The sequence below is a fragment of the Oreochromis niloticus genome, linkage group LG6 (assembly GCF_001858045.2).
Source record: "Oreochromis niloticus isolate F11D_XX linkage group LG6, O_niloticus_UMD_NMBU, whole genome shotgun sequence".
NCBI lineage: Eukaryota > Metazoa > Chordata > Actinopteri > Cichliformes > Cichlidae > Oreochromis > Oreochromis niloticus.
In genome coordinates this window covers 15,970,140-16,114,318 of record NC_031971.2, presented here as the reverse complement: position 1 = coordinate 16,114,318, position 144,179 = coordinate 15,970,140, and the positions used below count along the sequence as shown (strand labels likewise).

The 144,179-nt window shown below is 39.4% G+C and overlaps 4 protein-coding genes and 1 long non-coding RNA gene across 9 annotated transcripts; 3 read left to right on the top strand and 2 right to left on the bottom strand.

Annotated features, from left to right (window-relative positions):
• The first annotated feature begins 50,610 nt into the window (after positions 1–50,610).
• Positions 50,611–62,355, top strand: ednraa (endothelin receptor type Aa). The gene is made up of 8 exons (XM_003449710.5): positions 50,611–50,895; positions 51,819–52,331; positions 53,794–53,921; positions 55,659–55,857; positions 58,505–58,657; positions 58,793–58,926; positions 59,106–59,214; positions 59,582–62,355. The coding sequence occupies exons 2-8, from the start codon at positions 51,864–51,866 to the stop codon at positions 59,717–59,719; spliced, it is 1,329 nt and encodes a 442-aa protein (XP_003449758.2). The 5' UTR covers positions 50,611–50,895; positions 51,819–51,863; the 3' UTR covers positions 59,720–62,355.
• Positions 62,356–66,881: 4,526 nt separating this feature from the next.
• Positions 66,882–73,219, top strand: tmem184c (transmembrane protein 184C). The gene is made up of 10 exons (XM_003449711.5): positions 66,882–67,511; positions 69,054–69,184; positions 69,265–69,301; positions 69,411–69,616; positions 70,412–70,486; positions 70,586–70,679; positions 70,780–70,892; positions 70,996–71,095; positions 71,202–71,373; positions 71,996–73,219. The coding sequence occupies exons 1-10, from the start codon at positions 67,395–67,397 to the stop codon at positions 72,304–72,306; spliced, it is 1,356 nt and encodes a 451-aa protein (XP_003449759.1). The 5' UTR covers positions 66,882–67,394; the 3' UTR covers positions 72,307–73,219.
• LOC106098556 (uncharacterized) lies at positions 67,153–69,046 on the bottom strand. Its single transcript, XR_001224826.3, has 3 exons — positions 68,060–69,046; positions 67,773–67,837; positions 67,153–67,540 (listed from the first exon to the last, which is right to left on the bottom strand). It is a non-coding gene; the product is annotated as an uncharacterized LOC106098556 (long non-coding RNA).
• prmt9 (protein arginine methyltransferase 9) lies at positions 72,482–89,662 on the bottom strand. Of its 2 annotated transcripts, none has more exons than XM_003449673.5 (13): positions 89,564–89,662; positions 87,577–87,776; positions 86,042–86,190; positions 84,961–85,197; positions 84,616–84,783; positions 84,363–84,465; positions 82,775–82,884; positions 82,449–82,641; positions 81,043–81,226; positions 78,698–79,388; positions 78,439–78,592; positions 74,635–74,757; positions 72,482–74,362 (listed from the first exon to the last, which is right to left on the bottom strand). In XM_003449673.5, the coding sequence occupies exons 1-13, from the start codon at positions 89,610–89,612 to the stop codon at positions 74,123–74,125; spliced, it is 2,601 nt and encodes an 866-aa protein (XP_003449721.2). In that variant the 5' UTR covers positions 89,613–89,662; the 3' UTR covers positions 72,482–74,122. The 2 variants fall into 2 exon arrangements, with proteins under 2 accessions (XP_003449721.2, XP_025763737.1); XM_025907952.1 differs by having other exon boundaries at positions 89,281–89,606.
• A 1,795-nt stretch (positions 89,663–91,457) lies between these two features.
• Positions 91,458–142,551, top strand: arhgap10 (Rho GTPase activating protein 10). Of its 4 annotated transcripts, none has more exons than XM_013274129.3 (23): positions 91,458–92,100; positions 107,488–107,583; positions 107,721–107,782; positions 109,361–109,432; positions 109,648–109,749; positions 111,239–111,349; positions 111,710–111,814; positions 112,379–112,508; positions 112,999–113,105; positions 113,249–113,343; positions 113,940–114,021; positions 114,206–114,248; positions 114,353–114,421; positions 114,860–114,934; positions 118,127–118,211; positions 119,660–119,718; positions 121,079–121,184; positions 124,409–124,568; positions 126,869–127,010; positions 130,795–130,960; positions 136,044–136,145; positions 137,569–137,660; positions 141,036–142,551. In XM_013274129.3, the coding sequence occupies exons 1-23, from the start codon at positions 91,947–91,949 to the stop codon at positions 141,122–141,124; spliced, it is 2,304 nt and encodes a 767-aa protein (XP_013129583.1). In that variant the 5' UTR covers positions 91,458–91,946; the 3' UTR covers positions 141,125–142,551. The 4 variants fall into 4 exon arrangements, with proteins under 4 accessions (XP_013129583.1, XP_013129585.1, XP_013129584.1 ...); XM_013274130.3 differs by having other exon boundaries at positions 91,459–92,100; positions 130,804–130,960; XM_005469858.4 differs by having other exon boundaries at positions 91,459–92,100; positions 130,801–130,960.
• Positions 142,552–144,179: the final 1,628 nt, after the last annotated feature.

The following is a 144,179-nucleotide window of genomic DNA, read 5'->3' as shown; positions in this document are numbered from 1 at the left end:
TAATTCCTCTTGAATTAAAGGTGCAAATCTGCACACTATTCGCTGCCTAATATTAAATTCATTTGGTGGTGTAGACAGACAAAATAACAAAACAACTGAGTTAAGCGCCACTTACGGACCTGACTCAATATATACTGCAAATTTTGCTCCACAAACAAGAGTATATACAGCCAGCACTAGCACTGTTTGATCTTTATATAAGATAATTTCTGAATACTTGTTTTTAGTTTAGCTTTGCGTTTTTTGACTCAATAAACTGATCAATATGAAAAATGACAACAGTACCACCAGATCACCAAGGGACAGAAAACACTTACACACAGTTTAAAGAGGAGCAACTCGTTGGCAAATTGTTAACTGTAACTGTAAGCCAACTAACATTTTAACAAGACAAAGTTCCTCCACAGTCAGTGCATCAGACAATAAAACATCATTAATACCAAAACAGCCCAAATGTAGCAGTGCAAAGGCAGAAGTGCACTCAAGACAGTTAAAAGCTATCACAGAACAAAGGAGGCAGAACATAGAGGAACATCAGGTTTTGGTTATTGCTCGGTTATTGCTGGGTTTGGAAGCAAAAGCAATTATCAGCGAGGGCATCAGTAAAAGCGTGAAGCTGTTGACATAAAAATGTCCATTTCACTATTGCTTTGCAGCTCATTGCAGTTGCTGGGAACAGTAAATTGTAATGAGGAGAGGCTGATGGAGGCGTTAGCTCCAGGGACTGTTAACTGACAGGCAAATCGGGTATTATAACTGACAGATGAGATTTGTAGCATGCTTAGGTTTGTAATCTAATCTGTGCTGTCATCAAATGATACGATCAGGAGGGGGTTTTTTTTATCATCAATGTATTGGAAAGTCCCTTTGTGTATTATTACTGGAATATCCTTTTTTTGAGTGTTTGAACTGGGCCAGTGTCTGTTAGTAGTTAGCCAGTGTGATCACAAAGAAGCAAAGGGGCAAACCGAGACACCACTACCACCTCTCGCCTAATGTTTTTGTTGTGTTGTGGTCTTACATCACTTTCAAAGCTGAATAACATCAATTTTCTAGTGCATCTATATTTCAGCAGTGTTCAGATGTCTTGGGAATCTGTTCAAACATTCAACGTTTTCAATTCAGTCTTATTAAGTATGGGATAAATTTAGAGTTGGGCGATGTATGATGTATTTGCATACATCATAATTTCCTATAATCCCATTTATATATCTCATTAAGCCTTAAAAAGGCCTTAGATTGTATTTTAGGCTTAACTACTCCAACAAAAAGTAAAGAAAAATATATGAAAACTTAAATCGCGTTTAAACTCCCTGCATTTTTGTCACTGTATAGCCTCTAGTTCTGTAATAGTAAAAGATGGTGACGATTGTTATGTCTCCAGTTAAGTCACTGTCAGGTTGCAGGCAGGGCAGCACAGTGCAGTGTTTGTGTGGTTTGCAGGGACACCTATTGGCTACATGTGAAAACTACACTTTAGGTTGCAGACAAGATAAAAATGTACCACAAATCAAGAGTGCACTACTTTTAATTGGTGTAGTTCATTAGCGTTAAATAACAAACACAATTTGTCATACATAATGAATAACAATTAAAGCGCAAGGCGCTCTCTACCTCTTCAGCTCAAAAACAGAAAAACAGGGGTAGAGTTTTTCGATTTTTATTACTCAATGCAGTCACATACTGAGCAGTCAAGTCAGCCTGTTAGGAATTAAAAAAGCAGTGTTTCCTTAGGACATACTAATGAATCATGTATAAAAGATAATCATTATTGGTTTATAAACGCAAGCGTCTCACAAGCCACAAGCACACAGCTCAGTCCCAGGATATGCAACAACTAGTAATATTGTAATTAAAACAAGAAACATGTCTGAAATTTTCAGACTTCAGACAACAGATTATCACAAAACGTCTCAGCCTCAGTGAGCGCCTCAGAAGCCCCCCTGCAGAACGTCTGATTAAAACGTCCAAGAACACATGAATACATTTTGGAAATGGAAAAAAAAATGTGGATTATTTTAAATTCATTTCCTTCACCACATGCTACTTTCCATTTTTAACAATGTTATTATGACAAATATATTTTAAAAATCCTTGTCAAAACTTTTGTTTTGAACACATCACCTTGTTCTGAGCTCTCTGGATTCATAAAAACAAGACTGAAGGGAAATTACCAGTAAAACAAAAGAAGAACACAAAAAAACACGGTAACGCTAAAGTGTAGCCCTTTAATGTTTTTTCTCATTTAGCTTCTGCTCGTCTCCTCAGCACTCAACAGGTGTCGTTTGTGACCGTAAGTCCTAGTTAGCAGCAAAAAGACTTTCCTCCTGATTCAGTTTCACCTTTCATGGACCAGATACCTTTGAAAGAGTGAGTGTATACAATAAATGGAATAATTCATGATTTTGTCATTAAAAATGAAAAGTTTCTTTTCCTCATACTTGGGATGTGTTTTGAAATTATACATAATGGACCATAGATGTTCAGAAGTTTTCCAAACCTCCTCTAGCTACGTTGGGAGACGTACGTAAGTCCCCCCTTGCGTTTCACAGGAGAGGGGTACCAGGGCTTTAATTATGTGCAGAGCCTGGATCATTAGCATGGATGGGGGAGCCGTACGGAGCGTCCTCGTCTCCAGTCAAGGCACTGCGCTCGGAGTCGACCACCCCCTCCTTTCTCCTCCCTCTCATGTAACAAACGAGCCCGGCCTTGTTACCCAGGCACAGGTTAACAAGCACCGGCACGAGTTCATGCTGATGAATACATGGAGAACATCAGCTAATGCATCTTGCAAGCAATTAATTCAAATAATAGTTGTAAGTAAATTAATTTGAAATAAGGTTTGGGGGAATTTATTCTGATTCAAATTAACCCAAAAGTTTAAGATTTATGTGAAGTCACTAAATTTACCATCAAAACACATTTCATAATGTGCATTTCTGAGCAACACGTTAAAAAAAACGTCCCAAAACATGTCTTATTGTGACCCCAGATGATCAATGCGCCTAATCCCACAAAATACGGCTGCACAGCTGGAAACAATCTGAGTATTGTCATGACACAGATACATCTAACGCCCGCGCACATTTATCCCAACCCAGTTCTAAACTTTCTCAATTATTCATTAATATGAAATTGTGTTTGTCTCAAGTGGAACAGTGCGATTTCCTCCTGTGACATACAGGCATTGTTTGGCCTCTCTCCAGAGCCACTGTCACTCCTTTGCCAATTTCTCAGTTGACACAAATTGTTCAGGAATCCATTTCCCTCCTGATAGTTTGGAGAGCCCTGATTTGTCCTAATCCTGAGACCATTTGTAATACAGAAGACTGGGATAAATAATAAATCGTGTGTGACAGAGTCAAAGGAACAAAAAAAAATGGAGCTGGCGAACAAATGGTTTGCTTTATCGCTGGGAAAGAAAAGCTTTCTTTATGGTTGCATTATCAAATCATGATATGTATATTCACTGTTGAAATGAATAGTAATGAGTGGAATGTGGAAGAAATATGGAGAACAAAACTAAGGCTTCTCTCTGCTGTGATGGCTTCATAATTGTTGTGCTCCGAGAGGACTCACTGTGAAAATGTATTATTTTGTTATTGTTGTTACTAATGCATGTGAGTCTTACTCTGGATGCTGTGTGAAATTTCAGTGTTTGAGCTATTAAGAAATGAAAATAGCTAAAATATTAATCAGAATACTCACAATATTTATTCACACAATATTCAAATTTTAATTATGTCTAATTTTAGTGTTTACTGTAAATACCAAAGTTTGACATATTAGACAAATGGCAATGGATAAGAAGGAAAATCATGTTTTTAGTGCTAATATACTGCATAAAATTATACATAAATATTTAGTAGGTTCATCATGAGTATCATACATTCATATTTTCAATGTGGTCTATCCTAAAAAGTGCTTTGGCTTTAACAGAATACTGCAAATCTAGACAAAAGTTCCTTTATTTTGATCAGAAATTAGATATTTAGTTTTCACAATTATGTTTAAAAAGAATTGCCAAAAATTAGCAGGTGTGTTGCTGATCGGGCCTTCTTAGAACCTTTATTTGTCAAACAAATGTATAAATTGCAGCCAGGTAGTTACTTTACTGTGACGCTGTGCTTGCACACGGCCACAAAGAAATAAAAAGTGACCACTTACAAAATTTCCCAGTGGCATTTCTTCCCCATGAATGCTGCATGCTGAGAATGAATTCATGCATAATTTGGAAACACTCTGTCATGTGATCTTCTGTAAGCACTGCTCGTTCAAATCCTGCAAAAGGCTACTGAATAACTTTAATAAAAGATCAGTGATGCTAAAGACTCTCTCATAAAACAACACTCATCCATTTTAATGCTCAGAAATTTCCATTCCAGTTTCCTTTGTAATTGAGATTCATTTTGCAGAAACTAAATTAGTTTGAATAGTATAATTTGTAAATATATGTTAATTAACCCCTTTTTCTTCATCTCGTTTGTTAAGAGAGAGCAGAGCCAAATGAAATTCAAACTTACCTGCAAGGCAGACTCAGGACCTGTCTATGAATTAAGGCAAATAAAAACACTCCAGCACAGTTTACTTTTTTGCACACTCAGTTGTTTTTAGTTAGGCGAAGGTCTTAATTGCATTGTCGTTAGTGTGTCTAATAATTGCCACAGGACATTTGGGTTTATGAACCTATGCAGGCTTCCACTGTGTGTAAAACCTGAAAAGGAAAACCACAGGAAAAGGATGCCCACCACTGCTCCTTAATTTAAGGAGAGATTAATAAAGTAGTTGCTAGACTTGCAGTTTGTTCTCCCTAAGGGTTGTATTAATAATCTTAGAGATACAAGGTTCAACTGTGGAGATCTGCCCTTGTGAAAGACCGGCAAAACTTAAAAGGCTTGTCTTAAAAGATCACTGATGTGCTGCTGTTACTTGTCGTCCATAATTTACTGTTAGCTTCATGCAGATTAAATGTTAAAAGAGAGTCTTTCCGTACAGTATAAAATACCTTACTGTCTGGGCAACTAAACTGCTGTGAAATGTCCTGCAGATGTGTCACCAGGAAAGAACAGATGTTGAGGTGACCAAGTTCCATATTAACTTGGTCGTACAGCTGTGGGTGGAGAATGAGGAAGGGGAAGATAGAGAAGATATACTGAGACAACGCACACCTTGACGATCCTACTTCTGATAGGAAGTGTTTGCCGATTTTAACTTGATCTTACTAAAAATTATACACAGAGTAGTGCCAGACAAGAAAGATTTAAGATAAATTAAATGTAGTATTTCTACAGCAAAGTATGTGATTTTAGATCAGGCTGGAGACACTCATTATTGCCCTGTTTCTAGTGCATTTCCTTCCAACTGACATGTGATATGACTCATAACTGACTGATGATTGGTTTTAAGCTGAATTTGGATCTGCGATAAAAAGTTATAGTTGATGTTTATGTAGGCTTGCTAGCTGAGACTGCAGTTTGCCTCCTGTTTCAGTTTAGTTTTATTTTCACTTTTAACCTTTATCTTCACTGGATGTTTGATTGGATTTATGATCCAAAACTACATACACAGCTTTAGGAAAAGGTGCATGTTAAAATATAACTAGTCGGGAGTGAGACTTGTTGCAGTACTACTGTAACACATGCCTCACATAATCAAGGCTAAAGATACACCTTGTGAATATCTCAGATACCAGAGGCTTTGGGAAGGAGGATAGACTCACTTATCAGTAAGAAAAAACCTTCATAAAAAAAAACAACCATTGGTTATTATCGTTAGTTATTTATTTTATTACAGAAACGAATGTCAATTTACTGTTAATAAAATGAATATGTACTACAGATCATTAAAAAGTCAAGATGTAACAATAACTTTAAGGTGGCTCTTTGAAAGATTTATCTGATAAACTTCAATGTATCATTCAGAATACTTAATTTCTGATTAATACAATGTATTAAAATTTTAATAAAAGCTACATTATTACTTATATAATGACAGTAATTATTACATGTGGTGCGAGTAAAGAGTAGTGGGACTTTCATACTCTCCTCACTTTAGGTTGCAGACTCTCTCCTCCTCTCAGTCCTGCAGGAAATGCAGTGGATTATAATGATAATACTAATAATAGTGATAATGTTGTTTGACTTTTGAGAGGTTTTCATACCTAACTGCTGCATCAGTGAATTAATGTGGGCTTGTGTAAAAGGTAGATTAATCATATTCCAGTTTATTTCCCATTTTTTTTGCAACATTTGTAGTGAGTCCTATTGTGGTGAACAATTTCTGTGACAAATCAGTTTAGAATTTGTCAACTTTATTCCCCAAATACAATAACAGCAAATACTGTATTCAAAAGGACAGCGTGTAATCAAATGCCAAAGTCTGAATGGTTTCTCTTAGAGAAGTGAATGAACAGTCAAAGGGTCAATTCAGTGTTTTTAAATGATCTGTTCTGTATTTTTCAAGCAGTTTTTCACATCTTAAAGAAATGTGGTTTGAAGTCTTGACGGGAAATTACTTCAGAATTTCAGTGTGCAGACTTCTATTTACTTTTCTGGTATTTTCCAGTATAATCATTTTATAACAACATAATGGTTTTTGTACTTCTAACTACATTTAGCAATATTCTAACTTTGTGCTTCATTTTTTTCGTACATGAATCATCTTTCTTTTTAATTGGAAGCTGAAAATTTTCATACTTTCATACAAATTTTGTTCAAGGATCATATTCATGGTGATGTAAAATCCTGCACTGCACTCTTGACCACCTGTTGGGACCTGCTGCTAAATATTTCATAACTTTTCTCCATTTTTACCCCTTTTTCTATGGCCCTTTGATGTTTTTGTTCCAATTCTTTCCTCCTTTTTCATCCTCCCTGGAATAGCTGTGGAATAATCCTACAGTTTTCGCCTTTCATGCCTGAAACTTTGCATTGCATTTTAACATTTGTCGAGAGAACATCCTTTTCCTTGTGTCTGAAAGATCATTTTTAATAAAAGTGGAGGGCTAAGAAGAGCTGTAAACCTGTACTAAACACACAGCGCTGAGGTCTCTGGGAGACTGATTAGCATCTGGGAGTCAGTGCATCACTTCTTCATAATAAGAAGAAGAACTGGTTGGCTGCCATGTGACTCCTGCCCTTGATGATATTTCCCTTGTCATTCAGGCATCATTACAGCCTTCAACATTTCCTGTGTCCACCCTGGCAGGCAGTCATCACATAACATCTTCACTTGAAAGGCTTTTTCTGATAATCTCACCACCAGAATGGAGATGTGACTGTGGCCAGGGTTGCTCCTGGTATCATATTTTCTACACATATCACACAGCATAGAGAGAGGGAGGGGCTTTGTGCTTACCGTCTTACAATAACAAAAAAATTAAAAAGTCCAGTCATATTTGGCAGGTTTTCAATATTATAACTGTCCAAGTATAGTTTTAACTAACTCTTACATTTAACCATCTTTGACTCATTTTCTAGCTTAATATCAGTTAAGATTTTATTTATCTAGTGAATTCACATTATTATTAATATTATTATCATTAATATTATTATTGTGCAGTCAAAAGCATTAATATCTATGTGCACTTAGAGAAAATGTATTTTTTATTCAGTACAGAGCCGCCATACACTTTATCCTATTTGGAATATCTGGAAACAGGAATTTAACTTTGATAGGTAAACAATAATTTGCAATCCATTCCCTGTTCTAACATCATTAAACTAAAACATTAAACATCACTTTAGACATGGACAATAGTTGAAGTTGTACCTAAACAGTTACATGTACAATTTTGTTCTAAGGAAAAACACACAGTTTTGTTTACCACATCACAGCTTACATTTTTAGTACGTTTACTTTTATTTCAGTAGGATTAAAAGGAAGAGATCTACACACTAAAAATGTTGTGTGAAGCATCCAAGCAAACTATAGCAGGAAACTAATAGGAAGAAACCTGAAATAATAACAAGATTATTTTTCAAAAGCCTCTTTTGTAAATCTCTATAACTTACTGACAAATTCACACATTCACACAAATTTGCACAGTAAACAGCAGATATATCAGATGCCAGATGCACTTTACACAAAGAAAGCTAGTTAAAGGAAAGAATTGGTGGTTGTGAACTAGAACTAAAAGAACTGATGTCACGGAAAGTTAATATTACACCTGACACTTATGAATTATAATTTGTCCACTGATCATTATAGACAACAACTACATGAGATGAGCCAGAAACATTTAGTTTGGGACAGTTTTTCTGAACAAATCAATATGCTTCAACAGAAAAAATATACAAAATTATGCAGATGTTTAGATTTTTTTAGTCTGAAAGAATAAAAAAGAAGAAGCCTCCTCTGTAATTATTGCTTTGTGTTGGCTTTGATGTCTTTAATTTGTAACCACTACTTTATATTGTTCCATTGTTTCAGAGTTGCACTAAAAACAAGAACCACAGTACTGATGCAGTATAATATCTGTCATGATGATGACAGACATTCTGATGCACTGTAACATATTCCTAATGAAATTCTTGAGTCTTCTGCCCTCATGTCAGTCGATCATGCGGTATATCCATGATTTTTCTTTTCTTTTTTTTTTAATTCCCTGGACAAAAAAGGGAAAGATCTAAACCTTTCTCTTTTCTACTGAATTTACATCTTCGGCTCATTTCTCCTGCTTTCTTACCAAGAGAATTCTAATGAAGGGCAGAGTCAGATATCTACAGGGATACAAGAGGACCTGGAGACAGGAGAGAATGCAGACACTGATGGCAAGAAATTTCCATAAAAGTACAATCAGGTTGGAATTTTAAAAGTGAATGTTTAAGTAGTCTAAGAGATGGGCTTTGATTCGCAGCCTGATCAAACCCAAGACATCTCATTCAGAGAATAATGATTTTTCCCCCGTAATTTTCTCTGTCTCTGTCTCATCTGTGAGCTTACAGGTAGAGCAAAGCCCAATGGTATTGTTTTCCCTCCAGTACTTGAGCACAGGAGCCTTTCTTCTGCCAGATTAGACGTGGCCAAAAAGAATGGCAAATGTAGATATGCCACATTATTAGGAGTTGGCTACGCAGTGAAAATTCAGACCTAATCCGCCGAATACATTGATATCCCATCCAACATTGGATTGCAAGTAGGTAAATATGTATCTTTTATTTAATATATATATATATATTCTTATTTGAAATATCCAGTGTAAACAGTATTCCTTTTGTGCATATATTCCCACGAATATGAGGATGCGACTGAATATGAAATATCTATTGTTGTTCACAGGAACGATGGTCAAAAACAGCGCTGGAGAAAAATATTTCTATGTGAGACAAGCAGTTATCTGGGCCAGAGTTTAAACCAAACAACTTCAATAACCCTCTAACACAGAAAAATAAAAAGCCACAAAGCTCATCAACCAAAGTATTTCTTTATCTTTTACATTATTAGCTGAGTATTTTCATCGGGTTAGCTTTTTGCAACTTAACTTCCTTTGCTTTTTGGATCCAGAGTTACATTACTTTGTTTTTGATTAAAAAAAAAATCTGAGATAAGGATAAAATGTCACAAAAGGGAAGAAATTGTGTTACAGCAGACTCAACTAAGAGCTACTTAATTAACAGTTAATTTAGCAAAACCATCAACAACTGCAAGATTTACCTTTCTTTTTTTTAACGTCACTTAAAAAAACATCCATATCCCACTAATAAAACAATGAAAATTGGTATAATGTTGATTATTTTCATCCTTTAGGGTGTGTTTTTTAAATTACATAACATAAATGTTTAAAGTAAACCCACACACACACACACCAAGAAAAACTCTTGGAGATGTCTGCTCGTTTTAAACCTCGGGGTGTTAAATTACATTTTCCACCTGCGTGATGTTGCTAAAGTCCAGGAAACTTTTTAAAGTGGGCACAGGGTTTGAACCGTGCATAGTGTAGGTCTATATTTTTTTTTTGTTTCAAATATGATCTGTCAGACATGTGTGTTTTGGCTACAAGATATTACTCTTTCATGGACTCTTTTTGGAGAGAAGGTTCCTGACCAATTATTTTCAGACAGATGCAGGGATGCAGAATGACTAGAAGCATCAGGTTTTTTTTCCAGATGATGCCTAAGGTAAGGGGAGAATGGCCAGAGGCTACGGCAGCCCTCTGGGGACAGAGAGGGCTTATAAACAGTGAAACTGACATATCTCATCTATTACTCTTCCTAAGTAAACCTTTAAAAAACCTTGACAGTCCTCTGCATGCTTTTACCAGCCTGTATATATTTAGCATTTTATGAATTTGAAGTCATTTTTGAAGTATCGACTGTGTATAATTTTGCGAATAATCACTGATCCAAGGATGAATGAAAAGGCTCAAACTTAATGTACCTCCTCATCTGCAAGCTTTCATATTTCTTTTAAGGCACCTTATGTTACTTTTATGTCATACAGCTTTCCAAAATCAATATACTGTACACTTTCAGGATGAAATATGTTTTATCTTATCAATCTACACTTCCTTTACAAACCGCATTTCCATCTAAGCCTAGCCAGTCACAGCGAGTTCTGGTGGTGCAGTTGAAGTGAGTTTGTCGATGTGAAAAAATAAAAAAAAAATAGCCACTCTTGCCGCTGCCATGCAGGTTCCCTTGTTGACAGGCCCTCGTAAACCAAAAAGCCTTGCAGGGTGCCTCCAGATATGTTCCTTCAGTCACAAGGAAGCAAGTCACTAGTTCCCCCCACAAGGTCACCACATCTAATGCTGTCACCTCCACTTAGAGCCCGCAAAAGCGACGGCCATCTCCCTGTAACTTCCTCCTAACCTCGCACAGACGTCATGTGTGTTATGTAGCTGCAGCAGCCAAAGTATTATAAACAACAAACACTGTCTTATTAGAAAATCAGGTAAGTAAGCAAGAGAACTTGGCTTCACATACCTGTACATATGCAAGGTTATAAACTGTATTTAAAAGATGGACATAGCCTTAAGCAATTTGCTTGTGGACATTCATAGTCTCTGGTTGCCTTGGTCACCCTCTAATGTATTCATTACCAGGTTATATGTCAATCACAGGTATTCTTCACTCTCATTAGCAGTCTAATCTCTCGCATGGAAGTTGACAAAACGTTTATCTCGGGCTCTGCCCAAGTCTCATAGTCACTTGAATTTGGGGAACATCACTTTATCTTGTCTGCAGTTGGCACTTCTCCATGTTGTTTTCACTGCATGCACAACTTTAGGGTCAGAAAAGTGACTTCTTGTTTGCAAAGTAAGTTAAATCTTAAAGCAGGTTCCCTCGAGCTTCAAAGATATTTTATATTTTCCTTATTTGGTTGGTTTCAAGTTTTATTTCAAAAGAGCTAAGAAGGTAGAAGTGTTTTATGAGAAAGAGCTAGCATACCTGCCCCTGTAGTAAGAAAGAACATGTAGTATTTGGGACAAACTTTCTGATCACCTGGAGCCTTTCTGTGGAGTTTGTGTTTTCTCTTAAAGATTAAAATGATCTGCTTGTTAACTGGTGATTCGAAACTAGCCATTAGTGTGAACGTGACAGCAAAATATTCACTCTCAGCCGGAACCTAGAAAGACGTATGTAAAAACTGATTTATAGTGGTAACATTGTGATAGATAGCTATTAAGGGGTAAACTCATATATCTATTGTGTTATTCATAGCTTAAGTTAGTGGCTCCATAGTGTACTGGCCTATATGTTTGCCTAACAAACAAAGGATCCCCTGGTTTGATCCCGGGGGAAGGCACAAATCTCTTTGGAGTTGCATTAGTAAGGTAACACCGAACATTTACACAGAAGAGGTGACTCTTTGTGAATAAGGGTATGTAAAACATTTTAAACATACCTTTTAATGCCTTAAACCTGGATATTTTTAATACGGGAGTGTGTGGGTATTGGCCAGTGGACACTAAAGGAACTACAATATTTGACAATTCCACTGACTTTTACAGCGCTGGAGGTTTCTGCTTGATTGAGAACTTTAATCATGATTAAATGATGAAGAAATGCACCCTGGGATTTGTAGTTCATGTGTAGTGAGTTTGTATTAAATTTCCATTGCTTTATTTTTTAGGTATAATGCATATTAGTTACTGTAAATGTTTCGGCATTAGCAAGAGTTCAACTTTTTAGACTGATTTTGTAACAAGTGTCACGTCACATGTTCAATGGGGATTATAGTTTAGGAAATAGCTTTTCCTACTTTACAAAACCTTTTCATTCACTATTATTTCTGTACTTGTTTTTTACAATAAAAGATCAATTACAGTGGTAATAAATTACAGCTACTCAATATTGGATCTGACTCTTTAGTTTCTAAATGTTCATCTTGTAATACCACTCAAAAGTACACTTTGTCTCTGGATCAGTCTGAGGGTCAAATGTAAATAGATTTATAGTTCAAAGTGCTTTGCAACATAAAAAAGAAAATCAATGTTCTTAAGGTCATTGTTATATCTGGGAATACAGTTGTCATTAGGGCAGTATTAATAATTTAGCACACCCCAAGGTAAACACTGAATGTCTTGAGCAAAAGATAGGCACAAAACAGGACAATACAATTCCCTAGTAGGCACAGTGAAGGACTGAATTTCACTTGGTAGTTGTTCTAATCAATTACTGTTTGGAGGAAGAAATGGTTCCCCAGTTTACCCTCTTGCATCTGCTGTCCTTTTTCATTTTGTTCATTTAGTTACAAGAAGTAATAATCCAAATAGAGGTAAACAGACTTCACCAGTTCAACCTGACCTCTGGTACACAGGAGGCACTAATCAATATTGCTGCTCGGAGTGCCTTGAGAAATACCTTCAGGGCTGGACAACCATTATGATAAGCATCCAAGAGTACTGCAGGACAATGAGAAAGGAGTCGGTGGTGGTGGGCACTTTTAATGCTGCAGTGCCAACATGTTTCAGGTACACTGAATACAACATTTACCAGCTCCCTCCCACTTCTAATCTTACACTTACAGTCCAGTATGAAAATGCATCATGTACATGCAGAAACAAACAGAGCTCACAGACCTTTTACCAATAAAACTTACATTAAATACATAAAAATACATTTAACCACATAACACCAAGTGTATCATATTTGATACATGAGTTTTTGAGACCCCTACATCGTTAGTGTGATTTCCCCCCTGAAAAACCTAAATAAAGTTCCACAGTAAATTTTAAGCAATAAGTTGCACAAAAATGCTGAATATAGCAAAAATGATACAAATGAGAGTCCATATAGACGAACAGATATATATATATTTTTTAATTTGCCAAAAGCTTCACTAAACAATTTTCTGGCAATTAATTGCAGCTGTCAGAATTTACTATAGGGCTCAACAGTCCAAGTGTTACATTCAGTAAAAGTAAAATTTATAAGCAAATGCAGAAATAAATGGTACAAAATTCATTAAAAGCAGCATTTTCTGTTTAATGAGTCATTCATTAGAGGTATAATTTATGGTCTGCAGCCTCTCCTCTCAATCTGACACATACAGCCAGCAGCAAAAAGGAGGCACCACAGCAAGGAACTTGTGAACCCAGGTTAGATATCAAAACCTTTACATAAGCACAAGATACTGATATTTCATCCGTGTTACAAAACCCATACATTGCACTGTGACACCTTCTTATGTAATACCATCTATATTAAAGCACAGAGCGCTGCACAAGAGCCTGAAAGCTCCTAGTGTCCCAACTCTGTATTTATTCCTGACAGACTTTTAAAACTTTGCAATTTTGCGCGTACTGCCGGATCCCTTCTATCCCACTACATTTTTAAGAAATCCTAGACCCCTGCCTGATCCCTTTTATTTCATTCATTTTCATTGACACTTTAAGTACTTATTAACTCCTAAACTTTTTGTGTGGTTTAATACAAAATAATAATTTCGATAATGCTGGCACAAACAGACTACCATGAATAACTGGAAGAACGCAATGTTTGGGAAAACATATAAGGAGTAACACTGCCATCAACCTGAGAAGGAAATAGCCTCGGAGAGAAATGGAGCCTACCATGATCCGAGTGAGTATCTGGTGTTTTTCCATGTGTTTTCCTGTGTCCACCTACAAGGGCAGAGTCCTGGTTCCTTACCTGCTCCTGCCACCTGCGATTAATCTATGGCAATCAGCAGAGCAGCATTTAAAACCAGATCTGCATCGAAATGCTTACCACCTTTTTCATATCAGATAGGGGGACAAATGGAAAACTGCATTTAAAACACCCCTGGGACATTTTGAATTTTTAGTAATACCCTTTGGCCCCGCAGTTTTCCAGGCCCTAGAGAACAATGTGTTTAGGGACTATGTGCAGTGTTGGGAAGGTTACTTTTAAAATGTATTCCACTACAGATTACAGAATACATGCCCCAAAATGTATTTTGTAACATATTCCGTTACATTACTCAATGAGAGTAACGTATTCTGAACACTTTGAATGGCCCTCACTGCTCAAATGGTCAAGAATATTAGCACAACATTCACATGCCATGTCCCGGTTTCTGCAGCCATGTGTTATTAAAACAATGTATTCTCAGCATTGCAAAATTTACATGTCCTCCATATTGCAAGCTGCATTTATTGTGACAATCCCACCCAGAGGATAACCTAACGTCAAGTGAAGTGTTTGATCTCAACAAAACATTAGTTGACCAAAACCAATTTTAAATGAATCACAAACTCTTTTTTACAAGTTCCAGAAAAAATATATGTCATACATTACTGCTGCAAATGCTGCTTGTTGATGTTCCACTGAGAGACATCCCAATACTAAATGGCAATGAACCTGAACCTGATGAGTTTGATATATCACAGTAACTAACCTTTGTTTTGAACCAAATAAAAGCAGGTGTACATACACCAAAGTAAGATAACTTTGGCTTACATCAATTTTTTGTTGCGTTGTTCAGGTGGACTTGGTTTCCAAAAAGATAAAGTTGCAAAAAAGGCATCATGGACAGCAGAACTGACGAGAGGCAACCTAGAGCCAAATGACTATTGAGTAGTCTGAGGCTCACAAATCAGGAGGTACTGACAGGGAGAAAGATCGTTTTTCTCAGTAGAACAGACATTGCCAAGTCTGTCAATTGATTACACATAAGACATCAGATTTTTAGTTAAAGTTTTTGTCAAATAAGCATAACAAAAGTCCTGCACAGCTAATGGCTAAAGAGCTAACAGGTGCCCTTTCAGTGGGATAATACACAAAATGAGTTGCAGGAAATATTGGACTGCTGGCCCTAATGATGACTTTCTGAATTTCCAAATTAAAAAAACTCTATTTTTACATTGCTTCATCTGCTAAGCACTGTTATGTTAGTGCACCTAGTCATGTGGGTACACATAACTATATCATAACAATTAATTACATACATAATAAACTGATGAGGCAATATCACCGTCTAATTCAATAACAAATTTACAGGAAATGTAAGACATCTGAACATCTTATTTTCCTTTTTTTTTTCTCAAAAAGCTTTAAACTACATAATAGTAACCATCATCCAACAGTCTCACATCAAATCTGTATTATGACACTGATGCATCTAATTTCCCTCCTCTAATTCTAGTTGTCCATCACTATGGCTATAAAAATCAGGCAAAGTGCATTCTCCACTAATTTCAATTAAAGCGTTCACTTGCAAAAAGAGAAAAAAGTTTTTTAAAAAGTCAATGAAATTATGTTTGTCATTCTTAGCGTATGTGAGGAGATAGTTCAGCACTGAAATACAGCCCTTAAAGCTAGACAGTGTGTGTGAGTTTCACTGACTATGGGCAGCTCCATTAATATTTAGTCCTTCACCACCTCACTTCTTCTACAGATAAAAGCAAGCAGAGGCCAGAGTACAAGGAGACGCCACCTCTCCCAGTGATGCTAATTATCCCTGTTTGCTATCTGGGTAGCTTCCAGGCATTCTGATTGGATTTACTTCACAAAATAAATAAATGATCATCATAAAAGCGTAATGCCAACTCTCTGACCTTACTGAGGCCGTGTTAGCAAAGGTATAGTGAAGCAAACATTGTTAGAATCTTTTGTTCCTGTGTTAGATACTTTCTCACTCTTAAACCATTCTTGATACCTGCCAGGGAAAAATCCTTGTGTGTGTTCCTCACTCATATTCTGCCTGCTGATTCTTGTCATTGCTTCTGTCTTTGAAGACACTGACATGATAAAGTTAAGATGAATACAGTATATATGATGCACTTTTTATATAAGAGCAGAAATTGTTGGCTTGTGTAGATACACAGCATGGTGTGATGAATGAGGTTTTATCTGGTTTTATATAAACTTCTGATAAACTTGATTTTCTTAGTTGAGGGCAGCAGACAAAAGATATGAAACACTTTTTTTTTTCTTCTGCTTTATGGCTCACAAATCTTACAGGTGGTTTTATACATATAAAAAATTGTTTACCAAAACAGCAGGCTAATGGGGCTAAAGCCAAATTGACAGACAGGACATGGAGAGACCAGACAGATGTGTGGACATGGCTGGGGAGACAAACACGGAGATGAGAACTAGAAACAAAACTCAGAGGCACTAGCAAAAACTAACCTCGAGACTAAATAAGACAGAACTAGAACATAATTTGCATTCATCTCTTAAATGCAAAAACTCAAAAAAATGGGTTGAAGATCCAGCGCCATGGCAATGTTAGAACTAACTTAACAGTTGTGTTTAATGTTTGTAGTATACTGGTAGAAAAAACAACTTAATTAAACACTGGAAGTCTCTGTAACTCTGAACTTCCAGTCTTGCTGCCTTTAAAATGGTTGCCTCAAACATGTCCGTGACTACTCACGGTTAGTTGCTGGTTTCAAAATCAACAGCAATAAGACAGAGTCATTATACACTCAGTCTGCTGTTAGTTTGCATTTGAAGGTGTCAGGGAGGCAGTTACATGCAGTTTGTTTGTGATGATTTAGTGATTAGCCATGTCAAATCAGTGAAAATTACAAAACAGAAATTCAAATGAAGGAGAAATTCAAATTTACTTCCAGAGTCCAGAACTGCAGAAATTTCTCAACAAATAGTAACGTAGTTACAGAGAAGCTCTGATTGATTGCAATGTGTCTGCATTTATAAATTAAACAGCTGTTACTTGCAAACCTTCATCAATCTGTCTGATGGCAGTCAATCCACATCAGACCACGATTGTTTGGAGACAAGTTGGTCACAGCAACTAGTTGCAATCATTCTCTGACAGCAAAAAAAGAAAAAGAAAAAAAAAGTTAATGCATGACTGGGCATCCACCTGTTTTTTAGAGTCCCCAACCATGTGGGTGCACATAACTACATCATAATATGAAATACAGCTTTATTATGTGGATTTAACGTCTGCTAATGCTCTCACTCCACTGAAGCAAGAAAAGTAGTGGAAAAATATCAATAATGTTTGGAGCAATAAGAATAGAAGCTGAAGTCACTGCTTGGAAGCACTGATTGGTGGAGTCTGAAACAGCTGACTTTCCAAAGTCACAAGTAAAATTTTACTACTCCAACATTTTAGTAAGGTAACGCTGGTGAGGTGTAGGTAGTAAGTAAAGATGGCAGGAGTAATCTATTTCTCTCTGGATGCAAGTGCAGGTTCTTGATCCTCAATCTGATTAAACTAATGCCTCATTAGATAGAAACTAATGTCCCCTTAGTAAGCCGAATTGGCTGTGCAGCACATCTATGAAATCCTCCACTGATATCAACATTGAGTGCATGGATATCACCTGTCATATACAAATGGAGAAATTATGCTCTCTGTGGGTAAAGAACAATGGCTAATTACTGTTTTTTGGTAAATGAATCACTTGTGTGTTAAATTAGGTGAGTTTACACCAACAGCTAATCAAAATATCTAAATTACATAGAATAATAACATGAGTGGAAGACTAATAGACAATACAATAATGTTAGAGATTTCCGTTAACATTGTTTTGACACAGTAACTACTATTATACAGTAGTTACTGTGTCTCATTTCATGGCAGTTTTAAACCTTTTGGCATACTCTGGGATGAAGCACATGAAGTTTTGTTGTGATTTATATTACAGTGCTGCTGTATAACCTACAGTATATACTATGTTGCAAGAAAATTATGAAATAACTGATGACTTGAATGCAGAAAATGCAAAATATTGTCCCAAATTTCCTTGTAATAGTAGCTGAGTGGTTACTATATAACCATATTATATCCACTCCTGTCTATTCTTCCACATGGCTTTGAATGGTGCCTTTCCAAAAGCCAGTGCTGTGTCATTTATGTACTTGTGGCTTTTGAAACTGTTTTTATTTGCTAATCAAGACCCTTTGTTGCTTAGCATGAAAGGTTTTGATGATCAGGTTTTGACTGGAAGAATTTTAGTGGTCTGAATTGAATGATGGACAGAAGTTACAGCTCGCATCTGAAAAGTCATCTATTCATTTCTTCTACTCGCCACTGATGTCGGTAATTGGCCCCTCCAATTTTATGGTGCCGTGCCTGCATCAGTATGGTGGAAATAGATTCAATACCAGCACCTTTTTCACTGGTAAAGGTGGATCACAGAAGTGGAGACAGGAGGCCAGAAGCAGAACATCACCAGCTTAAACAATGTGGCACAATAGTTCTTTTATTCTTAAAAGCAGTGAACTGGTTATCAAAACATATTAGTAAAGCCAAACCTATTAAGAAAGAGGGTTTGTTCAATATACACAAGGCAATCTTATTCGGGATGCTGGTGCCGCTCTATATCCCTCTCTGACCAAGCACCTCCTTGGGGTTTTGAAGAACCTAATAGTGTGACTGCCCAGCTGATCATGAGCAATGTAGCGAGGACATGCCTTTGTTTTCCTGTGTAGTTTTTCTTATGAACAATCCCTGTTACCAGACCTCCCGCCTCATCTAATCCCCTCATTGGCTCAGCTCGGCTCCAGCTCCCTGAATCCCTTCCGCCTGACTCCTGTCAGCATTTTCCTCTGCCCTGCTCAGCTCAGCTTCCAGCCCAGCCACAGCCCCAGGCTCCGAGCCATCAGTCCAAGCCATAGCTCTAATGTTCCTTCTACCAGCTTAGCTCTTTTCCAGCCTCTTTTCCCAGCCCAGTTCATTCCCTTGCTTTCTGTGTCAGCTTTTGAATAAAACTGCCTTTTAACTAGTTCCGCTGCCTCCAGCCTTGGTGCCTACACTTGGCTTCACTTGCCAAGCGATACAGCTACAGCATTTGACATTTCAATTTAAAATCAGATTTGACAGGGGCTTATCATGGCCACCTACTAGATGCATGCACACAACCTTGGTGTGAATAAATAATGTCGGTACAGGTATACACTGCACATTTTCTATTATGTATCAATATTAAAGCTCTTTCTTTTTGAGAACTTTTTACAGAATAAGAGTAATTTAGAAACCGTGACATCACAAAGTTTGTCAAGCACAACTTCCTAACACCATAGTTTTAATTAGTAACAGCCATATGCATCACAGCTGAGCAGAAGGCAGTGCAGAGTCAAGCGTTATCGCCACAGAAAGCTGCAAAGTCTTCCCTTTTTATAACTAATATAGGCCAAAAAAAAGATATGTAAGTAATATTGTACAATATGCCCAATATGGTTATTTTTAAGAGCATTATTAACCTTGCATGCAATAGCTAAGAGCCATCGGGGCCCTTTTCTGTAATATTTCCTGCTACATTGTGTTCTTGCATAAAACGACTGTTTGAACAGTGGTTTCTCAAATGCTTAAACTTAACTTGAAAGTTCTGCTTGTCACTTTTGTCTTCTAGCAAATAAATTCTTGCAAATTTAAAAAAAAAAGTGAGCATTTAAAGAGAAAATGGCAGAATGTGGCCAAAGGATGTGAAGTGCTAAAAGCAAGAAGATGGGGAAACTGTAGGTTCCTAACATTTAGTATGCCTGTGATGCTGCAAAAAAAATGTGTTACATACTACTATTTGTTACACTACACCAATGTTCCCTCTAATTTTTCACGTGTCTGAGCGAACACACAAACTCCCTGAGCGATCCCTTGGACCACTGTGAGCGACATCAGACGTGTGCACTGTGGTCGCGCCACCATCGAATCCATCCAAGTTACATGGTTTATTAAAATAATCAAATTACAGCATTTACATTTATGTTAGACTACTTTTAATGAACTGCTTTATCCCACTTACAATGAAAATGTAAAAAAAATCTAGTCATTGGCCTGTGTAGTATGTTAACACTATTGGAAGTAAAAATAACTTGAACTCTAATTTTGAAAACACAACTTTCTTTCTTTTCAAAAAAAGCTCTGACTTGTATTATGTGTCTGTGGTCTGGGAGAGTCCTGTAACTCTCTGTCTGCAAAATACAGTATATAATGACCAATGTTGGGCAATTAATTATATAGTCACTTCTTCAAAAAAGCAACTCAGTTTGGCAAACAACAAAGATTTTTGCAGCTATTTTTTTTTTTAAATGCAGCCAAGGCATTTTTAAATAAACATTTCAAACTATTTACAGAACAATCAGCTGTTCTGCATCAAATCTGATGCCACACAAATCATTTGTGCCACTCCAAAAAATAATTTCTGTCCCCTATGAGATAAAGGAGAACAACAGCCTGATACCTGCAGGCCTGACAACAGGAGATGTATCACTCCTGTAACACCTGTAACATTCAGTACTCGCCTCATTGTTCTGACACACACAACAAAACTACACTACACACTAACTACACAAGATTTGCGCTAAACGTCGCACATCTCTCACATATCAAAACACCGCCGTCACTCCTAAAACTTCCCCCCGTTTCTTAACAACTAGATGCCACGTTGCCATATCATTTTTTGATTGGTCGACATGGTACTTTTTTGGACGAATAGGAAAGGGAGAGGGGGGTGGAGTTTGTTTTTGCTCACAGGTGGAGAGTGCTTTCGAGCCTTTTTTCTTATAAAACGCCGTTTTTACCGTTTCTTCCCGCAGTAAATATAAACAACGACAGTATTCAGGAAGAAAACCAAACATTGCAGGTATTTTTTATCATAACTGTGGTTTTACGTGGCCTATCAACACAATTTAAAAACTGGTATAAAGTCCACACTTTTTCCGTCAATTGTTCCGTCTGTCCTGCTCACATCTCCAATGGTTGGACACGTTGTCATTAACGTGGCTTCACTGCACATCAGCCACGCCGCTTTGCTAGCTAAAACACCGGTGTGGGCACATAAGGACGCTGTCATAGCCTGTCAGCGACGTTGATTGGCTGGCTGCGTATATACGAATGTAAATCGCATTATTGGCTGGACTATGGGATAAGGTGGCATCGTTCTAATACAATATGGGAGCAGCCAGTCACTCACTGACTAACACTGCAAAACAGAATTGTTAAAGTATTAATTTTAATTTCAATTCAGGTTAATTTTTTTTGTGCAACACAGATTTTCTGTGCGCAGAGACCGTGCCAGCAGTGCGCAATTGCGCACGTGCGCAGCTTAGAGGGAACATTGCACTACACTTCTCTTTTACTCCATAACGTGGCCTGGGATCCATTATCATATAACTTCCAGTTAACAATAGGAGCCTTTGGCTACAGACCCAAGCACAAAACTAGTTTGCTCATCCTAAGTGCAAACACAAAGCTGACAGCACACTTTAAAAAAAGAGAGAGAGAGAGAAGAAAGAAACAAAAAGACAGCCCAAAGAGCACTTCACAGTGATTGCCATTCATTCCAGTGAAGAAACAAAGATGAGCAAAAACTGAGGCTACAAAGCTACAAGTGTAGCTTCTCATCTCTGCTTCTGTTACCTGTTGAAGATCAGGCTCTGGCTGCTGGGCTCCGGCTGATGTACTCGGCTTTAGCATCGCTCACTCATACCTTTATGTGAGCTTGTTGGCTTTGCATTGTATTTGTTTGCACAGTCAGTGTTGTGTTATCAGCAGTCATTTCTGGCGTTTCTGCTTTACCATCACATTGTTGTCTTTCTTGCGCCATGAAAATAAAAGCCATGTCCATATTTCCACTTCCACAAAAGCTGTAGATCACTCAACAATTTTTAACCCCCCTTTCCACACAAACCAAAATTGTCTGATTGAAATGCAAGTGCACAGAAAAAAGACACATTTGATCAGAAAAAATTGTTTCTGTCTGCCCATCACACAGAGAAATGTCCACCCTTTGCAATGCAAGTAAAGGCATAAATGCAACTGTAATGTGATTATTGAATTATTACATTGCAGTAATGCATTACTGTAATACTGTAAGATAATTACTCCATTACAGAACACTGTAATGTGATTAAAACACCCAGTGCTGGTTATTATAATCTATATTTCTGTTAGATAAGCTAAAAGATGTTGACAGTGGGATGTGGTCCATTAGAAACCTGTGAGTAATGTTATATTTTCAAGGGCCTTAGCTGACTAAGTTTGTTAGCGCAAAGCTAACATTAGTATATATAGTTTTATAAAGGCCCCAACACACAAGTCTACATTGATGAGGGCTTGATAACCACTCCGGGCAAGCGCAGCACCAGTTTTATGGCCAGAATAGAGGTCCTTGATATAAATGGTAATAGTAAATGATAAAAAAAAAAAAGAGAGAGAGAGAATTGATGAAGACAGTGGGATCATTTTAGGGGGGAAAAAAAGTTTTTGTCTGTGCCATGAAAACAGGTGAGGGATATGATCTTAATATAGCTTAATATATAATAATTTCTCCATTAACTCTTAATTAGGATACCCACCACAGTCGTGACTTAACGCAGATTCATACTCATCACGGAGCGGGAGAGAAGGTGGAAGAACCAGATTGGATTTTGGCCCAGCTTAACACTTCAATTGTCTTGACTGATTATTAACCGTGAGACCAATAGTGTTTCATTACTTTTTTACAACCATTTTTTAATTTGATACAAAGTTTTTAAAACTGACTTTTTTCCCCTTTATTTTTAAATGTTCTCTCAAAATGTATTAAAATCATAAATTTAACATTCGGTCCTTGAGAAACTAATGTGGGATACTCAAGTAACCTGACCCCTACAACATGTGGACAAAAAAATACCTACTAGCCACTGATGTAAATTCTAGGTAAGTTCAGTTAACACAATTATTTTTTCTCAGTACCCAGCGATCTCCAGCTCGCAGCCCAGAGCATATTTACTGGCACAGGTAAAAGCAGTTTTCAAAAGGTTTTCCAAATTTTCAAAAGTCAAAAGAAACTCCTGGAGCCTTACAGCTTTCCACAAGTTGTGGCATTATTAAATCATCAGGACCAGCATTAACTTCTTCAAGGCAGTGATCTAAAGTAAGGCATTGATTTCATATCGGCAGTAGTTCTGTTTTTCTTGTTTTTTCTGTAAGAATGAACCCCCTTATTTTACCATCCATCCTTTTCGCACAAGACCTGTTGCTAGGACTCTAACAGCTGTGCTATTAGAAGCATTTTTTCTAATTTTATCTGTAATGCATTTACTTACAGTTATGAATACAAATACACACATAAATAATGAAGAGTATATCTACAATAATAATTTCTTCAATATTTAAAATACCCATTGTACTCTGATATATTAAACCCAAGCTAATTTGGTTAAAAATACACAGTTTAAAAAAAAAAAAAAAAACCTTAAATAAGAATTTACAGAACAGCTTTTAGTTGCTCACATGACCAGACCACAATTTGTCCTTATATTTAAATAATGTTTTTATTCTGTGCACTAATACTTTCTGGTTGTTGTTGCCATGAGCTGATTTAAGTGGTTTAAGTATGAAAATAATGCATATTTTTTAAAAAAAGGAATATCTTTTTACTAATGTTTTGTATAAAATTTTCATTCTCATCCACCGGATACATTAATGGGATCGGATATAAAGGGTTTTAAATATGTGAAGTGTAGTTTAAAGAATACATGCAGTAATGTTTATGTAGTACTAATGGTGGCATATTAGTATTTGAGATCAAGCACATGCTTTGAAATTGTAGCGGATCCAAGATATCTCATCTCTCTATCCCGTCTCTCTATCAATATGAGACGGGATGGTGGCTGTGTCTGTGCAGCTTGCATAGGTCACAGGAAAAGCCCCTAGAAGAAGCAAGCATTCACATCACCTGCCTATCTGTCACTCTCTTTGCCTCTGTCTCAGAGGCTCACTTTATTGTCTCTGTCAGTCGTGAGCTGGTGGTTTGCCTCCACTCACTGTCACCCCTCTGTCAGGCCCTGACCGATAAAACTACCACGAGCGCCAATCTCCGTTCTTCAGCTCTGTTGGCTGTTCCTGGACTCCATTCCACCACTAATTAGCTCTTCAGAGATTTCTCTTCATGGAAGTAGGGGGTTGGTGGTGGGGTGTTGGGGGCTTGACGGGCGGAGTGGGGTGGGGTAAGGAAAGAAGCAGCAGAATGATGCACAGAGGAGTGATGAGTCCTTTTGGATAGGATGGCTCAGATGACGGTGCACTAGTTGTTTTACTGACAGGTGTACGAAGTGAAGCATAGACAGATAGATGGATAATCTTAAGGATTTGGTCAAATACAAAGCAATGTGAGAGGTGTCTCGCTAATGTCCATCCTGCCTCTGCCGGGCCAACATGACCACTTCAGGTCTTTGGGTGATTAACATGTTGGCAGGGGTTCCTACATGAAAAGACCCCTGTTTCTTTGTCCTCTAGTGTGTAAATATTGTGCTAGCAGAATATGAAAGTAGTGCAACTATAAGGTACAAAAACATAGGGAAAAAAGATCAAGAGTGGGTCTCACATCAAGGAGGACCCCGAGGATGTCTTTGTTGTCAACTTCAGAAGGGGGGAGAGAGGAGCAGAGGAGGAAACTGGCAGAAAGGGGAAAGATGCCAGAGAGAGCTCAAAGGATTCGGTCTGGGCAAGGTGATCGGTATTCCTCGGCAGTCTGCCTTCTGGCTCAGATCAGTGGGAGTAAGCTGGCAGCCAAGCCAGAGGGCATAACAGCACAAACACACCTTCAGCACTACACTGCTAGAGGCTTGGCTTCACAATCTGGAGGGGCGGGAGTCGAAGGGAGAGACAGAGGGAAGAGCAGGAGAAAATAAATACACTGTAATTATCTTCAAATCATCACCTACTGACATCCATTGTAAATATGTGCATGTGTGTATGTGTTCATATTGCAGCAAAAGCCATCACCTTCCATTGTGTCAACACAATAATTCATTAGACGAGACTCAGACGGGTTATGCGTGGAGATACCGAGGTCACCAGTCATGCAGGCTGATCCTCAGGCCAGTGATGTCGTATCTACTTAGATAATCACCTCACTCTTGGACAAAATCCAAAAACTCTCAATGTGTGGTGAATGAAGAGACTCCTCTTCAAGGACTTCCTAGCATCATGCTGGGACACAAGCCTAACACACTCCTAGCATTACACACCTACATGGCCCCAGCCGATGTTCTGTTACAGGTCTGACTAAAGGTCTAAACAGGTACCTGATGGGTGGGCACAACTGGGCAGGTCACGCCAATGAAGAGCTCATGCACCCGCAAAGTGTGTGACGGGTACCAGATGTCTTGGCAAGGGCCAACTGTCTCCATGGATGACAACTCCCCACATCCCCACGCACACACTACTGCACATACACACAGCCGCTCACCCACATGTGCGCACACATTGCGTTTGGCTATGATGCGGGTCCTATGCAGCCCAAATCACCTGTGGTCTGACACACAGTAAGTGGATTGCCCACATTAGTGTGTGCTATCACTCCTTGCTGCAAACACCTACCTTCATGTAACAGCGCAAATATATTTTGGAGTTATGACAAAGACACGGGATGCAGACAGTTCATTCATCCCTGCATGCAAAGACAATCCTGCTGGAAGTCAGTTGTTTGATTTCAAGGGGTTTGGTCTGTATTACATGCCACAGCTTGTGATATAAATGCAGACCAATTTAATGACTTCCATCCTCAATATACTGTTACAGATACATAATAAAGGAAAAATAAAAAGTAAGAAAAATGTAAAAATACAAAAAGAGTTTTGCATATTTTCTTTATAATTATATTCATAACTTAAATGTTAATTTCTCATATATATTACATTTTTTAGTGGTTTTTCCTCACAGTGGACTTGACCTATTGTGTTGCAGTTGTGTAGTATTTTATAGCGTTATAGTAAAATCACCATAACTTTTATGCAGTCAAATGTTAAAAGTGAATTAAATCTTATAGGCTACTCCTACACCCTGGTCAACTATCATGACACAGTCCCCAAAAAGTTTTCTCATAGTTTCTGATGGTTAAAATATCCCTGCAAGCATGTAAAACATTGATAACTAATCGAGTCTCATTACATGGTCGGCATTTTTCAGTGAAAATAATCGATAGAAAATACGTTTTTTATGTAAATGTGTAGACTAAATGCGTCTATATAGTCTTTAAACTTATGTGATGGACTTGGCCACAAAAACAAAGATTAAATTCTAAAACTATTCTCCTGTTTTATTATTTATCCCAGCTATAATTACATACACATGAAGCCAGACCTTGAGTTTCTGTTACGGCCAACGTGTAGAGAAACTAATTTAGGAGCTATGAATACATTTTTGATGCGTTAAATCCAATACTGCCTTAATGATGAATAATCTTCATCATTATTCTATATCTCTGATAATGCGGTGTTGTAGTTGATCAATATGATGCCATCTTGAACCTTCGGTAATGTCCACGGAGGCTTTCTGGAAGATCATCAAGGCTGCGCTGGAGTGAAACTAACATATCCTCTGATGCTCAACTCAAATTGCCATTCAGCCTGTGCTCGTCAGCCTCGTGAGATCCAACTTCTCTCCTTAGGATGGGGGAAAAAAGAGAAAAGTCCTTGCTGTTTTAAGGTTTTAAGTCGAATCTTAATGTGTGGGGGGTTTTTTCTCCGCTCAACATCCCTTATATTTCCTGCTGCACAAGGTCAACACATTCACGTGGCAAGAGATGGAATTAAATAAATAAACTGCAAGAAACAATTAGCAATGCATCAATAGTCAGATCAATAGTGATGTTGGTAATTATCACTTTTGGGATAGGGGAGATGGTCTTTCCTTATTGATGCGCTCTAATTCACGGGTATAACCTGAGGGCCTGCAGAATAAATCAAAACACATCAAGGTAAACCACATCCCCAATTCCTTTATGACAGATGAAAATAAATATTGCCCTGTAACTTAAAATATTAAAATCTAAACTTGGCTTGCATAAACATGGCGTTTCGGTCATCACGAGCTGTTTTATATTTTGACACCAGCTTTGATTAGGTCTTTATGTTCCAGATAGATTTGTGATTTATATTCATTAGAAGTGTGGAAAACGTATTCAGCTGAGCCCACAGATGTAATAGATTCATTCGAGAATCTTGTTAAAGATAATTAGATGTTCAGGGAAAATGTTGTCATTTCTGAAGGTTTTTTCTTACAACAACAGCGAATATTACTGTTAAAATAATGCATTCATTCTTCAATTAATCCTTTTATGTGTTGCCAAATCAGTTTTAGTCATATCAAATTACTATAAGTCAATAACAGAAAAAACAAACAAATTGTTTTTTAAAAAAATTAATTCATATTTATTTAATAGCCCCACATTTAAAAACTTCCTGCCCGTGCATGCTATCAAATTAAACGTGAAATTCTATTTAAATTTTAGTTTAAATTTATCCTTTCACGCTAAAAGAAGATTTTAAATTAACCCTCATCTAGCCAATCACAATCACGCCAAATCACGTTAGCCCAGTAAGTCAGAAGTGTGCCCTGCTCTTAAATTTATCCTCACTTGTGCTACAGCTAATTGTTACAGGGTTTCACTAAACTACGCTTCAATTAAAAATGTAGCCTTGTGAGGCTGGAATGCTGTGAAAAGATGTTTTTAAAAATTTGTTTTCATCAGTCGACTTTCTAATGTTAAATGTTTGCTGAATAAAATTAGTACAGTTACTGTGGGAGTCCAATAACGGAAGGAAAAAAATTAAGTCATGAACTTTTTGTCGGTCATTATATCAATCACTCGTGTCACTTCTGTACATGATATTGTAAAATTAATTATTGATGGTGTAACTAATTGTTATTATGAATGATTCATAATTTCTCAGTTTTTTTTTAATTTATGAAATGTGTTTAAAAAGCTAAAATTGGATAATTTTAGGCTTAAAAATGTAATTTGTCATTTAACTGCTCATTAAAGATGTCTCACGTAATCCACAATGACGTTTCTAATAATTAAGAGTAATTATTTCCTTGAGTATGTGATTAGGGGATAATACTAGTGCTACAACTGTTCTATATGACAGCATTGATGGGTCATATGTATTATTAAGTGATTATCGGGGAAGATTGAAAGAAAGACTTTGAATCAAAATATTGATTTTTCTTCATCTTGTAACCTATATTCGTTTTCTGCACGGTCCCTCTCACCCTCTTCCTGTACAGGCAGCTGACGTGATCCCCGACTAATACTTCTTTCTAAAGAGGCCTCAATATCATGTTCAGTTAAACCGTAATTTTACTTTTGTCCAAACCTACTTCTAAACTCTCAAAAGAGTCAAACCCTTTGCAGACTCACAGGAGAACAAATGTGAGCCTGTGTACCATCTCAGCCTGGGCCCTTCAGGCCCCGTACTGTATCAATAATGCAGACACGACCACACTGATTGGAAGAGACATCGTGTTTAGACGGAGTAAATCCAAAAAAAGGGCTGCAGCTCTACACAAGTTAAATCCACTCTCTGCCAGTGATTTAGATGTACAACCGGTGGAACGGTTGCTCCGCTTTGTGCAGCTTTGCCGACATCGACATACTACTGCAGTTATGGGTATAAGCATGTGAGTACACACACGCGCCTGCCCGCACGCACGCACACACACCTAAGTTCATGCACACACTCAGTCACCCAGGTGAAGGAAGGCACACACAACACCAGGGCTTGTTGATGGGTCCATTGATTTTTGAAGGCCTCGCTCCTTCTTCCCTTTTTCTTTGATTATTAATTCACAGAAGCAAAAGAGAACTTGCACAGCGCTTTTAAATCTTAACTGCTCACTGAAGTACCATCTATGGGTTAGATGGACCCTACAGTGGGTAAACACATGACTTTGATATGGGCAGGCAGGCCTTGTTTCACATCAGATGTTTTTTGACATGCACAATAGGGAAAGGCGCAAGTGTAAAATGTGAGCACGTGCCGATATAACAGAGTAAATGCTACAGCAATTTTGTCAAAAAAACCACTAAAAATATTCCTTCTGTTACATTATTGTAAAATAGTAGCGTAAAATGGAAACTATACAGAGGATGGATTTATTATACTTTCATATATGACATACACATAACCATAAAGTTTTAAAAAATGGTGATAAATTATTTAACGAAGAAAGATTAAATTGTGCACACTTTATGAATTTCTCTATCTATAGGATATATCGGAATTTTTTTTTTTTAAAGTGCTTGTTTAACAGTTTGACATTCCCCAATTACCTAAGTCCAGGATGATGATGAAATCAAAGTGAAAGTGCTGGGGTGCTGGGTTGTGGCCAAAGGGTAAGAAGTGCTGGGTGTTGGGAAATAGCTGAGCTGACCCGCTGAGCTCTCAGGATTTAAGATGTTCTCTGACTGAAGGGGTTTTTGAAAGGAGTTGCCAGAAAATACAGGATAATATTTTATTTTAGCTTAATGAAGAAAACAGCATGCAAAATACAAACAGGCAGAGATCCAAGACACTGTCTCGTCTTTTTTTTTTTCCTTCTCATTCACAAACAATTCATGATATTTCATGATCAGCTGTCCAGTCTGTCATTGCTAAAATGATTCACTAGAGGGAGCAAATACAAAGCTCCTGAGTCTTTCTCCACTCAGAAGATAAGAATGGACTGTTTGTATCCTTTTGGTTTTTTAGGTTTGTTTTTTATTAAAATTAAATACTCAGTAGGAAACGATTAAATATCTTTCTAATCCTTTTTTTTATAGAAGGCCTGATGCTCCTCACATATTCCTATGCTCAGCTTTTCTGTGCAGTACTTTTTTTTATTCATATAGCTCGCACTGACAGTTTGAAAACTTTTCATTTTGGATGAAGAACAGTCACCAATAGCAAAGGGTTAATGAGGTTTGTTTTTCCTCCAAAGCACAGCTGAAGGATGTTTGTGCCTTGTGCGCTTCAGGACTTCACACTGGGCTGTTTTTGATCCGTTGACTTAGCGGTGTTTGTTTGTCCGATGTTGGGATGCTGCTGATTAGTGAAGGTGGATTAATGAATCATAAAAAGACTTGTTAGAAGTGTCCTCTCCGAGGGACGCGTCCATTCATCTGAGGAGAAACTCGCAATGCATTTTTCAACTTTCCGCTGAATAATTAGACATATTGATGAATATTAACAATTAAGTCTTTCAAATGTCTCATTTTATCTGATGCCAGATAAAGACTGCCGCTCTTAGTGAATTAATGCCTGAGATGCTCCTTGCCGAAACATCTAAGATTCACCCAGAAGGCTGTGCTCTGCTTGCTCCATGCTACTTGCTCTGGGCTCCCTCATCCACCCCCCCATGCTTGCATCCCCTCAACTAGCACCCACTCTTCTACGCTTCCTCCCCCCCCCATGTATTTTTTTTTTCTTTTTGCTTGTTTGATATATTTCTTTCCACCCCACCACCACCACAATATTCAAAGACTTATACAATATACATGTTCCATCTGGTCAAACTTGGTGAACTTAAATATACCTGTCAAGTGCAACTTTAAAGTTTCCCTCGCAACCTCTACTGGGTCTCGCCCAATCCACCAAGGCTTTAATTAAAAAGCAGCCCCAGTTCCAGGATGTGCTTCTAAATGAGGGAGTTTGCGCTGGCAGACGAGGAGCTGGGGTCTTGCAGTGGGACCCGGCTTGTGGCTTTCATCACTTCCACTCCACAGCTCTGAAGTTCCGGAGAGGCATCTGTCTGACTTGAATTGGAAAGATGGAGAGATGCACAGCGAGAGAAATTTATAGAGGGAAGAAATTGAAGAAGCAAGAAAGCATAGGGAGGGGTGGGAGGTGGGGGGTTTGTGGCCCGTGTGGGGGCAGATACCCTGCTTTTGTTCAAACTGTGAACAAGGAAAGTGAAATGTTAAAGGTAGAGTGATTTTTTTTTTCTGCATTAACGCTGGAGTTTTGCAAATGAGTTTAAGTGAGCGCCTTGCTGTATTACCTTTTATTTGGAGATTGTATTTATGATGGATTTTAATGTTTTTTTCCTGACTACTGCTCAGGTGTTGATGCTGTTCATATTTTTAAAAGGACTGTAGAGTCCCATCATAAACCTTATATATTTTTCGTGTTAAAAACACATAAAGCAACACTCACATTTACAGATGTGTAAATTTACATTAGCGTTCAAATAAAAATTTGTGCCCCACTTATGTAAACCAGCAAAAGCACTAACTGAAAAACTGAAAAACTGTGACTCTTGGCAACACATGATGTAAAATGCCATATTAGTAATGTTTATATTTTTGCAAGCCTGCTAACAAAAGAACAAACCAGCTGATCAGATTTCTCAGGGTATAGAGGAAACTCTGGAAAGATTTGCAACCGCGCTGCTTGACATCCCTGAAAACCAAGCAACTATGACATCTAGTGGTCATTTCCTTAAAACACAGTTTTACAAACTATCTTCATACCCACAAATAAGCAACACTTGCCCAACAATCACATTCCCAGCTTTTTCTTTAAAAAGACAAATTACATTTAATCTTTCCCAGGCATTATAAATTTAAAAAATCTTCCTAGAAGTGATCTGACTACCTAAACATTAGACCACCATTTCTAACAAGGTCCTCAAGCGGTTGTGGAAAATGTAAAATGTTCAACTTTTATAAAAAATCTCATGTTCACATAATTTATAACAAGATTTTTAAATGTTGTTTTTCCTTCATATATTTATGAAAACAATTCAAAATCCAAAAAGTTTGTTTCAACTCGATCATTTATTTGATATACTTTTTATAGAAACTATCCTCTTATATGTTTGTTAATATTCAGGAGGCCCAAAACATCAGCCGCAGCTTGATGACTCCAGGCAGCGAGCCAAAGCACACTGAACCCTGAGAGAGGTTAGAAATTTCTCACGCATGTTTGTAGCTGGTCTGCAAACATGCCTTTCACTCAAAGTCTGCGCTTCAGTAATTTATTGCCAATAAGAGTAAGCAGCACGAGATCATTTCCAAAAGATTATACACGCGGCCTTGCTGTTCTCAGTTTGGAGCGGTACGAGTTAGTCTGAAGGGATTACCCAAAGTGTGGTCGGCTGCCACAGCTGACTTTAACAAACCTGATGATGATAACCATGTTTCTAAATATACTTTTTTCTTTTAGCATGGAGACGGCTGGTGGATCTGCCATATGTCATTACGCATCAGCTGTTCATGAAGTGCACAAAGAAAGGGTTCAAATATCAATCTATCTATCTTAGACAGTTACATCTATTTGTGGATATTTACATATGCTCAGAGTTGTATATAATCCGTCTCGGCACCTTTGTTAATTTAGTGCCATTTTAGGAGAAGCACAAAAGCAGGCTCTGCTCAGTGAATGTGCTAGAATTTGACCGCGTCTATTCCCTATCTTCAAAAGAGGTTAGAAGAAAATCTGTTTCGCATGGCAGTGGATAGTTTACCCTGCTGTGGATTTTCTGTTTTCCTTTAAGGTCTTTTGATGTAACATTATCTTATAGACAATGAGGTAACCAGCTTCATTATAGCAAATTATGGTGTTAAACTGCTTTTTTTCATAGTGAGGAAATCAGTAACGGTAAGCTAAATAAAAGAAAAAGTGCAAACGTCTATCACAAGTACTTAACAAAGTTTATCAGCAGATAGGCTAAATAGCCAAATAAATATTTCCAACATCAGAGGAAGGTCTCCCCATTTCCACTGAGGTCACCGTTTCACAGCAGTCTTTTTCACGTAGCTTTTACGTGATATCTGAAACATCTTTGAAACAAACGCAGCTCAGTCTAGCAAGCAAAACGCCGTGTAGTCGTATTTCTTATTTGTTTGCGTTACTATTTTTTTTCTTTTTCTCCAAACTTGTATGTTCTTTCATCTTTAATCCTTCGACCAAGATCAAGTCTCTCCCAATTAAGTGCTGCCATATGTAAAGTCGGGCAGTATTTAAAGCCGTATTAAAGCCTGTTTGTTAAAAGCCATCGAGGCATTTAGGCTTTAGTTTAATCAGCACTTTGTTGACAGGGGATACGAAATGCAAAACTATGGGAAAGTTGTGTGGAAATTCCCAATCTGGAAGATTTATTAGCAATGAATCTTCTCTCCAGAGATGCAAAAAAAATACTAAGGCTGCTTGCTGACAGATCTGTTGACTGGCATCTCTCAGATAAAATGATAGTTTGTCAGAACCTGCACTCTTCAACCCACGTCAGTCACACTATAGTAGTTTTGTTTTCATTTTTATGAACTCCAGGGCTCACCATATATATAATAAATCATAACAGTCACTGGAATCACTCTGTTTTTTGTTTTTTTTTTGGTCTGACTGGTCAGTATACACAGCCCTGTCTGTGTTTCTACCCTCGTTTTTTGCACTGAGTATTTTTTTTTACACTATCTTTTCTCATTCCTTGTTTTAATGTGTATTGTTTTGCACTGAGAGGTTTTGTTTACAAAAAGGATCATTTGAACTAAAGTGTACTTTGGGGACTGCTTACAAGGCGATGGTGTTACTCACTCTGCGGACTGCTGATTGCTCCACCGCAAGTGTGGGTGATACTACAAAATATAACTTTTTAATATGTTGCTTGTGCCTGAGAAATAAATATGCTGGTTCTCATTTGCAGCGAGGGAAAGGGAGCGAACCTAAATGTGTATATGTTATGGTCCTGGTTTGTAATTACTGTCATTTAAAGGATTTTGTTTGTTTTTGGCAGGGTTTAAAATGGTATCTGTTGTAAATATTAGTGCGATGCATGGGCATGTCTATAACTGAATGATATGATTCCAACAAAAAATGTATTTTTACTTTATCTCAGTGATAAACAGGAACTGTTTCTTAGATGATTCACCCATACCGAGAAACCTTCAGAAATTCTTTACAGTATAATGAGTGATAATGAGTAGAAACAGGCCGTATTTTGACCAGTTTAACCTTTTCTGATCTCATTTGGGTTCTCTGTCCTTAATACAGTGTTGTTCTGCCTTATGCACAAAACCCCAGGCCAATTTTACACACACACACACACACACACACACACACATACCAAAACCCACTCACACGTATCCTTTGTTTCCTTCTACAGTCCCTCCAAACATTTTATTGCTGCCATCATTCATGTAGTCCGGTGGACTATTTGGAAATTGCAAGACATTCGAAAGAACATTTGGTTCAAACAGTCTTTCAAAATTGCTATACATATATATACACACACACACACGCATATACACTGTTTTCCTAGTGTAATTAAAGCGCCCCATACTCAGCCCATGGGAGCTCCCTGGAGGATTTGGAGGCCCACACTGACAGTCCCTGCAGGTCGCAGGGGTGGCTGTTTTTCTTGGACAAGTTTCATGAGAGTGCTTGTGTTCTCTCTGGGAACCGGGTCCTTTGGGGAGGAACAAAAGCACAACAGTGGAACTCTGGAGCATACACATCAGAAAAACATGTTGAGAACAGACTCATCCCGGTCTTGCACCCTAACACCAAGAGCAACCCGGATCTTTGATTGGAGAGCCTCCCAGTGGGTGGCCTTGCATTCACAATATGCTAGAGGGCATGTCAGGTCTGCTCAGGTTCTGTTTATAATTTATTAAGGAACTAACGATTGCAGTCTTTACAGGACACAATCGGTGAGGAGTTCTTGAATTTGTCAGTACTTGGATCGAAGTTGGAAAGCCAGTGAGTGTACAGCAAGTGTACTATGTTACAAAGTTACAAGTAATCCATTTTCACTGGGTTTTTTTCCTGTCAATGAAAACAAGCATTAGTAGGCGTTCTTTCATAAGAAGGTCACTGTTAGGTTGAGAAAAGTTCATTCTCCCTCCATTAAAAGTATAGTTTAGCATTATTTACTGAAATTTAATGAGCACCAAATGCATGATTTACTAAATAATGCATTTAGTTCAATCAAACCTAAAACTTTCAGACTGGTTTTTATGGATTTCTCTGTATTAATCATGGGGTATTAAGAGTTATTAAAGTTTAGCATTTTTCTTAGTTTGTCTTTCGATTTATTGCTTAACTGGTGATTTTTCACAGTTCATATCAAGCAGGTTTGCTTGTTTCTGTTCTGAGAGCATTTCTCAGGAGAGCGATTGAAGACATTAAGAATATCTTTACCATTTTTTATTTTTCATTTTACTTAACTATAAGGCTCTAGATTGGCCTTTTAATCAAATGATCATTACAGTGAAAGCCAGCATGTTTGAGATTAAGTGAAAGGGCGCCATTATTCATTAAGCCTCAGGAAGTAATATTTAAAGTTTCACAATTCATACCCAGCGTGAGAACAACTTCACCTTGTATTTGACATTGTGAAGTGCTGGTGGTTGCGTTTTAGAGAAAATAGATGCTAGGTTAGTAAAAATAATGTGACAAAACAATGTAAAGGAAGTTTACATTGACTCCAAACTAAAGTCACATGACAGGGTGAATTAGTCACTTTCTGTTACTGAAGAAATGCTACTTGCAGTCAATCAAAAGCAGAGTGTGAAGAAATTCCTATAACTACCTTCCACCCTAATAGTTAAGTCAGGTACAGCTTTAAACAAATACCTAAGGAAGTCTTTATTAGAGGATGAAATAAAGCACTTATCTAACTTTAGATGCTAATTTTACATTTTAAAATGCTAATTATTCATTGCTTTTAGGTGTTGTTGCTGTTCAATGTTTGAGAAGTACATTCCTGTAAAAACTGCGCTTCAGTGGTCTCTAACACCGCATTTTATTCTCTCTGTTGTAAGAAACGATCTAAAAATAGACATCAGGAACAGTGGACCTCCTGCTGAGAAGCAGTGTCAGGTCCATCCTCAGGTTAGACATATTGATGGCTGAAGCCCATCTGAGCCAAGATCATGACTTGGGTCATTATCTTGACTGCTGTGGCCGGGGCTCCAGATGGAGGTGGAGGTATGACTGTAGGCTGCACTGTGATCCAAGACTTCTAAACATGTAATCTATTCTCCTCTGAGGGTCCCTAACCACACGAAGCCTCTCATGCAGCTCTACTGATCTCTGCCTCGTGGCCTCAGCGCACCTTCCAACATGTTCCACCCAGTTTCACCAATAAAGCTATACATCCATGAGATCTGTCTTATACTTTTTATGGCACTGAAAAAGTGATACAAATATTTCTAAATCATTGATCCAGCTTGCCTTCCTGTTGTTTATGATGTCTGTGTTGTGTCTGTAACTTGAGTTAGTCTATTGATTTTTTTTATTTATTTTCATAGTTCAAGAAAAATAGATATAATCAAATTAACTCCAATTGGACTGCGTAACATGAGAGATTTATGAGGTAAAGAATAGTTTTGAGATGTACAATCTCAGTTGTAAACAACAGTTACAGCAGATGCTGCCAACAGCTCAGGAGGGCCCATTACTGTGGCTGGCTTAATGACTAATTGTTGTCAATGCTATATTTTATTATTGTTATTGTAATAAAATTTTAATTTGATTCTAATTGTATTTTCTGTGTTTTTCATTATTTAATTTTTTAATGTATTACTATTAATTTTATTATTAGCAGCTGTAATATAAAATAATAATTATATATTATTTATTATTTTTACTGTGTACTTAATGTTGTTACTTTAGCTTGGCTGACGCCCATACAGGAGTATAGCAAGAACATTTTGCTAATGATCACATGCTCATCCCAGTATTTCCTTCTGTAGCAAAACTGACAGGTGGAAATTAATTTATACATACAGTATGAACATACAGTCAGGGCAAAAAGAAAGTACACCCTCTTCAAATCCTATGGTTTTATGTATCACCACCCCTACTAATCAGAAGGTTGGTGGTTCAGTTCCTGCCTGCTCCAGTCTGCATGCCAAACATCCTTGAGCAAAACTTCCTAAACCCAGGTTGCTCTGTGATGCATCAGTTCGAGTGTGAATGTTAGATAGAAAACACTTAAGCATTGTAAAAAGTGTTTTTATAAATATGCATAAAGCACTTTGACTGCTCAGGTAGTGTCGAATCCAAAGTACAACAGCTGTTTAAAAAAGGGTGCAGTGGTCCAGGTAGAAGTACAGACCTCTACCCCAATGAAATGCTGTGTTGGGAGCTTAAGAGAGCTGTGCATAAACAAATGACCACAAATAGACTGATGCGGATTGATCATGAGGGAGACTACTAAGCACTGAAAAAATAAATGTGGAGTTTACATCAAAGATTAAGAAATTTTTCTTTCACTGGAATTCTACCACTTTTCCTTGTCTTTTCCCCTGTTTTCGTTCTCTGCTCAATTCCAGTGCCTAAATTTTACAAACGTATATAACCCTTTAAAGCCAAGCATATCACATTTGATACATGTGTTTTTCTGAGTTTTGAGACATCTACATCATCTTTTTTTTTACCCTCAAAAAATGATATAAATGGCATGACAAATTTTAATGAATAAATTACATAAATATGGGTTATGTAGAAAAATGTGATACAAATTAAAACTCATATATGCAGATTAAAAGTTGATATCTTTTTATATATTTTGTCTAAAGGTTCAACAAACAGTCCATTATCAAAAAATTAAAGATTTCTGGCAGTTATTTCATGGTTCAGGTTTTAAAGGGATACTAATTACATGCAAAATGTAGATAGGTAAGTGTATGCAACACGGCCAGAGTTCAGTGGTCCAGGTTTGAGTCTGACCTGAGGCCCTTTCTGTGTATCAGCACTGCTCCACTATCAAATAATGGCAAAAAAAAAATGTCCAAAATAAATAAACAACATGTACACTGTAAATCTAAGAAACAGCAAGATGAAGGTTTAATACTGTGTCTGTGAAATCTGTCCTGACAGATGTGTTCAGCTGTCACAACAAGGAGAGCTGCTGCACAGCTTTACAGAGAATGGGAGGAATGAGTTGGATAAGCCTTACACAACAAAGTTCTTAACAATTTTTGTTCCAGATTTACCGCGCATGCTTTGTTGATACTACCGAATGAAGTTTTTGGCTATGGTGCCCACATGACTCTGTGTGTACACTAACTGAACTTTTGCTGGGCAACCAAGGAAACGGTCTGCTTCACTCCAGGCTTGTCTTGGCACAGTCATGTATTAAATCTGAGCTGTTATCTGGCATTTTTTTGATAGTCTTTAACATTTACCGATAGTCACAGCAGTTCTATCTTCTGCAAGAACGTTCTGCGTAAACAAGTACAGGAAATGGTGATGACGATGATGATCGCTCATAGTTTTTCAGGATTTCATTTTTGGCACTCGGCTAGTTTGACAGAGTTTATGCCCTTTGCGAATCATGAGGGTGTTGACACGCTGGCCCCCTGATAATACTTGTTTTTGTGTGAATATTCATAGTTGGAATTGAAAGTTTCTTGCTTCTCGGGCCTTAAATAGTCAGTATTTATACTACATTCAGTCTGCCTTTGTCGTGATAATAATTCAGTTTCACCATGTCAACAAATCTCTCAGTATGGAAAAGAAGTTACTCTCTCATCACCAGTTCCATGAATGTTATTAGAAGACTAGAAAATAATACCTTTAAATAGTCTGGTCCTATATCTCTCAATTCATTACTTTTTAAAAACATTTTATTAAATTTTCTCTTAAAATAAGTGTTTTTTTATGTTGTCCATAAACAATCTTTATCAACCACAACCACTAAAAGACTCGGGGAAATCCTGCAAACTAAATGAACACACAGTAGCTTTATAAAGGCATGGCGCCTGTGCTTAATAACCCAAATCTCCAAAACATACAGCAAGGTACTTGGTAGCCCTGCCCAGGCAGTGCCCATTTCCCCTCATTTGATCATGGCACACAGGAAACATGAGTCAGTGTGAAAGACGGGGTGAGTAAAAGTCTTTGTACACTGAAACTAATTGCATGAGTGATAAGGAAAGAAGGCAGAAAGCAGCTATTAAGAGACTCTGGTACAACTGCGTGGCAAAAAAACATAGAAAAATGTGTCCAAAAGTACACAATTTCTAAGCTAGACATATCGAAATATGTTAATGGTTTTCTGCTTTATTTTTTTATGAATGACACACAGATTAATCATAAGTTGTGACATTTGGGTTCTTAACACTTATCGCTTACTGTAGGGTGCATCAGTTTATCTTAAAGATGGACCCGTAACTATGCAGGACTTTTCTACTTTATTTGAGTTCACTCTATTACAAGCCTCCTTCACCCATTCACACACATGTTAACACACGTGCTTTTTTTCTGTCCATAAGTGCTTTTAACCTAACATTCACACACTCCAATGGATGCATCAGGGGAAACTCAAAACTCAGTTTCTTGCCCCAAGATGTACGGAGCCTCTCTGATGACATGGTCCAAAAAAAAAAAAAATTGTGGCCACAAAATACTACTTCGTACCCTCGAAATAGTATAACGTGCCCACGAAATACTTATTTGTGGCCACGAAATACTATTTCGAGGGCACGAAATAGGTATAACGTGCGCACGAAATGCTAATTTGTGTGCACGAATTGGGTATAACGTGGCAACGAATTACGCATTTGTGGCAACGAAATAGACAACGTGCGCACATCATATTGATACAGTTCCTGGACAGCTGCGTAGAGACATAAGCATAAGAGTAGGCTTAACCTATACACCATGGACAGAGACAGTATGATTGAGTTTTACTTTAGGCTGGGAATGAGCTACAAATGCATTTTGAAAAGCCTGGCAATGCAAGGAACCATTATTATGGAGAGACATTTAAACAGGATATTGAGAGCCCAGTTGCTTTAAAGACATAAGTACGACCTGGACACCGGGATAGATTTTATTGTCAACCAACTACAAGGGCCTGGGAAGGATCACGGTTATCGGTCAAGTGTTTCGTGCCCACAAATTAGCATTTCGTGCGCACGTTATACCTATTTCGTGCCCTCGAAATAGTATTTCGTGGGCACAAATAAGTATTTCGTGGGCACGTTATACCCATTTCGTGCCCACAAAGTAGTATTTTGTGACCACAATTTATTTATTTTTTGGACCATGTCATCAGAGGGGCTCCGTAAAGATGTTTGCAGAATAGAGAGGCTGGTGTTGGGCCAAAAAAGTAATCGTCTGCCATAAAGTGATTTCCGATGTTTCTATGTGTTTTTTATGTCTAATATCTTCGTTTACGTTGGTAAATAGCCTGTAATGACAGGGAGTTACAAAGGGGTTTTATGTAAAATAAAGAACTTACATGTTTTGCAAGCATTTTTATGACCCTGCTCTATTGTACCTGCTCTGTGTCCTACACTCTAATCAATCCAGTCATTTTTGGCCACTTAAAATATCGTTATGATATATGTTATGTGTTATTTATGTTGCAATTTCTATTGCAACATCTACACTAGATCTTGGCATGTTTAACATTAATGACAGTTTTATTTGGATAAATGGATAAACATATCAAAGTCACTTTACTAAAAACTAATTACAGCTTCTGCATCACGACAGGAATTTCCTTTCTGCTTAAAATCACTTGATATCATTCATGACAGAGATATTTGACAGCTTAAATACCAGGACACCGGAGATCAAACCACTGACCTTCCATCTAGTAGACAGCCCCGGTCTTCCTCTTACAGACTTCTTGTATTGCACTGTGCCTAGCGCCATCGTATTAGCTTCTAGTCATCTTTGAGCTCCACTGTTGTGAGGTTACTGAACACAGCTTTGCTGTTTTGATTTACCATCATCACGTGTCACTTTCAGCCACCGCAGTGTTTTCAGAGAAAATAACAAAGCTAAAGCTAAAGCTAAAGCGTGAGTATTGAAGCTGAGTCCAAACTGAAGCTAATGTTGCTGCTAGATGTGAAATTGCTAACATGTTTGCCGTGACAGCTTTATAGGCCTACGCTGAGTGTTATGGCTATTACTACTGAAACAATCTAATTTTGTTTTGATTGTAAATCACACATATTAAAGCAATTATAAATATTAATACAATTTAATATGTGCTTTGCACACAATGAGGCATTCATTCACATTTATTGTCTGTATTTGTGCGTTGAGCCCCTCGTGGAGAATCTGTGAAGTATTCCAAATTATTTATTAATAACTAATCAACTCACCAGAGAAGCAATTAAACCCTTTACAATATGCTATATTGTAAACTAATTCCACTGAAACGCGTAAGTAAATATTGAAGTGCTGCACATGAGCCGCATGTTAAAATTACCTTCTCAGTGCTGGGTGTCAGTTTAAAAAGCAGCTTCCTGGTTTTAATTGTCTACACAGGTGGGCCTCTAAGTATCCTTTGACCCCCAGGGCTGAATAGGGGCCCCATTATGGAAGTCAAAGGTCAGTTTAATGCTTGAGGCTAATTGATTTGGCTAGTGCTTAGATATGCATATCCAATGAATCACAGCAATTATCGTGATTATCCTTGTATTTTAAAGCGAGAGGCCAACAAAGGTTTTATAATTTCTTTATAGATTTTACCGCAACAGTTTTTCACTTCCTGCTTGATAGAGTGCTAAAACAGTAATTTGCTCCAAACAGTAAATAAAGCAAAAATAAAGAAATACATAAAAAATCAGACTATCTTAGCTCAGGCTTTTGTTTGTTATCAGAATACAGGACGAACATGTTCAGTACAAACACCACAAATAGACATTCACAGCACATCGGGAGTGATATCTCGGCTTCTCTTCAGAGACACGTAATCACTGCCAGATGGTGTCGGTCTTCTCTCCCCCCACTAACCTTTGACTCCCCCTCGCTCTGTGCCTTACACATGCACCCGAGGGAGAATGACAAGATTCGGGGAGTTGCCAGAGGAGTAAAACTCAGAAGGAGGTCATAAGGTATGACGTGCCAGATGAGGCCAGGAAATCCCTGTGGTCTCTTAATCAACAGAAAGGAAAAACAAAATATAACCACAAATGGTAATGAATTAATGTGAGAGGGTCTTATGAGATAACTGCAGTCTGCAACACTGCAGCTGTTTGGCAGCATGATGACATGAGACGTCAAAAAACATTTAGAAACACTGTGAAACACAGTACAGACAGTGTATTCACTTCTTCTGCTTGGAGGTTGAAGCTGGTCATTTTTATACCGTTCTTTCAGATAAAACAAAAAATCAACGCTAACAATATTCGAGCGTGTTCTTAATTTTTTTTTCTATCCTGTCTTTGGCACTCAGGCCCATTAGCTCCAGCTGAAGAAATCTTTAAAACAGACGGTGCGGAACAAAATCATTTCCTGTAGTAGATAATGCATTTGTTTTGGACTGTTTTCACTTGTGAATGTGGTGCAGTATTGGATGCTTCACGCAGCAGGACACCAAATGTATAATCATCATCCATATGTTTTTATTTTCTTTTGTTTTTGTAATGAAAGGAAATAACCCAACACACTGGGGTTATTGTGTTTGATGTAGAGACTATGAAGATCTTTGGCACGCAGAAACGAGGTACATCAGACATTGGCTGCTTGTTAACAGTGAAAAAACACACACGCAAAATCTCATCAGCTTTTCCCTTTAAATGTATTCATCTGTGAGGTATCATTTCACTGGTTTTCACTGCCACACAAAAGGCTTGAAAAACATAAAGCATATTTACATTGTATTGCCAAATGTATTCACCCACCCATCCAAATCATTGAATTCAGGTGCTCCATGGCCACAGGTGTGTCAAATCAAGCACCTGGTGGATGCTGAGTTGCATAGTGTGCAGGTGTCGCCAACTTTCTGTAGAGTCAATTACTTCCAAACTTCATATGGCCTTCAGATTAGCCCAAGAACACAGTGTAGAGAGTTTCATGGATGGGTTTCCAAGCCTCAACACCAAGCGTAATGCAAAACATCAGATGCAGTGGTGTAAAGCACGCCCCCACTTTACACTAGAGCAGTGGAGATGTGTTCTCTAATTAATCTTCTCCATCTGGTAATCCGATGGACAAGTCTGGGTTTGGCCGTTGCCATGAGAACGGTACTTGTCTGACTGCACTGTCTGACAAGTATAAAGTTTGGTGTAGAGGGGATTATGGTGTGCGGGTTGTTTTTTGGAAGTTGAGCTAAGCCCCTTAGTTCAGCGGGCCGCAACCCCCAGGCCACGAACCGGTGCCGGTCCATGAGTCGTTTGGTATCCGGCCGCGAGAGTTGAGGCTCGGGTGTGAAATTTATGGTTTTCAGGATTTTTATCGGTTTTTATCAGTTTTATTGTATTGTTTTTATCGTTAACTCGGTTTCCCTGGGTCTTTATCCGTGTGTTATGAATAAATCTTCTTCTTTTTTTTTGGTACCAGTACCGGTTTCATTTTGTTGTATTTTTCCACGGCAACTTAAAGGCCGGTCCGTGAAAATATTGTCAGACATAAACCAGTCCATGGCGCAAAAAAGGCTGGGGACTGCTGCCTTAGTTCCATGCTTTAGCATACCAAGGAATTTTGGACAACTTCATGCTCCCTTTGTGGGAGCAGTTTGGCGATGACCCCTTCTTGTTACAACATGACTGTGCACCAGTGCAAAAAGCAAGGTTCAAAAAGACATAGATGAGTCAGTTTGGTGCGAAAGAACTTGACTGGCCTGCACAGACAGCATGCTAACACTAAGCTAGCCAAAACCCCCACAGTGATGTTAAAGCTGCGAGATACTGATCCAGTACACCTGAGGGCCCTGTCCTTTTGTCCATGTAGTTTACATTTTAAAAGTTGCAAGAACTAGTAAATACTTTTAGTGGTCATTTTCTCATTCAGAAATATTATTTCTAATTCAAAATACCTGCAAAATTCTATTATCGATAGTCCCCAAGGTTTTTCTTTTTGTTCTTTGCTGTGAAACAACAACTCAAAAAAGTCTAAGGTTAAAGAGATACTGCACTGTAGGCTGGATATATACTGAGGCTTCCTTTTAAAACTAACAGGGGCAGCAAATATGTACAAGTGTGGGAGCCTACCAATACTTTCTCAGGAAAAGAAGATTCCCACAAGTGTAACCATACATAGCACAAAAATAATGCTGTATACCATTTGATGTGGAACAGCAGTGGTAGTGGTGTGCTTTATTACTCAGGATGGAGGGATGTCTATACTTTGCTAGAGATGAGCCCTGAAGTCAGATTTCCAGTTTAGAAAATTGGAGATGGTCCACCAACCTCAAGTTCAAAATCAAAGGTGGTAACAGTGCCATTAGTAAAACTGTAAAACTTGGGATGCTTACTGCCACTGTATTTGTGACTTGCTAAGTAAACCATGCACAGACCACTGACCAGGCGCTCCCTCGTGAACATGCTGTGGTGTTTTTGCACAAAAAATGGAAACAGGTATCGCAACACGGGAGTGATGTAACTTCCAACACCCAACTTCTGAGGAAAAGGAATGCAGCATATAGTCGGGTATGGGATTACTTTGCATTTCTATATGCACAATAACAGCTGATATTGATGCTGTGAAATCAGTTACATAGGCTAAAATGCTAAAAATGGCTAATAATCGAGTAGTACACTACTCAATGGTCAGTGACTTAAAATGACTTTTCTTAAAGGGGCTTATATTTAACTCTTTAAAGCCTAAACCATAAAATTCATTTTTTTTAAATGCTAATTAAAAAAATAAATAAATATTGATTTGCATATATAACGTTTAATTCGCATCATATTTGGTACATCCAGCATTTTTGTCATTTATTGCTTAAAAATCCAATGTGCAGTTTTATTTTGTTTTGTTTTTTTTGTTTTTTTGTTTTGCTGTTGTGTGTGTGTGTGTGTGTGTGTGTGTGATGGGGGGATCCACAATGACGATGCAGAGAAGATACAGTGGTTCTAACTTTAAATCAATACAATCAAAAAACATGGTGTACTGTTTATCTTGCATTCAATGCCAGTTTTAACCAATAATAAACAGAAAACTCATATTGTTTCTAATAAAGGCAACAAAACTGAAATCATTTTTGGGATTGAGTCCCCATTATTGACTTTTTTTTATGTTAAACTGGTGTTTATAGTAGTTTGCACCACATCAACCTTTAACTCACAAATCCATCTAAAAACCATCTATAAATGTTAAGCATTCACACACAAAAAATCCCCTTCAGTAGTTTCATAAGGCAGTATAACAGAGGAATACAAATGGGCCCAGTGCCCTACATCAAAGCAGAAAGCAACACTGCTAGCAATCAAGGGAAATGAGTGGAGGGATTAAGTGTTCTGGAGAGAGACGGAGGGCAAGGCAGGAGGTTTGTCTGATTGAAATAGCAACTGTATATATAATGGGCAGTTGGGAACTGATTGGAAGAAACACATGCACAGGTTTGGCAGACAGGAGGGCAGCTCTTGACAGACTGCCGTCACTTACATATGTAAACTTACTAGTCGGTGTTTCAGATTGAAGTAAATCATTTTAGGCTCAACCACCTGTAGCTAAACGCACAGCCATTTCATCAACACTTTCTCTTGTTTTTCTGAGGGCCAGAATAGTTTCCTAAAAAGAAGCTGAAATTGTCGTCTAATATTAGATCATTATCAGGTAACTGACCGGAGCAACATCTGGAAATTCAACAAGTAAATCCCATCAGTCTTTCTTAACGGAGGTTTGTTATCTTCTGTTTGGCCACTTGATCTTTACAGCTGTGTTTACCAGTAGCGTGCCATGTTCAAATTGTCCGCAGATGTTTTTCAAATGTAACCTAACTGAAGTATAGGCAGCAAAGTGTTGATCGTGGCTTCAGTGGCTGTTTATACTGCATTTTGGTGAGACTTGCAGCGCAGCAGCACCACAGCTCTACGCAAATGTGAAGATTTACAGAGAACATACACAAGAAATCAATAATTTAAAAGAATACCAAAAAGAAAATATCTAATAGTCGATTAGTATTCTCTGAAGTGTTTACTGGTCAGAGTGTAATGGAGTTATAATTATTCCTAGAAATTTTGAGCATGCACTCATGGGTTTTCTGATAGGGGAAAGCAAAGTGAGATGGGCAGAGACTGAGTTTATCAGTGCTTTGAGCCTCTGTCCAACAAGAGCCAGATTATAAACAGGAATGTGTCTAGGCTGCGCTGTGAGAGACTCCGCTATCAGTTACCATGTTGTCTGAGAGCTCTATGTTTAGACATCAGTACTGGGTTTGCATGGCATGATGATAGTTTTGAAAATTCATAGCAAATGAAAAGTCTTGTTCAAAATACCAGCCTAAATCCATTCTTGACATATCCAAGTTGTTTCCAGATTGATTTTAGAAAGTTTGGAAAGCAAACACCTTTCTGAAAAGAAGTGCTTGCAGAGTAGATCCGAGGTGCATTTATAAGAGGTCGTGATTTAGTCTGGATGCTCTCGCCAAACAAGTTGGTTTGCTAAGGGGACTTTGTGTCACTTGTAAAGGAACGCTTGTCAAATACATAAAAATGCAACTTAATCAACCCACTTAACCGCGTGTTTAACTTAGAGTCACAGGTTTGCTGGAGTTTGTCTATGCTAACATAGAGTAAAAAGTGGGTTACACCCTGGACAGAGCTAACGCCAGTTAGCTGCTAATAACAGCGCACTATGTAAATACTGAGGACTCCACCATTAATAAAGCCACCAATGCAGATAAACTGCTGACGTCTAGCCCATGAGAACCCAGGGTCACACATGTGTCACCGCCTCTTTACACATTGAGGAAAGTTCCTGTTAAAGTTCCAACTTTGACTCTCCCAAAGTTTTCCTGACAATAAAAATGGGTCTGGGCTCTAATGGGCTAGACACACACACCCATACACACGCACACAATCACACTGTCCTAAAGATGTCCTGAACAAAAACTAATACATAAGATAAAAAAGTGAAATCTCTGTTTGCAAAAACACAAGGCCAAAAAACAACACCGCATGGCTGTGACCTTGGTGTTCTGCATTGTATAAAAAATAAGAATAAAAAAAAGACAGATTTGATAAATTGTAAATAATGTGTGTTAGTGGACACTTAGTTTCACTGTAACTTATAACAATGTAACTCATAACTCTACCATATAAAAAGTAAAACGTATAAAATCAAGCTCGAAGCAGAAAAATGTCCTGTAGTCTGACCAATCAGTTTTTAGGTCAGGAGGTAAGCAATACCCTGACCAATATCTTCACGTTTCTAAGCAACCTGTGCTGCCAAATGACATCGTTTTCAGGGACAACCTTGCTTATTTCAGCAAGACAATGACAAACCACATTCTGCATGAATCACAGCAGTATCAGGCCGGAGTGGGAGAGCATTTGGCTTTCCAAGCTGATGTCTAGTAATGTATTTCTGAGACATGAACCAACAAAGCTTCAATATTCTTAAGAGCAAAACAAGCTGCCCCCTCACATTTCACAGCAAGCTGTTTGAGCTAATCTGAAGTATTCCTTTTATTTTCCTTTCTGCCATCTCTGGATAAAGATGTACCGTAAGCCAAGTACGGAAATAATACACATATTTCTAGAAAACTGGCTTTTAGTTTTATTAACCTTATTTCTCTAATGAGACAAAAAATCTGGATTACTGTCATATTTTACATTACTGTTTTGAGGAAAATGTGCAGTTCCAAAAGATAAGGAGCTCCCAGACCCCAACAATTTGTTTTTCCTGCAGATTTAGCATAGCCAAAGTTGCACAAAAACAACATACTGCCACTGCCTCAAGGCCACAGTGTAGTAAGTTTCATGAACTTTAAAACAGACGAGTTCTCATGAACAGATTTTTTCTACAGGCTCTTTTCATCAGCCGTCATCATCATCGCCGCTTTGACAAAGCTTCCCTCCTTCTAATTAAAATAGTCTGTTAATATTATATTGATAAATTTCAGATGAAGTCAAGTGCTGGCACTAATCAGACTACAATGAAAATTTCTTCCATTCAGAGTCAAAATTTCTTGTGTGCTGTAACTTTTTGTTTGCGTGAGCCATATGGCCCAAATTAATAAAGCCAGGCAGTATACTGAGCCCTCTTCACTCTGTCGCTGCTTGTCACTGTAGGATTGGCCTCAAACCTATTCTCTCCCTCCCTCTCTGCTTCGGTCCCTCTCTCCCAGTATCTCTCTCGCTCCCTCTCTCTCTCTCTGTTCTTTCTGTTTTCACGCAAGTGTCCCAGTTAAGAAATTGCTTACATCCCACTCAGTCTGGGGCTGGATTGAAATTTCCCATAGGGTATGTACCAATATGCAGAGAGCACACTTCGACAGATGCCATCAGAGAACAAGCATATGAATTACCAGGCAGCCTGCCATCTTTGAGTTCAGACAGAATGGCATTAATACCTGATTACGATCCAAACAACAACACAACAACAACATGAAAGCCAAAGCAACTGGGAGCAGGTAAAGGTTTCATCATTTATATATTAATGGATTTACTAACAAAGACTCTACCCCCCCCATGCCCCTCCAAAAAAAAAAAGTTAAAATGTCATAGAAGCTGCCAACAATCAGGGGACTTTGGAGGGGAAAAAATAGGGGTATGAAATCAGATGCCGTCAGCAAATCACGTTCCAATAAATTAAATATTCGCCACTGCTGACCATAACTAATTCAGAAGCCATGATATATTCATGACTACAATTAAAGAAAACACGATCCCTTTAATTTCAGATGGCTGTAAATATTGGCATTACCCAATTAAGTCACATTTGACTGTAGGAAAAGTACCTGAAAATCAACCATATGTGCTGAAATTATACTTTATCTGAGGAAGCATAAAAGTTTTATTCACTATATATATATATATTATTGTTAAACTATATATGAATTTAACACATAGTATTAATTTACATTTGATAGCAATAATATAAATTTTTAACCTCATCTTGAAAATTGAATATTTTTTATTAGTTAAGGTTATCAGGAGAAATATTTTATAATGACATGATGCAAACAAGAAAATAATTTGTGACATGCTTTCTCATAATTATAAATAACCTTTACTGAGCCCATAACTATAACACATTAGTGATTAATCACTTTTGCAAAGAGGTCATTCATCATTCATCAATTAGTTTGGATGACCGGTGGTAGAAGGAAACCTTTGTACACACCTACAGCACGGAGCCTCCCACGAGAAATTAAAATTCTCAGGAGAAAACATATTTAAACAATAGAGACTGAGTGGATATTCACTCAGCGCCCTTTGACACCGAAGGTCTCAGGGCCACAGCCAATCAGTGAGTGCTTGCATATACCATGTGTGCATGTATGTGTACGTTTCACCCGGATTTCTCTTTCTTTCGTCATGTAGTGTGTGCATGATCAATAATAAATATATGATTTCTACAGCATGTTGCACACAAAACTATATCTACTGCTTCTTAACAATTGCGTGTATATGTATCGCTGTAACGTAGATACAGCTTAAATTTTTCAAAAGTGCCTAATAAATGAAATACCTTTGACATTGCAGGTTTAGGTTTAAAGTGCAGGTTTAGGCTTATTTCTATGCAAAAGAAAACTTTGGAAAGTCCACAAATGCTCAGAATCAACATAAAACACAACTTTTTGTCGCTTTTTTGGCCATTTAATCTATTGAGAAGACAGTTTTTCACTTTTAGCTTATATGCAGCCAGTTCTGTATCAGGAATGGCATACAACTGAGTGGTGTTTTCCTCTTTGTGCAGTTGCTGCGTCAGCTTTTTTGGCATTGCAAAGCAGAGATTGCGGTGACTTCGATAGCCTTCTTCCTGCTCTCAGCTCACATCATAAACTATTTTGAAATCCATAATGGACACTGATGCACAAGCACTCTTCTCGCTTGACATCGAAATGGCTTCTTCTCCCATCTCAGGCGTCTAGTTATCTCAGACAGCACTCAGTTTGGGAATTTTGTTTATTTTTCCTCTGTTTGGGTTTTTTTTTCCCCTTAAAAAGGTGAAACAAATTTCCAGCTGATTTAATATTTGTTCATTTAGAAGTCTGGTAATGGAGCAGAACGCTTGTTTAATGCTTTTTCCCTAACTTATCACTTATTCAACAGATATTATACATCTTCACACCTTAAATAAATCAAAAGTTAAGAAAGTGTGATGTGGCTCGGCCACCCACACAGCTCGTAGTATGTTGATGTAAAGGCTGACTGATGGTTAGCTCCCACTTCCCGTCTCCGTTTCCCACTCTTAGATGAAACAAACACAACATCACAACATGGACACTGACTTCCTCTTGCCTTCCTCCTTCCAGTCTAATCTCTGCTGCCTTTTGTGTGAGGAAACAGTTGTATGTAATGTATACAAGACATAATGCGAGTCAGAGGGGATTGAAAGTGGAGGTGGGAGGGATTTAAGGAAAGGGGCAGATTGGAGGGGCGTTGGGCTCCCAGATGCCCCTGCCCTTGTGTGTGTGTGTGTGTGTGTGTGGGTGCTGCTGCGCCTTGGAGATGACTGTCAGCAGGCGGTGCCTCTGAGAGAGGAGAGAGAAGAGAGGAGGGTGATGTTTCCAAAGGGGGCCCAGTCTGTTACCAAAGGGAGGTGGAGATTTACTATCCCACCCAGTCAAAGTGTCTCACTGGTGCTCTGACACGCACACACACACACACCCACACATATACACATGTAGAGGTACACAAAACCTCAGACTCACACAACTGAGCACGCACACACTCAGACGTACTGCAAACTCTCCACAGGAAACTCTGAGCCATAATGCGAAGGCACCTCAGAGCAGACGGGTGCATTGCTCAAACCAAGTGGGATACGCTGCGGCTTTGATAGTGCGTTAATTACTCATGTGATGTGATACAGATGTCTGGGGGCTTCAGCTGAAAGTTTGCCTGACGCTTTCCAAGGGGGCCAGGCAGACATTTTAGAAGCGGTAGGTGAAAACCAAATGTATTTATTATTTATGGATAGATCAGTTTGCGTGCTGTCACAGATCCCAGCAGTGTCATGCTGATGCTAAACTGTGATGCTACTTGAAGGGCTGGCTGCTAAATAGTTCTTTGTGTACTTGGTGACAGCTGGGACTTTGAACAGGAAGAACTCTGGGCTATAAGAGTTGCCGGTACTGTGACATGATGAAAAGGGCTTCACCATGGATGTGATAGTTTAAAACTTTCTCTCTTACTCTGATTTTGTCCAGAAAGTTTGTTGTTGTTGTTGTTGTTGTTGTTGTTGTAGTAGGGTTGTTTTTTTTCCTTTTAATAAGAAGAGGGATTCAAGTTATAAACTACTACTACTACCTCTTAGTTCTGTGGGTTTGGGGTCTTCATCTGGTTTTTATTTTAACCTGGACTCTTGCATTACTCAGCTAACTAGAAATCAATCCAGCGTGTCTATAAAAAGCTCAGTACCGCAAGTCTAAACTTTTTGAAATTAGAAACAGATGGAGAATGCAGAACATAGGAAATCAAACTCACATGAAGGGCTTGTTGTCAAAAAGGCACAAGCTGACATAAAACCCCAACGTCCAGCTGCAACATTATCGATACAACCAAGTGCTGCTTCTTGCAGGATTGACTGAGAGCAAAACAGATCCCCGACGTGTTCTGTTGATGCCTCATCCTCACTGTAACTACTCCTGGCATCATCCATCTGTGCCCCCTTGGCAAAACCTTTTTGAAGTCATAAAGATGTTGCTGAACTTCCTCATAGCTTTTGAAAGGGACATTAAGGCCATCGAACTTTCTCGTCATCTCTGACTTCTAACATTACACTCCCGTCTTTTCAGATTTACTGTGAGCGTTCTGAAAAATAACCACGTCTTTCTTGCTTTTGTTTGTTTTCTCTTCTTACCAGTGATACATTGGGACCATCTTTCTGTCAGTGATATCAAAGCGCTCAATGCGTCCCATAATGGGCTCTCCAGCTGGACGTGTGTTTTTGCTAATGGCCTGTATGGCAGCCAGAGGAATCTGCCAAATAAACAGAGCTGAAGCGGAGCAGGACCCTCTCTCCAGCTTTCTCGTCCACTCCACCCTCCAGTCCGGTCTCTACAGCACTGTCAGTCCAAGCACGGCGCCCGGCATCCACCAGTGGACACAAGCGGTGGTATCTGGCTCTGGCAACGTGACTACAGTAAAGAAGCCACCTAATTGCACTGTAACTACCTCAATCAGCGCGCATTTTAAGTACATCAACACCACCATTTCCATTATAGTCTTTGTAGTCGGGATACTGGGCAACAGCACCCTGCTGAGGATTATATACCAGCACAAATGCATGAGGAATGGACCCAACGCCCTCATTGCCAGCCTGGCCCTGGGCGACCTTATCTACATTGTCATTGATATACCCATCAATGTGTACAAGGTACAGTTTTTTTTGCTTACTCTAAACTCTTATTTTCATGTCAAGGCTGCTGAGTGACACGTCTCGCTGTGAATATGATGAAATGCAGGGACAGCGAAGGCGATATGCACAGATAAAGTGGAATATTACAGGCAGGCTGGAGAAGAGGGGAGAGGGGGGTGAGTGGGAAAGGGCCTGAGTGAGTGTACAAATAGATGGGAAAGCCTAATCAGCTGGGTTGTTATCGCCTTCGTGTGGCGATGAGACAAGCAGCAGTATGGCTGACATAACTAAACATAAGAATCAGGCTGTAGTCACACACATCACTGGCCTTGCGCTGACCTGAGACAGGCTTTTCAAATCACACTGCTCCACAAGTGATAAATAACTGTTGTACTTAAATGTTTTATAATCCAAATAAAAGTGAGGTTAAATAGGAACATGGGAGCTTATTCGGTTGGTCATGTTTAAAATCGACTGGTTTTATTCTTGTCTTTATGAGGATTATAATTATTATTATTAGTTTTACCCAAATAAGCAACTGTTAAACATGTTAAACAGTCTTTTAATGATTATCAGCAGCTTTAAAAGACACTGTCACGAGAGCACAACTGCAGCTCGTTTCAGTTTGGTTTGACTCGACGTTTTTGTTTACGCTGGGACCTCTTCAGAATGTGAATGACTATGTTAAATCATTACAGGGCCCCCTGCCTTCATTTGATTTCTTTCAGTAAACACTGTCATGGTTTTTTTGCAATAATAAAGAATGATGGCAAAATGAAGCGATCAGTCAACCTGATCCTTTGAGCTCATTATAGGATGTGGTTTAACCAAGAAAAAAAAAGCACCTGGTTAAAATTATCTTGGGACTTTGAGGGCAGAGTGACTTTGTAGTCTGAGCAACACATGTGCAAAGAGGAAACAACAATCCTTCTGCATGGGGGAGCAGTTTATGCATAAACAAAGAAGGAGCCACATCTACAATGTTGAAACCTCCTGTTGTCTTCCTCGGGGCAAAGACATTGTTTCCAGAAACACTGTCTTTTGTTTTGCTTTGCAAAACTTTTGTGCTGCTGAAAAACGCTTCAGTGTCCAAGTGCTTACGTGACCCTGACTAATTTTACCAAAGGAAGAAGTAGTAGGAAAAAACTGTTAGACACTAGTGATAAAAGTATAAAGCCAATATTGAGATTTCTCCAATACTGGATGTGGTCCCTGTCAGACTGACAGTGATGTTAAGATGACACTGCCGGATCTTTGACGGGCTTCAAAGTAAAATCCACTAGGAAGGTCTTAATTATGCAAAAGGATCCATTTTAGTTGGGAAAACTACAGTAACAGCAGGCTTGTAAAACGCATGTGAAGACAAAGAAAATTATTTACTTTTTAACGATACATCGGGGAAGTATGACTTTTGCTGATGCGCGTAAAGAATACGTACTAAATGGGATTTAAATTCTTTCTTTTTTTTCTTTTTTTCCAGCTCCTGGCATCACGCTTCCCATTCAATGACAGTATTGTGGGCCTGTACCTTTGTAAGTTATTTCCCTTCCTGCAGAAAGCATCTGTGGGCATCACAGTGCTCAATCTGTGCGCCCTCAGCGTCGACAGGTCAGTGCTGCCACACTGCCACACTGCTCAGTCACATAGTAGAGAGCTCTTATATGAGGATCTGGCATTTAAAAAGCTCACACTGTACACCAATATTTCCCTGACATCTGTGCGTGTATTTGCTTAAGTGTGAACTTCAGTTTTATTAACTAGTGAACCAGTTTTTGCTTTTTCCCCATTATTAAAAGCAGCAGCTTCCCACAGAGCTTACATTCTTTCACCCAGCCAGGTCTCTGCGCAGAAACATGCACGATCATCCGCGTACGCTTTTCTTAGATGGAAACAGTAGAAGCTGAAAACAGCAGCCAAACAACTGGAAAGAAAATTAAACAAATTCGATTTGGCCGACCAGCCGTGCCAATTAATCCATATTGTGCTCGGCACAAGAGAACATTGCTTTAGATTAGTTGCTGGCAAATATTTTTTTCTAACATAAACAGGAGATGTTGGAATTAATTTCAACAAAATGTATGAGCATTTCGATTGGATTTCAGGGTAATGGCAGGAATGCTAAGATCATCTGTTCCAGGAAACTTGCTACACTACGTCAGTACTGATTGTGCATAATCACTCAAGAGTCATACCTTTGCTTTCTTTTCTATTGCTTTACTGCAACTTCTGTGCTTTTTCATACCAACCCCCCCTCAAAAAAGAGACTCTTTACTTCTTTTATGGAGTGGTATATTATATATAAGCTGCACACATTACTTCTGATGTTAACATTAGTCTACAGTATGTTGATTGCAAGCATATTGACAAGTTCTTTTTTTAATAGCACCTTAATAGAATTTCCTTAATGAATAATTGATGATCATGAAGTGCTGAAGCTCACGGTCATCTCATATTATCTACTACGCTCAACTTTATAGATAAGAGGCTCACCTAGAGCACCGGGGCTCAGCTATAAGAAGACAATATTAATGACCTCTGTTATGAGAAAAGCCAGGCTGCAGCGCTGTACGGTTGTAGTTCAAGTGCAGATGCTCTCCATTTGTTTCCAGGAAATGTGTAGCATATCTTCATCTGTGTGTGTGTGTGTTTGTATCTTTTCAATGTTGGAGGAAGAGGAAAAGGTGGATACATTACCACTTAGTAAAATATAAATGCCACCATGTTGTTCAACAGAGAAATTCAAATGTGTCATGAAAAATATATTGTTTTTGCTATAAAATCTTGATGCCCGATTTTACTAAAACATTTCGACAAGTGGTTTCCATTAATGAAACAAACAAGCAAACAAGTATTCAGTGCACGGGAAACACAAGCCAACACACAGACCCCTCTGCCAACATGGGCCAGTCTGTTTGGAGGCTTCGCAAAAATATAAATATTAGATATTTAAAATAAACAATTGATCATCTCTGCTCATGAATTCTTAACATTTTGATAGTGTTTGCTGACTGAGCAGTTTGTTGTGCTTGGTGTGCTGCCATGCATAAGGAAGCTCTTGTTAGCTTTGTCAATCAGGAGAGATGAAGAAAACTTTACTTTAGTATTACATTTTTATCACACAGCTGAACTCTTGCCGACCTGTTTTAAACATTAAACTGACATTTTATATTCGTCTTACATTATTTGTATCCCAGGGTGCTGTAAGGATAACTGCAGCAATTACAGTCATTACTGCAGTAACTTAAAATCAGCCGGTGCTTTAATCTAAGCAGCTCATTGTGTGTAACAGTTATGGCATAAAAAGCCATATGCCAGGTGATAACTTTGTGTCTTGCTGTGTCTCAGATACCGGGCTGTGGCGTCGTGGAGCAGAGTGCAGGGCGTGGGCATCCCTCTGATCACCGTCATTGAGATCGTGTCCATCTGGGTGCTTTCACTCATCCTGGCTGTGCCGGAGGCCATCGGTTTCGACATGATCACCTTCGACTATGGCAACAAAACCATACGCACTTGCATGCTTAGTCCCCAGAGTGCCTTCATGGAGGTGTGCTGTTACCACTTTGCCATCCCTTTAAAGAAATTGCATTTTGTGCCCGACTTTTTAGACTGCACTAAAGCCAGAATGTGCAAAAGAATTGTTGAATTCTGTAATGTAGAGGCAAAATGATCATCCTGGACTGCTGACATGGGAAACACACACGTGGGAGAACTACTCAGAGTGTAAGATCAGCATAATAGTTCCATCATGATCATTGCCATCATCGTAAAAGCATTGTATTGTTCGTTTGGAGTCGGTAAGTGTTTCTAATGGACAGCTGGTGCACTGGTGTGCTATTTTTATCATATATGGGCGCATGTTTTTAAAGCATCGGTACCCCAGTAAAGCATGTTTAGACCTTGAGAAAACTAGAATGCAGCCATGAATCCGTTCCAGTGAATATTAAAGGAATAGACCTGTGATTATGCCCTATTTCACAATTTTGGACCACGTAATTGATTGCAGGCCAAGTGCAATTACACAGACCTGGGGCCTCAGGCTCAGGCCACATGTGCATACCCTTGAGGTAATCTCTCCCAGATATCAATACAGTGCTAAAGTCTGTGCCATTGTTTAACAGCAATGAAATAGGATATTTTTGAAAGACACCAAATTCTGTTTTGTCCATAAAGCACAAGATACCAAAACCTGAAGTGGTTCTACGAAGTGAAAGAGTCCAGAAAAACTTGAAAGTGCATATTTAGAATATTTTTTAGAACCACAGAAAACCAGAGGCTCTTATTATACACAGTGTAATTAGAACGGCTTGATTTCAGACTTGCTACACAGTCTGTGTACAGTGCAGCATTCACATGGACTTCATTAACACTGGAGTACAGGGGGAGGCTGGTAGTGGTGTGAGGAGAACTGTTTCGGTTACAAAAGCATAGATTCTACTATAGCATGAAGTCCAGTTTAATGATTTTCAATTTACTTCCATAGCCCAACACCACATATGACATCTTATTTAGGCTTTTTAAAAATGTTAGGGCCACGTGAATAGCAGATGAAATGGAACTATAGATTATAGTGCAGAAAGTGCATAAAGTCCTAAACCCTTTAAAACCTGAACCATGAAATAACCACCAGAAATCTTTCATTTTTTAGATAATGGAGTGTTTGTCGAACCTTTAGACAAAATGTATAGAAATAGCTAAAATTTGAATCTGCATATATGAGGTTTAATTTGTATCACATTTGCTACATAAGCCATATTTTTGCAATTTAGTCATTAAAAATTTGTCATGCAATTTATATGATTTTTTGAGGGTAAAAAAAAAGTCACGCCGATGATGCAGAAGTCTCAAAAACTCACAAAAACACATGTATCAAATCCGATACGCTTGGTTTTAAAGGGTTAAAAAAAAGTCTTCCATAAGAATTAAGAGGAGACTTGATCCTCAGCAAATGTGAGCACCTCTATAAAAGCAGAAATTTCAGCAGTTTGCTGGTTTGGAGCATTCAGGTGTGTTTTAGCGCCATGTCAAGGAGTACACACAGTGTTAGAGAGGCAAATTGTTGCTGCTCATTACTCTGGGAAGGCTATTTGTCAAAGAATCTCAAGTCCTTCATTCACCAGAGAGAAAGATTATTTAGAAGTGGAAAACATTCAAGACAGTTTCCAGTGTTCCCAGGAGTGGACGTCCCAGCAAATTCACCCAAAGGTCAGATCATGCAATGCTCAGAGAAGCTGCCAAAACCCCAGGAGCTACAGGCCTCAGTTAGCATGTTAAATGTTAAAGTTCATGACAGTACGATTAGGAAAAGACTGAACAAGTACGGCTTGTTTGGAAAGAGAAAGGAAGTGGAGTAAGGAGAAAGTCTCTTCTCTCTAAAAAGAACACTGCAGCACAATTTAGGTTTGCAAAGTTGCATCTGAACAAACCACAGGACATCTGGAACAATGTCCTTTGAACAAACGAGACCAAAGTGGAAAGTTTGACCGTGTTTGACAATGCCATGTTTGGCAAAAACCAAACACACGATATCAGCACAAACACCTCATACCAATTGTCAGCACAATGGTGGAGTGGTGAGGACTTGGGCTTTTTTTGAAGCCACAGGATCTGGGCACCTGGCAGTCATTGAGGTCAGCACTGAACTCCTCTGTATGCCAAAGTATTCTAGAGTCAAATGTCAAGCCATCTGTCTGAAAATCCAGTCATACAACAGGACAATGATCCCAAACATACCAGAAAAAGCAATAAAAAATAAATGCTGCGGTGGGATTTTAAGAGAACTGTGCCTCAACAAATTTGCACAGACCTCAATGAACTGAAGCAACATTGTAAAGAAGAGTGAGCCAAAATTCCTCCAATGATGTGAGAGACTGATAAAGTCTTCCAGAAAATCATTACCTCAAGTCATTGCTGCTAACAGTAGTTCAACACGCTATTGAATCGTGGGGGTGTTTTCACAGGACTGTATATGATCATGTGAAAAAGTACTTTTTTCACATTATTGTATGTGCAAGGATAAGCTTAAGGGGCATCAATATATGTATGTATGGGAAATGTGCGGAATTCGGCGGTCTAGACTCCCAGTAGGTCATAAACCTTCAGCTCCCTAGTCTCAAACTCCCAGGTCACAGTAAAACATGAATTTACTGCAGTTTTTCATAACTAACTGCGTCACTGTGCTTGTCGCTCTCTAGTTCTACAGAGATGCAAAGGACTGGTGGCTGTTTGGCTTCTACTTTTGTGTACCACTGATTTGCACAGCTATCTTCTACACTCTCATGACCTGCGAGATGCTCAACCGCAGGAATGGCAGCCTCCGGATTGCTCTCAGTGAGCACCTCAAACAGGTTCAACAACATTTCTAAATAGCCTTTTCTCTCCAAATATAATCCCAGTGTTTATTCCATTGCTTTAACATTTGACATTTCATTAGCTAAACATCATCTTCAGACTACACAGTAATCTGTTGTTTCCCTCTGCAGAGGAGAGAGGTGGCCAAAGCTGTCTTTTCCCTCGTCCTCATCTTTGCCCTCTGCTGGTTCCCACTGCACCTTAGCAGGCTTCTTAAGAAGATGATTTACAACCAGAGAGAGAAAATGCGATGTGAGCTGCTCAAGTGAGTTTCTAGAAGAATAGACTTCTGACAAACAAGTTCCTCAAAAATCTACTGGGAAAAAGAGTATGGGAGTGCACAGGGTGATTTAACTCAGGGTGTCACTAGCTTCTTTGGAAGCTAGGCTTCCAAAAATGTTTGAAAATTATTTCTTCAATATTTCTCCTGTTCTCTGTTTTTAGTTTCCTGTTGATCCTGGACTACTTTGGCATGAACCTTGCAACAATCAACTCCTGCATAAATCCCATTATCCTCTACTTTGTCAGCAAGAAGTTCAAAAATTGCTTCAAGGTATAGTAGGCATGGATATATACACACGTGGCATGCATGCAAAATCACTCTTTTTATATTCCACACACCCACACTTCTTCTAATGTTTTTGGTCAGGCTGGGAAAGCAAACAACTCTTAGCTTGTGATGACTTTTGGTAACCAAAATGTAAAAGCAGCCTGATGATTTATGTACTAATTTTACTGGCCGAGGTCACGAGTTAGTTTATGTCAAAGGGACCGAGACTGAGATTAACCATGTTTCAAGCTTGCATGAGAAAGGAGTCGAGGGAGCAAACGAGAAATGTGATCTCCACGAGTGAAAAATCCTGTCTGCAAACGCTGCCATGTTAAAATGTTCCCTTTCCTCTCTTCACATGTTCTGCAAGTCGTGTTTGTGCTGCTGGTGTTACTCCGACAATCAGCTGAGCAGCACCGGACCCATGAATGGCACCAGTATTCAGTGTAAAAGTCCAGAGCCCAACAACTTCCACACTGACCGCAGCATCAGAAAGTACAGCAACTGAGTTCCCGGCTGAGGAGGGTCTTTGAAGCTTTTCCGTATCCCCATCAAGCACTTAAAATGTGACCAATACTCATACTATAATACATAAATCAAAAAAATGTACACATTCAGACAATAATCTACGTGAGGACTGCAGAAGCAAAACATGAATCTGGCGGGCATGCATTAGGAACTGGAATAAAAGGGATGAAAATGGATTGGGGAACTTCAATACGCCGGTGTTTCCTGAGCCTCTCAGCAGACTAAACTTCCTCCAACAAACTCCTTCTGTTCCCACACCCACGGACAGTGACTCTGTAGCTTGTAAGAAGAAGGAGGAGGAAAGCAGGAGGAGGAGAACTTTTAAAGGGAAGCAGCTGAGCCTCACTATAAATTGCTCTCTATCAGGAGCCAAGTGTGCTATTCCTGTAAAGGGCAGCACCACTGGGAAGGATGCTGCAGGAAGGAAAAAGCTGACTGTTCTCCGTCAGAGGGGATGACGAGTGATGAGTCCCCTGGAGTTTGCTACTTACTGATAATGAAAAACAGGAAAGCATGCTAGTGACAGTTGTTGTACAGTGTATTTGGCTCATACTTATTATTCCCTGAGCTACTACGTGGTATAAACTAGAGGATGACTTTAAAGTTTATTCGCCTGATGTTTAAGTCCCACTGCTTTTTTTGAGTTATCAAGAAAGGGGTGCACTCTGGATGTATCTGAACAAAATCACTGACAAAAACACAATTTTTTTTTTCTAGTTTCTAGTGAGCATACTGCACAGTAGACTTCACAAAAAGTCAGGTCCTCTTTTAAAGCAGCTGACTCAACAGGAAACATGGGGTTGCAGGTAGATAAAGGAGTAACCAAAAGTCTGATCATTGACCAAAACAAATTCCTACAACACTGTGAATTTCAACATACAAATACAACAGTTTTCTTGACATCTCTGCTTTATAACCCAATGCAAATATATACTCATATAATGACCACTTTTATAAAGTGTTAGACTGCAGTAACAATATTTTTACTCAGCCTAAATCACCTTTATAATGACATAGGTAAAGAATGCTTTGTGAGATGGTAGACACTCCACATTTAGAGGTGGGTTTGCATTTTGGGAAATGTGTATACTTGGTTTTTTGCCGGTCATTTAATTGACTGTGAAGCTACAGCCAGCACACAGTTAGCTTAGTTTAGCTTATCTTAGCATAAAGACAGGAAACAAGGGAAAACAGGGGACCTGACTTGGTCCAAAACCAAAGGTTCACCTCCACATTAACACGTTTCATCATATATATAACACATCCATCTATACTTATATGCATCACTGGTAGAACATAACTAACTCAAAGGGGTCACAGAAAAGAACATTAAGCTAGCTAATGATACCTCTATATCTCCAAAACATATTTTGGCTTCTTGTAAAATCATAGTGTCTGTTTTACTTTTATAAGCGGTATTGAAAGAAAATAAGAGGTGTGGCTACACTGGCCTCAGATGTTTTCAAAGCATTTTTAGTGAAGCTAATGACTGAGAAATAAACTGAACCATGTATCAAGTTTAGCCATGTTAGCCATTTTTAGCAACTTTGTCAAATAGTATAATGTAATAGGTAATTATGTAAAGAACATTCTTGTTCAAATCTGGACTGTTTCTCAACTGTGTGCAGTTATTTCCTAGATGAGCTAACCTAACCTAGAGCTTATGGGCTACGAGCCCATTGCTTTATGGGCTTACTCACAATGGGTCTCTAGTGGACTACCAAAGCTCTTGTTGCATGTGTAAGCCTTTTTGTATATTTTCCAATCATGTGTCGAGAAACAGTAATCCTAGCCCCCACTGCTGATCACTTCACTGATCCCACTGCCGATCAGTGGTGCCAAACCCGCGATAAGTTTGCAAAATTCCATTCATATTCCCAGAAATCCGAATCGCTGCTAGTTTCTTCCTGTGTTTACATCCTTTACATTTACAAACTGATGGCTTAAGCTTTGTACTGTATCTCTTTTCAACTCAACCATGCCAGAAGAGCGAAGAGGAGCATTTCCCAAAATGATGATCAAGTATTTTTATGTGGCACCCGTGTCCCACCACAAAACAACTATAATGCCTTATTCTATTTGATGTGGGAACACCATTGATCTAGAAGGACCCAAAGACTGAGCAATAAGCTGTAAACTCTCTGCCATCTTACTCACGGGTTAGTATGCAATGCAACAGAAGTCACAAACAACTGTTACAGCTGGTAGGCGCTCCATTATGTGAATATCAACATAATATTTTGTTCTGTCGTGGAGCCCCCAGTAAGATGGCAGCGATATGCTAAGGAGACAGGACAGAATAGCTCCTTTCTGGTGTTCTACATCTGTGAGAGATACCCGTAAACCTGTGTGACTTTGAATGTGCACTATCATGTGTGTGAGTGTGTGCTGTGTCTGCAAATACTAGCACTTCTTTAGTTGGAGTGTTTTGCACACTTATGTATAGATCAGTTTATATCTGTACAGTGTTATTTTACCACTACTCAAAAGCTATTCATAATAATCTGTAGAAAAATGAATTGCGTATATGTTTGTTGTCACTGATTTAACGTGTTAACCTCATGTTAATGCTGCTGCTTATACCAATAAATCAATTTCCATCGTAGGATACAAGGACGTTTACTCAACCATTGTGTTGGTTTGCTCTAAGAAGTCAAGGTCCCCCCTCCCCTCCTGTTTCTCATCTGCAACTGTGAGAAAGAGGCGTCTGGGAGTGATTTGAAACACACTGACCTGCTTGGCACTCAAGCCCTAAGGGTTGCGAATGTCAGGAGAGAGGATGTGGAACGGCTTGGATGGTGGGAATGTGATACTTATAATTCACTCTCTCAGAGGGTAGGGCAGAGGACTGAAAAGTCTGACCATTAGCAGCATAGTTTGCATAGTTGTGCAGTCCTCGTTTCAGTCTGTCTTTAGCATGGCTTTAATTGTCTAAATGCATCTAAACCCTGCTTCCCTAAATCTGTATTATGTGACAATTTGGCTGTGAGCAAATGTCCCAATAACCCAAGATTACACTCCATCACACTCAACAGCAGACAGTTACCAGAACTGTGTAACCCTATATACAAAGTCAAAATCATCCAAGACCAACAGGCCATTGTAGCAGTCAAGGTTTATCAGGCATCGGTCTGGTTTATGTTTCAGCTATTGGCGATAAATCTCAGCCTGGTCATGAACTTTATGACACAGTTTCATATTCCTTGCATTATATCACAACCGGTTTCCTGTAACTCTGAAGAAATTCCTCAAAACTGCAGTCACTAAAATGTCATGTGTTACAGTTCAATGAAGTGGAGACAAAAAAATAAATAAATAAAAAATAAGCCGGGAGAGAATTTGGTGGGAATCTTGTCTTCTGCCAGCAGTAAATTAAATAAAGCCCGAAAACAAATAGAGGATCTGAAAGATCCAGACTGCTTGTCCAAGCAGAGCTTAACTCTGATTTGGTGGATACAGTAAAAATATGTTAAAAACTAGTCAATGTTCAAGGCAAATATATTTGATGGCTACTTGTTATCAAGACCTTTTCATATAATCAAAAGAAATTCCTATTTTTGAAAGATTTTTTCTTAGACAGGAGGACACAAACAATATCATTTTCTTTTAATTTGGAAAGACCCAAGAGTTTTAGTGTCAAGTCTGTGCAGCAGTCATGTCCTATATAGTCATGGTAAAAAGAAATGCACATGCTCTTTCAGTCCTAAGGTTTTACAGATCACAAAAGAACTTTTTAAAATCTGGTCACTGGCAGGTGTTAAACTTAAGTAAATATAACCTCAGATGAACTGCAAAACACAGCTTTACACCCTGTCATTGTGTCATTAACAGAAAATAAACCGAAATGCACAATCAATGTGTGAAAAACTAAAATCCAGGAACATCTTTTGTATCAAGAACTTGTCTTATTGTCTTCATCAGTCTCTCGCATTCTTGTGGTCTTCTTTACAACATCAATTTAATTAATTTTTGCAGGCTTTCATTTATGCACAGTTCTCTAAAGGTCCCACCACAGCATTAGAATCAGGCTAAGGTCGAGACTTTGACTCAGCCATTTCAACTCGATTCTCCATTCTTTTTCTTCTTCATGTAGATTTTCTGCTGTGCTTGGGATCATTGTCTTGTTGCACGACCAAATTTGGCCCAAGCTCAAGCTGTCAAACAGACAGCTTAACATTTGCCTTTAGACTACTTTGGTAAACAGAGGTGTTCATGGTTGACTCAGTGACTGCACAGTACTCAGGTCCCGTGGATGCAAAGCAAGCCCAAATCATCTACCCTCCCCCACCGTGCTTGACAGTTGATATGAGGTGTTTGTGCTGATATGTTATGTTTGGTTTTTGCCAAAGACTGCGTTGTCAAACATTTCCAAAAAGCTCCACTCTGGTCTTGTTTTTCCAAAGGACATTATTCATTTGAGTGGTTTGTTCATTTGCAATTTTGCAAACCTAAGCTGTGCTGCCATGTTCTTTTTAGAGAGATGACTTTCTCCTGGCAACCCTTCCAAACTTGTTAAGTCTTTTTTTTTAATTGTACTGTCATGAACTCTAACATTCAACATGCTAACTGAGGCCTGTAGAGTCTGAGATTTAGCTCTTGGGGTTTTTTCTTTTGCAGTTTATCTTTGTTTTGACCTTGAGTTGAATTTCCTGGGACATCCACTCCTGGGAAGAACTGCCTTGAATATTTTCCATTTGTGAATAATCTTTCTCTCTGTAGAGTGATGGACTTCAAATCATTTGGAAAAGGCCTTTTAACCCTTCCCAGATTCATGGGCAGCAACAATTGGTTCTTTGAGATCATTGCTGATGTTTTACATCCTTGGCCTTGTGTTAACACACACACACACACACACACACACACACACACACACACACACACACACACACACACACACACACACACACACACACCTAAAAGACTTCAGGCTAGAAAACTGGCAAAATGTCTGCTGATCATATGTACTCACACACATTTGATTATCAATCATTGTGATTATCTGGCTGCTACTTACCCTCTTAATTCCTATGGAAGTAGTAAGGTTGTATTTAGTTTTTCATACACAATTCACATTTTGGCCCAGTTTTTGTTAAATAAATAATAAAATGGTGTCATATCATCTTTTGCTGTTCATCTCAGGTTTTCCTAATTTAAAGATCTGCTAAGAATCAGATTATTGTTATTATATCCTGACAAGACAACTTTAGAATTGGAACAGGGTGTACTTCCTTTTTACCATTACTGTATCCTAATCTGTTTCTTATTTTAACATATGGACACTTTTAAAATATGTTTTTTTCAATAGGTGTGCTTTATAAATTGTTTAAAATTATTAAATATATATATATATAATGTATAGTTGCTTTTAGTGGTTCTATTAATAATATTTTCTTAATAAAAGAAAGAAGAAGAAGAATTAGTTACTTTCACAGATATTTATTTTATTAATTTATTTATTTATTGGCTCATGGGATCTATTTATGGTAAGTGAAATCTGTTTTAAAATAACTTCAACTACATGATCCAACAATAACTACATCCAGTGTACAGACTCCAAACATGAGCTGACTGGTTATATTAGAACAGAGTTTCTTAAAGCTTGAGATCAAGGTTGGATTACTAAACAAGCAAACAACTACAGAAGAGCAATGTTGAATTATAAGTTGAATTTATTTTCATAAAAATCAATCAAAAATGCAAACAAATAAAAATACAGAGAACTCACAGCAATGTAGTACATGGAAATGAATAAAAATTAACTTGTTTTTGGTAATGTAGGAACACACACATAGACACACACGCACACACACACACAGACAGATAGATAGATAGATAGATAGATAGATAGATAGATAGATAGATAGATAGATAGATAGATAGATAGATAGATAGATAGATAGATAGATAGATAGATAGATAGATGTGTGACTTGGAAGAACTTGTTTGATTCCCTCCTCTCCGTGTTTCTTTTCCTGAACAATATTATAAGTGGTGAGAGTAAGAGTGAGTCTAAACATTTCCTGACACAAAGGCCTTTGGCAGACATATTAAGATAAATAAGTAATTGTTGAACTACTGGAGTCTTACATATTTCTTTGACAAAGGAGGTGCACTTTGGCTGATGCATCAGCAACCAGACAGTATGTCTCCTTCTTTCTGTATTGATTATTATTATTATCATTCCGCAGACCCATCCATTCTGTTCATCTCATTTGCCATTTATACAGTACGAGATACTGCACTTATGGCTGCGATTCACTTTGACTTGATGGACGCCACATCCTTTATGCTTAAGTATGTTTTTGGGTTTGATCAAACACGGCATATATTTATCTACCCTGCCCTTACATGGCTCTACCCTGTATGCTACTTTGCATGGCAATCCCTCCAAGCTACCCACCATGGCACTCGCATGCGCTACTTGTGGCAAAGACTATTTCTAATTCATAAAAGCCAAAAGGATCAATACAAAATTCATGAACAATCTGTCCTCCAACAACCAGTGAGTTCTGTGACTGTGGGGCAGTGTAGACATGGTGCGACAGAAAGGAAAGTTCTGCCTCCCTTCATTTTTACAGAGAAACACACTCATACGCCTGCACATACAAATACAAACAAAGAAGAAAGGATAAAAAGAAAAGGGCTCCTCTGATATGTTGTAGTCCTGCCCAAATATAGACAGTGCATTTCTATGAATTTAGATAGAAATTTAAAATAGGAACAGAGATAAACCAATAGTTTTGTTCTTAGTGTTGCTCTGGATCCTTTCTGCACAGCCTCATCTGAGAGTCAAACAAAACAAACTCTTTACTGTTCTACATACAGGCCTCTGTATCCAGTGGAAATGGGAATAAATCCCATTTGCCATTTCACTGAAACCAGTAACCCAAACGTTTCTTAAATAGGCCAGACAAAATTTATGTGAAAAAAATGCCACATATACTCAAGCTCTGTATGTCCTAAAAGTGACATATTTACTATCTCAGCATCAATGTTTTGAATCTGTTTCACGTCTGATACCCTACATATAGCAAATGAGCCGGGATCCTGATAATTGTTAATTCACATTGCCATCTGCTGGCGAAACCACATATCATACGGTCATGAAGCTATAGCTCAACCAAACTATCCACAATTCCACCAATCAGGTTGAGGGGTTTAGGTGGAGCTCTTAGTTGAAGCAAAAAATAGGAAGTTCACACAACAATAACAGCAGTTTGGAAACTTTTTTAATCTCTAAACCTCTCCCGGCTGTAACTTTTTATATTTATATTTTTTTAACTAGTCTCTTGATTTAGTGTGAATTATAATTTTACAGATTTGTGGAGCCTGGTGTCCTGGCAGTATGGAACTATTCCAGCACCGTTTGTTTACATGGTGAATCAGCTGACAAGCTAATGTTAGCAGCCTCGCTTTTAAAATTGGAGTCATATGAGCTGGTTGTTATCAAGCAGCTTTGTCCTCATGAATGAATCGCTACGTTAGAAAAGAAGTCGACATACGTTTACACATTAGTAAAGGATTGTTTTAGAGTCGCGGTTAGCCGATAGGAGGGTAACAGTATGCTAAGCTAACGTAAAGTGCGTTAAGTGTTGAAGACGTTGGTTCAGGTCTTTAGTAAAAGAAAGGGGTGCCCTGTAGTGTCTCTGTGAAAGATGCCGTGTTCCTGTGGGAACTGGAGAAGATGGATCCGGCCATTGGTCGTTGTGTTGTACATCTTGTTGCTCTTAGTGGTCCTGCCATTGTGCATCTGGGAACTGCAGAAGTCAAAGGTCAGTGCAGGTGTTGCTCATGCTTCTTTCTGGGGAGATGTGTTGGTTTAACACAGAGATAACACGTGGTTCTCACATACTGCACTTGAATAGTTGTGAGTTGTTACAGTACTTATGTGACGTTGTGTTATTTTGGGTACAACTGTGTATAAAGACAAACATGTTCACCATCAACTGGCTACTTGTTATCATGTACATTAGCAGCTGGTTAGCTCTTCATTATTCATCATTAAGCACTTATTAATGCATTTGCAAACCTACCAGTTTGTGCAGTAATTGCAAAGTACAGTGCTGTGAAAAAGTATGTCCAACCTTCCTGTTTACATCTCCACGTACGTGTTTCAGGTCATCAAACAAATTTTAAAATCAGACAAAGTTAAACCAAGTAAATACCAAATGCAGTTTTTCAGTGATAATTTAATTTATTAAGGCAACACTATCCAGATCGATCTGACACACTGTGAAGCAGTAACTTTCTCCCCTTTGTTAAATCTTGAATTAACTGTGATTAACCCCATTTTTGGAACGCTGAGTTCAATTTAACTGACCTGTTAAATCAAGAAATCACATAAATTAGACCTGTCTGACAAAGCGTAGCAGGCTAAAAATCTCAACTTTTAGCCTGCTTCATAGCATCATAGCTCGATCTAAAGAAACTCAAAACAGCTGAGGATCATTATCCAAAAATAGAGAATCCTTGGAGCCGTGGTGAACCTTCCCAAGAGTTTTCAGCCCACTAAAATAAGAGTGCATTGACATTAAAACAATTCAGCAAAGAAAAGGTTCGGCCAAAATTCCTGCACAGATTTACTGCCAGTTATCACAAATGCTTCACTGCAGTTCTTACTGCCAAGGGTCTCACAACCAGTTATTTGCTTTAGGGAGCAATTACATTTTCACATAGAGCCAGGCAGGTTTAGATAACTTTATTTTCCCTGAATAAAAGAGCTTGTCGTTTAAAAACTGCTTTTTTTTTATTTACTCAGAATATCTTTATCCAGTATGGAAAGTGTGACAAACATGCAAAGAAAAAAAAAAAAAAAAAAAACAGGAAGGGGGCAAATACTTTATCATAGGAATCTATATTAAGGTTGTTGAGCGAGTAATGGTAAATAAGGCATTAAATGTTTTCTAACTGTTAAGATTGCTGATGTTTTACATATTAAAAAGACTTTGAAGTGTTGTTTTATTTTTTCAAAACTCAAAGTCTGCTAGAGTAATATAGATGACCTTTTTTATTTTTTTAAATAACCACCATCTTCATTGCTCTTCTGGTGTGTTCTATTAAAACAGTCTTTCCTTAATTGTACTTTCTTTAAAAACTATCTTTATCCAAGTCATCACACTGCACTGCAATTTAGTTAAACACGTCCCCTTTTTACGGGACTTGAAATTAAGTATTTTTACATGGTTGTAATGTTACTGTACTTCAGAATCTGAATACTGCTTTCACCATTGACTTTGTATTAAATGATACCCTCCAAGACTCCAATGGCTAAATGACTTAAATGTTGTTGACTGTTCCTTTCTATGTCCCGGCAGGTTGGCACTCATAACAAAGCATGGTTCATCGCTGGGATTTTTGTCCTCATGACCATACCCATATCATTATGGGGCATCCTTCAGCATCTAGTGCATTATACTCAGCCAGAGCTTCAAAAACCTATCATCAGGTAAAGATCTTAACAGTCATTTTAGCCACAAATAGGAGCCCAGAACAGATGTTTAAGGCTTTTGTCTTTTCTATTTAAAGGATATTGTGGATGGTTCCAATCTACAGCTTGGACAGTGTGAGTTATGTATTTTTTTAATGAAAGCCATCGCACACCAGTTTATGAGTTTATATAACCTCATAGCTTTTCCTGTTATTGTTCCTTTTTCATCTTTTTTTGTTTCCAGTGGATTGCACTGAAATACCCCAGTATAGCAATATATTTTGACACATGCAGGGAGTGCTACGAGGCGTATGTCATTTACAACTTCATGACGTTCTTGCTTAACTACCTGGAAAACCAGTACCCCAACCTGGTGTTGATGCTGGAGGTTCAGGAGCAGCAGAAACACCTGCCCCCTCTCTGCTGCTGCCCACCGTGGCCAATGGGAGAGTGAGTTCCCTTTAAACTTTTTCCTCTTATGTCAAACTGTAGCTGTCAGCAGGTTAAATTCACTGACCCAGAGTTTAGCTGCGCTCGAGTGTTGGTCATACCTTTGCTGTAAAAGCGATGTTAGTTAAACATTACCATCTGTTTATACTTTGACCCAAAAATGTTAGTTTTATGGACAATCTACTGACGTTTTACTGGGATTATTGGCCATAGTCAGGTTTCCTTACTGTCTCAATGAAATGGCCACAATTTAGAGATTTAATCTGCATCGGTCTTCTTGCACAATGTTTTCTCTTTTGATGTATTTTCATTTCAGAGAGGTTTTGTAAATTTAAACAAATGAAACTGGTTCACTTAATGTACTAAACTCTTGGAGCTCAAATCTTTCTTTTGTTTCCCTCAAAGCAAACAAGTCAGTGAAAGTCACAAGCTTCAAATTAGCCCCAGTCACACAACATCTGTAATTGGTAATTGGTCAAGTGTGCTGTTAATTTAGCCCAGATTTATCCGGGTGTCCTTTGTATATAAGAAACTGGTGTAGATGTATAAAAAGAAGTCCTAATGGCCAGCATCATCAACCTCATTGTTTTAATAGGAATATAAATACAATGTGGCTAAAATGGGCCATAACTTAGTTTGTGTTGAGGAGACTTAGACAGTTCAGTGTTAACTGTTATCATCAAGCCGGTCTCGGGCTTCTGCCCAAGTGATCCTGAGATACTTCTGCTCACCGGGCTTTTGCTTGGAATTTCAGACCAATTCACTTCTAATTCAGATGATCAAATTCCTCTGCAGGGTTCTGCTGCTGAGATGTAAGCTGGGAGTGTTGCAGTACACAGTAGTAAGACCCGTCACCACAGTCATTGCTTTGTGAGTAACCTCTGGTTGTTACCTGATTTATTGTTTAACTGTAGTCACATTTTGTTTGGTGTCTGTTGATGTCAGCTGTGTGTTTCTCTTCCTTCCTAGAATCTGTCAGCTGTGTGGAGTGTACGATGAAGGCAACTTCAGTTTCAAAAACGCATGGACATACCTGGTGATCTTCAACAATCTGTCACAGCTGGTAATGGTGGCTCTAAATCCTGTTAAAAGATGGACTAAAAAATGTTACAAGCATTCCCTTCCTTCATTCCCATTCCTTTCTATGTCTTCTTTTGATCTAGTTTGCCATGTACTGCCTGGTGCTCTTCTACAAGGCTTTGAGAGAGGAGCTGAATCCAATCAAACCAGTCGGCAAATTCCTGTGTGTGAAAATGGTGGTTTTCGTCTCTTTCTGGTAAATCTCAGTGTGTTAAAACTTCATGACATGACCCAGATATTTCTGAAAAAGTCATTTAAAACAAGGCTAATGAAACTGTGATTGCTGTAAATCTTTTTAGGCAAGCCGTGGTCATTGCTTTGCTGGTTAAAGTGGGCATTATCTCAGAGAAGCGCACATGGGACTGGCAAAGTGTGGAAGCTGTAGCTACTGGCTTACAGGTACGTGAGTATAGTTCAAACATTCTGACCAAGGTCAACAGAACTAATATATTCTATGGGACCTAATAGTGCAACACAATGAAGCTGTCCACTTTTTTTTCTTTAGGATTTCATCATATGCGTGGAGATGTTTCTCGCAGCCATTGCCCATCACTTTAGCTTCACCTACAAACCTTACGTGCAGGAGGCCGAAGAGGTGTCTTGTTTTGACTCTTTCAGGGCAATGTGGGACATCTCCGATGTTAGAGCAGATATTTCTGAACAAGTCCGCAATGTTGGTACGTGTTCCTGCTGTACTATAAGTGCTACAGTATCATAAGCTAGTTGGTATCGTTGTTCACCTTGTGAGTGATTATTTAAGCTATTTTTCTGACTGTTTGTATGGTTTTGTGACTGCAATGCTAGAGTTGAGATCAAAATGAAGAGGCAGTTCAACAATAAATATTGTCTGCAAGATGAGTGCTCGTTACTTATGTATAACAGGCTATACTGAGAAGGGAGTGCATGTGTAGTTAGAACAACATTCAGAATTTAAAAGATTGTGGAAAAGGTGCATGTTGGAGCCGGTACTTGCTTGGCTTCTTTATTTTAGGTTCCCTTTACTCAGTAGTCATGGATTGTACTAGGTCCTGTGCAGTTTTCTGACTGTACAAAATGGTAATGGCAATGACCACGTGATGGTTGTGATCCCATTCAAGCAGAAAAAACTCTGTCAAACCAAAAACACCTACCAAAACCATCTGTACTGTAGTTCCTGCTGCAGATGTACCTGTGATAATCTAGAACTGACTACTACGCACTGCTACATGAATAGCATTGCTACTGGTGTGAGCCATCATAACATGATCTTTACTGCATCCTCTATAAAAAAAATAAGTTTCTCTTTGTCCACATTTGCAGGAAGAACAGTTATGGGTCGTCCGAGAAAGTCCTACTTCAATGAGGCGCAAAGTGATGGTGAGCGATCAGGCCTGCTCTCTTCTGCGTCTCAAGATGCCATCACCGAAGCAGCTTGTAATCCAGTTTCTCCTAAGGGTCACTATCAGGGCCTGGGCAGAACCCCCGCACCGCACTCTTTGTCAGCACCCGCTGGGCTCGGCTCAGCCCTGTGGGAGGAAGGGTGTGAGGCTAGACCTGAAGAAACCCAGGATGAAGAAACTACCAACCAAACCAAAGACCCGACAGAGGCAGATCTCATTGTGATCACCTAGCTTAGGTGCCGCAAACAGACTCTGCCAGACATGGTTGGGCAGGGCCCAATTATAGCCTTGCCACATTTTTTCAAACGTCACTGATGCAAACAAGACAAACTCAATTAAAAGGGCACAATGAACATGCAAGACATAATGGACTGCTTCCAGTGACAGCTTCAAGAATGTTTGGTGATTTAATGGTACTAAAAGACTAGTAAGCAACGTCAATTTGCTGTTTTATGTTTTATTAGAGAGTAGGCTAAACTAGAATTGGTTTTACCCAGGAAAGACACAAGATCAGACAAAACATGGCTCTCACCGAAGAATAAGTGAAATATTGGAGAAATGTTTTCCAAAAATGAAACTATACTGTTTTACGTGTCATTCATGCCGTAATCTCAGATGTGACAGAAGAGGCAACCTTTAAATTGAATATCATGCATTTACTGGTTTTCGATAAACTGAAAACCTGCACTACTATAACTACAGATATCTGCAGTCGTTTCGTTCTAACTAGTCGATACAGAGGGGAGAAAAGAGCAGAGGTAACATGATCTTGTTTCACTTGAAAAATTAACCGTGGTACAATGACGTGTACATCACTAGAAAAGGGGTCATAACTGACAATATCACACAGTATCAATATAAATGTAGTATACTCCATTTCAGAAGAGTACGAATATATACAATTAAACAATCCTAGTATTAAAATCATAATTCAGTTTTAAAAAGTACAATCAGCACCTTCTGGTTGGCTCTTATCTATGCTTTAAAGCGTACGGCTTACTCGACAGTTGATAAAATCCGCTAGTCTTCGCAGATGCCTTGTTCTGTGTGCTGTGTAACTAGTGGAATGTTTCTTATTTTATTTTTCAATCTGGGATCATTTTTATTTGGTAAGATGTTTTCTGTCTCTTGTAAACTGAAATAATTTTGCACCTGTTGCACTAAAGCCATTTGTTTTTCCATAGGTTTTTAAAGGCTCCTTCTTTGTGAATTCACACATTTGTTCAGGGATATTGCCATCGTTAATGTACAGTTTTGGGATATCAGTGTGTGGCACAGCGAGGGGTAATTGGCATCATGCCTGACTCTGGTATGTCGCACTGCCTTATGGGATTTTCTTTTTCTTTCAAAATATGACTTGACACAATTGCATCAGATCCATTGTTCTATACATCCATTGTTTGATTTAATTCCATCTCGGATATCCTCAATAAATCAGATGAAATATGACTTCGTTTTTCTTGCCTTTATTATAAAAATGCAACATTTATAGGTCAAATGAATGATGTTTACAAAAACAACTGAGTCTGTAATTAAGGGCTAATGTGTTTATTATCTACTTACAAATGTAAGTACAAGTCCTTGTGGACCTATTTTCCTTTAACAAAATATACAGCAGGCTTTTTACTTAAACTTCTAACAAGGGTTTTTTCATGCAGGGAGTTACTAAACTGTGATCCCAATGTTTTGAGATTGGTACTACATGAAAAATGTCAATAGAGAAAGGGCATTAAAAAAATACTAGGAATGTAATATTAGCAGCAGTGTTCTTTGAAATATACTCTCATACGTATTCTGCAGACAGTGCAGAGAGTATTGTAAACAGCAGGCTGTGAACTGCTGGGCAAACATGATGACACAATTTCTACATGCAATTTACCCCAAGCATCTTTTTCTGCAATATGATCTGTAACAAAAAAAATGGCCATCAGACAACAAGTACACCGACTCTGATACATCTGACAGACCAATACTGTCTTTGTTATCACTCAGCTGATACAACAGTCGGCTGAAATGTATTACAAATAAGCTAAAATGTGAGCGATTATCACTCCATCTGCTCAGGTGTGCTTTCTATATGGGCCAAAATGGAGATGGTGCTTTTGTGAAGCTTCACGGCGAGGCGGACCCACTCTCCTGCTCGTACCTCCAGGGGCTGCTGCAGAACAACGGCGGCCTGCTTCCAGTGAGAAGCCTGGCCGAGGGTGCTCACACTGATCTCTTCGTCCAGGTAGATGTGATACCAGAAGGGAATTGCAGTTATCCTGCCTGCAGATGTAGCCTGGACCTGTTCATTCACAACCAAAGAAGCAAAGTCAGAAAGTAAAGTGAGGTTAAAAGTTTGTGGGGAGACAAATACAGATCTGACTCATTTCTACTTCTTTTTTCATGCTTGTGGATTTTTATCAGCAGATTTCATGTGTAAATCAGTTTTCAGCACTTCAGCCCTGTTCTATCACAGGTGATATTTCTTTTTAAATTTATTTACTTTAAAAGAAAAAAAATTAATACATATTCCAGTCGTGATGTTATCACTGAAAGTGCTGATGTACAACTAACCTTGACTTCTCTGTTAATGTAGTTTGCGTTGGCATCCATGAGGTTGAGAACAAAGAGCTCTACAGATTCACTGAGGTGTCTGCACTCCAGTGTGGAAAAGTCCAGAAACACATGGACCGGTACCTAAAAAATATAATAAAGGAAAGAGAACAATTATGCTGCATTTCATTCACCCACAATTCAACCATAGCACTTCTGTTCTATCCTGACAAAGGCTTCCTAACATTAACAAATACTGATCGTGTCAACTAATGCCATAACTACTATAAATACGTATAGGTACTCTAAATACTTACCCATAAATACTATTACCCAGTATGGCCCAGAACAGGCATTTATGCTCTGAAAATGTCACATAAACGCCACTTTATTAGGTATACCCGGCAAGTACCAGGTTGGACCCATTTTCCTTTACTGGCATGCATTGTGGTCTTCCGCTGCTGTCGCCCACTAACACGTTGTGTATTCAGAACAAGTAATTTTTTGAAGTACAGTCACCTTCCCATCAGCTGACCTCCGGCATCAATGAGGCATTTTCACCAAGAGAACTGCTGCTCACTGGATATTTTCTCTTATTAGGACCATTCTGTAGAAACCCTAGTGATGGTTATGTGGGAAAATCTCACCAGATCAGCAGTTTCTGTCTGACACCAACAACCATGCCACATTCACATTCATTTAAATCACCTGTCTTCCCCATTCTGATGCTCAGTTTGAACTTCAGCAAGTCGTCTCCACCGTGTCTACATGCCTAAATGCAACAAGGTGCTGCCATGTGATTCGCTAATTAAATATTTGCCTTCATAAGCACTTAAAACTAAAAATAAAGTGACTAGTAAGTATATAGGCTTTAATCTTGTGTGGATCTCACTCATGTACTGGCTCTGAAATTGGCACTCAGTCACCAAAATTTTAAGAAAGTAAGCTTCAGGCAGAAGATTAAAAAAGGAGCTTTTGTTGAATCTTTCTTATTATTTCTTAAAAGAAGAAAAAAACAGTTTACTTCTGCTAAAGGTACAGATTTATTTTAAAATTTAATAGCAGGCTAAGATGAAAAAGAATAAAGGAACAGCTAAATTGACTCAGTGTTGTTGGTCTCAAAAATTAGTATTTAACCACACAATGTTATTTTCAGCAGGGACTTCACTCCCTCACGGGTTAGCTCAAAAACACATCTTCCACCTCATCCAGACGGGCCGCAGCAGACCTAAAAACCTGCCAGAAAGTGGCAGCACAGAAACCGCCACAGTTTCCTTGACTACAGAACAAAAGAAGCTTTTCTCCTCCCTGTCGCAGTTGTGTAGACCTCAGAGCCCACCGTTTGATGTGCCTGATGTAATGTGCACTGATGTATTCAGGTAGGAATGTCTTAGGGCCAAGCTATGTGTTGTGTCTTGTGTGACAGTTGTGTTAGGAAGTGCCCTCCGCCGAGGGCTTCAAAGACAACATCTGTTAAAACAAACGACCGTCCCGAGAGAGGCCTGCAAAATTAGAGCACAAACATCATGCTAGGGAAAGAAAAAATATTTCCAGACCAAATAAAGAAGAAGAAATTCAAAGGAAATTCACAGCTTGTTTCACGCAGAGGCACACTTCAAAAGAGGAGCACAGAAAACAAAGTGCTGGACCTTGGTATTCCAAATGAAGTACTTGTGTGTTTTCTACCAATCCGCCTGATTATCTCTGGCACGTCACATTCGATCGGAGATATTTTTTTTTATACTTTAATAACACTGCACCACGTGTCAGTCCTATTTAAAATAACCCTTTTGTACGATCTTTGTAAATGATGCAGGCTTACAAACATGGCATACTGTATGCGAAAACTGTCAATATTGACTGTTATTGCATCATGAACATGAGACAGAATATCAGATACAAGCAGCCAGTGAAGTACAAAAGCAAAGTAAAAACTGTTTTATGAAAACTAAAAAAGTCTTGGCTTTACAATCTGGGTTGATTGTGATTCCCTGTAATTTAGGCCACATTTGACTTAATTTAAAACCACTATAGATCGTAAGAAGACCCTTCGTAACTGAAATTATGAAGCTGTTATAAGTAAAACAACTATTTCATGTCATCCTCCTGTTTAGAAATTAAGTCTTGAAAAATGTTTGTGCCATCTACACTGAGAAGAATATAAGTCGCTTAATTTAAAATGCTAATATAGACAAGGAATCTGGTCTGCTTAAGCATGAATGAAGAAATAATACAAAAACTAAAGTTTTGGAGCATGTTTGAGCACTGATAGAAATGTTTTTTGTTTTTTTTTTCTAGAAGGAACAAATATGGTTATGGAATAATGGACCAATTCTTCATGGCATAAATGCTGGCTTGAGATCTAATGACTGTGGAAGTCATCTGAGTACAGTGAACTCATTGTGATATTCAAGAAACCAGTTTGGGATGATTTGATCTTTGTGACATGGAGTGAAGAGGATGGACATGGTCAGCAACAATACTCCTGTGAGCCTGTGTAAACTGTAGCTTCAGTGTCCTGTTATTAGCTGACATGTCTGCTCACTGACCCTCTTCTGCATACCTTGGAAGGTATAAAAGTTTTAAATAATTACATACAAGTAATCTCTGTAAGCTAAAAGCTCAAGCTTCAGGCTGCCCTAAATTTTTTCTTCTATTATTGGGTCTGGCTGGTGTCAGCAAGAGGGGATTTCCTTATATGGTCATTCTCAGGCACAGCCAGAGGTATCAGTCTAAGCGTAGCATACACACCTGCTCCATCCGACTCAGAAAGTTTAGCCATACGTTGCAGGTTGAAAATGTTTTGGAGGCTAACTAAAAACAAAAAACAAAAAAGCAAGTCAAATTTACTTTTCAAACAACAGTCAATACTGATTGCCAGTGGATTTGTCCTTTCACAGGTAATCATATAATTTTTATCAAACTGTGGTAATTTTTTTTTTTTTTCCTGTGGATGTTCACAATCTCCATATTCCAGATTGGATTCAATGTACAGATGGATCTGAGACGCTGCCATTTTTTTTTTTTAAACAACCTCCACGTCGGCAAGTGGAAAAGATGGTGCACACAAGCACAAGCCAGCTGGAGGCAAATCAAAGAAAGTGGTTTTAGGGAAGGTGGTTTTAAAAAGACAAAAGCTAAAACTGAGTCTGTACAAAGGTGAATGAACTGAAGGCTGGCATCAACACCCAGTGTAAGAAGATAAAAAAGGATTTATTTTTTTTTTACCTAAAAACCACTCTAAACTAAATGGAAATAAGTATAATTTTCACCCACAGTACATGGAAATTATGGTAAATTGTCTGGTACTTACATAGCGCCATTCTACTCAAGACTCAAAGCACTTTCTATTACTACCAAGTCTCATTCACCCTATACACAATCATACAGTGCTTTTATGTCCCCAAGCCCTTTTGCTAACATTCACACAAAACTCCAGGTTCAGCAGCTTGCCCAAGGATACTTCGGCACATGGACTACAGGAGCCAGGGACTGATCCACAGACCTTCTGACTCTGACCTGAGCCACAGCTGCCCCGAATGATGGAGCTACAAACTTTAACTGCGGCACTTTTGTTTGATTCTGATCAAACAGTTGTTTGAACTTTGCACTACTACATGGTGCTCTGTACACAGCTTAGCAATCCATGTTAAAGGTGACAAGTTTATAGAAACTAACATTAGGAGGGATCATAATCAAAGGCATATTTTTAGAAAACAAACAAACAAACGTATTTACCAATTTAAGACACACACACAGAGTCCTTTACATGCAAAATAAAATACCATAATAAAGTGTTCTGGTAGATTTTGCAGGCATACTTACAGTGAACTGGTTGATGAAAGGAGCAATATTGAATCCAAGTGTGGGCTCCTGACCCTGGACAGCGCTTTCCAGTAGCAAAGTCTCAGACTCCACCAGCATACCGTACACCACAATCTTTCCCGGGAAAATACGTCCTCCTTCCTCTAGCAGACATCTGGGATAATTGATAGAAATTAAGCTGACACGTCTAAAAGCAAAGCACTAAAAACGGAATCAAAACATGCAAAAGCAAAATACTTTATCAGTCGCACACTCCTACCTGGCCAGAGACGCTTTCTCCATCAGCTTCTGCCGTATGAGGCCACAGGTTTCTACACAGTCCAGGATGATGGCACTCCACAGCTTCTCCCTGGAAGGCCTTTGCAGCATCCCCTGCTCATCCTCCGTGTTGTTGAGCCAGAACTCCAAATGCTGTTCCGAGATATTGTTGGAGCGAGCCAGTCTCTTAAGCACTTCCTGTTGCTTCTTCTTTTCCACCGAGCTGAAGGCTTTCACGTGACCCTGGCTGGCAGCGATTAGGGAGAGCAGAGAGAAGCCTTCCGACACGTCCAGCACATAAAACGGGCTCGCGCAGCGTGTGGCGACAGCGGGGCCGGGCTGAAAAGCGGACCCTCGCTCTTGGTTTTGGCACTTAACCTTCAGCTGGGAGATGAGTTTGGCTAACGCGGTGCAAAAACTCTGATGGTAATCCTGATTGTTCAGGAGCGCCATTTCCGAACATTCCAGCATGCAGAAGTCTCTCGCTTGACTCTGATCAGTTTGAAGACATGCTAATGCACTGCACAGTTCTGCCTCTGGGTTTGGGTTTGAAACAGGATACTGAGAATCCATTAGTTTGTCTAATCTGATTTTATGCCCGTCTCTCAGCACAGCAACACTGCAGAGCCTCAGGTAGGCATCTCGGCAGGAGACTTCAACAATCAGCTCATCTCGTGGCTTCAGGACAAAACCTGAGAAAAAAAACTCAATGAAGGAAAATGATCAACCTGATGACAAACAATTAGCTTCTGATTGATGCGATACTCAAGAGATAAAATCATACTGAAAATTCAGAGTAACCATAGGCCTTACTGAAGATGCATTACTCTTAAATAACACGTAATTATACTTTTTTTTGCCTGTTTTTGATCATTTTTATTGGTTCTTGTTTGTGTATGGCTTCTCAAATGACCACGAACAACCCTGTGTACCAAAGTATTCTAAAGTAAATATGAGGTCATCTGTCTGTCATTCATTTACAATAATAAGAGACACTGATAAAGTCATACAGAAAATGATCACTCCAAGTTCATGCTGTTAAAGCTGCTTCTACAAGCTACTGAATCATTTTTATTTATTTAAATTTTGTTAAATAAATAGCACCACGTTTTGTTTTTGTAACACTGATTCGAACTAAAAAAGGATGTATTTTCTGACTGCATACTATTCAGTATTTGCCTCCTTCCAGATAAGGAAACGTCTGCTCTTACATGCTTTGTCTATGACCCTGTGGGCTGTGACCAAATCTGTAGAAATTCTGCTCTCAAGATTCCTTCTCAATCTTTTTGTGTTAGCAACAAACGTCACTTGTGTCAAAACCATTATTTTAAAATTAAGTACACATAAACATGATTTATAGACACAGTAAAAAATATAGTTAAAAACATCTTAAATATATACTGAAAACTATTTAGATGGCTGCTGAAATGTGAGAAATGGGCACGCAGGATGGAAAACAAAAAGCACAGAGGAGACGAAAGGAATCCAGCAGAGAAATTATAATTCAGGGGACCAGGCAGCGAGAGGATTCCTACAGGAATAACATCTGCTCGTGTCTTCGCGTCAACATGCGGCTCGTCACAGGCGTTTGAGGAAAATGCATATTTATTGCCTATAAGAATTTCATGAACACTAAAGAGTGTCACAGGCGATCAGGGCGCACACGTCACGGCAGCGGGGAAACGGATGTTGGTGATCACCGGGAAAGGTGGCAGCACCCTTGAGGCTGCCTTCGCCAATTAGCGCTGCAGTGAAATGCTGTAAAGGCCTGTTTCAAAGATGATGTACTGCGATGCCAACCGGAACATGTCACCTAATGTCGGTGGCTATTAAGTTCACGCTGGCCTGGGATGGTAGCAAAGTAAAGAGTATGCAGTGCCCTTAGGTACATTTGCCAAAGTTAATTTAAAGCTCAGAAAGCAATTAAAACTTTTTAAAAGTCTTGACAGTTTTAATGTTTCATAGTATCCATTTTATGCTAATTTAATAGCCTTACTGTGAGCCTTAAAAATACGCTCTTTTCATTTGAGACGATCCCATAATTCTTAAATGGGTCTTACATTTTCACTAAATGTGATTTTTATAAATAAATTACATGTTGTAGTGGAAAATTCCCAGAAAATAACAACACAGAAGTGATTATTAGAAGCTAAAATGTTTCTTAAAGTAATCCACACATTATTAAACAGAGAAGACTTTAACACACACTGCCCTCATCTGATGTAACACAGAAATGCAAGATAAACAAGAAGCAAACACAAGCAGATCAGATGTTACATTTAAACATACTCAATTCATGCAAATGAAGAAGTGGACTGGTTATGTGGAAGTGTCCACCCATCTTACCCTTGGCACTGTGGAAGGGGTAGATGGCTTGTTCCCAGCAAGTGTCCTCCTGGGGTCCAGTAGACAGACTGTTCTCCTCATCCAGGTGGAGCTGGAACCACACTGCCAAAGCATCCAGCTCTCCCTGCTGAATGACGGGCAGCCGGATCTCTTGAACCTCCCTGGAGCTCAGACCTTCCAGCTCCTACAGGTTACAAAACATGTCACACTTAAAGCAGAAGCAACAGATCTGTGAAGGAGCTAAAATCAAAACTCAATTCAAGCTTAAACTCGGAAGGGCTGATAAATTTGACAGATGTTACTGCTTTTAAAGTAATTCAAAGACAATCTGCTTGTTAGACTGAGCAATAAGCAGATGTTGTTCTGCACTTTCATAAATTACAAGTCTCCAAGACCATTACCACTGTTTTGCTATTAAATCTCTCCTCTCATGCTGCTGGCAGGCACTGAGAGTTGCAGTGAGGCGGTTACAGATTAGGAAGTAAAGCGGGTTGTCCGCTAATCGGATGGTCAGTGGCTCAATAACTGGTTCCTCTAATCTCTAATCATGTGTGTATGTGAATGTTAGACAAAGGCATTTAAGAATGAAAAAAAGCACTCATGTGAATGGATGAATGAGGCTTGTAGTAATGAGCACTTTCTCCTGAAATTGAGTAGAAAAGCACTACACAAGTACCAGTCCATTTTCATCTACCGCAAAGAGCAGTTTAATATGCAATACAGCAAACATCATCTGAGATGTTTCAATTCCACCTAAAAATAACAATATTTACTTTAGTGCAAGCATGCCAGTGGATATGTTAAAATAGTTCAAAATTTGAACGCTAATACTAGAAAAATAAATTTCCAAGTTGCACTCATATCTATGAAAAGGCTGATTTGAAAGGGAATTAGCAGAGTTCCCTCGAGTGGATAAACTCTGCAACATCAACACTCAAACACGGTTGAAGGGTGTTTCTCCCATCGCTTCTCAATTATTTTTTTTTTTATGTAATTTATCAGCCAATATAAATGCCAATAACGATCTATCAGCAAATAGCCAGTATCTACACATAATAATCTTAATCTCATAAGCAAGAGGTTCTTAAAGGAACGCCTTCCAAATGTTAAAGAACAAAGTGCAGAAAAGTTTCATTTTCTATAGTTTTCAAGACACCAGCAGCAGGTTTCAGCATAAATCTAAGTATAACTTATCTGCTAAAGTGGCAGTGTTGCATCGAGGCGACAGCCCACTTACTGCACGTGTGTGAATAAATATCCTTTGCCTGTAACGTGGTCAGATTATTTTTTTCTCATTATTAAATTATTCCGGTCATTTCTATGGCAGATAAGGAACACGCAAAAGTAAAGTCAAAATAAACTAATATCATACTGGCTATTACTGAATATGTTTCAGCCCTCATCACCTGCACATTGTTGAAATCTATGTTGAGGGCTGTGAATGGTTCTGTGAGAGGTTTATATCCTCCTGGCAGTCTGCTGAGTCTTTCTGTAGTGTACGGCTCCATGGAGTCGTCTGGTTCGGAGCTGCAGCTCACTGGGCTGTGGAGCTCTCCAGCTGCAGCCATGGAGAGACCGCCCACCTTTGTCACACACAGCCTGCATAAAAAGAAAAAAAAGACACGCAGTCAGCTGATTGATGCAGACAGCTAGTGAACACAAGTGTTCTTTTTAAGGTCGCTGGAGGAAAAGTAGCCTATACGCTGGAACACAAATGGACTCCTGGGTCTACCTGTGATGCCGGCGGATCTCAGTGCACTCGACAGCCATACCAAAGACCGTGGCTCCTGCGGGGATGACCCGTCCTGTGGCAGACTGCTCCCCAAATTCATTCTCACCCCTCTGTGGGGAAAAGGCATATTTGTTGCTAATGCTACTAAGCATTTAATCCTATTAATATTGTTAACATTTCACATAAAAGTCGACTGGATACATTTGGCTTTAACAGCAGGGTAAAACTATTTGTAAGTTACTGGATGTGCTGAACTGTCACATCTCACACTATAAACTCTGATTTTGCACGTGTTATTCTGACACTTAACAGGCAGCTCCTTGGCTATATATTAACAGATGCTTGTGCTGACACTGTGTTACCACCCAGGCCAGTGTCGCCCGCATGTAGCTTTTTCTGTGCTTTTGTCATAGGCGGATCCTGCTCTGTAGTTCCTCTTACTCTGCCAACCAATCGGCAAGCTCGACCTGCTTTTGTTGCCTTATTTAAGCACTTCAGGTCAATACCAGGTGACTAGAATTGCATTTTTTGCAGCCCACCACTGCACCTTTTGGTCTACGCCACTGACAAACGTCTTATAAGCTAAACTGATTCAGGCTGAGCATGCAATAAGTGGAGTTTATCTGCATTTCTGAGGTATTTCTTTTACTGGCTGCGGGCTGGGTCAGCCTCAGCTTTCTCATTCACACAGATACACACACAAACACATAAACACCACAGCGAGACGTTTCAAATGGTCACTTCTTAGACATAATTATATCCTGAGTGTTGCTTTCATTTTCCTTTTATTACTGACTAAGTAACTGTTACTTTGTTAGCCCGCTTCTGTCTTTTTATTCCTTTCGCTGATTTGACCGGTCCTCTCCTCCCTGCAGTTTTATTGCACCTTTTGTTTTTTGCAAAGCATTAAATAACTTTGCTAAACCAACAACAACTGGTTTAATCCCTGTACCCTACAAACTGGTAACACTGAGTTGTGACACAGAGATTACGCCAGAACTTCTTTTTTTGGGATAAAACACATGATCGCTTTCTTGATGCTTGTCCCATCAGTTCAATAGGAAGTGTTACTCACTAGAAGACTTTTGAAACCTAGAAATCGGAAGCAAACCTTCTCTATCTCTGTTTCACCTACCTACATACATCTTCTGAATTTATGTGATTTTTTTAAATTAATTACATTCGTTTTATCCACATGGCTTATGTGCAAAACTGTCTAAATGTTTTATTTATTTATTTATGTGGGATTTTTAAGCTACAAGCATTGCTTCTTTCGTACATTCAATCGTTATTTTTTTAAATCTGATCTCAGACAAAGCCCCAACCATGGTTCAGTTTGTTTTGTTGTGTAAGATATGTGTTAACTTTAAGTACTGAGCGCTCAATTGTGCGTGTTTTTTTAAATAATCTATTAAAGTACTTCAATTGAACATTGGAAAAACTGAACTTCACCCAAACCCAGTGTCATCCCTCTGTGAGTGTATGAATGCATTAATGACTGCAGCTAGACATCTGCAGTTTATTTACTAGTTTATGAAGGACTGCCGTGTTTATAGACTCATCTTTGTGTTTAATGATTAGGAGTTACCTTGGGCGGCAGCAGGAGGTGGTGCCAAGCATGAATCAGACTCTCTATGATGCCCTCTCCAAACAATCCTGCATCTACTGTCTCTGTCACCACCAGTGATACCCTTTGTAGGAAGCATAAAAGCATTTATGGAAAAACCTTTTTTTTTTTAAAGACTTCATAAAACAAAGATCATTACAGCACTACACACTGAGACTGGCTAAACTACAACACCTGGAGGGTGATTAAGAAGTATTTTAAGTACAAAGTGCACCTGTGCGGTATGTCCTTTGGCACTTCCATCTCCAGGGACTTCATATGGAGGATCTTGATGCTGCCGTCCATTCCATTAGCACTCACCACCTCACAGGCCAGCTCATACATGGTCTTTGAGAGCTCACAGGCATACACCTCAGCAGCCCCTGCCTTCTTAGCACACATACTTCACAGAGAGAAGCAGGAAATCAGGACAAGAATTCACCTTTGAAGGCACAATAAGAAGCATAAATCCGCCACTAACTCTGGAGTTTGTATCAAAGAGTCAAAATTTAACTTTCAAATCACACTGGATAACTTAAGCAAATGAACAGGTTTCAAATTCTAATGGAAAATGTCTCACCCAAGGATTCCAGTACCAGTACCTATGTCAAGTACAGTGTTGCAGCCCTTCTGAACAGCCTTCTGAATGGCTTGCTGGTACTTCTGGTTTCTCCCGTGGTCATTGAGCATGAAGAAATGCCAGCGCTCCACCAGCCAGTTGGCCACACGGTAGAAGTTCTCTCTGGCTTCTGGGTAGTCTGGTCTCATCTTTAGAGCTTTGTGAAAATAACCTGCGGCTTCATCTCTAAATCCCATTCTGGATGGTAAAAGGGGGGAAAAAAAGCATTAAAATATAATTTATTGAGAGAATGTAAAATGCTACAGAACTAAGAAACACAAGTGCTTAAAACACATATCCTATCCTATAATATAATATAATATAATATAATATAATATAATACATACTACAAGCAAAGTAATATAATAGGATTTTTTTAAATCCATTCATCCATTTTCTTCCACTTATTCGGGTCCAGGCTGTGAGGTCAGCAGTCTAAGCACAGATATCCAGACCTCACTCTCCTCCACTACCTTCTCCAGCTTTTCAGGGTGGGACGCCAAGGCATTCCCAAGCCAGCCCAGAGATGTAATCTTTCCCACGTATCCCGGGTCTGCCCTGAGGCCACTTCCTGGTAGGGCACACCCAACACACCTCACCTAGGAGGCACCCAGGAGGCATCCTGAACCACTGAGCTGGTTAATTTAGATGTTTAGTAGCAGCAGCTCTACTCTAGCCTGCTACCAAATGACAGAGCTCATCACCTTAGCTCTAAGAGAGACCCCCGCTATCCCGAAGAATGACTAAACTCATTTCTGCCGTCAGTATCTGCGATCTTGTTCTTTTGGTAACTACCCACAGCTCATGGCCAAAAGTGGAAGCAACTTTTTTACAGTTCTCTCTTCATTAGAGAAGACTGTCACAGCTTCCACGTCACTGCGCACGCTGCACAAATCCATCTGCGCCCTCCCACCCTACTCTCCTCACACTCGTGAACAATTTTTAAAAAACTAAGAAACCAATAATTAAATTGAATACATATATATATTTTTTTTTTTTTACACTCACAGTATCTGTGGTAACAGTTTGCAGAGATGAGTACCTGAACAGGTGTTCGCCCATGCTGTTTAGGATCACCTCGTCATCGGGGAAAAGTTCCAGAGCTTGTTCATAGCAATCAAAAAGGTACTGAATGCGGCCCAGAGAGTCCAGTTCTTCTGCCCATTTGAAGAGAGTGAACCTGAAGGACTCCTAAAGGAGAGATTTCAATGAATGTCTTTGGATTTATTTATTTTTTTTGTTATAAGATGATGGCTGTTAGGCCCAGTAATCATCTCTTCCTCTTTTTTATAGCCTTTAAAGGGAAAAGTTAAACCATTCTCTAGCTCTTCGGTTGTAATATGATGCTCTTCACTGCTAAAGGCAGCTAAGCGTTCCCCCTTCTGTAGTAGCTATGGTTTCTTACTTGCCCACAGGCTGTATCCCTTTGTATTTTAAGCATGCTCCCTTCCAGCTCACTTTTCAGAGAAACCTAACTTAGAACTCCTGTGTTCAGGAACTATGCATCTATATCCAAACTCACTTTTTGGTCAAACATTTTGTATGCATTAAAGAAGCACAGCATAAAAACAAGCCTCAGTTTGGGTTTCACTAAAGGACCTCAACTCCGACTGCAATTCTAAAGCTTCAAATCGTCTTTGAATGACATCAGTTCTGTGACACTGTAGAGCATTATATCCATAGAGGTCATGTGACTAGGTCAGTACTTCAGGCACACCATTGGATTAGATTTTATCCCTTAAACAAAAGTTTCACCATCTCTGTAACAGTCCTCGAGTCCTAATTTCCACTGCAGTCTTCCGGGGCTTGTGTAGGGTTCGGTTCGAGCACCCCTATTACTCTCTAAGTGCTCGCTGCTATAGGCATAAATACCATTTATCCACAGATCATATTCAGATTTTTTTCTCTGAAAAACATCTGCCTTTTGTTATCTGAAACCAGATTTTGTTAAATTTCAGTGCTCAGTGCTCCTCAAGGATCAGTCATAGTCTTTATCTATTGTCTGGGATAATTCTGATTAGTCTTTGTCACTGACACCCATATTTTCTTTTGTTTGACTTAAAAAAAACAAACAATACAAAACACAGACCAACATTTTCTAAAGTAGATGACCTGTGATGTGCTTTAACATTACATGAAACTGATGACTTACTAGACCACACAGATGGTTTCACATCACACTTCTATTTATGATTCTTCGCCGGCTCTCTGTTCAGCATCAAATTTCTCATTCTTACGTGCAGCGTGTGCACCTAATTTCCTTCATCTTCACTTCACTCACTCACTGTCTGTCCCAGTGACACCATACTTTCCAAGTCTGGTTGTATGCACTGATTAGGGTATTTTAAATTACGTTTTTTTTTTTTACACTTTTTTCCATGTTTTTCTTTCATTTTGCTTTTAATAACTGTGAGTTTTTGGTGATCCTCATTTCAGAGAAGCACTGTATCAGGAAATCCTGCTCGCTTGCTGTAAAATTTGACCTGTGCGTGTATAATTGTGACTGCTTATCTGTGGACAGCGTTTGGCACTGAGTGCTGACGGACTGGTTTTCAGTGTAGTGTAAACAGTAATTACCCTTGCAAAGTCCTTAAACACAGGTGCGAGGTTGAGCACCAGGAGGTAGTGCGCAAACGCAGTTCCATAATCTTGGTTGAACAAGCACTGCTGGGCACTTTCCAGAGAGCTGGAGACCAGCTCGTTCCTGGCAGGATCGGCTCGGCGGCGCCTTCGAGTCCTCCTGCCGTGCTTCTGCCGTGTGCTGGTGTTAGGCATCCCTCAAATTAAGAGCAATAAATGGAAATTCTTTAAGAAAAGATAATCATGATACCATATGTACAATCTGAAGCCACTTTCAAACCACCCCGCCCAGAGCACTACACCCAGAAAAGACAAAAACAAAGGAGCTTTTCTGTGCAGTGAAATAAAAAATGTCAATAACAGAGATTCGTTTTCAAAATCAAGTTAAACTTTGATGTTGAGTAAAGCAATGCTGCAGAAGATAAATACTGCATAAATAAACACAAATTAAAATGCTATATATTTAATCAGCCATATGAAAAAGAAAGCTTTAACAGAACTCTATGCAATCCTGTAAAAAAATTTGTGCATCCTTACATTTTTCACAGGAATTAAGAGCATAAGTAGCAGCCAGGTACAGCTAACTAAATACATTTGATTAACTGATCATCAGCAAGTGTGAGCGCCTCCATGAAAGCAGAGGTGTTGGCAGTGTGCTGGTCTGGAGCATTCAGGTGTGTGTTAATACAGTGCCAGGGAGGAAAAGCGTCAACAATGAGCTCAGAGAAGCGACTGTTGGTGCCTATCAGTCTGGGAAGGATTACAAAGCCATTTCCAAACAATTTGAAGTCAATCCTTCTACAGTGGGAGTGGAGGGGGTGGGGTGCACTCAGACTCTACAGGCCTCAGTTAGCATGTTAAAGTTCATAAAACTGCAATTTGGAAAAACCTTAAACAAGTGTTGTTTAAGAAATGTTTAGAAATGTTGTCAGGAGAAAGCCTCTTCGCTCTAAAAAAGAACAATGCTTAGCTTTGAAAAGATGCTTGTGAACAAACCACAAGACTGATGGAGCAATGTCCTCTGGAAAGACAAGATTAAAGTGCAGCTGTTTGGTGAAAGCCAAACACAGCATATCAACACAAACACCTCAAACCAACTGTCAAGCATCGTGGTGGAAGGGTGAAGATTTGGGTTTGATTTGCAGCCACAAGGCCCCGGTACAGTGCCGCCACTGAGTCAACCATGAACTCCATATACCACAGCATTCTACACTCAAATGTAAGGACATTAATCCAGCTGCTAAGGCTTGGTGCAAGGTGGGTCATGCAACAGGACAATGATGCCAAGCACAGCAGCAAGTCTACAACAGAAAAAGAATCAAGTCGTTGCTATTTCAATCAAAGCCCAGATTTCAAGCCGGCTAAAATTCTGTGGCTGGACCTTTAGAGAGGTGTGCATAAATGAATGCCTTCCAACCTCAATGAACTAATGCAACTTTATAAAGTTCCTCGACAATGCGAGTCTGAATGATACAGAAACCATTACTCCAGGTTATTGCTCCTGAATCCGGGGTGCAGACCTGTGAAAACTTTCTTTTATGATTGTATATTGTACCTTTCATTTAGTCATACTTTTTAGATCTTCATTTTTTTTTCTCGAAATAGGCATGCCAAGTTATCATTATTATTCCCAACATAATATCGGCTTTATAACAGCAATTAAAAAATACTCCTTAACTTGCATCACTAACGTTCACTTACTGTATGCTGGTTTTGTCCACAGGCTGATGTTTAGAAATAAACTACGGGGATGTTTAAGTGGCGCTGTTAATTTGGCAAATACACAAACGTTAACATTGAATTCACATCCAACACAGCCGTTAGCATGTTTGTTTGACAGTCCTTCTCCCAGCAGCACCCTGAAGATATTCTAAAAGTTGCTAACAAAAATTATCCGCAAAAAATGGACATAATCTCATATTCAGGCTCTGTGTTTGCTGATTCAAACGCCCAATTACATTTCTGCTATAAATCGTGCATCTACCGTTCAACAAGACAAGTGTCCGTGCGCTGAATAGCTCCGAAGGAAACATGTGGCCAACTAGAGCAAGGTTCCGAAAGTGCAGCCTTTACACTCGTTTAATTTGATTTGAAATTGTGAAGAGGACAAACGCACTGCAAAAAATGTAGTGAATTTTTTTAATCTGTTTATTTGCAGACCGACGTACAAAGAGCGCCATTGCCTCGTACTTTACTCCCGCGGAACTTGTCACGGGCGGATTTTAAGGCAAAATCAAAGACCGCGACAAGTCAAGATAATTCCCAGCCAGGAAAATCCCTATGGAAGTTCCCTCTTTGGGACCTTCTGTAATTTGGCGATTTCGGTGAATTAACCCAACTGAAACGTTTTCTTTTACAATACGGGGAAAAAATATAGTTATTGTTTTAAACAAGAAATGGGTAGTACAGACTTTAGTCAAGGCTGCTATCCAATTATCTATGTGGTTTGGGGTTAGACCACACTGATATCTTTTGTGTTTTTTTATGTTGTATTAAAGTTACACATTTCCGACCGAAATACAAAGCCTATACAGTACTGTGTAAAAACCACCCCTCATTTCTTCATATTTTGCTGGGTGCAGGAATTTATTGAAACATTTGCAGACGTACACAAAAACACAGTATATGAGGCAAAAACAGAGTTTGTAAAATTCCAACTAGCTTGAAAGTCAGTGTTTGGTATGACCACATTTATTCTTCAACACAGCTTAAACTCTCTTAGGCAAGTATTCTTATAGTTAGTCTCGTCAGGAATAGTTCTCCAGGCTTCTTAAAGGACATTCAAAACTCTTCTTTGGATGTTGGCTGCCCTTTGTTCTGTTCTCTGTCAGGATGATCCCAAACCTGTTCAATAATATCAAGGTACAGCTCTGGGGAGGCCAGACCATTACTGATAGTGTTCCTGTGTGTTTTTCTATCTAGATGTCTCACAGCATTAGTATGAGAAATGAAGCTTTTGCCAATTAGATGCTTTCCACATGGTATTACATAGTAATCTTCAGTCTAGTTTTTATGTAATTAAGCATACCTTGGTTCTTCTTTAAGAAAATCGTCTTCCACTGATAACATTTTAGTAAACAGTAGATGGATCAACTAAATGGCCAGATGTCAAGTCTTTGATGGATTTTTCCCCCCTACTCATTAAGGGAATGGCTTTCATATATTGATCATTTACAATAGCTCTTTTTTAAAAGCCTTCCACGTCTCCTTCTGTCGTCCACTTGCACATTTTTTTATTTTAAGGACGTTGGTGCAAAAACACTTTTCTCCCAGTCAAACTGTTTTCTATGGCTGCCCCAAGAACATTTTTTTGTTTGTAATGGATTGCTAGTAACAAAGATCCTATAGATACAAACTGAAAGTGATCCTTTGTTCTATTTGTGCAGACACAACACCTTTTGATCCCTTGTGTTAGATGTCTTTCATAGGCTTGAATGACTCAGGTCACTCTTGAATGGCTTAAAAATATTTTCTGAAAATGGTCAGGTACAAGGACTGCAGTGGAAAAACTTGAAAAAGCCTGGAGACCTATGACATAAAACCAGTAAAAAATAAATCAATAAATAAGAGAAATTGTGTCCCCTTAGAAGCAACCTATAAAGAATTTACAGTAAGGATGGACAAGACTACAAGTCAATCCTCAGCCCACACAGAACCGGAGGGGAGCTTTGATTTTCCAAAGACACACCTGTAAAGTTAGCACCGCCTGATTCTCCAGCGCAAAACAACCTTTCATCCACTTTATAGTATACTACTATTACTTTTAGTTAAATAAAACCTGCCATTACACCATTGTTCCCACCACAAAACGAAAACAACGATCATTGGGCATGCGAGGAAACGAAGGCGGAAGTATCCCGACTAAGCCATCTGGCGCAAACCACTGCTGGCAGAAGTTTGCTACACGCACGCAGATGTCAGTAGCAGAGTTTCTCAATCTGTCACTTTAGCTAGGTGGAGTACATTTGATGGAGGAAGGAAAAAATTGGACACAGGACACTCTGACTTTTTGACCACTCATGTCAACCGACTTCCGATGAATACTTCAGGCGATATCGTATCTTTATCACTTCTTAACTGTTATACTTGCTAGCCATTCTGGTTTTATTTGACAGCCGTGGAACAACACCCATGAGCCCGTATCAGAAGTTACCATGCTAAACACCGTTAGCTGCTGCTGCTACTTCTTCACGTAGCTATGCTTTCTCAGCCCGACTTGGAGCCTCCTAAAAAACGACCCGTCATTTAACAGCAGCGACTATTTATTTGCTCGAATTGCAAACTGAACCGGGATTTTTTGCGCTTCTTTTTTTCGTGTGTGTGAGTTTTCCGTTGTTTGAAAACGAAGCTATCAATCTGTCACAGCAATGGGACTACACCCGCTGGAATTTAGTGAGTGCTATCTGGACAGCCCGAGCTTCAGGGACAAAATAAAGTCACACGAAGCAGAGCTGGACAAAACTAACAGGTTTATCAAAGAGCTGTACAAAGATGGGAAGAACCTCATCAATGCAACCAAGCGTAAGTTTGACGTTTTTAATATTCAAATGGTGCAAGAAAATCAGTGTTGAGTGACAGAAAAATCGAGCCTTCACCATTGATTATGTTATGAGCGAGGCTGTTGAGGTTAATTAAAGCTAGGTGTGAAGAATATAATGGACATGTAGAGGAAAAACGTTTTTAGATCTAGTCTCTCATTTTGGCTCAATTTGTCAACACTTTGCAGTGCCAGGCTTTAGTGCAAATATTTACTTAGACTCGGGGATGTGTACATGACTGAGAGTCCACTCCCTTCGCAGAGTGTAACGTTTGTGTTTTAATTCATCAAAGTTTGCTCCAGACATATCGCCCTTATTTTAAAAATAATGCTAATTAAACAAACAGAAAAAAGATGAAAATTAGCCGTGAGACGAATAAAGCTGAGAAATGAGCAAAGACACTCGGGGAAAGCACCTGAAATACAAGAGAAGTGAAAAACGAAATCCTAATAAGAAACTGCAGAGCTTGTAGCATCTCTGTTTATGAGGCACTCGTTAGTAGCTGAAGGGTTATTGTAACGAGATAATGCGGGGGAAGCCAAATGTAAGAGATTTTATTTTATGGGGAAAGTTTTGAGTCGGTGTGAACCAGTGCTCTGGATTCTTTTTAATAACACCTTACACTATTTATTCAGTCACACACCTCAGCTGGGTTAAAATGATTACATTATCTCCTTGAACTCTAATCTCATGGGCTGGGCTTGTCTGTAGGTTGCCCTGTGCTTAACGCCAGGACTTAAACACTTATAAAACAGACTGCTTTGCCTTACTGGAAATGCTATGAATCATTTCTAGTTTCTGAAACACCGTATCTGACAGGTTTAAAATAATACCAATCCTATTTTACTGAAAATTTTTTTAAGCTGATGAGGGCTAAAATTTACCCTCAGGCTTGCTTTATTGTCTGTTTCTGTGCTGCTGTTTAGTGTCAGGTATGACTTTCATACTTGCTTCAAGGAAAGCCTAAAGTCTCCCAAAGCTCACATTTACTAATGTGTGTTTTTTCATGCTGACTACACAGCACACAAGCACTGCATGAGCAGAGTTTGAGGCAAAGTTAGGGTTAATATTGTAAAGTATTAGCGTGTCACAAACATAAGATTATATGTATATGAGTTTGGTTTAATATTTACTACAGCAACAAAATATTTTGACTGATCTTCAAAACTGGCTCTCTGATTTTGATCTTAGTGTTTCTATTTATATCCTAAGTTTTTTAGTGTAAGGTCAAGGTGTGTGGTATGTGAGATATTTAAGTGTTCTTGCATGTACATGAAAACCGTACTCTTGATGCAAACAGTTTGTGGCGTTAAAGGAGATTTACCTTTTTATCTCGTCTTGAGATTCAGTCTTAGCCACACTCTAGCTTACAAAAAACCCTTAGGCGCTTACAAAATATTTTAACCTTTTCTGTATTTTTAAATGCGTATGGATTGTCTTTTTATTTTAATTACATTGTTTTAACATAAAGTTGAGGTGGTGCATTTTTTTTAGTCTTTTTTTTTTGTTACAAAGGTGCAAATTAACTGGTTGTTATGTGGTGTGTGCTTGTTTGTTCATTAGGTCACTTAAATGTGCTTTAATTAGACAAAATTTCCATTTCTTTTCCCCCAGAAATGTAAAAAACATGTAGATTTACATGCAACAAAACATTTTTCATTTATCTTTTTACTTGCTTCAAAATTTAAACTTGAATTTCTTGTGGTTTAGTAATGATCCAAATACGTAAATAGGAACTTTTAGCAAGCTATTAAATGCATACATTAAAGGCACAGAAGTCACCAGATTTTGCTTTCTGACTGGGCGGGTCGCGTCCTAAGCCATGTGTGGCTGCACTGAGCGTGAGTTTTTCCCCTCACAACTGAGAGGTTAGGCTGGACAAGGACTCAGCGCACAATAGTGCATTATTCGCACTTTATGTATCAGAAAATGTTCAATAAATTACATTTTTTGGACACAGTTTTGAGAGATAATTGCAGATAGTAAAGTTTCATGTTGGAAAGTCCATTTTTAAAAATGTTTTTTCTTGATTGTGTCATTACTTGGCTGCTTTTTTGTGCACAGCCGGGATTGTCGGCCTGTGTCTTTGCCTATTTGAATGTTTCCATGGTCTCATTGGAGCTCTTTGCTACTCTGACCCCTCTCATCATAGTGACTCCCTTGACACTTAAACTTTAAAACTTAACAGATAAACTTAAATTCTTTCAATCTGAGTAAAGATCTTAGGAGGATAGTTGTGTACCATCTAAAAGGACATTATGGACATTATGTAAAGTTGTCTAAACACATGTTTCATCTATACAACTGTCACAATGATTGACCATGAGGAAACGGTCCTTATGTTATGTACGTTTAATAATGCCTGCTGTAATTTTCGTGACTTTCTCATGCCTTAGGCCAGAGTTATGGTAAACCGTGGACATGTACACGGACCCCTCAGCTAGGATTTTTATAATGCTTCTTTTCAGTCCTCTTGGAAAATGGGTCCAGAGCTGGTGCCATTACAGTTGAGGGTGTGCAGATGTCAATACCGTCACATATGCCTCAGACCTTTGCAGATGCACAAAGTGAAATGTTGGTAGTATTATTATTTTACTTGCACCAACAAAAAATATGAATAACTTCCGCAGTGTTCTGGTGACTCACTGGCATTTGATGTGATGTTGGTGTTCTGCTGTGTTGGTATAAACTGGCACAGTGACATAGTGTCTAGTTTCAGTAGGGCATGTGGTATCTTGTATTTAACATCGTATGTGACTGTACTTTTTTTGCTGTAGATTTAAAGTAGAGTCAGCATGCTAGCGTATCACTGCTGTCACTAAGTCTGTGTTGGTGTTTTCAGAAAATGACAAGAAGTAGGAAACCCTGGTCATGCTCTCCCAATGGGACTGTTGCAAAATCTGTTTCAGGAAGGAAGTGATGGTCATGTTATGTTCTGACATTAATGAAGTTTGCTCAGCCTAATTCACTTGGCCTGTGCTGAAGCCTTTAATGGAAACTATTTTGTCAACAAAACTGTTTTTGGTGTATTTTTATCATTCTAATCAGGAGCCATTTACACTATTTGGTAGTGGCAGCAATAGAGCAATTTAAACATTATAGAGCTACTGCAGCAGATTGTTAGACATGGCTTGGTTGCTTTAGATGTTATCTAGACTTAAAGCAGCACTTTTTGGTTTCTATTTCTATTTCAGGCTGTTCTTTGTGCTGTGCTGAAGGTTAATTTAAAACAAAGCTAGTCTGTCCAGGGTTGAGTAGCTTTCTTCTATTGGTGAACAACAGATGATCAAGAAAAAATTAAGCGTCATCAATTTCAATAATTTATCAGTGCCTCAAGTTTGATGACTTCTTATTGTCTTTTTTGTCTTAAGCACAACAATATTTTTGTTGTTAGGACAAAAAAAAAATTGTAAAGTAATTTTTTGGCACTTAGTAGTAGTATTTTAAAAAGGACTCTTACAACTTCCTCAGTCTGTAGAAGTTAAGAGTGAGTACCAGCTAAACAAATGAAGTTGATGAATTAATCATTAGCAAGTGTGAGTGCTATATAAAAGCACAAGTTTTAGAAGCTTGCTTGTCTGGGTATTCAGGTGCGTTAAGGCAATATCACAATATTCCCAGGAGTGGACATATCAGCAAATTCACCCCCAAGGTCAAATAGTGCAATGCTCAGAGAACCGGGGGGGGGGGAAACAAGACCTACATCTCATACTCTGCAGCATGTTAAATTTTAAAGTTCATAGCAATACAATTAGGGGGAAAAAATGAACACATTTGGCTTGTTTGGGAGAGTTGGCTGGAGAAAGTGTTTTCTTAGATTTGCAAAGAGGCATCTGAACAAACCCTAAGACTTCTGGAACGATGTCCTTTAGACAGATGAGACCTAAGTAGAAATGTTTGGCTGTAAGACACAACACAATGTTTGATGGAAACCAAGCACACCATATCAGCACAAACACCTCATACCAACTGTCAAGCATGGCGGTGGAGGGGTATTGGTTTGGGCCTGGGCACCTTGCAGTCACTGAGTTGACCACAAACTCCTCTGTATACCAAAGTATTGCAGAATGAAATGAGGTCATCTGACAGCTAAAGGTTGGTCCAAATTTAGCTGTCAAACAGATGGCCTCATTTCATTTCAAGGTTGATTCAAATTGGGTTATGCAAAGCACATCGGATGATCTGCAACAGAATGGCTGAAAAAGAAGAAAATCAGATTGTTGCAATGGCCAAGTCCCACACCTCAACTTGAATGAAATGGTGTGGTGGAACTAGGGCTGCCACAAACGATTATTTTGATAGTCGACTAGTCACCGATTATTTTTGCGATTAGTCGACTAATCAGATCATGCATCCGTTGGACGTAAAACGTACAGCTTATTGCACCAGCATGCATCTGCTCTTATATAACTATCATTAGCTTACAGCTTTAAGTGTTTAAGGTATGTGCCAAGTAAAAATAAAGACAAGATGATAGTTTATTAAATTTTAATGGCATTTGCAGATTGTTTCGGTGGAGTTTAATAAACTCAGCTGTCTGCTCCTTGCTATCTAAAATATAACGGGACCCCGGAGTATATTCTCAAGCATCTCACACCTCTGATAATCAGTTGTCTGCTTGACGTTTATTTAGCTGCTGTGTAAAACCTATAACTTTCATCTCAGCCAAACCGATTTACTCAGGAACAAATACTAAAAAAAAAGCCAAACAATAACATTTGTAAGTTATCTAAGTGACTCATATACGTTTAACCTGAGTAGCGAAAGACCGCGGTGGGTTTGAAAACGATTTGCCGGGAGTCCGGTGTTCTCACGGGCGCTAGTGAGCCTTGCCCCCGGCTAGCTATCGAGCTAGTGGGTAACGGACGTCTCCGAAAACGTCGGAGCGCTTTTGAAAATATGTGGTGTCTTGATAAACTGAGCAGATATTTGCGGTTTACACAGCTACATTCTCGCCTGAAAACATGTTAAATATGTTAAAGTTATTTTGTGACCCAGAAAGAATAATAAGAGTAATATTAAAACTAACTAGCTGCCGCCATTGTTGGAAACTGAGCTGGGCTGCGCTATGAATTCTGGGACGGAGCTACTTCTTCTTCTTCTTCGGGGTTTAACGGCAGCTGGCATCCTTGTACATGCAGTGCTGCCATCTTCTGTTTCAGTCCGTTATTACACTCTTAAATCCTACTACTTATTCCTGCGTCTTTTGTGATCTTACAACGCTTCAAACGACGCGTCGACTATTAAATCAGTCGTCGACGATTTTGATAGTCGACGTAATCGTGATTAGTCGACTAATCGTGGCAGCCCTAGGTGGAACATTAAGAGAGATGTGCATTTACAAATGTCCACAAACCTTAATGTGCACAGTCTTAAAAGTCTATCTTACAATGATGTAAGAGACTGATAGCCATACAGAAAATGGTTACTTCAAGATATTGTTGCCAAGGATGGTTGTACAAGCTAAACTCATAACATTTACTTAGTTTTAAGTAAACCTCATAATTCATATAGTCCTTTCAGGTTTCTGTCAAACTGTAAGTATGTGTCTGCTTAGTATAACTGAAAAAAGAAAATTAATTATTGCAATTAATTGTAATTTAATGGGTTGTCATTGTAATGTCAGAACTGTCAGCTCAATAACTGAAGGTAGTAGAGTTTGGTGGCCTAAAATGGATTGGAAGCTATATAGATAATTTTCTACAAATATTCTGATTCTTAAAATAGAATAATAGATTTAAAGTCTGTCACCCTGCTCTAAACTTTTGATCCTGTTCATAGCTGGCATAGCTATTTCTTGGGTGATTTGATCAGAGGGCAGTAGAAAAGTCTTTAGATGCTTTCGAAGTGACAAAATCTGCCTTTCCCGCTCCTGATTTGTTTGCAGAGGTCCTGCATTGACCTACATGCCAGTTGATTAGGCGGTCCTTCAGTATAGTCCAGTACACAGGAAACAAAACGGCTATGGCTGAATGCATCCTAAGTGTCTTTACATCTGTACTGTGAAGCTGTCCACTTATTGCCAGACCACCCATGTTAATGCTGGGTGGGAACAGGGCCTTTCTCTAAGCACAGGGGTATTACAAAGTTTACAGTATTTTGGGCTATACCTAAAGTATAAGTAAGGTACAGTGTTGTTAATGTACATTCGTAAGGTGGAGCTCAATCACCGTCTAGCTCTGTTTAGGTGGATACACTCTGATAATAGTGTCTCCTGAGACCGTAACCCTGTGTTTGGTTAGTCTCTTTAGAGAGAATCCTACAAACAATCAGAAGTTTTCTTCTAAGTATGCTTTTTGTAGTTTGCAACTTTGAAGTTAAAAGGGTCACATTTCTAGATGCAAGATTGTGTGCTTTTTCTTGATGCGTAGAGATGATTTGAGGCCGCTAAGCTGTTTAATCTGCAGGATAAGATGGCCACTATCAGCTTCACAATAAGCTGCAACACTCAACAGTATTGTACAGATGTTTTATTTAGAGATCTGCAGTGAACACTAACAGATTTAATCTTGAATGCAATTTAGGTATGGATTTTTGAGTTTCAGGATAATTTTTTTTTCCTTTAGTGTTGCCCTCGGAAGGCTCAGTTGTTTGGGCAGTTCAAAACACAGTTGTTGTTCTAGAAATGCAGTCACTTTTCAGCCTTTCAGTAACTCCCTTGGCTGCTACAGCTGGGAGGATGTGCCAGTATGGAAAGTCCTTGGTTCTGGGAGGAAACTTTGAAGCGGGGCCTTGGGCCAGAGAGCCATGACATGGAAGTGCCCATTAGAGGAGCAGCATGCAGATGTGCTTCTGTTTCAGAGGGTTTCCTCCACAGGAACTGTGTCCTGTCTGTACCCTCTCAGCTACACGTCACTGTTGTCTTTAGTAAACAGAGATATCTCCTTTGCTCCCCCAGGAGGTTTTGAGTTCTCAGTTTCTGAAGATCTTGTTATTTGGGCAGTCTTGTCACTGCCCACTTCTCCACTGCCCCTTGCAAATTGTGTTTTTGTGTTGTAATAATCTGGAAAACTGAAGTTAGACAAAGTTGCAGCAAGATCAGGCCTGTCTCTTCCACAGCTGGACTTGCTCTGGTAAATTGACCAAACAGTTCAGAAAAACAATTCCATAAGTGTAATTTTTTGTAGTTCACTTCATTTTCACTTTTGGTTCCACATTGAAAGCCCAGCGATGTGAAGGTCTCCTTCTGTCTGGCAGACAGGTTTAAGAGTAGCCTGCCATAGTGTGCTTTGGCTCACTGCTCGTCTCTGTAATCACATTACTGATTCTGCCAAAGAGCCACATCACAATCTTTCATTAAAATCGCATTAGCACAAGACGTGAAGTCATGTGGGAGGAACGCTCCTTATCTCTCTCTCTCCAAGGAAGAGGTCTACTATAAAAGTATATTACATTGCAGTGTTTTGAAGGGCTCCTTTTTTGGTGAGGACACCTTTCACTGCATAATGAAAGAAAAGCATTTTTGGTATCTGAGGGGGGAAGAATACCTCAGACACTGAAATATTGTGATCAGCCTCTTGGCTGTTACTGACAGCGTAGCCTCACCCAGCATACTTGTTTTGAGGTTCAGGGATACGTAAATGAAGTAATGCATGCTTTCTGGTCAGGGAGCTGTGGGAGGGGTCGGGTGAGCTGGCTCTGGGGAGGGCAAAGGTGGAAGGCAAGTGGAGCTGGGATACAGCCTGGAAAAGATGGGAGAGTGGAACAGGAAAGACTGTGGAAAGGCGCGGCACGTAAACGCTGTGGGCCTGCATTAGGCAACTCCTGACCTAAGTGGCACATCTGGTGAGACTATAGAAATCATAACAAACAACTTTCCAACAGATGCCAATAAATACACTGTGGACTTCTTCTGCAACTGACCTTTGACATGGACTTGCATTTTATAGTCTGTTATGGAGAAAACCTTAGCTACTGCAGTCCCAACATGCATGTTAAACTTTCTGCTTTAAAACACTCAGCAAGTTCAAAAGGATTTGGGGTAACTGATGTTGATTATCAGTGATGTTAATCTGTAAAGCCCAGTGTAACAGAAAACATGAGGCCATTTATGCACTGGTGAACGTGCAACCAGTAACTCTACAATCAGTTTCCTGACATTAATATTCAGCTCGTAAGTGCCAGTATTTTCCAATGGGTAGATTGCTCTAAACAGTTTAATAATATATGTTACAACACAGTGCTTTAAGCAATCAGGCTCCATTAACGAAGCTGTTTCCACTGTAACAACAGACCATTTTGTAGATTAATCAACTATCTTGACAGTACAATGACTCAGAGTTGTTGTTTTTTTCCTGGTGTTAGATTCATTATTGTCATTGACTTCATTTTTTGCTTTTGTTCTTGTGAATGCCAGTTCTTAAAGCACCTGATATTAACACGGTGTTTGAGAAATTAAATGGATTCATCAGTGATTTTTAGTGAAGGACCAGGCAGTTAGGGAACTTAATATCACTATTGTCCACCAGACCTTTGTCTGAAGTGAGTTTTATAGCACAGTACAACATCAAAGTTATCAAATATATTTAAAAAAAAATTTAAAGCTCCCTTTATTGCAGAACTAACAGGAGATCAGCAATGTGTGATTTTGGTGACACTTCACTGTGTAAATTGTATATATTTTTGTAGTATTTGACTTTTTCTGGTGTTTTCCAGGTGTTTCACTTTTTACTTGGTCCCAACAAAGTCGATGCACAGCTGGCTCTATAGAGATGAGTGCTTTGTGGCCCAGCTTCCAACTTGTTCACAGTTGGAAGGAGGGTTTTTTGGTTTTTTTGGGTTTTTTTTAAACAACAGTTTAGTCATCCTCAAATCAATGGTCCTTATATTTTTCCTCAGACCTTCCTCAGAGGCAAGACTAACCATTATTTATTGTCTTGTGTCTTTAAAGTCTTGCTGTTTACTATATCTTTGGTGGAATGGCAAGCCTAAAGTTAAAATGATGAGCTAATGCATTCAGCATCTAAATGTTCTGCTTGCACAGTGAGCACACACCCTTGAATAAGGTTGTGGGTTGCCAGGTTGCGCTGACAGATGTGTTGAAATTTTATTTAGTATGTGGGTTGTGTACATACACTGTGTTTCATAGACTGTCTGGTAAGTTGGGTAAGATGTATTTCAATTATTAATTATAAAGCTTGAGGGACATGCAGATTACAGAAGTTTCCTGGGAGAAGTGGCAAGGTGGTAGGGATGATTGGCAGTTATGCATAGTACTTATCACAAGTCTAGCCACACAGCAGCCATCTAGGTAATGCTTAAGCATTATTTTGGGCTGACAATTCAAGACACTAGAAACACGAATAGAGAGAAAGTCAAAACTCTGATTCAGTGAGACTGAGGCATAAAAAACTGTATGTATAGACTCAACAGTCAAATCTGATTAAATATTTTTTTTTAAGTATGAAAAGATACTTAAAAAAGATTTTTTTTTTAAGTATGCAAGAGCAGCATTTCACAGCATTACTCCATCATTTATGGTTTAATCCAGAGCACCAACTCAAGCAAGGTCTCTGGTTTATCCCATCAGAGCACTAAACAAATGCCATGCAGTACAAGAACATTCTACGCTATGTGCAACAGCACAATGGGCTTATGTTTTTTTAGTTCAGCTGATATAAAGCAGATGATTGGCTTTTTAGGGGGCGTTACAGGACAACCACCATGTCTGGCTTTAAAATATTTTTTCCAGAGGTTTCTATTAAAGATTCTTCACTCGTTTTGCTCTTTCTTTCTTTCTTTTTCTTTTCTTTTGTTCTTTTTTTTTTTTTTTTTTAAGTAGTCTTGCCCTTTGATCGGTGACACTCTACAATAACCAGAGTCCTTTAATTCACTACCCTTCACATTTTGTTTGTCTTTTCTTCCTGAATGGGCATGCCAGTGCTAATGTCACATAGCTGGCCACTTATTTTCCTTTGCTTTCCGGTTATAGAACAGCATAGTCTGTGATATCAGATACAAGTAAGGTGGGGACTGTATGACTCACACTGTAAATCCAGAAGAGTAGGGTCTCTGGTGTTCTGCGGAGAAACTAGCCAAGTTTGACAGTTCCCAGGTTTGCTCTGAAATGCCTTGCTTTAAAAGGCAAAAAGCAGACGAAGCCTTTGCCTTGGACTCTTGCGTGCCCTAGTGTGTGTGGTATGTGATAGTTGCTGTCCTGAAGGAAAGAAATATCGTTTCAATCTCTTCTGCAGACCTCTCATCTGACACACTGTTTATCACTGGACTGATTGTATCCAATTAATCTATGCTGTTGAAACTGTACAGGAAAACAATGCTGGGGGGTTTTTTGTGGGGGGGCTTTTCCCCCTTCTTTGAGTGTTGCCTGGTGTTGATTATTGCTGGAGCTTCATGTAACTGGATAACATTCATTCTTTGTGTTTTATGTAATGAAGTCCACAGTTTGGCCTGAACTGTCCACCCTGAAGTGTGTTAAACATGCTTGCAGCCTATGTAATCAGATTGCAGATGGGTGTGATCTGCACTGCACATGTGGCTCTAATAAAAACCATGCAAATCTGTCCGTTGACATCAGTGTTCTGGAGTGCATATTAATTATCCACAGTGTTGTTAGCCTCGTATTACCTTTTTTTTTTTTCTTTTTTTTTTTTTAATACACAAAAGATGTTTCATATCCTAATAAAGTAAAGACCTGTATCTTTTTTCCCCCATGATCTTTCTCTAACAGTACATGTCAACAAAAACCGATTACAACCCAAAACATCTGGAACTCTGTAATTTCACCTTTTATTGTAAATAGTACAACAAGAAGATATCGAATTTCTAAAAAAGTTGTGGGCATAAAAAGTTGCAAACAGCTTTTTGTCTGTTTTTTAGGCTAAATGTAACTTTCATGAACAGAAAGTCTTTGTCATTTTTTAAAAATTACTGCAAATTACTGCACCCTGTTTTTGTTTGTATTTTATACATCATTAATTTTATAATTATAAATCATCCCAACTCTGTTGGAAACTTATTGTGTAAGTTGTTTAAATCTGGAAAGGCAGAGAAGCGAGCGCCTCACTGAGAACTGAATTCCTGAGGCAACTTAAACACTGCAAAAAAGACCCCTGCAGAAAACTTGTGTATTACAGCATGCACATTACGTTCTGCAATATAACAGTAATTGCTTGAATGGCATTGAATTTTAGTGACATGTGATTCAGACCTTACATCAGGCACAATGTAGTGTGTTGAGGCTTTAAGGTGTGGCAGTGTTCAGTGCAATGTTGTCACAACATCTTTTTACTGTGTCATTCAGCAGTTGAACTTTCCACTCTACATTTATGTTTCTGCATAATTCGAGACCTGCAGGTGACCAAGGACTCCATAAAGGTCACTCATTACCTATCAAGTAATTACCTTAATGAAAGGTTGGTAATGAGCTATGCTTTTAAAAGCTTATACTCTAATACTACTACTAAAGATGACCGCATATAACACTGACCAACACAAAGTTTGTAAGTTTAAAATAGGGGGGGGGGAGGTATATCTAACATTGACAACAAACAAGCAAAGCCAAAAGCAACAGAGGGGACTGAGCAATAGAAGCACAATTTTGAGAATGAAAAGAAGCAATGCACTCCAATAAAACTGCTTTTCTATAAAAGGTTTTGAGCAAGGATTTAATTGACAATACTTGTTTTTCTTGTGTTCTTCAGCAGGCTGCTTCAAAGCACACAGACTCATATTGCAAATACTTTGTTGTTGAAGTCATCAAATGGGGATAAATGCATTGGGGCGGGGGTTATCTTTTAAAGGGTTTCCATGCTGATAAAACTTTTTTTCTGGTAATGGCTCCATTCAAAAAAGGTAACTTAAAGACATTAGAAAACGGGAGGAAACACCCATCCACTCAGGTGTGATTTAGACGCCTTATAACCCTACGATGCAGCCTTCGACCAAGTTGCATCAACTTGATGTTGCAGAAGTAAAACAGTGTGTGGTCTGTCTGTGGTGAGGGACTGCTTCGTTCTGGGTAAATAGTTTAAGAATTACAATAATTAAGTAATAGTAAGTGTATCTCATTATTAAGAAGTTCAATAAATCTGGGAAATCTCACAGCTATATCAGCATTTAGATTTACTGTTACACATTAATATGAGAACCTTTTCACACAAAAGTGAGGCAGAAATGATGCTTGGTAATTAAGAATCTGTGAACACTTTCTGCCTCCTTTTCTTACAGTACTTTCAGGACTGTCTGCAGAGTACGTGACCATGGTGGAGTATCAAATGGTATCCTCACTCCAAGTTGCTCACCAGTTAGCTAAACTTTCCAGAAATGTATTTCATGTTGAGCCCATCTTCCAGCCATCTGCAAAAAGTTAAAACTCCACCATGTGAAATCAAAATCTTTACACGAAGGATCTGGAAACCTCGTCTGGGCCCTGTAATGATGTATATGAAATTATTTTTTGCATATCCCCCTAGCTAGTTAGAGAAGGATCTTGATACTATAGGGATGCAGCTGGAATGGGTAACTCAAACATTTGTTCACAGCACATTAATGCTGAATCATATGTTACTTCAAAGCATCAATATGTGCTGCAGTTCAGAAGATGGCGTTTTCACCGAAGGCCTTGCTGATTTCAGCACGCCGGCGACAAACCACATTCAGCATGTACAGCATTACGGTGAAGGACTCCTTAATAGCATTTGGGGGAAATTTCTGAGTGCTTTTGACTAATTGATTACGCAGCTGAATCTCACTGTCCCTCTCGTGGACTGCCTAAACAGCAGTGCCAGGTCTTCACATTAGAAGACATTGCGTAACGTTTGCAGGAGGCCAGATCCAAAGAGAAGCATTGGATGTTATGCAGTACTGTGTATTACTCAATAAATTATCTATTATCAAAGTGGGTAGCAAACATGTCCTGCCTCTGTTGTCTGTAGTCATTCCATGTTCTGCCAATTAAGGATGAGAGCAGTCTAACCAGAGTCACCTTTTATGGACTTGCACACCCTGAGCTGAATTCTTGCTGTCGGTGTGGTTTAGATTCCTGCTAGATTTACAGTCCCTTCAAAAATAATAATTCCCACCTTCACCTTAGATGCGTTTGCTTCCAAAATAATGACCTGCAGGCTTATATTTGCTATACTTTTATTTTGAAAATAATACCTTTTTAACCCATATTTAGAGCATTAACACACATCATTCACCAGGTTGTGTTTACTTCAGGTAGAAGTTACCTCTGAGACAGAATGAAGTTTTCATTATAGTACAAGCACAATAGGAATATGAGCTGCACATGTATTTGGTGTGATTCAAACAAGTTTACGACGTCATTTGTCTTCTATAAATATTTGTCTAATAAAGTCTTACAGAAACTTGTGTGATTCTTTCCTGACAATAATAAGGCATCCCGAACACACCTCCCTCTCGTTTCTTCTGGCTTTATTAAAATAAAAGACTACAACCTTTAAAGAGGAGTCAGTCTTTGATACTCCACTGCTGTTCTTTGTTTGCATCTCTTAATGAAACTTGTGCAGTGTCCTATTTATATATACAGAAAATGATGACTATAGCTCACTTCAATCTTCACGATGTGACGTTACTCTGTTCTGTGTCTTGCAGTTGTTCAGGGGTCAGGCAATGATCTGTCATTAGCCACCACCAAGTCATGAATCCTTGTGTTTTAGTTATTGTTATAGTATATTTGCTAAAGAGGAAGAAAGTGATTGTGGAAGTTCTGCTTGTATGCATTTCAGATGCTTCATTTGCTGTTTATACTTTTCTCTTACATCAACAATGATCTCACTCACAAGAAAATAAAGCATTTCCTCCAAATGCTATATGAAAAACTGCTTAGAGAACAAACAATACTATAATAAGAAGCTGCCCCATTGTCTGGAAGATCCTTTAAACTTCCTGTAGTTCCACGTCAACTGGCCAGAGGACCCAAACCACAGGTGTTTTGGTTTTAATATGCTTTGTGTACTTTGGGACTGTACAGATTTAACACCTTTAGAGTGTAGAGCAGGGGTGTCAAACTCAAATACACAGTGGGCCAAAATTCAAAACTGGAACAAAGTCGCGGGCTAACGTTAATATTTATTGAAATATATTTATTCCTCCAGATATAAGAATGAATCTTTTCTTATGGACTCAAACACATTTTGCTGAAAAACTGAATATGGAACAGGCAAAGCTTAATACTAAACAATATATATATTAGCTGTATAATACCAGTAGGCCAGCTCTAATAGTAATTTGGTATGGCTTCGCGGGCCAAATGTAATTAGGCTGCGGGCCAAATTTGGCCCGCGGGCCAGAGTTTGACACCTATGGTGTAGAGTGACCAGCAGTGGGTTTCAGATAAACAAGCCGAATAAAGTTGAGGTTGAAAGTGTTAGCCTTTTAATAGCTGAGCCACCAGATGCTACAAGGTTAACATAAATATGACTAAACAGACGTTCATTCTTGAACCTGAGCATTCTGTATCTTTAGGGTGCTTTCTATGTGAAGCAAGCCAGGAATCCGAATAACAGTGTGAAAGACTTTTTTTTAGTTATCTCCATTGCTTAAGTTTGGTGTTGATTGAGGAATGCTTCATGCTGTTTTTAGGGTATGTTGGGGCAGATTACTATCCATCCGTCCTTCCATCCATATTGGAAACTCTCCCAGCTGTCTTAGGGTGAGAAGCAAGTTACACCCTGGAACAGTTGCCAGTCCATCACAGGGCTAACACAGGAAGAAAGACAGCCATTCATGCTGACATTCACACCTCTGGCCAATTTTGCTTCCTTTGCACTCACTGATGCGATAGCGTTAACTGCTGTGCTGTCCTGTTGTATGTGTGATGATTTTAAGTTTCCAGTAATCTAGTCACCTCTCTTCAGCCAGGCTGTAAAAAGCATTACCAAAGAATGTGCTGTAGAAACCACACATTTTATTTTATTTTATTTTCCAAGTTTTGGGGTTCATGTAATTCTTCATTTATTTAGGAAAGGAAAATATAATACTGCATTGCATTTGCATTTGAGAAATCGATATTGTAATTTGTGTATATTAACTTAGATGTATTGGCCTTACAGCTGTCTAGGTTTTAAGCATCACAGCATTTGCTCGTGTATTGTGTGACTTGCTAAAAATAGTTTGCCCTGTTTTGTGGCAAATATGAAGCAGTGGTACCTGCACTGCTGGTGCACGAGGGTTTGATGTGCAACAGGATGTAGACAGACAGGATGTTTGCACTGTGGTTACCAGCTAAGTGCAGCAGACCTACTTTTCAAGACTATCTTTATTATGTCACTTTTCCACAGGTGGTGCCCAGGATGACACACAGTTGTAGTGTGTGATGATTTATATTGTAACCCTTTTTTAATACAATGAGTCTGATGTTTACTATGTTTTTGACATTTCCTTGTAGAGCTTGGGATGGCGCAGCGCAAGTTCGCCCAGTGCCTGGGAGAGTTTCAGTTTGAGTACATTGGCGATGCAAAGACCGATGATGAGAAATGTATCGGTAAGTGTGGGCTGACCACCTCATATTGAAGGCGCTAACCATAAGTTTGTTGCCAACACGTGCTGTAGAAGAGTGCAACTGATAATTATAATATCTTTAACCCTGTATGTGTTATTCTTTTTTTGATTTTTCTTCAGATGAGTCTTTGCAAGAGTTCTCAGCATTCCTCAAAAACCTTGAAGACCAAAGAGAGCTGATGGTGAGAGTGACCAGTTAGAACCTACTTGAAAGCCAGCTGTAGCTTGTGTGTGTGTGTGTGTGTGTTTGCGCGTGTGTGTGTGTGTTTGCGTGTGTGTGTGTCTAGTGTTGTAACTCATAATGTAGGATACTTGCATCTATTTATATGTTGCTGTTGTTGCAATATTGTTAGCGTTTGCACATATCCTCCCCTTCTGGCAGTCTAAGGGTCACTGTCACATGCCCTGCCTGGGCGTGGCTACAGAGAGAGCAGGAGTCCATAACTACATTACACACAACACTCATCACACACCCAAACTTTAAGTACCAAGTCAGATCAAATAAAGTGCTACCGCCAACAAGATCCATAACAATGCAAGTGTTTATGACCGTATATTGCCATAAAACTATTCTGCCACAAGTGGCAATATTATAGCTGCCAGTATAACCACAAAAATCACATCTTATAACAAGTGATTGGATACACTTGTCAGTGCTGCTAGTTTGAAGCATTCTTACAATGCAGATGCAGACTTTCCAGGGATTGGGACTTTGTATAAACAGCCATCCTCTTGTAATGCCTGTGTGTGTAGTGTCTGTGGTTAGGGAGTGAACCCATCATCAGTAGCGTGCAGAGATGCCTGTTACAGCATCAGGCTCAGACCGTAAGCACAGACGTAGCGCAGGATTCCTCAGGGTAAAGTGTGATGACATCACCATGCAGCGTAAGGAAAACTACTATGGCCAAACAAGTACAGACATGCTTTGTTCTCAGCACAGGAGAAACTCTGGAGGAATGAATTAATGTACAGTAACTTTAATAATACACTACTGGAAGTTAAAAAAAAGATTTTTTTAGTATTTAGTAGTGTTTAGAGGTAAAAAGCGAAACACTGAGCCGCTCAAATGTTGGCAACTGTTAAGAAGCCACAATCGAGCTTCAGCTTTAAATCTCCACAAAGATTCTATTGTTACTGTTTATATAAAGTTACAGCCATCTTGGCTGAGAATGATTGCAGTACAGTTTTTTTAAATACTTATTTATGTTTTGGGTTGGGTTTTTATTTTTTAGGAATTGGCAGTGGATGAGCTGGGAATGAAGTCTCAATGTTTACACTTACAGTTCAATGTGATCTTGACTCACTTTGAGCAGAGAAGCTGCAGAGTGTGGCCTTATACTTTGTCTGTTTACCTTGCTAGCATGCTAATAGACAACAACTGGTGCAAAGCCAAATGTGCTCCAGGTGGTAGTCCACAGTTTTTTCATGTGGCAGTTCAAGTATGTAAATATGGGCCAGTGCAGCATTATTTAAATGACCTAGTAAGGAAGGACAGTAACGGATAAAAATTCCACATGTTCTTGTCATTGTTTTGCAATGTGCAAATGTCTGAAAAGCATGCAAGCATTATTAAAATGAAAGGATGGGTTATGCAACATGGTACAAGTGGCAAGAGTAGTGGCAAGTAACTACAGAGAGCTGCTCATTCATTAAGACTGGAAAGTTTTGAATGTCGTGAGTAAGTAAATAAGTAAGTAAAAGTTTTACTAATGAAGCATGTCACTGAAATGAGCACTAATGAAGGCATTTATTCTCCGTAGATGAGGAACATCACAGAAACCTTAATGAAACCTCTGGAGAAGTTCAGGAAAGAGCAGCTTGGTGCATTAAGGGTGAGGGCCTCTCATTCTAAAATATTTTTCCTTTACAGAGTCTGGTTTTTGTAGACTTGATGCCCTTAATAACTATAAAAAAATGCATTTTGTAGTTTCATGTTAATATTTAATGGATTTTACTACACATACAGCTTCTTACTTTAATTCCCCAAAATAAGGAAGTATTTCTTCTCCTTTAATTTTACTGCTGTTTTTCCCTGTATTTTGTTAAGGCGGAAAGAAAGAGATATGAAAAGGAAACAGAGAAGTACTACAGTTCTTTGGAAAAGCTTCTAAATATGTCATCAAAGAAGAAAGAGCCGCAACTGCAAGAGGTATCTTTATCATTGCCTGACCTCTCTATGTGACGTACATGATATGAATTTATTATGACAGTAAGATTATTCAAGCAGATGTTTTGTTTAGTGTCTGAATTCCGGCTCTGGCTTTATCTTTCGGTGGCATGAGGCTGCAAAACCTGGTCGACTGCTTTGGGTTTCCACTGGCATGCCTTACAGCAATAGTTTTCCTGGCTTGTTTTAAAAGGAAATGTGTGCTCTATTGTACCGCACCTCCGAGGTCGACCGTGGCTGCTGCAGTTTGTGGATCAATCCCTGCTGCACCACCACGAGCTGACATTTTTTGAGTTATGGCGAACTGAGCCACCTTTTACAAAACAGTGTTTTTGTCTGTGTTTTGTGATGAAACCCTATAAGGCTTGCCCATACGTTAGATCCACCAACCAGAGGGTGGTTAGAACTGTTAACATCATGACTGTGGGGTTTTGTATTCTTTGGGACTCTTATAAGACAAGAGTCTGTGGCACCAACACTGATTTTTAGCAGACTTGTATAAATAGACCCAGTATTTCATTCCTCGCCACAAGGATCATGAACTCCATCAGCTGTTAGGACAACTCAGTGAACAGTTTATACTAAATATAAACCCGGTGTGTGAACTACAAGTGAGAATTTTGGTATCTGTAGTAATCAGAGCTGGATGTTTACTTGACAATATTGAAACAAACTTGCCGTAGTATGAAAGTATACTCTATGGCACTTAAAATGTATTTCTAGTATTTCAAGCCTTGCTGCTTTGTAGTTCCTGGATGGTTATGATACTTCTGGGCATTTTTTCAAATACTAACAATCACAGAAATGAAATAAGTAGATCTTTTCTGTGTCGAAATTCCCGACTGGTAGGACAAATATATATAAGGTTAAAGTTAAGTGACCCCCCTTGTTCTGTAGATGTGAATACTGGTGTGTCTTTTCTCACCCTCGGTCAGTGGGGTTAGCTCTGGCTTGCAAAGCACAAGAAGCAGTGATAATGGCCAGATAGATAGATATCAGATAGATTGTGTTTCTCACTTTATCAACAGATGCACATTAAGCTACAAGGAAGGAAGCCGTGGTGTCCTGTGCAGTCTTTGTATGGTCTGAATGACATTTAAGTTCGCTTTGACTTGTACTGCTTTTGCCGTCCTTGAAGACGGATCCCTGCACTTCCTTCAGTTTTCGTCTCTTTCCTGTCAAAGTTTTAGCGTGTGTGGCTTTTCTTTGTCTGAAGAGACAAAAAAATAGAGGTTGATCACACAGCAAACCTGTTTTTTTGGTGGAGGTGGTAGAAATTAGCTAAACATTGGTGTCAGATTTTGATTTACTAACTTCAGTGTGTCTTCTATACCAATTTAAGGCCATACCAAGGTAGACCTCAAGCATCCCAAATTGCACCAAAAAAACTAAAATTGTGATGTTTCTTCTTTGCTTCCGCGCTTCTGCCTGTAACTATAATTATGATGGGGTGTGTTCTCCACCTCTCCAGGCAGACACGCAGGTGGAAATCATGAGGAAGCACTTTCAGGAGGAGTCGCTGGACTACGTGTGCAAACTGCAGGAGATCCAAGAGAGAAAGAAGTTTGAGTGTGTGGAACCGGTGAGTAACTGACCTAAAATGGCATGAAAGCACTGGCGTGGTGTTTCATTCATACAACAATGAATGTCTTAAAACAAAACCGATGTGCTAGTGTATACAGTACATGGGATTAGCCTGATTTACAATAAGAAATGATGGATTTAAAGGTAGAGCTCTGTTTCTAGGGGTGCATTTTCAGCAACCCCACAGTAAATCGAGTTTGTGTCTTTGAAAGTTCCCCTTGTGCAAAGTGTGACTTGAAAGTTACTAATCAGTTCCATCATATCCTGTCATTATGTGGATATAGTTTGCAAGTTTCTCTTTCACTTGCTGACCTTTTATCTCTGATCTTTTTCTTCGTCTCATGTGTTTTCCTTGTAGATGCTGGCCTTCTTTCAGACAGTCTTCACCTTTTATCACCAGGGCTTTGAGCTCGCCAAGGACTTTGACCATTATAAACGAGCGCTGCAGATTAATATTCAAAATGTAAATAATACTTTTTTTTGCCGAATTGTTATCATGATAGCAAATGTTTATATATGTCATTTCCCTTGCCCTGTGAGAGGAACAGAAGAAAGGTCTTAAGTGTAGTAAACAGAAGATTAAATTGAACATTTTGATCAGTAAATAGGGAAAAAGGCCTCTAACTAAACTGGAACACAACTCGATTTCATATCACTCCCTTTATAAAAACATCAACTCACGATAAATCTGCCTTCTTTCTACCTTTCATGTTCAGATCTAGTATTTACTTGTCTGTTTATCTTCATTTGGCCATCAACTCCTGAGAAAAATATGTTTTGTTTTCTTAACCGCTTCAGGTCATACCTTTGTTGTTTCGATTTCTCCTACTCTGCAGGACACCCTTTGATTATTGAATTTACATTTATATACTGTAAATTAGCAGATAATTTCATGAAGTTGAAGGTGTTTTAAGGAAACCATAAAAATACAAGAAAAAAATACAAGGACTCTGGATAGGAAGGTCATCCTTACCAAGCGGCCGAAAGTGACTTCCTGGAGTGTGCGCTTGCTTCCTCTCCCTTTTAGACAAGGAATCGATTTGAGGGCACTCGGTCGGAAGTAAACGAGCTGATGAAGAGGATCAGAGAGGCACCGCAAGAATACAGACAGACGAGTCCCATCAGTTTTGAAGGCTACCTCTATGTACAGGAAAAACGTAAGACTTGTATTGTTTTTGACTGTGTGATAATATGTGTATAACATTTTAGTTTATAAAGTGCAGCAGGCAGCCAAACTCTAAGCAAGAAAATACACAAATATAACCCTTCCTTATTAGAAGAGGGGATTTTTTGTTGTTGCTGCTATACAAATGTGTAAATGGAGCTGGTATATCAGATATTTTTATGTAAATCAGCAGCAACATTGGTGTAGCGTGACAGAAAGTTGAAACACAGTCTAAGTTCCTGAAGTTGCACGAGTTGCTGACACTGTAGATGTTTTAACTGAATTTGCTTACTGCTGCTTATTTTTTTGTCACTCGGTCGCTAAAACGGAGGTTACGAAAACTGCGAGCGTTATCCAGGGAGAACCACACTGGAACTGTCAATTGTGTGTTAGCGTGTTGCAGCAGAGCCCAAAAGGGCTTGTTATGACTTAAACCACGTGAAATGTTTACAGTATGTCGTTAATAATTGTGCTTCATCTAGGGCCACCTCCTTTTGGTTCAAGTTGGGTCAAGCGTTACTGCACATTTGTTAAAGAGCAAAAGATCCTGCACATGGTGACTTTTGACCATCGATCAGGAGGAAAGATTGTGAGTGGCAGTGCTGCTGTAGTGCCGCACACTTAAAAAAAAATCAGACTCTATTCAGCCTTTTACTTTCCATTACAACGTTCATTTTGTCATGTCTTTTCTTTTTTAAATAACCAACCATATTTTGTTTTTTTTTGTTCCAGGGGGAAACGGAGTCCATCACACTCAAATCCTGTGTCCGGAAAACGACAGATGTGTTGGACCGGAGGTTCTGTTTAGACCTCGATATAACAGATCGGTATATTGTCACTTACTATGTTCTCAAACACATGGTGATAAAATCTTGCTTGTATTAAACTTGTCATTTAATTTGTATTACTAGTGGCACATTATTTGTTATTGCCTGCTGGGTGACTTTTGCTTGAAGACAATGTAAATGTTGTCCACAGACTGTCCACAGAGCACATAGATCTGTTATGCTAAAGGGCCTAGCTCCACACACACACTTGGTGTTTGTTGCTATGTGTTTTGCATAGCCGAGGGCAGCACTGCAGGGGTTGCTTTGGAGGACTGCCCTCACGCATCATGCTGTAATATATATCGCATTTTGTCACAGAACTTAACCCTGCCCCGCCCCTTTTCTGTAGTATTAATAGAAGAGCAATACCTTAAATTTAGAATGGAAATGTGAGTGCACACATCTGTTTGGCCTGTAATGAGTAACTTGATATCCATCTGTTCCTACATGATTGGAAGTGTCATAAAACCAGCTGGCCTCTTCTTTGTAGTACAAGCAATCTTTTTTGCAAGTACATTTCATCCACTGCTTAATATTTTATAAAACTGTACCTCTGATGCTTTGCCTAATACAAGTGCGGTATGGCTCTCTCCCAGGCCAGGAACGGTGCTTACAGTGCAGGCTCTGTCTGAGGATGACCACAAGTTTTGGATGCAAGCCATGGGTGGGAAGGAGCCTGTGAGTCAGCTTCCACAATGTCATCATCTACCACTCAGTCATGGAGTTTTAATACATTCTTTTTAACTGCCATCTTGTAGAGAGCAAATACGTGTAGCTTTACACCAACATATACTTAGAACTCCCCAAAAACATACTGTGTAAACTTTAAAACTGTCTGTTTTTTTTGTTGTTACTTTAACAGATCGGGCATTATCTTACAAGGACTTATTCTAAAGAGCGAGGAAGTAAGGATCCAGCTGTGCCAGACATTGAATCTGTAAAATGATATGATATCACAATTTTATAAGCATTGGCGTTTTTTTCTTCTTCATTTTTTCCCTACCTGTAGTCGACGCTCAGTTGGATGATGTTGGTTTCAGTTTTGTGAAGAATTCCATCAGTGCAATAGAGAAAAGAGGTGAGCTATAAATATATTTAATAATGTAAATATCTGATACTAACGTATGGAAAATTAGAGTAAATTTCAGTGTTGGTGGATAGTAATAGTAATAGATAACATGCATGCAAGCCTTTATCTGTACACAAGGGGGCAGACTTTCTCCAGTATTGAAAAGGAAACAGGCTTCCCAGCATCACCTGCAGGCACCTTGTACTGAAGATATGCAACTGCCTTTTCACTGCATTATTCTTAGTTATTTGCTCTTATCTGGACACCTTTTCATAAAAAGTTGCGCTAATAACTGATATTTTTATGCACGTTGTTCCCTCATAATGAATGTGGTTAAAATTGAAGTCATGCAGCAAATCTATTATTTCTAAATACAGTATTGTCATTATTGTATTGTAAGTAATAAGCACGTAGAGGTGTATTATTTTTATTATTGTTATATTCTAGGCATTAATGACCAAGGCCTGTATAGGATTGTGGGGGTAAGCTCCAAGGTCCAGAAGCTCCTCTCATTAATGATTGGTAAGTTCTTCATTCTCCTCTGTAAATGGATTTTCTCACATAGAATTTTTTTTTTAAGTAAGGACTAAATAAAGTTAAAAATTTTAATTTAATGCCGGTGCACTATCTCTCTGAAATTAGGTCGCCCCTAGTTAGTTGAATATGCTGATGTAATGGATGTGTCTGTTAGGGGTGATATTAAAAAGATAGCGATTGGAAATCATCCCGTGACTCAGCCCACATGTACCCATGTCTCTCTGAAGTGCAACAAGTGCCAGCGTGTAGCTTTGCTTCGCTTTCATTCAGTTTTAAGTCCCCTGAGACAACCCGACGAGGTCCATCCTATTCACATTCTCCTGCTTTTTGGCTTTTCCTTCATTAGCACGCCAGTAAGATGGCCTCTCGTGTGCTCGCAGATGGCTTAGTCTGTCAGCTGCCTTTCTCAATTACCTTTATGCCTCTTACTCGTCTCGAATCCCTTTCACTCAACTCCCTTTCTATAGAACTTGTCCTCTGTCCTTTCCATTGCTCCCTGTCTGCTCTCTGGTTTCCTGCTGTCTCCAGCAGACACCAGCTCACTTTCAGCTCTGTGTTCAGAATGACAACAAACTCAGGCAGCCGCCAGCCTGTCTCAGCTTCCTCTCCAAAACCTTGCAGCCTCCCAGCCTGCCGACTCATGCGGTAGACTCCATTAATGTTCCGCTGCAGAAGTTTCTTTAAAGCCTTAAAGTATAGAAAACTTCCATCACTAGTCTTGAGAATTTGCATGTTGCTCATTTAAAGAAAAATAACGATTTCATCTGCGCCTAAATATTTCTATCTAAACGCAACTCGTATTTTATCCCTGAAATGACTAATATGTACGACAGCAGTTGTGTGTTACTTCTCCACAGACACATTCACAAACATTTCTTGCATACAACAGTTCACAGTGAGTGGGTGAAACAAGCTTTAAACCCTGAAGAAAGACTTTGGATCCTCCCACACCTCCTCCTTTTCATCTCTCACCCACCAACATGGCCACGGTCCAATCTGAGAGGACAAAGTGATACAAAATTCTCCCATCATATTACAGTACAAACAAAGAGAGCGGCACCTATTGAATGACAGACAACAATATAACAGGAAGAAGACTGTAAAAGTGAGCTCCGATCCCTCTCTGACCTGTCTGTGGTTCAGACAGAACGGGCAGGGCAGCGTGTGGTGTCGGTTGGGATATGGTCATAATAGCTGCTGAATTGGAGGTTTTGGTCCTCCAGATGTAATTGCATAGGTAAATTTAATGAATGCACATTAAAGGAGCAAAGTCAGGGATTTAATATTTTACAGTTCAAAGCAAAAGTTGTTAAACACCGAATTAGACCTGAACAGCTGCTGAAAAGGTTTATGGTGCACCTTCATTGGTTAAACGATATCGCTTGAATATTGACCCACCAGGCACACTGTGGCCTCTTTATGCCCAAAAAAACCAGATGATAAAGGAGAGTCATCTGTCGCTAGATCAGCCAAGCAGGCGGTTAGGACATTTTGCAGTGTGAGTGTGCACAACGCAAAAATAAACTCATGTAATAGCTGCTCTGAACAGCCACACCTGAAGTAAGAAGGAACTGTGCTGTTATTAAAATGTGAGGCTAATGAGGTACTTTTTTGACTGTATAATTTACAGAAAATTAATAAATGAAAAATCTTGAGAGAAAAATTATAACCTCCGACTCCTTTCTAGTTTGAATGTCGGCTATTTTTGGTTTGAGACCTTTCAGGAAAGGTGGGGATATAGGCGTTTCCTAAATCCACTGTGATAGAGTTATGGGGAAAAGTGTTTAACCGTGGATCAGGCACTTGGGAAGAATTACCTGTGAGCTGGTTGTTTGAGAATAAAAGAACAAATCAGTCACGCAGGAAGCAAACACTGACAGGTGCTGCATGTGGTTGTTGCTTCATCTTAATCCTGAACAGCATTTGCTTCCTCCCTTCTTCTTTTTCCAGTTGGCATCAGTTGCACATCTTAGTCTTTACATTTTAGTGGCACTGAACATCCTTACAGCACATACGTCACACAACCATCGCTTCATTTCCAATTTCTGCACATCACTTGTTTGTTTGGGTTTGGGTCAGGACGTGCTATTTACTTATCTCATGAATAGGCTTACTTTCATACTGGACCAGGCTTTCAATCAGCTTATCCTCAAATTTGAAAGTCTGTGAAGGAGAGTAAATTCCCTATTTTTATTTAACAGACTTTTCCCTTCTTAATATTTTCTGTATGATGAAAAGTTTTTCTGCTGGTGTTATATCACTCTGCCACTGTGCTTATTAAGTCCCCACACAGCACAGTGTTGGTTCCCTAGTCTTTATTGTTGCTAACACAAAAGAAAATAATATAGAACTGCACCTCAGTGGATGCTGTGTCGTTAACAGTTTTGCAATCAGTGCTGCTCCAACTGCTCCAGCTGTGTTTCTGCATACACCGACCTGGCCAAATCAGGCCTATTTGTGCAAGAGTACAGCGCCTCTGCAAACTCCATCAGTCTCACATATGGAGACACACCTGGCTACACACGCTTCCTAAAAACGTTTGCTTTCAGAAGTTGACACTGGACAGGCAATATTGTGGATGACGCAGATGGAGAGACACGCGGTCCTCCTGCCTGCAGTTGATAGATCAAATAAGAAAAAAATAAATAAATACGTTTCCTATTAACAGACCACCTAACACCCGTGAAGCTAAAGTCTGTGTGGTGGCTAAGACCCTAAGCTGTACACGTGTCTGAGTCCAAACACTTCACTGACACATTGCACTTCCTCTGTAATTCATCAGAGGCTACTTACGGTGTGACTAAAGCCCCCCCTACCCCACCCCCGCGAATTTTCAGCACAACACACCCTTGGAGTCCCTGTGGAGTCAGTGAAGTAGTAAGGGATTAATTAAACTTGTAATGAGTATAAAGCCAGCAGCCCTCTACAGATGCTGCAACTTCCTTCCATATCCTCTGGGGCGAGACTCGACCCCCGAAGGCTAGCAGGAATGCTTTTTATCCTCATATGGCTAATTACAAGTTACATATTTAAATCACATATTTGGACTTTCTAGGTTGCCCATCAAATAACACATAATGTTATGCATAATATGAACAGGGTAGTTAATTGGCGCCTCGGTGCGAATACCTCAGTCAGTGAGTAATTGCAGTGATGCTAAGTTTGTGATTCTTATAGATGAGAAGAGCGACGAAGTGGATTTGTCAGCCAGCGAAGACTGGGATGTTAAGACAATAACAAGTGCACTGAAGCTTTATCTGAGGTAAGGATTAGTGTGATGTTTTAATGTGAAAGACACACACACACCTGTGAGTTATTTGTTTCACCAAGCAGTGGCAAGCATTGATACTAAAACATTGCAGTGTTTAAATAAGGTAATTGATTCTTCTTATTGCTTTTGCAGTCACTTCAGCTCTCAACGTTACACCTGAACCCTCTGGTTGAACTGCTGTATTTTGTACCTATTAACAAACTTTTAATTAATTCCTCTAATTAATTTGAAATATGACAAATAGAGCTTACCGCCATCTCTGTAACCTGCTTCTCAGCAGCTCAAGAGTACAGTAGCTTTTTGTCTTCATTAGATGATGATAGCTGCACAGTTAAGAATGCAGGTACTCTTATTTTGGGGGAAAGTCGCTTAGTAGGTAATTATTTTTTTTCATCTTGTAAACCGTCAAACTGTGCTGTTGTGTATCCAAGCAAGTCTATTTCTGACCCCACGACAACTCCTTTGATGAATGCGGTCCTTTCCGCTTGCTTGAATGCGAAACACTGCATCCAGCGTTGATGCTTTATTTTATAAAATGGCTACAGATTTAATTATGCAGAGTGCCTTTGTATAATTAACTCCTTGCGAGCTCATAATGCTCATGATATGCATGTTCCACAGTCAATAACTCCTTCCAGGTTGGCAGCGAGTGTGGGTGAAGTTCAGAGATTAAAAATGTAGTTTGGCTGCAAGAAGATGAAGCGGTATAATTTTTAATGCCAATCTGATTTTGTCGACATGCTGTTGCAACAAATTGAGTTGGCTTTGCTTGTTGCTTGATTGGAGGAAAATTTGCATTTAAAGTTGGGAATTTGCCTGCTTTCGTTTTATGCATATTAAAAATACTAAAAAGAAACTAATACAGTTTTTTGGGGTGGAGGGTTTTGATTACTTGTTTTATTTTGTCACTATGGAGGTCTTCAAACAGTCACTGCTATGTAATTAGGATGTAAATGTTAAACCTAGTCAGAGGGGTTAAACTTGTGTGCACTGACCATTTCCACAAAGCAGACTGATGTAGAGGACTGTGGACTCTAGGACATTACTTAGTTGGGAAGTTTTACCTCAGCATTTTAGTTACCATGCTCTTATCATTATTGACATGCTATATGAAATCAACACAGTGTTTTTCTAATTTGTCTTTTACTTGCATGACCTGCTGAAGTAAAACAGCCTCAGTCTCCTCAGTTTCCTCTGAGGCTAAGTAGCTTTGGCCACTATCCAGCTGCAGTGTGAAAGTACCTTCAGATGAACTTGGTTATCTCAACGTGTGCACCGTCTAATTCCATCTCCTGGCCTGGCCACATTAATCATTGCTGTGTGCAGACCCTATAAAACAGTGTGCCAGCTATTTCTGTCCCTCTTGCTCACTTTAACTCTCCTTCTCCCTCCCACCGCCCCCCCAACCCGTCTCTCTTTCTCTCACTATCTCTGCGAAGGAGCCTTCCTGAGCCGCTGATGACCTATGAACTTTACAAAGAGTTCATTAGCCCCGCAAGTAAGTTCTACCGCCTCATGTACCAGCTCTTCATCTGAGCGCAGACCATACGCAAACAGAAGTGTATGTATGTGCCGTATCAGTGCGAAATGGGCATTTTATCAATTGAAGCAGCTGAGTTCATTACTTAGTTCTTCTTCAGGGGGTTATTGAAAAGGAGCAGTGAAGTGAGACACAGTAAAAACACTTTTAAATTAAATTTTACAAACTTTGTTTAAACTTTGTGCTTTTAAGGGAAGTTGGGCAACAGTGGTCACCTTTTTCATGTCTGAAAGCTATTGTGTGGTGCGCGTGTCTTGATTGCTAATTATTGCCTTTTTATGTCTTCCTGCGTGGTATCAGTAATGTGTTACTTACTCGCAGCACTCAGTGCATTTGTTCTTGATTCTAACCCTACCAAAGAGGCTTTCAGCTCCCTTTGGCTTAGTTGCATTTGTCTTTTCATTGTAGACGAGCTTATTCCAATCTCCATATAATCTCTACCTGTTTAACATGGGACTAAATTTGTGGCCAAAAAAGCCATTAAAGATCCTGGATCCAAATCATCCAGTGACCTTGAAGAGGAAAAAAAAAAGAAGGGAAAAAAAGAGGGTTTTTTTCTGCCCACATAACATAATTTCTGTATGAAATGTTTTAAATCAAGCCAAACTTGAATCTTATTACAACAAGTGCTATAATTGGATCAGGTTGACATTTTTATCAGGCGCTCGCAATGCCCTCATAACGAGGGGGGAAAAATGGATTAGCAATGAATATTTTTTTTGATGGATGACAGCATCCATAAGAAGCTTTTGCCATGTTTAAATCCTTGTCGTTCCCATAGTAATGATATTTTGTGTGCCTGTGTGTGTTAGCGTGTGGGCGGTCAGATGCCCATGTGTGAGGAAGTGTTTAAGAGATGATCTCGGGGGTTTTAACACAACCCTTTATACGGTAGCGACAGTAACGTAAAGCTATCTTCCCCGCCAGCATAGTGGTCCCTGCTGCCAAATTCTGGGAGGCTTCAGACCATATATCACCATCACACCTCTTCTTCGTTTATTTGAACTGGGATGTATTTTCCTCTAATGCTTAATCCCATACACTTGAGAGTGATAGCCTCTGATTGTTGCACGCTTAAAGGTCCACCAACTTTTGCTCATTTTAAAACATTTCCAGACTTCCGATAAATACTTTTAGGCCTTTTTGAAGTAACATAGGGCTCACTCAAATCAGCAGCGACTAGAATTTTTCATCATCTATTTAAATTTCCTACTGTACAGTGTACCATCTGAGCTGTGCTGGCTCCTTGCCACGCGAGGAGCACAGAGAATTCCTTGTAGTTTAATATGAGTACACGGCTGTTTCTGCATTTGAACAGAGGGCGGTAGTCCCGAGTCTCGCATCCAAGCCGTCCACTGCCTGGTCCACAAACTACCGGAGAGGAATCGACAAGTCCTCGGGCTGCTTATGAAGCATCTGGCCAAGTGAGTGTTCATAGTTCCTTGGTCATAGTTCAGCCAATCTCCACCCCCTCTCTCTCTCTCAGTTCTCTCTTTCTGCTCTTCCTGTCTGTCTCCTTATTCTCACTCCACATGCTTTTTCTCTCTCTCTCTCCCTCACTCCCACTCTCTTCACTCCCCCTTCCCTGCTGTCACTCCATCTCTTCTCTGTCTACTCAGTGACTGCTGGGTAAGAAAATTGATGCCACTAGCGTCTCGATTCTTTTTTCTTTTCTTTTTTTTGCTTTCTCTAAGGTCATTTTGTTGTATATTTAAAGTTGTCGAGGGAGGATTGAGTAGCCTGCCGTACCTGTTCATCACGCTGTTTTGCAGCCCACGGGTGAAACGAAATGAAATAGACCACTCAAATTAAGCCCTCTCTTGAGATTACTGTATACACCCCTGGACGGACCACTATTGTGCATCATTCCATTTGCGAGATTAGATAGGAAGAAAGATTTTAAGAAATAATGTTAGCTAACATTACAAGGTTTTACCTCAGCAAGCTTTTTATAAACTAAATATGAGCAAATTGAAGATAAGTAAATAATCCCTCTTCCCTGAGGCAGTGAAAGTCTGGTGGATCTTATTTCATAGAAACCCGCTGCAGAATCAGGCTGTGGTAAAAAGGCAGCGCTATTGAAATTGAATTTGGATTATCCAGCGTGAAATTCTCCAGACTGGAGAGACTCGAATATTTTTCTGAAGTTGGCGTGTGTGCATGTCCTGCAGGGGAAGGAAGCAAAGCCAGAATTTCACACTCCTATCTGAAATGGTTTCAGAGATGTTATAAATGTGAGTTGTCACCAATGTTTTTGTCTTCAAAGGCATCCTTTGAAGCTATTTAAACTGTCTCTCTGCAGCTGCACTGCATATCATCATATTTGGAGTATGAAATCTCTTCACCTGTCCGTATAACTTTTTCTTCAAATAAAGGTTTTCCCAACTTTTTTTTTTTTTGACCACTTAATATAGTTGTACCTACTGAACTCCCAGGTTTGGAATGGATGTAGGTGACATTAAATAAAACTCCAGTCTTTCCTCAATGTAAATATCATTTGGTAAGGAGGATCATCCCCTGGCCTCTTTGCATGTCAGTGTTGGCAATATGATAAAAAGAGCACTTTTGAGATTAATACATACTCGCATTCAGAACACATAGAGAAGGCTTCATCAATGGCCATGTTGTGTGCTTTTGAAAAGAAAATCTGAAAATAATCCCCAAAAGTTATTATATGTGAACAAAAATAGAAAGTTCATAGTAATTGAACTTAATTGTAGTATCTTTTTGTAGTGTGGAGCTTACATTTGAAGCGGTTTATATACATTTCATATGACACAAAGCACCATAAAGTGCTGCAAGGTGTCAGTTTGGCCATTCTCTTTCACATATTAATGGGATGTGAACCAACACTGTAATTAGTTACTAAAGTAAAAAGAAGACCAAATTATTGAAAGTGTGATTTTTAAAAAATATATGCTTGACTCTGATGCCATCAACAAGTGACAAAACAATAAAAGGCAGGTTGTTTAAAGTTAAAAAAACAAACAGAACTGATCAGTAATGTGATGTGAATGCCACTGAGTCAGAGGAAAAGACTCCGTGGTACTTTCAGCTGCTCCCTTATTTCTGCTCCCAAAGGATCAGCACAGCAAATGGATCTGCATATTTGATTTGGCACACATTTAACATGAAATACCCTTAACCTCGCATTTATCAGGCTTGGGACCAGCACTAGGAGTTCACGAACAAGCCACCCTTCTTTTAGGCTAGGTTCGTGTCTCTTCTCCGTCTCAAACCAGGGATCTTTTGGATGTGAGGTGAATGTGTTAAACGCTTCTATGCTGTGAAAGACTACAGGAGCAAATATTTCGGCAGCAGTTTTAAACATTCTCAAACTAAAATTGCAGAGAATTTGAGCATTTGAAATTAGTAATTACTTTTGGGAATCACAACCAGCATCTGTAATAGCATGGGGTTACATTAATGCACATAGCATGGGTGATTTTCATCTGTGAAGGCACCATAATTATTAAAAAGATGTGCACAGATTTTGCTAACCCACAGTCCGTGGCACACTCCAAAATAAAAGATTCAGGATGCTGAACTGGTTCTACCTACAATCCTACATTCACGAGTCATCCACGAGTCCTTTCCTGACATGAAAAACATTGTACATGGTACAACAGGGTCATGTTTGGATGCTGGGTCATGTTTGCATTAGTATTCCCCCTGGGTTAATTGAGAAATGTAACAATGACAAAAAGAGACACCATACGCGCGCATATTTGCTATAATGTGCTTCGAGACTTGTTGCCTGTGTGCCCACAAGCATTGTCAACAGTCACGCTAGAGTAGTGTAACTTCACTCTTTAGTTACATCTGTCACTGTCACTAGAAGCAGTGTCCCTTTGTTTTCAGGCCTGTGTGTGCCCTTTACTGAATAAGGAATAGCGATTCTAGATGACAAAAGCAAACATTCAAGCCTTTCAGTGAGCTGAACAAGATTCAGTCTTAATCGTGTGTTTCTATCTGCTAATGTGACTGCATGCAGTTTAGACTTGTGTTGTAGAGAAAATAAGTAAAAGTCACACACGCCAAGTTGGTAAGATTGCAATCGCAACTGTGGCCAGGGCGCTCATACAGACACGAAGCCAACAAGTTCAAACACCATCAGATAAATGGGAAGGAGTGCATGTCTGAAAGGGCCTATTGGCGTCATAATGAAATTACAAATACAAATACAAATAACAAGTCACAGTCACAGGAGAGCTGCTACAGTGCAGCGGTAAGCCGTCCTAACTTTTTGGAATTTGTTGCTGGCATCAAATTCATTATTTTACATTGGGTTTAAAAATGTCTCTGAACTAGCTGTTGCATAGGCCACCATCTACTAACTTAATGAGCTGGAAGATGAGTGCATCCAGATCTGGGTGGTTTACCACCTCCAGTTTTGAAGGGTAAAAAACTTGTCTTGTGTTTAAGGGCTGTTTTTCAGCCAGTGACTAAGCCTTTATTTAACATTATTTTTGGATTCCCTTTCTCATCTGCTTATGTAACTTTTTTGGGGGGAGGGGGAAATAATGATCCATTACAGTTACGCTACTGGAGCTCTGCCCTTTTTTATTCTTGGACTACCCTGTCTTTGTGAAGTTAAGTTGTTTAGTTGAAATTAAGTGGCTATAATGCGAGTGGTTATTTTCCCCAGCGTGGCGGCACACAGCAAGCAGAATCTGATGACCGTGGCCAACCTGGGTGTGGTGTTCGGACCCACATTAATGAGGCCACAGGAGGAGACTGTCGCCGCCATCATGGACCTTAAGTTCCAAAACATTGTGGTGGAAATCCTCATTGAACACCATGAAAAGGTAACACACAGACTTTATGATCTATCATATGCCTAGTGCAGTGCACTCTATAGACTGTATAAGTGTCTAACACTATTGTCTATATATACTGTGTCTATAGGAATATCCCTCTATTGTATTCTATTGTCTTTTTTTGATTGTACACACGTTAACTGCGTTGATTCTTCACATTGAATTCATCCTGCGAGTGCAACATTTTCTATACAACTGTTTTGCAATTCGCAGTCCACAACTATATTCACTAAAACCTAAGCACTGTAGGCAGAGCCAGGTAAGTGACAGCACGAAATGAAATCTGAGGTGACATGACATCAGTAAGCTGCTCACAGCACCTTGTTGTTTACCTACCTGTGTGGCGCATAATTACTCGAAACTGACAGATTATAAATGTGCTACTGCAGCAAAAAATGTGTTTGCGAGTCTTTTTTGGAACGGGGCGCTTTATTACTGTTAGAAGTTTTGTGTTTCGCTTCCTAAATTATTATTTGGAACAGAAGTGCACGTACTGTACTATGTCTGACAGAAGAGTTCCATCTGGATCGAATAAGAGTCTCAATTAGGGGAGATGTGATGCTCTTTTCTTCTGCAGGTATTCTTGTTTTTGGTGAGGGTGGTTTATATGTGTACATTGAAAATCTTTTTTTGCTTTCTTGAGTAAGTGTTCTGGCAAAAACATGCATCATACTAGATGATGGGGTAATTTGTGGCTATTGGAAGCTTTTCTGAGCTGACATAGAGCTCAGATAATGAAACATGCTTGGACAGAATACCCTTCACCCAGTTATTGAGGTGCAGAGAAGCTCGATGTTAGTTTAATTTACATATTTTTGTGTGGCTCTCCAATAGGGGGAGCCCTAAGTGCTTCTACCAGAATCAAACACATGGTTTTCTCTTCAATTTCAGCCTTTTGATTACTCCGTAGATTGTTGCATACATTTTATTACATTCAGAAAGGCCTGTCTGAATGCATTTATTTTGGTTGTGAGTTGTTTCATAACCTGTAGTTCACAGGATCATGTAATCTCCCCCAGAATGTCATTAATCGGTGTCAATCCTCAAACGGGGATAATTCTCCGTGTCAGAAGAGAAAAAGGTTTGAGATTAGTTTTCTAATCTGTTTGGAGCAGCGCTGCACTCGCTGCATAGAATCAGATGAAACCGGGAGCTCGTCGTGTTTATTTTCCTTCCAAGCTTCATTAAAATGAAGACGAGGCGTGTTGCGAATAATGTCTCCACCCAAACTCACAGATCTAAAATGGGGTGTGAGAAAATACAGAGGCAGAGTGCGCAAATGTGCAAAAACAACACCAGCCAGCCCCGCGTGCACCGCTAGTGTCCTTAGACTACCTAGAGGTATCCAGCACTGGCCGGCTGATAAAGGATGTAGTGTTAGAATGCAGCAAGAGCATTTTAGAAAGTACAGCATGTTTGAGCAGGGGAAAAGTTGAGCAGACAGACAGACGGGCATTAACTTCCCTCACAGCTGAGTCCCACTCCAGACTGTTGATACCCCCAGATACCAACAGTAGACTCTGCTTTACATTCACCTCCATCTGCAGAGAGAGGCGAGAGGGGAAGAGAGAGGCAGCACAAACTCTCAGCCATATCAGATTTCTCACTTTTTCTATCTGCCTCTCTCCTACAAACTTTCTCTCTCATGCCCCTCCCCCCCTCCCCCTCCTCTATCTGCCTCTCCGTTCACACTCTCGCTCACTTTCTCTGCCACTTTCTCTCTCTCTCCTCTCCCTTCCCTACCTCCCTCCTCTCCTCATCTGTGATCCTTTCTGAGGCTCTGCTGAGACTTCCTCTTCTCTGCAGCCCTATTCTCTTTTAACTCCACATCTGAAGTTTATATGTAAACACGGGCCCGGTGTAAACAGGCTTTGCCAGTTGGCCAGTCCTCCTCAAGTCCAAACCTTGTTTATTTGACTTTGGGTCAATTTTTTTCGGAGGAGAAACGTCACCTTAACTTAGACCTGGATTTCTGGATGGGGGAAGTGATTATTTATTTAGTTAGTTATTTTTTAATATTTTTGGCACACACATATACACACATGCGCGCACACACACACGAATCTGTTCACATGCAGTTTTTAGGGTCCAATCAATGAGCAGCTCAACTTTTCCTAGGAGAACTTGCTGCTGCTGCAAATATCTTTTTCCATCCACAACTACATAAAGACTGTGAGTTTTTCAAAACACATTGGTTCAGTTGAGGACATGCTGCAGCTCAACAGTCTAGGGGTATCTGCACTGTGTATGCTGTGTTTTGCTACAGACTTATTCACATGTGTATTCAGATCTTTACAGATGCTCCCGAGTCATGCCCTCTCTCACCTGATGCCCCGGTGCTCTCTGCTCCCACGAGGCACTCCAAGAAAATGAGTCGACAGAATCGGCCTTTGGCTGTCTACAATCCACAAGCCCTTGACATTCAGAATGGTAAGAGATGTACAAGTTTGTACCTGTATATTTTCACATTTCTTGGTGTGTTAAATGAAAGGTGTTGTGAATGTGTTTAGGATTTTTTTTTTTTTTTTTTGCTCTAGAAGTTCAAATGCTCCTCACTTTAGCTGTAAAGCACTATAGTGATTCAGCAAGCATCTCACTTAGCATTTATTCATTTGTAGGGCCCAAGAGGTCTTAAGTGGCAACAAATGAGTAATACCTGCCCTGAGACTTTTAGTAAGTGCAAATGAACTGAACATAAATCTGTTATGCTGGAAAATATTATTTTACTTCCATTTTACATGTGTGGATATGTGGATACACCACATGACAGCAACTCAATACATTTAGGCATGTAGATATGGTGAAGATGACCTGCTGAAGCTCAAACTGATAACTTTGATTGTAGCACGGTTGTCGGTGCCAGACAGGCTGGTCTATAGAAAATAGCAAAGTATTTCACAAACTGCTGATCTACTGGGATTTTCCCCACACAGTCATCTCTAGAGATTACAGAGATGAAACAAAAAAGAAACTATACAGTGAGGGTAAAAATGTCTTGTTGATGTCAGTGGAGAATGGCCATACTGTTTCAAGCTGAGAAGAAGGCAACAGTAACTACTGGTTACAACCAAGGTATGCAGAAGAGCATCTCCGAATGCACAACTCATTAAGTCATGAAGCAGATGGGCTGCAGCAGCAAAAGACCACGCTGGATGTCGGTCCTAAGCTACGAACAGGAAACCAAGGCTACCCCTGGACCAAAAAGGAAAACTGTATGGACTTTGCCTGGTCTGATGAGTCTCGATTTCTGTTGCAGCGTTCAGATGATAGGGCCAGAATTTAGTGCAAACAACATGAAAGCATGGATCCAGCCTGGCTTGTGTCAGTGGTTCAAACTGGTAGTGGTGCAGTGGTGCAGAGAATATTTTCTTGACACATTTTGGGCCAACTAGTACCAACTGGCCATCATTCAAAAAGCCACTGTTTAGCTTAGTATAGCTGCTGACTGTGTCCATGCCTTTATGACCACTGCGTACCCATCTTCTGATGGCTGCTTCCAGGAGGATAACGCACCATGCCACAAAGCTCAAATCGTCTCAAACTGATTTCTTTTACATGACATGAGTTCACTGTACCCAAATGGCCTCTACAGTCACCAGATCTCAGTTCAATAGAGCATCTTTAGGATGTGCAGCCAAAAGAATTTTCTGCAAATTTGTGAAGCTATCATGTCAATATGGACCAAAACCTCTGAGGAATGTTTCAGCACTTTGTTGAATCTATGCTGCAAAAAATTAAGACAGTTCTGAAGGAAGAAGGGGCTCCACCCTGGTACTAGGTCTACACAAGGAAGCTGCCAGTTGAGATTCAGTTGGGGGACAATTTAAAATCCAACATGTATTGTCTTAAAGAACCTGAAAAGGGAAAACTTTAGTGCTAATTTATTTTAGTGCTAATTTGTACACTCACTCTCTAACATATTTTGTGCATTAATTATCATAATAGAGTGTTGCCAGGTTGTGAGGTGCACCAAGGAGGTTAGGCTTTATGTAATACGGTGTTGTTGAGCAGAAACACAAAGTTAATATCCAGAATTATCAGGAAGCCGAATCAGCATCTTTCTAATGGGTGGGTTTAAACAAAAACTAAACATTATCACTGTCGGATGCATTCATGCAACAATATTAGTATCCATTAGTTTGAGGTAGGTGTAACAAATAAACTGGCAACTAAGTGTATTTACCGCTGATCCCTGCTGAGCTCTAAATCACTCACTTTGTCTGTTCCCTTATGAGTGCTATGCAGAATAACAGTGTCTACAGATGACACACTGAACTTAATCACCTTCTTTCTGTAATACTGTTTGAAGGGATTTGCATCTGGGACTTTTCTGTGTTTTTGTTTACTTAAAAATTTACTTTCTCTAAAGATTGACTGGGAGACTGCAGCATAAGAGAGTCCCACTCTGGTACATCAGGAGAGCTGGTCACCTGACCCACTGACCCAAACACTCTAACTCTAGCAGTTTCTGATCCACAGCCAGTTAAATCCTTCCCCCCCTCTACAATACCAAAGGAGTCTAAATCTGCTTACCAGATTGCCTCTCTTTGTCTCCCTTGTGCTAGCTTTTACTGTGGGGTATTTTAATATCAGGGATGAAAGGCATAATCCTTTTTTAACCTTTGTGTCTTTTATATGGGTCCCACATAATAAGAGTAAAAGCAATTTAAGAATGCTGAAGTGGGTAAGAGAGAGCAGTGTTTATGTATGCGTGTGACTCTTCTTATGAGTCTACGTGCCGTGCTGGGTGTCTGATATCCGCGCAGATGTGACGGCACACCATGTGTAGAGAGGTGCATTAATCAGAGTATTTGTGTCAGGAAGCTTTCCAACAACTACAGTTTACAAGGCTCTTATCCTCAAGATGATTACAGATCACTTGCATGTTTGTTACTGATTTAATTAAAATGTAAAAGGTGCTAAAGATTTAGCTGCCAGTTTATTACTGTTGGGTGTGAGCACTTTACAAAAGATGTACTGTCAAAATCTGTTGATACAATGATATAATAATACATAAAATAAATTGAACTCATTATAAAGTGGTCTAAAGTTTAATCAATAGATTTTTTTTTTAATTCTTGGACTCCACTAGAGAAGCTTTGCATGATTTACAGTTCAAATTAATCTTTGGTGCAGACCCTCAGGCCATCTTCTGTCTCTTACAACCAGATTTATATCCTGGCATCACCACCTTCTAAGCAAACTTTCTTTTGATGGGTTTCCACCTCTAAACCAAAAACTTGAACAGTAGGCTAGCAGAAATTTTCTGCTCACATCTAGTGCTGTGTATAGGAAGCAAGTTGTAACAACAACAGCTTCATTTTTCAGCATGACAATCATCCCAAACAGACTGCCGGTGCAGTAAAAGCATACTTGGATAGAAAAACTCACAGTGTAACACTGTTGGTCATCGATTGGCCTCCCCAGAGCTCGGGCCTCAATATTATTGAAGCAGTGTGGGATCATCTTGAGAGAACAGTGCCAGCAGCCAACATCCAAAGAAGAGCTTTGAATGTCCTTCAAGAAGCCTGGAGAACTATTCCTGAAGCAGCTGCCTAAGAAAGATCAGGCTGTGTTTGTACCAAATATTGACTTTCAAGTTCATTAGAATTGTACAAACTCTGTTTTTGGCCTATATATTGTACTTCCATGTATGTTTGCACATGTTTCAATAAATCACTGCACATATTTCCTATTTTATTAGCAAAATATAAAGAAATGAGGGTGGCTCAAGAGTTTATCACTGTACTGTACATAAAGCCAGTTCTTAGACATTTTCATAATTGATGTATTTATTGGGGGAAAGATAAATGTTGTATTTATTGGTTTTGTTTTGTGGGGTTTTTTTTTTTTTTGGTTTTTTTTACATTTATCCTTTTGTGCCTCCCTCATCTCCTAAAAGCACAATCTTTACTTCACAGTAAAAGTGAAAAACAAGAGCTCGGCTCTCCCAGCTGTCTCTTAGGTTCCTGTCTATGACTTCACAAGTGTAACACTACGAACAACACAAACTTGGTTGTAAGTCTCGCCTGCTTTGACAGCAGTTTGATTTACAAAGTCCCTTGTTGATGCAGCATTGTTTTCATGTGTTGATAAATTATTCCGCTGTTTTATCGTCGGCGAGCTTGAGCAGACTGAACCTTTTACCGTCGACTAAAATTATTTAAAAAGATGTAATTAACTCAAACAAACACGTGTTAATTGTTTATTCCAATGTCAGCAGTGGGAGACGGTTCCAGCCCAGCTCCAGATGAGACATCGATGGGAAGCAATGAATCTGTATCATCGCAGTCATCATCAGCCTCGGCCTCAGAGGTGAATATGGAGAAGAGTGACCACGTCCCTCTTAATGCCAGCCTCTCCTCAGGCAGCAACTCCGGGTGAGTTCTTCACGAAGTCTCAAATCGATATGTCAGAATGCATGTTTGTGAGGTGAGATCTTCAGCTAACAGGGCACAGATGAAAATGATTTCAAATTAGTAGTGCTTCACGTCAAGTTATCCCATTCTCAAAGGTAAACTCTGTTTTTAATAACTAATGTTTGATTAGAGTGTTTTCTAATTAACTGGTCTTTGCTTCCAAAGCACAGCTGTTAGTCTGGTAATCAGACTTTGGGCCAATTTCCTGTCACTTAATGTATTGATTAATTTAAGATATGAATCGCTGAACTTCTCAGAAGTGTAGGGGATGATTCAGAGGAAAAGGCAAACTACAAATAAGAGAGAAGTACATTATTTTAATTGTAGGCTTTTTATTCACTTGCATTTTGTATTGATGTGGTTACTGTGGTTCTGTGAGTACCTGTTCTTATGTGTATTCATATTCTTTTTAGTCTCTTGTTAGTGTTTTTGGAGCAGAAGTCTTCCATTAAAACAATTGGATTTGAGTTTTTTTGTGTTCCAGTTCAAGCCGGTGTAGTTTAATCAGACCATCGGGGATTCGATGCTCCCCCCTTCCAGTTTGAAAATGTCCTTAGAAAAGCCCATCTTTTAGCAACATGTTAGCGTTTGTCTCAGGGCACCGTTGGTCATCCTCAGCTGACAGAAAATTGAAATTCCCTTTCACGGCTTTACAGTTTTGCATCATCTGGCTCGACAGTAACTTTGATGCACACTTGCGGACTAAAATGAAGAATGAAATCCTTTGAATATTAGCGCGCATATTTCAACAAGAACCTGAAAATAGCGTCTCTAAGCCAAAAGTCCAGCGACTTCTTCCTGTGGACATTATTAAAAAGGAAATTCATGTAAACACTTTGGTTTTCATTCATCATGGGAAGCAGTTGCACTTTTCTGCACTTAGCAGCTGGATCTCAGCTCCCTCTTTACCACTCTGGGCAAAAAGCATACTTGGCAAGATAAAACAATCATTATTAATAATGCACACTTACCTATTTTTGAACATTGTGAATCGTGGAAAACGAGCATCTCAGTTCTCGTGTGAATCACGCGTTTGCTAACCTGTAATGCACATTACACAGTTGCCATTTTTGAGTTTAATTAAATAACAGATTATTCAAGGTAAAGTGGAATTAATTATTGGAGTGTCAGCCCCATTGTTCTTGCTATTAGTCTTTTGTACTAGATGGGAAATGCATTAATAGCTGGAATGCATTGCCATGCCTCTCTCTCTCTCTCCCTCGCTGGCTTCTCCTTTCTGTCCTCACTGCTAAGTCCTTGGTCCTTTTTGTTGTTTTCAGCCTATGACTTGTCTTGAATGCTGATGTGAGAGATGAATTATTGGGTTATGCTGCAGATGTTAGACTCTCTGCTGTGTCATGTCTACAGATTCACCTTGGAATAGACTCGTTTTTTTTTTTTCCTCATTCACTGTCCCTCTCTCCTTTTCCATCAGCTGAAAAGAGTTGTAAAATAAAAACAAATCCTCCTCACAACTTGACAGAGGACAATGTGATTCTTCTCTCTGTGACCTCTGTGGGTGCCTGCCCGCCTGTGAGTGTAGGCATGTTTTGTTTTTTTTCTAAGTTGCAGGATTAGACAGACAAGGCTCTATAGCCCTTATGTAACCAACTCTATTTTTTTCCCCTGTGGGTATTTTATTTATTTATTTTTTTGTGCTTTCCCACATATGTGGCATCATGTTGGAGGACGGAAGGAGCAACCAGGAGGAGGTCGTAAATCTCGGCTCTTATTTGTTTGGGAGACAGGTGGCCGTGCGTTGGCCGTGTAAATCGTATTGACATTGGGGAGATATTCATCTTGTTTACCCTTATAGCCGCAGCCCCTGTCCCTTTATGAAGACTTGCGCCATATGTCACAGGGTGTCGCCCTGGCTTTGTTCGCTCATAAATCTTAGCATGTGAGATGGTAGAGACCTGTTAGCACAGCAGCTCTCTGGCGTGGAACCCAGGGATTCGGCGTGAGTTGTAGCCAAAAAGAGCAGTAGGGATGGCAATTGCTACATTACTTCCAGCCACTCTCAGAAATGTGTTATCTGCTCTCTGGCGTGCTCAAAGGCGCACCTGGAAAGCAACATATTTTAGTCTCTGTCCTGCAGCATGGCAAAAATCTGCATGGTCATACAAAAAAATGCATCCTGACTCACTGTATCATACAGTAACTCTTTGTGGGCAGTGGCACGATTTATCTTCTCTGTCTACTTCCATGTCTTGCCTCATTTCTCCTCTTCTTCCTGAATTCACTCACAGCTTCTCCCAGCGGCTCGGTTGCCCGAAGTGCTGCCCAATGAGGTTACATTTTCTGGCCTTTTTTTTTTTTGGCCTCCTTCTATCTCTGTGCTGCTGCCCCACCTCCAGCCCTCCAAGCCTCCCACTGGCAGACAGCTGTGGATCATAAAATGGTGGATCAGAGCTTATTTCCTGCCCACCCAAACTGGAGATTGCTGGGCGAGCAGCTCAGCTATAGGTCTGATCCCACTTTCTACTAGAAACAGTACTAAATCCCACCGCTGCCTTTCGTCCTTTGGTAGAAAGACGGTCGATAGCCCCGCTCATCCCCATGTTAGCTCCACGCCAGGATCAACAAGGCTTGGATCCTCCAGGCTGAAATTCCTGCAGTAATGAGAAGCAGCAGCCCTCTGCTGTTGATGAATTTCTCCCTGCTACTAACCTGGCAGTGCGTGATAACCCCGATGTTCATAACGATAAACCAGAAGACCTCCAGGTGCCGTTCACTTTGAAATTCCGTGTTTGCAATATTGTTTGAGTTTGATATAATGATGCCCTTTAGTTTTTACAGTATGCCCTCTGCTCAATATAATATACATGCACATCCTCACAACTTGAAACTTAATACTCTTAAAGAAAACTCTAAATATTACCGGCATCTGAAAGGGGATTTTCATCCAGGCCTTTCATGCACTGCATTTTCAAGTCCCTATTTACTGTATTTAATCATCTTTACAGAAAAAGCTTAGCTAGGCCTGTGACGGGTAAAAAACAACGAAGAGCAATTCATGCTCGATGCTATTTTTGCTGAAGAGAAACGGCAAACGATTTCCCTCGCTTTGGCTTAGCTGTAATTGTGAAAGCAATTTTTGGATAAATCCATTTACCTCTGGTGCATTTAACAAGTTTCTAGGGCAGCCATGTGGCGTTCCTGATTTCCCTAACTGTTTATTCTGTTATTATTATTTAGATATCTGTTTATTTTAAAGATCTTCACAGAGCTGCATAATCCTCTTCCCAGCAGTGAGAAACAGTCAGACAGATCAGTTAACTTTTCTGAAATATGTGGATGTTCACATTTTCTCCTTTCAATATCATCTAATTTTGGATATGGCGTGTAGGTGAGTGAGTTCACCTGCTGGTGGGTCAAGTGTTGGCGCTCCTCGGCTCTCCTCTCTTTTGGCTTCGACCCAGGCGGACAGTGGTTGTGCCTGGGACCAGGTTAATGAGTGGATTTGCTGCACTGCAGCGCACTGTCCCCCATGCTGATGTGGAGCAGCTGAGCACCACAGTGGCCCCACACTGCTGCAGAGCTATAAATCACCCACAGTCAGGCCAGGCCCAAACAGAACAGCCACCGCTGGGGATGGACAAGAGCACTGAGAGAAACAGGGGAAGAAATGAGGGAAGAAAGCAGCTACGGGGGGCGAGGGGGTGGCGTGGGACGAAAACGTGAGCACAGCGTTGTGTTCACCTCCACCTATGTCCACATAACATCCCCAACCATGTTCTCCCTTAAGGCTATCTCTCCCCCCACCCCTGCTAGTGCCAACGTAACCACTATTCACAACATCCTCTCAACCTCCAGCCCCTCCCCAGCTGCTCCCTCTAATTGCCTTTATTAACGTCTCTATGGGAGCGGCAGCTAGGAGCAATTTGCTCATTATGTGCTGTATTAGCACTGGCCCTGGGGCAGGCATGGAGCACAGAGGGATGCCTGGCTGAGACTCCTGCTCTCCTCTGCTGCACTCTCCCTTTATCAGGACCCCTACCTCAGTCCTTCAGGTCGGCCATAGACTTGTTGGCCCTGACAACGAGTTTAAAGCACAGCTACTACCACAACAGATAAAACTACAGTCAACGTGTGACTGTGCAGAACCTGAGCACACTACTGTAGGCACAGGTTTTACCAAGAAAAGAAACGCATAATGGCTTGAGAACATCTTCACTGGGTACACACACAAAAATCAGCTCAAAATGGTGACGTTAACTAATTTAAATTTTCCTTGTGATTTTGCTATATTGTATATATAAATGTTATATTTAATGGAATCTGGTGAAATAAAATTTAATTGATTGGTATATGTTTAGTTTATACCAAGCACATTTTCCTTACAAAAAAAATTGCATTTGAATAAATAAACCTTTGAGTTCGTATATTTCAATTGCATTTATATTAAAATCTTTGCTTCGTGTTTATTGAGGGTGAAAAAATATAATTTTTTTAACTTTAGATTCTCAGTTCAGTTCAATTCGGCAAGTCAAGACCAGGGTGTACAATTTTGTTTTTATGTAGAAAGCAGGGGGAGTAGTTTAATGACAAACGCTACGTGTGAATACACAAGAACATTAATGCTGGTATTGTGTTGTTTTGATGGAAATATGACCACATGCTATACTGTAGTATTTCAACATTACTCTATGTGTAAGATGTCCTTAGCCTTAATCTGCATTCTTTTTGATGGCCAGCAGGGGGTGACTCTTCTAGTTGCAAAACAAAGTGATTGTACAGAAGCGTGTGGTTACATGAGCCTACTTCTCTTTTGATTTATGACCTCACTAAATGCTAATTCTAAGTCTAAATGTTTCATTTTGTCATTTATGGTTAAATTAACAGTTAAATAAACTATAAATTGTGCAACATTCCAGTCAGTAACACCCCTTTCTCTTAGTGTTCAAAAAACAAGTTGTCAGCGGCTAAAAATCCAAAGATCCAAAGAGGGAAACCGATGGGTGACATAATGCTGACCATAATTTCAGTCAGTAGACTACACCGTGGAATCTGTGGTGACTAAGCTGCTCTGTTTTATTTGCAGATCTGGCACAGCAGCAGCCTCCTGCTCTGCTCCTGGATCGTCAGGAGAGAGTCAAACTGCTGCTACCAAGGCTACTTCTGACAAAGAAAGGCAAGAGGAAAGGTAAGACAGGGCTCTTTGCTAGTTTCCTCTCTAATTTTGTAATTGCAGTTGGCCTCTCTTCCTTGCTGTTTTGTCTGAATTGTTCACTATCACGCTCGCATCATGTTTGAATGTCATGCGGAAAAATTCTTTCACTCTCTTTTCCTGTTTTAAATCACTTCCTCCGTTACTAACTCGCTGGTCTTATCTTGCGTGTCTCAATGGTCTAGCATCAGCGCAGCTTTTCACATCAAATATTTCCCTTCTTTTTCTTTTTAATGTTGTTCACTCTTTCTGTGATTTGGTTACCTTTGAGGAATTGAATGCCACACAAGCATCGGCCATAGCAGCAACCTTCTCCTTTGTCAAGCCTCAAATGGTACCTTGAGAGAAGTGGATGGGACTGTGCACGCAGTCAGCCCATTGCACTGATCAATTGCCCTGCCTGCCTCCAAATAAATGCTCAGTTCATTTTCAGTGCCTTCAGATGTTGCTGAGGAGTATGCAAACAGCGTGGTAATTCTATGGGCAATCCATCAATGTTGTTTTCATCGAAATAAAAGTCTTCGTTTTTCCAAATGCGGTTCCACATGAGTGCATTCTTCCAAAATTCTTCTGAATTCAGGAACTTGGCTGAGCATTGTTGTATTGACAACTCTGTGACCACAAACTTTTTTCAGTTTGTATATCTTCTTTCTCCTTTCTCATCCTACATTGTTGCCTCTCTGCAGAAAGAATATGAAATATTTATCAGGGCATCGTGCGTTGAAGGCACAATTTCTACATGGTAATGTTGCTGGCGTTCGAGATAACACTTTGCAATGGTGGGCAAAACAAGCTTTCTGTGGAGACGGTTTTTATGTTTTTGCCAACCGAATGGCATAAATACGTCTTTTTACTAACCTTTGCGGTGCGATGAATATGGTTTCTTTGACGGCGCTCTTTTACATCGGGCTGATTTAAAATGCAGCTTCTGAGCTCACAAATGGGAATTTAAAAGCCGAAGCGCTGCGGAGGGAGATTTCTTTTCTACCTGTGTTTGTGTGCAAACCTACTTTAGAATCCCCCTGCTACTTTTTAATTATCTCACCATAGATGGTTGTCTGCTGCGCAGACCTGATGTGTGCTTTCCTTTTTGGCTGTACAAAATCTGCTGCAAACAGTGCTGCATCCCATTGTGTCTGAGCACACACACACACGCACACGTGCTTGTAGCTGTGTTTTGACTCGCTCCTTGGACTGTCTAGACTAGAGATAGGGCAAGACAAGGCTGTGTAGTGGCCCAGCTCCTCTCTCAGTACTTTTTTTCTTATTTTCCAACCTGGCCCATTTCTGCTGTTTCAGGCTAGTGAGTGAATGAACAAGCAGGCCCCGGGCCCAGATTGAACTGTGCGGTAATCCTTCCCAAAGCTCCGCCAGCTCACTGATTGCCTTCATTTTTCAGTGTCACCGGCAGGAAAGCCAGGGCAGTGTACCCATGTGAGGCTGAGCACGACTCTGAGCTCTCCTTCCACGTCGGCGACATATTCAACGGTGGTAAGTGTTATCGCCTACACCAGTCGCTCACTCAGAACCAGCCCTGGCATATTGGATTTGGAGGAAAACCGAACAGCCAATCTGATCTTCAATTGAACAGAGAGATGAGACAAGGAGGGGGGAGAACGGGGAGGGCTGCGCAGGAGACACAGATTTGGTCTGTGGTGTCTCTGAGACGAAGCTCAACTGAGCTTTAATCACTCATAGGGGAAATGAGGATTTTTCGAGTCCCTATTTTTTATATTTTTGTCAGAACCCTCCTTTATGAGACACAGATAGTATAAAGTGTATATACTGAATTATGTACAAGCAAACCTGCTTGTGGAGATGCTTTTGATATGACCCAAGAATTTATTGGTTGTTGTGATTACGTAGCATTACATTTTTGCACTGTTTGCAATGTGTGCATCTGTATTTTAGTATTGGTGTGAGGAGTATATGCAATTCAAAACATGATTGCAGTAGCAACGTTTAATTTAATAGAAAGTGGATTTATAAGTATTAAGAAAGTAATCATTTTTAAAAGTCAGATTAAACCATACTCTGGAGCCTGTTTTATTTTTCTCACATTTTAAATAACTATTTTGTTGAAGTTGTTTCTTTTGGATTTTAACATAAATCTCCAGTTATCCTGTTGAGAAAGTTTGGGCACATTCAGTACAGCTTTGTTTACTATCTGTGTGTCCTTCAGCACTTAATCTGGCTTCAAAGGAAGCGACTGACATTGTTACATAAATGTTACGTGCCGAGGTTTTAATCAACTAAACATCTACTTGCTGTGTCTTCAAAACCCTTGACATTTTGCTGCACTTCTATTTCTAAATGTATTTGTGGTCTTAAGTCAGAGCTGGAGCATAGCAGATGTGCAGAAGGTCAAGAGGTCTGACTCTTTACCAAGTCTGTGCATATGTGTGAAGACAAAGTTGACATATATTGATGTTTCCTAACCCTTAAAATTAGCAGAACATATCTGCATTTCTTATTTGCTTATAATTTATTCTCTTCGATTCTTAGCCACCTTAGAGACCTAAAGTTTTTTTTGTTGTTCCATTGTACTATAAAATATATACCAGTTCAAACCATAGTGGATGCAAACAGCCCTTTAACAACAGTCCTTGCATTGGAAGACAGGTCCCAGGGGCGGAGACATGGGGTGGCTATGGCCATGAAAGCCTGAAGACTTGACCCCCCTCTAGCCAACCCACACAGTCAGTGGTGGTGAAGGGGGGGCTACATTCACACTAAAAAGAACTGGAGTTATGTCCAGTTTGTTTTATCTTTCCAGCAGAAAGTTTTTGCAGAACTTTTCTTTGTGTTCCATGTTTCTATATTTTGAACACATTTTAGCATTATTTTAAAAGCATGAGTACGATTGAAATTGTTCTCGTCCTCTGAGTTTTATTGCAGTTTTTCAGTCACGTGACTGCTAAACACGTGACATTAACTTATCTGCCATTTTGGATGTGTCACAGTGTACAGTCAGGTAAATAAGGCCCCAGTGACACAGAGATCAGTCCATGACCATCTGGCAACGGATGGTTGTGAGTGGAAAATGTGTGTTCCCTTGACTTCCTTGCGATTGTGTTAGTTGCTAACAGATTGCTGTGGTGACTGGTGGCTTGCATGGAACATGCCCGGCATATCTGCAACTACTCTCTGCTTTTATTTTGAAGGCAACATTTTCTGTTTCCAGTTTGTATTGCACTTTTTCCAAGTTTTACTGCGACTTTGCTAGTAGTTAGCCAGTGCACACTAAGGGCAACAACCTGCTAGAGACTAACATGATCACAAGCAGGTTTTTGGTGCAACACCTTCCTTGCAACTGATTTCATCAAGTGTTGGTAAACAGCTACCAGAAACCACTTGTTAACTGGTTGGAGGTTCAGTGTGTCTTTTATATATATAATACACCTTCAAGCTTCGTCTACCGTGATACAGCTTCAACTCTTGGATCAAACCAAATTCTCCCTGCTGTCTTCTCCTGAAAAATGAATAAACCCAGAATCTTAGTTTCTTCCTGTTCTTGTGCAGAAACATCAGGACCAGCTCATCATCACTTAATGTCAGCTTAATTTTTTTCACAGTGCATTTTTTAAAAACTCATTTTTTGCAAAAATGCAACGGGTTTAAAGTGTATATGTTACAGAGCAAGTCTGCATCTGGAAAATTTTGAATTTCTTGTCGCTTTTTTGCAATGCGCTCAGTTTGAAATGGTGCTATGATTTAAAAATGAATGTCATGTTGTTTTTAACAAGAGCTGACATGAGGGATTGGGTCCATAACCTCATCAGCAAAATGCTCACTCAAGTCACAGAGTAAGAGACCTGAGAGCCATGTTTTCATGGACTTTTATTTAGCTGGGCTTTTTTTTTTCTAGCCGCATGAGTCGCCTCCTGCTGGTCGTTCAGCTCATCGGTCACCAACCTTTTTTGTGCTACGGACCGGTTCATGTCGGACAATATTTTCAGGGTCTGGCCTTTAAGGTGTCGCGGACAAATACAATAAAAAAAATAAAACCAGTACTGTTACCAAAAAAAAGAAGATTTATTCATAACACACAGGAAAAGACTCAGGGAAACCAAGTTAATGATAAAAATGATTAAAAAATAACGCAAAAAACCCTGAAAACCATGAATTTCACACCTGAGCCTCAACTCTCGCGGCCCGGTACCAAACGACTCACGGTCCGTGGCCCGGGGATTGGGGACTGCTGGTTTAACAAACATAGGTTTAAAGCTCCTCTGCATTTGCTTCCCTTTTCAGAACTAACTGTTACACCACTCATTACGCACTTCATTTAATACCACCACAATTCAACAGATAAATCTGTATGGCAAGGTGACGTCAGATACTAAATGTCGAAAATGTCGCAGAGATCGCAACAATTTTCTTTGAAATTCCCATTCTGTTCCAGGAAAAAGTGAGATATTAGTTTCTATTTCAATTTAGGCAGCCTTCTAAAAACGGGCTCCGTTTTGCTTTGAGGTTTTGGCAGTGACTTAACTTGTCTATCCCCATATGAAAGTTTTTTTTGTTTTTTAAGTTCTTATTTCTTTCAGTTTTGAGTAAAATGACTAAACTAAAAGGGCCAAATAAAAACAAAATGACCACTGGACTTAAAGTAAATATTAGGCCTTTTTTTTTATGTTCCGAGGCAGCCTGGGATTTGCTTTCTGACATATCTGTCCTGCTAACAGGGTCACAGTGTAGTTTATTGTAACTGAATAATCGCTGTATCCTCCTTTAAACCTCTGCCCTCCTCACTCTCTAACAGTGTACTCACTGGAGGCCCAGTGTCCTCTGTCTCTCTCCCAACCTCATCCCCTCCCATGCTGTTGTTCCCCCCCGTCGGTGACACTGTGTCCTCTCTTGCAGTGACCCAGTCGAGGGAGCCGGGCTGGCTGGAGGGGGAGCTGGAGGGGAAGAGGGGCCTCATCCCTGAAAACTATGTGGAGATGCTGTAGAACCAAAAGGAAATATTTATGGACATTTCATCACGTTCACCAAGGGAAGTATGGGAAGATGCACGTGCCTCGATAGCCTCGTTCAATCGAAGCCCTGAATTTCCTCAATCAGTAATGACAACACCATATGATGTTATTGGTGCATTTTTGTTTGTTTGTTTGTTTGTTGCTGGCAAGTAGACTTTACAATGCATTTGCAAGCATGTTTATGTGTTTGTTCATTTTAGCCAAGTGTTCACCTGATTTTTGACCGTTGTAATTGCAAAATGGGATTGCACTTCCAGTGCTCTGCTGTATATGAAGATGCTGTAGCCTCTATCCAAGGAACTTAGCAGAACCAGAGGAGAAGCGTCTCTCTGAGCGCCCTCTGCCCTGTTATACATGGTATCCATGAGCTCAAAGTCAAAGGGTGATCCTCAGAAACCAAAAAGTAGAATGTCAGCACTCAAAACCACTGTAACATTTGACCCCCTCACAACCCCTCATGGCCCTTGACATTGATCCACGCAAATTTGTTTGAGATACCCTTTGTGCCTTCACAGTCAAAGCACCCGGTGTAAACATGCGTACGGGTATGTATGAAAACGATTAGACGAACTTTTCATCTATACCATTTTGCGATGTTCTGTTCTTTTAAGAATAGCTAGACATCCAAAAGGAGCCACACTGCTGATGTAATTGTATTTTGTGTAATTGGCGCATTGATTGCACGTTTTGTTTTGTTCTTCTTCTTTCTTTTTTTTCATTTTAATTTACAGTGCCGTATCGTTGCTGCCGCACTCCTTTTTCAGAAACGCCTCTTAGCCACCCGATGGAGCCTGTTGGGTTAAACACTAACATCTGACAATCAGCCACAGTCGATTTCGGCAGGTGATCGAAGCCAAGTGTTTTTCTTCTGAAATCCTCCGTTTGGTTCAACGTTACTCAGGTTCTTCAGAGCAAAGGAATGAGACACTCCCACAAAGTCTGAATTTGGACTTTTATTAGTTATTGGACTTTTATAACTTATCGGAAGTGTGTTTTATTGTGAGCAAGACCATGAAATGCAGTACTTTAAAATATTTTTACCGTTTCGCATCCTTCGAGTTTTCAAAGCCCTAAAGAGTTACGACCAAGTATATTTACTCCTCTAAGTAATGGATGGGTTTTTTTAGGTTGTCATTTAGATTTGGTTTTAGCATGTGCGCACACCATAATACATTTTATCCCTCAGCTGTTCAGCGAAACACTTTAATTTGTCTGAGAGCTTTGGTTCAGCTGATTGTTTGTGTTTGCAGCTGAGGTTACAATAATTTAAGACAATGATTTATGACGTTTGTAAAGGTTCTTGGCTTTTCTCTCTCTCTCTCTTTTTTTTTAAAAATTTACCTTTGGGTAACTTCTTGATCAATGTTAAACAAATAAAGATATCTATTTTTGTTCTTTCACTGCATTGCGTATTCTTGTCATGAAAAAATACAATAATTGATTTTTATTTATTTTTTTTACTGATTGAGGTCTTTAACAGTTTCTTTAATGATTGGACTAATCTCACAACAGCCTATTAAACGACACACATTTCATGGCCGTATTGTGCCGACTGAGAGTTATAACGAATGTTTGCTGTTTAGATCTTTGTCTGGGAAATGTGCAGCTTTATTAATGTGAAACGTGTGTGTTTTTTTGCTGATTCATCCCTTGTGTCACTGAAAAGGCTCCCAGTTTCCCACAGAGTCTAAGAATAAAATGATGAAATGTGGATTCATCCTGCAGCCACTTCACATACACTGAACCCTGTAGTGTAATGTAAGCCTTCCTCTTTATATTGACCTACGCTGGGCCCCTCCGACTAAAAGCTACTTCCAAAATAACTTTCCATAAAGGGATTAAAAATAGATGTTAATCTTTTATGGAGGAAAAACACACTAATCCACCCCCCATCCCCCTCACCCCCACCCCAACACTCCCTGATCCATTAACATCTCAGCCTCACGCATGTTAATTCTTAGACTACATCTGTGTAATTAACACACCAAATGGCCTCCAGACCCAGAGCTTCGGCCTCCGTTACATAATTACCATCAGTGCACCCCCTGCTACACTCAGGCCTCCAGTGAGCGGGCTGATGCGCTGTTTAGCAGCGTAAACACATGCAGGCTTTGTCCATTTAAAGAAATGCTAAAGGTTTTTAGCTGTGGTTTTGGTGGGTGACACATGTCCACCAGCCCCCCTGAAGCAAATGTAACGTTAACATTATGAAATGAGGCAGAGCTAATGAGATGGGCACAATAGTCCCTCAACTACCACAACCGCCACCACCACTGCCACCCACTCCTATGGCTCTTCATCATCTTCCCTCCACCAGAATACTGCTGAATCATAGACGTGCGCCCTGCCTGCCTCTCACACTCTGCTTTGGACTGTCAGTCAGAAAGCATGCCATGCTGCAACGATCTGCCTACCTATCTCTCTCTCAGTAGTATTTAGGCTCATCTCTGCTCCCTGCCGCCTCAGCCAGTGATTCATTGAGGCTCTAGTAGTTTCAAAATCAATTAAGCTCCATTCATTTATTAGTTCTCGTCATTGTGTGAAATTGTTGAATAGGAACAGCGATGGGTTTCTCATATTTGAGGCTTGTTGAGCTGCCCTCCACTGCCACTTAAGATTGAGGTCAGCCTACCTGTGCATGCATTATTCATCAGTGTGCATCAGACTGGGGTGATGTATACATCAGTGTCACCATGTCGACTTACTTGATGCGTGTGAGTAAAAAAACTCCAGATAGATGTGTTCATTTCTCACATCCCAGGCCCCCACCGGCTGTGTGCCAGCTGTCCTCTACCTCCCATGACGCAGTGTCCTTCAGCCCCCAAAACACACACACACACACACCATGCCGTGACTCAGCCCAGATCAAAGCAGCGCAGCAGTTTACCTACAACCGTGAGAAAATGACACAACTGCCTTAATACTTTCCTGTGTCTCCATCACGCTTCACACTCGTAGACTCGGTGTATTACCGGGGCTGAAAACTGAGTGGGAATTTGGAGGAAAGTGAATTTCAAACATAAAGGAA

Coding starts and splice junctions, on each gene's coding strand:
- ednraa (XM_003449710.5), top strand. CDS start 51,864: ATGCGTCCCATAATGGGCTCTCCAGCTGGACGTGTGTTTTTGCTAATG. Junction 58,927..59,105: donor ATGCGATGTGAGCTGCTCAA/GTGAGTTTCTAG, acceptor CTCTGTTTTTAG/TTTCCTGTTGATCCTGGACT. Junction 59,215..59,581: donor AGTTCAAAAATTGCTTCAAG/GTATAGTAGGCA, acceptor ATGTTCTGCAAG/TCGTGTTTGTGCTGCTGGTG.
- tmem184c (XM_003449711.5), top strand. CDS start 67,395: ATGCCGTGTTCCTGTGGGAACTGGAGAAGATGGATCCGGCCATTGGTC. Junction 69,185..69,264: donor CTTCAAAAACCTATCATCAG/GTAAAGATCTTA, acceptor TTCTATTTAAAG/GATATTGTGGATGGTTCCAA. Junction 69,617..70,411: donor CCACCGTGGCCAATGGGAGA/GTGAGTTCCCTT, acceptor ATTCCTCTGCAG/GGTTCTGCTGCTGAGATGTA.
- prmt9 (XM_003449673.5), bottom strand. CDS start 89,612: ATGTTTCCTTCGGAGCTATTCAGCGCACGGACACTTGTCTTGTTGAAC. Junction 87,777..89,563: donor GACACTTGTCTTGTTGAACG/GTAGATGCACGA, acceptor TCTTAATTTGAG/GGATGCCTAACACCAGCACA. Junction 79,389..81,042: donor CCCCTTCCACAGTGCCAAGG/GTAAGATGGGTG, acceptor TTTTTTTCTCAG/GTTTTGTCCTGAAGCCACGA.
- arhgap10 (XM_013274129.3), top strand. CDS start 91,947: ATGGGACTACACCCGCTGGAATTTAGTGAGTGCTATCTGGACAGCCCG. Junction 92,101..107,487: donor CCTCATCAATGCAACCAAGC/GTAAGTTTGACG, acceptor ATTTCCTTGTAG/AGCTTGGGATGGCGCAGCGC. Junction 130,961..136,043: donor TCCTCAGGCAGCAACTCCGG/GTGAGTTCTTCA, acceptor TTTTATTTGCAG/ATCTGGCACAGCAGCAGCCT.